The sequence below is a fragment of the Neoarius graeffei genome, chromosome 13 (assembly GCF_027579695.1).
Source record: "Neoarius graeffei isolate fNeoGra1 chromosome 13, fNeoGra1.pri, whole genome shotgun sequence".
Classification (NCBI taxonomy): Eukaryota; Metazoa; Chordata; class Actinopteri; order Siluriformes; family Ariidae; genus Neoarius; species Neoarius graeffei.
In genome coordinates this window covers 71,881,620-72,025,798 of record NC_083581.1, presented here as the reverse complement: position 1 = coordinate 72,025,798, position 144,179 = coordinate 71,881,620, and the positions used below count along the sequence as shown (strand labels likewise).

General features: G+C 44.7%; 1 protein-coding gene and 1 pseudogene across 3 annotated transcripts; one reads left to right on the top strand and one right to left on the bottom strand.

Moving 5' to 3' along the window:
• Window positions 1–70,061: 70,061 nt before the first annotated feature.
• Window positions 70,062–73,375, bottom strand: LOC132895950 (dynein regulatory complex subunit 2-like; annotated as a pseudogene).
• Window positions 73,376–78,833: 5,458 nt separating this feature from the next.
• On the top strand, window positions 78,834–138,865 carry b4galnt1a (beta-1,4-N-acetyl-galactosaminyl transferase 1a). 3 transcript variants are annotated; one of them, XM_060938480.1, is made up of 12 exons: window positions 80,508–80,598; window positions 81,925–82,051; window positions 93,662–93,870; window positions 102,788–102,952; window positions 111,334–111,440; window positions 121,954–121,991; window positions 122,225–122,405; window positions 124,665–124,766; window positions 124,863–125,050; window positions 133,790–133,930; window positions 138,213–138,450; window positions 138,591–138,865. In XM_060938480.1, exons 2-12 carry the CDS (start codon window positions 82,022–82,024, stop codon window positions 138,800–138,802), a joined length of 1,611 nt encoding a protein of 536 aa, XP_060794463.1. In that variant the 5' UTR covers window positions 80,508–80,598; window positions 81,925–82,021; the 3' UTR covers window positions 138,803–138,865. The 3 variants fall into 3 exon arrangements, with proteins under 3 accessions (XP_060794464.1, XP_060794463.1, XP_060794462.1); XM_060938479.1 differs by having other exon boundaries at window positions 102,785–102,952; XM_060938481.1 differs by lacking the exons at window positions 80,508–80,598; window positions 81,925–82,051 and adding an exon at window positions 78,834–78,923 and having other exon boundaries at window positions 102,785–102,952.
• Window positions 138,866–144,179: the final 5,314 nt, after the last annotated feature.

Here is a 144,179-nt window from a genome sequence, read left to right as displayed (position 1 = left end):
GTGACGTCAAAAATTAATAAAACGGATATGGTGTGAGTTATCATGGTATATCCTGGATATACCATTTTATGGCAAAATTCTACCAACACAAAATAAAATTCTTCCATGATATTATCGAGAAAGCTTTTGAATCTCACCTGAGATAAAAATGATCACTGCAAACACGAGCTGTTTTGGTTTTAGCCTCTGTTAGATCAGCCCTGCCGATGTTGTTCAGCCGTGCTCGTCTCCTCTTCGTACTAAGCCTCAGAGTTTCCTCGCCCTCTTTCCGAATCACGGACAGAATTCGAAAAAATCGGAACATGCCACGGTCACGAGTACTACTGTGACCACAACCATATACCATTTTCATGTTGTGCAATACTTTCACTACATCTGTAGTTTGTGTCATTGCTGTTTTTGACCAACTGTAAATGCTGAATGTGGAAAAGTACATTTAATTGGCATTGAAAATGTTTTGAGATCTTTTTTTTTTTTTTAGTATAGATGACTTGCAATCACGTGATCAAAATGTGCTCCGTCATAAGCGTCCACCATGATGGTGGATATACAAAGCAACTAGGATGGCAGCTACTGAAAGCGTGTCTGTAAACAATGCTGAATTTTCTCAGTATTACCATGATTTGAACAACCAAGCGAAGATTTGATACAAAGAGAAGATAGATATGTGTGGTCTTGACCCATATTATTTAAAAAAAAGTCAGACTTTTCTGAAGATAAGACACTTCTACTGACCATTGAGTACCCAGATATCACGTTCTATCTGGTTTGGCTGCTGAAGAATCAAGTCCTACCTTGGACGAAATATAGCCCATTTTCTGAGTGGGTGCCCAGTCTGGATTGTTTCTCATCTCATCTCATTATCTCTAGCCGCTTTATCCTGTTCTACAGGGTCGCAGGCAAGCTGGAGCCTATCCCAGCTGACTACGGGCGAAAGGCGGGGTACACCCTGGACAAGTCGCCAGGTCATCACAGGGCTGACACATAGACACAGACAACCATTCACACTCACATTCACACCTACGGTCAATTTAGAGTCACCAGTTAACCTAACCTGCATGCCTTTGGACTGTGGGGGAAACCGGAGCACCTGGAGGAAACCCACGCGGACACGGGGAGAACATGCAAACTCTGCGCAGAAAGCCCCTCGCCAGCCATAAGGCTCGAACCCGGACCTTCTTGCTGTGAGGCGACAGCACTAACCACTACACCACCATGCCGCCCTGGATTGTTTCTATCGTGTAATTTTGCAGGTGCTCTTAGAAGTGAAATGGTAATACACGTATTAAAATTATAACAATGACCGAGTGAACCATGACAAGAGAACGCTCATTTTATAGCAAAATTCTAGTAACACGAAATAAAATTCTCCATTGATATTATCGAGATCTTTTGAATCTCACCTGAGATAAAATGATCATTGCAAACATGAGCTGTTTTGGTTTTAGCCTCTGTTAGATCAGCCCTGCCAATGTTGTTCAGCCGTGCTCGTCTCCTCTCCGTACTAAGCCTCAGAGTTTCCTCGCCCTCTTTCCGAATCACGGACAGAATTCTAAAAAATCAGAACGTGCTACGGTCACGAGTACTGTTGTGACCATAACCATATACAGCACAAAGATATGACAGAGCTAAAAGAACGCTTAAAGCAGTGGAAAAATAAAGAGAGTTGTGCACGCGTGACTATGTTTTGTATGGAATGTCGCTTGACCCCGTATTTGTATATCCACCAACATGGCCAACATCCGGGTTTCTATTTTGCTTTGAGGTCACTTGCAAGACAACGATAAGGACTGTTTCACAATTATGGTTGTCTTTTTGAATAGTAGTCAAATATACCATGCTCTGAGAGGCTCCATTTGAAATTATGGATTCTCTTCGGTGACTGGATATAGGACTATTTTCTGAAAATAGTACTACGCCAGTCACCAAAGAGAATCCATAATTACCGGTCCCTCTCAGTGCATGTTATATTTGATTTATATCCCTCATCAAGCAATTCAAAACTAAAAGTGTTAATGACAAAGAATGAGAAATAAATATGAAACAAAAAAAAAATAGTTAGGCATGATCATGTGGCTGTGTGTGTAGATCTACACACACACAAAAAATGCTCGCGGAGCCACAGCTGTGACTCGAGTCGGCCGTATAGCTTGAAATTGTGGCGTCAGTTTATGGTATATCCAGGATATACCATGACTAATTCACACCATATCCGCTTTAATAATTTTTTACGTCACAAGATACATTGCTAAATCAGTGGTGGACCGATTTTATGTCATGTGAGCCGTCCTTGGCCAATCCCTGCACTGGAATTTTTTGATGAGGGATATAATGTCAACTAACTCCTGGAACTAGGTCCAGCACGGGCGATTGCTCTAAGACAACGAGGGAGGCTCAGCCTCCTCTAAAAATGACGAACATCGTGTAGGATGAATTGCGCTAGGCTTATGTTATAGCCGACCTTATAACATTGCTATTTCAGATCCAGAATCATAGAAATATATGTGCTCAACCCACTACAGTGCGAAATCATTCCCTTATAACTTTAATGTGTGCGTGAGTTTTTCCCCCTCGTGACAGCGCGATGCAGGCCAGCCTCAGTGCACTTCAATGGCATTTGGGAGCTATGCACTTTTCAATCTCAAAATACAAGACGATTATTGGACAAATACTGCGAAAATGCCCGCCCACGAAGTCTCACGGACTCCCAGCCTCAGTGGACTTCAATGGCATTTGGGAGCTATGCGCTTTTCAATCTCAAAATGCAAGACGGTTATTGGACAAATACTGCAAAAATGCCCACCCACCGGACTCCCAGCCTCACATGGGAGGGACGTGGCAGTTTCCGCGAGGAGACTGGTGATTGGTGAAAGCGGACGGATATTTTCTTTGATTGACAGCTCGTTTCAACTATAGACAGGCAGCAGTGAATTTCAGTTCAGTCCCATGCAAATTCGCAAGTGCTGTGGTGTATTGTAAGAGATCAGCTTACATTTCGATTTCATTCATTACATATGGTTTCTACCAGCTTTTTTAGTTTGTATATATTTTCATTGTAAATAAAGTGTAAATATAGTGTTGTCAAGTTTGCTATCTTAGTTCCAGAAATTTCGTTTATTTGAGTGACTGAACTTGAACTTGAGGGGGCTAGTCAGCTAGCAAGAAAGCTGCGCACGGATGCCAAGCATTGCTGATTTAATTTTGGCGAAGCCATTTGCCAGTCTTCCTTTCGAGGAAAAAATTAAAATTAAAGAGCAAGGTAGACCAACGCCTCAAATTGACTTGGTGAAAAAGGTAGGGAATAATACTCGTTCCTTTCAGCTCTCCTGGTACGAGAAAGTGAATTGGCTAACAGCAAGTGACCCACATCAACAACAGTAAATAGGCTACTTTAGTAATATGTCATGGATGGACCAAAAATATAGAATCTATTTAAAATGTTTATGCTGAGTATATTATATTGGGATATATATTTCTCTGGATATGAATTAAACACAGCTACAATTTGGAAAACATTTTTAAACAAAAACACAGCCGAGAACATTTCACACTACAGACCTGGATTAAAAGTGAAGGGTTATCAAAATTGTCAATAAAACATTTCTCAGTCAAAATAAATAAAATACAGGGAAAGTGTCATTGAATGAAATGTGTGGCACCCAGCTCTACTGCTGAGGTTCCTGACAAAGAGCTGCTTTCAATAATGATCAATTTTTAAACAACATGTCACAATTTTAAAATATAAAATGTTAAAATATACCCCCCCCAACACCACCATCATGTATATTGGACAGTAGGCTAATGGGCCAAAAGAACCTGTTATTTCACAGTTTGTGACTCTGCCAACAATCAGCCAGATCAGAGGCAAGAGTATGGGCAAAACTGATGTTTTTTCTTTTAAAATCTGGAAATATCGCAACCAACCAGCCTCCCCTGTTTGATAGACTACCAGCCGCCACTGAGGTCCAGTATATATATGCTGGAGTTTCTTATACCTTATTTTACAGGGACACACCAGCCCTACCTACAGCACTAATGTCTCTTATAAATTCTTATAAATATGTCTGCAAGAGTCAAATCCGGACTCAGTTTTGACCTCGTGGTCATTTCATTTAATTCTACTTTAATTATTACACTTAGACACTTTTACTGGTTAAATTCAGAATTGCATTTTCTTAGCACTAACTAGGTTTTACTTTGGGATGTATACAGTACTTTCATTCATAATAGAAAGATATTTAAGTGGAAGTTACAGGTTTTTTTTTTAAACTAAGTGCCTCTGACAGAATCCTTTGTCCGTCAAAAATGTCCTCTCCAGAAAACACTCACCATATGAAGTTGTAAATGTTTAAGAAAATATTCGTCTCTTTCGAAGCAGAATACTCTGTTTTTGCACAGTAAAAAAAAAAGGGGGGACTTGAAACAGATGCGAGACACATTTGATTTGCAGTGGCGCTTCACATGTAGTTGAAATGTGAGTCCGTCAAAAAGTGTCCTCTCTGGAAAATCACAAGGATTGTAACCACTTCAGTTGTTATTTACAGTTGTGGTCAGAAGTTTACATACAGTGACCTGAATGTCATCTTGGATATGAATGTCATGGCAATATTTGGGTTTTCAGTCATTTCTTTGAACTGTTCTTTTTCTGTGGCAGAATGATTGTACAGCATACATCTCATCTCATCTCATTATCTCTAGCCGCTTTATCCTTCTACAGGGTCGCAGGCAAGCTGGAGCCTATCCCAGCTGACTACGGGCGAAAGGCGGGGTACACCCTGGACAAGTCGCCAGGTCATCACAGGGCTGACACATAGACACAGACAACCATTCACACTCACATTCACACCTACTGTCAATTTAGAGTCACCAGTTAACCTAACCTGCATGTCTTTGGACTGTGGGGGAAACCGGAGCACCCGGAGGAAACCCACGCGGACACGGGGAGAACATGCAAACTCCACACAGAAAGGCCCTCGCCGGCCCCGGGGCTCGAACCCAGGACCTTCTTGCTGTGAGGCGACAGCGCTAACCACTACACCACCGTGCCGCCCCAGCATACATCTGTAATAAAAAAAAAAAAACACTAGAATTTGGTGTACAAGTTTTAATTTTCTTTGGGTTTTCTGAAATCAACACATGGTCAAAATTATACATACAGGGTCAAAAATATACATACAGCACACCTAATATTTGGGTAAAATATCTCTTTGCAAGATTCACCTTGACCAAACATTTTAGTTTACCATGAACAAGCTTCTGGCAGAATTCTGGTTGGATATTTCATGACTCTTCATGGTAGAATTGGTAGAGTTCAATTTAATTTTTTTTCTTGGCATGGACTCGACTTATAAGCACGGTCCATATATTTTCAATAGGGTTGAAGTCAGGACTTGTTTTAAGCTTAATGTTAGCCTGCTTTATCCTCCACAACCAGCTCTGATGTGTGTTTGGGTTTATTGTCCTGTTGTAACTCCCAAGTCCCAAGTCGTATTCAAGTTTCTGATGGTTTATGCTGAAGAATTCTGAGGTAGTCCTCCTTCTTCATTATTCCATTCACTTTGTGCAATGAACCAGTTCCACTGGCAGCAAAACAGCCCCAGAGAATAATGATCCTACCACCACCACCAGCTGGTACAGTGTCCCTCTGTACATTGTGGCCAAACAACTCAATCTTTGTCTCATCTGACTATACTGCTATCCTCCAGAAGGCTTTTTCTTTGTCTGTGTGGTCAGCTTCAAACTTTAGTTAAGTTTGAAGGTGTCAGTTTTGGAGCAGGGGGTTATTTCTTGGATAGCAACCTCTTAGTCCATGGTGATCTGAACTGTAGACAGTGATCCATCAGCTTCCAGTTCATGGCAGGGCTGTGCCATGGTGGTTCCCAGGTTGTTCCTGACCATCCAAACCAATTTCCTTTCAGCCGAGGGTGACAGTTTTGGTTTTCTTGAGGCAAAGTGACTACACATCACAATAACTTGGATACAATTGTTTGAACTGATCGTGGAATTTGCAGTTATTTAGAAATGGCTCCAAGAGACATTCCGGAGTTGTGTATATCTGTGATCCTCTTTCTCAGATCTGCATTGAGCTCCTTGGACTTTCCCACTGTATTGTGTGTTGATCAATCCAATGAGTGCTGTAAACAAACCCTTTTTATGAAGGCACAGAGAAGCTACCAGCTGTAGTCAATCATGATCACTAACAGGAAGTGAAGAGACATTTTGGAAGTTTCAGCACCTCTGAATTAATCATCTAAGTGAGTGTATGTAAATATTTGACCCTGTATGTATAATTTTAACCCTGTGTTGATTTCAGAAAACCCACAGATAATTAAAACTTGTGCACCAAATTCTAGTGTGTTTTTTTTTTATTAAAGCTGTATGCTGTACAATCATTCTCTCGTCTCGTCTCGTCTTCTTCCGCTTTATCCGGGACCGGGTCGCGGAGGCAGCAGTCTAAGCAGGGAAGCCCAAACTTCCCTTTCCCCAGACACCTCGGCCAGCTCCTCGGGAAGAACACCGAGGCGTTCCCAGGCCAGCCGAGAGACATAGTCCCTCCAGCGTGTCCTGGGTCTTCCCCGGGGCCTCCTCCTGGGGGGACATGCCTGGAACACCTCCCCAGGGAGGCGTCCAGGAGGCATCCGAAAAAGATGCCCGAGCCACCTCAGCTGATTCCTCTCGATGTGGAGCAGCAGCGGCTCTACTCCGAGCTCCTCCCGAGTGACTGTGCTTCTCACCCTATCTCTAAGGGAGCGCCCAGCCACCCTGCGAAGGAAACTCATTTCGGCCGCTTGTATCCGCGATCTTGTCCTTTCGGTCATTACCCAAAGCTCATGACCATAGGTCATTCTGCCACAGAAAAAGAACAGTTCAAATAAATGACTGAAAGCCCAAATATTGCCATGACATTCATATCCAAGATGACATTCATGTCACTGTATGTAAACTTCTGACCACAACTGTAAGTTACCACCATGTACAGTACAAATATTACTGCACAGTACTTGAAAATTTGTACTTAAAATCACATCCATTTCAACAGTTTTTCACTTTGTATCCCTTACTCTTGTGGACTATAAGAAAGGTGGTCAATTTTAGAAATACACTACTGTATATGCCGTCTTCTTACCACAAGTAATATGCCCAGTATCTGACCTGTAGCTCTGAAATTCTGCACAGTTCATTTCCATGTCAAAAGGTCCTTTTTGGCAGCAGAGAAACACAAAACTCTGAGGTTTGGACTAATTTTTGGACTAATGTTGACCCAAAAAGTATACCCCGATTGTGAAACAGCCATTAAGATGCAACATTTTCAACATTAGGTTTTGAACTAATCCAAAAGTATTCAGATTAGATTCAATTTCTTTTGTAAGTCAATTTGTTACATTGCTAATTACAAAAATTGCAGTGTACCGTAATCTGTGTGGTCGAGTCCTATACAGAACCCTTTCCGGGTTCTAGATGTGACCTTTATTTTCTTGTATAGAAAACAGAAGATGCTACATCATTTAATAATTGGTCCCATAAGAAAATTCCTCTCAATTTGAAGCAACCTCAGGTCTTCATATGTCGGTATATTTATATTTATTCTCAGAAATCACTTTTATAAGTGTTGAAAAAAAAAACGACAGCTGACAATGCACAGGTTACGCTACATCCAACAAGCATTGGACACATTCAGAGGGCATATAAGAACCGAGACATTCAAAATTTCCTTCAGGTGGAGGGTGTAGGGCTTTACCTTTTAGACTAACCAACCACAGACACACTATGCGTCCAACATGCCAATAAGAATACCGTGGACACATCATACCCATGACATCACTTTCTCTTCTGTCTTCTCCATGCAGCTTGCACACATACAGTTACTCAAAAACCTCACAAAAAGGACAGTCTCTTCCTCATACTTGTTTGGTTACTCAATAATTAATGACACACTGCTTCTTCACACACTTGCTTATGTGCTTTGACTGATCATGCACATGTGACCTTTGTATATTGTATGTCTGTATTTATTCTGTATAAAATACCATGTACTAACATCCTGTGTCGGTATTTTGTATGTTTTTGTGAATTACAGTAGCAAAGTTGTACGAACAACGTCCACTTGCCTTAGTCACACAATAGTAAAGATTGTATTCTAGTTATTGTACTGGTTAATTTTTCCCAACACATTTCACATTCACTTACCAGAGAAGCAAGGATAATGAAAATTCATGTGCGGTTGAATTTTCTGGAGAAGTACAGTATATCCAGAGCATATTATATACAAAAACTGACTACCTGCAAAATATTCCAAGGTAGAGAACACAGTAACTCAAAGTCCAAGTGACTGCAAATCACAAAAAAAAGTCAAAAGGTCATGTTCACTGAAGAGTGTGTATATAGAAAAACAAGGCTCAGACTTTACTAATAAACTCTACAATGGTTATATGATACAGTTGAGAAGAAAGCTGTGTGAATTTAGATAAGCTTTTCATGAGACTATTGTCTGTCAATGGCAGGAGTGGTGTAGTGGTTAGCACTGTTGCCTCACCACAAAAAGATTCCGGGTTTGAACCTCACAGCTGATGGGGGCTTTTCTGTGTGGAGTTTGCATGTTCTCCCCGTGTCTGTGTTGGTTTCCTCCAACAGTTCAAAGATAGATTAGGTAAAAATTCCCAGCCAGTGGGATTGTACAAGCCAGTGCATACTTAGTGCAGGTTCCAAGCCCGGACAGACTGGGGAGGGTTGCGTCAGGAAGGGCACCTGGTGTAAAACCTATGCCAAATCAAATATGCGGATCATGGTGATCTGCTATGGTGACCCAGCTGAAAGAAAGAAGATTGTCTCTCAATGGCAAGAGATAGTGCTATTGTGACCTCTGGTGGACAAGTGGGATATGGCCGTGTATTGATTCGAGCATGGAAAGCTGTACAATATAAAATCTTCCTTGGTTCTCAACCCCATTTTTTTTTATAGCCAGGAACCCCTTAAACTGTAAAATAAATTGCATGGACCTCCATGGTACACTACCATTCAAAAGTTTGGGGTCACTTTGAAATTTCCTTATTTTTGAAAGAAAAGCACTGTTCTTTTCAATGAAGATCACTTTAAACTAATCAGAAATACACTCTATACATTGCTAATGTGGTAAATGACTATTCTAGCTGCAAATGTCTGGTTTTCGGTGCAATATCTCCATAGGTGTATAGAGGCCCATTTCCAGCAACTATCACTCCAGTGTTCTAATGGTACAATGTGTTTGCTCATTGCCTCAGAAGGCTAATGGATGATTAGAAAACCCTTGTACAATCATGTTAGCACAGCTGAAAACAGTTTAGCTCTTTAGAGAAGCTATAAAACTGACCTTCATTTGAGCAGATTGAGTTTCTGGAGCATCACATTTGTGGGGTCAATTAAATGCTCAAAATGGCCAGAAAAATGTCTTGACTATATTTTCTATTCATTTTACAACTTATGGTGGTAAATAAAAGTGTGACTTTTCATGGAAAACACAAAATTGTCTGGGTGACCCCAAACTTTTGAACGGTAGTGTATATATTTATTTCATGAAAATGATTTAAACAATTTTCATGATTTTTTTAAGAGCAAACTGCACACAGAAAGGCCTCCATTGGCCACTAGGCTCAAACCCAGAACCTTCTTGCTGTGAGGTGACAGTGCTAACCACTACACCACTGTACCATGCACATCCACCAAGTAAGTCCAATTTATCTAGATTTAAGGGTAGATTTAATGCTATATCGTGTTTTGAACTGGATGGTTCACAGCTTTCACTGTGTAACGTTGTAAGAAGTCTGTAGAGCTTTGAGCGGGTGGGTGGAGCACAGAAGTACGGCAGGCCAGAACTGAGTTTCCAAAAACTCTATTTTTCACTTTTCAGTGTTTTTTACACTCTCCCAGCCACACATACACGCACACACACAAGTCGTCTGGTTGGGGAGAGAGCTCCCTTCCTCTGCTCTCTCTCTCCTTTTATAGGGCGCGGTCACTGGGGAAGACACACAAACACAGATTAACTAACATCAGGTGTAGTGATTCTGCCACTTACTTTCCCTGACTCCGCCCTCCGTTCACAGACCGACGCTTGACCACTCGTCCGCTGCCACATACCCCCACCACCCGACTCAGGCCGGGGAGCCGTCCGGCCTGCAGCCGACTCCCCCCCCCCGATGGGAGAGGAAGTCCGCCATGACCATCTGTGCCCCCGGCCTGTGGATCACCTTGAACTTAAACGGCTGGAGTGCCAGATACCAATGGGTGATCTGTGCATTGGCATCCTTCATGCAGTGGAGCCACTGGAGGGGCGCGTGGTCCCAACAGAGGGTGAAAGGGCATCCCAGTAGGTAGTACTGGAGGGCAAGGACCGCCCACTTGATGGCAAGGCACTCTTTCTCGATGGTGCTGTAGCGGCCCTCACGCACCGACAGCTTTCTGCTGATGCACAGCACGGGACGATCCTCCCCCTCCACCTCCTGGGACAGAACAGCCCCCAGCCCCCTGTCTGACACATCAGTCTGCAAAATAAAGGGGAGAGTGAAGTCAGGGGAGTGTAACAGTGGCCCCCCGCACAGTGCAGCCTTTACCTCAGAGAAAGCCCGCTGGCATTGCTCCATCCACTGGACCGGATCTGGTGCCCCCTTTTTAGTGAGATCAGTCAGCGGACTGGTGACGTCCGAATAATTAGGTATAAACCTATGATAGTAGCCAGCCAGCCCCAGGAACTGTCTCACCCCCTTTTTGGTCTTGGGCCTCAGGCAGGCTGCAATCGCTGCTGTCTTATTAATTTGGGGACGCACCTGCCCATTGCCCAAGTGGAAGCCCAAATATCGTACTTCCACCCACCCAATTGCACACTTCTTCAGGTTGGCTGTGAGACCCGCTCGCCTCAGCGACCTAAGGACGGCCCTTAGATGTTGCAAATGCCATGGCCTGTCATTACTATAGATTATAATGTCATCCAGGTATGCGGCCGCGTAGGTGGCGTGGGGGCAGAGGACCCTATCCATAAGCTGCTGGAACATAGCGGGCACCCCAAATGGCCCAAAAGGAAGTGTGACAAACTGGTGTAAGCCAAACAGTGTGGAAAAGGCCATTTTCTCTCGGGATAATGGAGTCAAGGGGATCTGCCAATATCCCTTTGTCAAATCCAGTGTCAAATAAAAATGAGCCATGCCTAGTCGATCAAGCAACTCGTCAATACGAGGCATTGGGTACGCATCTAATTTAGACACCACGTTAACTTTTCTATAGTCCACACAGAACCGGACCGACCCGTCGGCCTTGGGAACCAAGACCACCGGGCTGCTCCAGTCACTGTGGGACTCCTCGATGATGCCCATGTCGAGCATGGCCTCAAGTTCTTCCCGAACCACCTTTTTCTTGTGTTTGGGCAGCCTGTAAGGGTGGCTGCGCACTACCACCCCCGGGGGCGTCTCAATGTGGTGTTCTATGAGGCAGGTGCAGCCGGGCAGGGGGTGAGAACATGTCTGAAAATTCGGCTTGCAACTGGGCAACCTCTGTGAGTTGGGTCGAGGAGAGGTGGTCTCCACAGGGGACCGGAGTGGTAGTTAATGTTCCCTTTTGAACCTCCGGCCCCAGCTCTGCCTTCTCTGGAACCAACGACACCAACGCCACAGGGATCTCCTCGTTCCAAAGTTTTAGCAGATTGAGGTGGTAAATCTGTAATGCCCCACCCCTGTCCGTTCACCTCACCTCATAGTCAACGTCCCTGACTCACCGTGTGACCTCAAAGGGTCCTTGCCACTTGGTGATCGATTTGGAGCTCGACGTGGGCAGCAGCACGAGTACTTTATCTCCCGGTGTGAACTCCCTAAGGCACGTGCCCCTGTCATACAGGCGGACTTGCCGTTCTTGGGCCTGCCACAAATTCTCCTGGGTTAGGTGTGTGAGTGTGTGGAGTTTTGCGCGCAGGTCAATAACGTATTGAATTTCGTTTTTGCTCGTTGAAGGTCTTTCCTCCCAATTTTCCTGCAGTACATCTAGAATGCCCCGTGGTTTATGCCCATATAATAATTTGAATGGGGAGAACCCCATGGAGGCTTGTGGCGATACCCTCGTTTTGACCGATCTAATGGCCTGACAAGATCCATCCCAATTCTTTCGAACAGGGTCTCGATTAATGGCAGAGGGCGCAAAGGTGCTTTTGGAATGGCCACTGGATTTACTAACTGGCATTCACGGCATGCCGTACACCACCTACGGACATCGCCGCGAATCCCTGGCCAATAGAACCGGGCCATTATTCGGGCTAGTGTCTTATCCTGCCCCAACTGTCCAGCCATGGGATTAAAGTGAGCCACCTGGAATACCAATTCCCGGCGGCTCTTTGGGATCAAAAGTTGTGTAATCGGTTCCTTAGTCTGAGTGTCCTGCGTCACTCGGTATAATCTATCCTTCATAATAGAAAAATAGGGGAAGGATGGGGTGGCATTTGGCTGGAGCGTTTGACCATCGATTACTCTCACTTGGTCAAATGCATGCCGCAGATTCTCGTCTCGCGACTGCTCTAACGGGAAATCTGCGAGGGATTCCCCAAGAGAAGGAGAAGGAGCTTGCTGCTCCTCACTCTGACGCAGTGATGACATAGACGGCTCTGTGACAGCTGCTCCCGCCAATGCTGTTCTTGGGCAAAAATGAACCTCATGGTGCCACCATTAGACTTTTGAATATGGTCAAAAAATTTTACAGGATGTCTTTATTGGTGAAAAGGAACACCCAAACAAAAATGCATCAGATTTTATGAAAGTGAGGGCAACTGATGCACCCTAATATCTAGCCACTGGGATTTTTGCCCATTCCTCAAGGCAAAACTGCTCCAACTCCTTCAAGTTAGATGGGTTGCGTTGGTGTACAGCAATCTTCAAGTTATGCCACAGATTCTCAATTCGATTGAGGCTTTGACTAGGCCAGCGGTTCCCAAACTTTTTTGGCCGCGCACCCCCTTCTATACTCCAACCAGGTTGATGCACCCTCAGTTCCCCAGTTTCAAAAAATACACGCTTTCTTATAAAGGCAGCATCTTTAATCGTGCTAAAATGATAACAAACATCGTTTGCCACACCTGCAGGAAACCACAAAAGTGAAAAAAAAAAACCACCAAAGCTTTCTTACAAAGGCAGCATGTCGTGCTCGAATGAGAACATCGAATCACATTAACATATTATGCGCTCTCATATTTGAATTAGATAGAATTTGATTGAAATGTAACAGTTTTAAAACATTGCAACACAGTAAATGCGCAAATTCATTACAAAGGGAGATCACATCGAGGCATGTAGTCTACCAGCCAGATATGGGGAAAATATATGATTTTCATCCATGTTTAAAACACTAGCAACACAACCCTGTCATTACAAGGTTACGAAAATGAATTGAGAATGAATTTAATTTGCAAAAAAGTTAACATATAATAACAGTAAAAATAGCAATGATAATTATGTACATATGCATTTTAAAGAGATACAACAATTAAGGAGCATATCAGGAACAGATAAAGAAGAGGATCCATCTGATTGTGAAGTGCAGCGCTGGTGGCTCAGTCTGCAGCGAGAGAGAGAGAGAGAGAGAGACAGACAGATAGACAGACAGACGGTGGGTGGGTCAGTAGGCTATATAGGTCCTATTTTCAGTAGCAGTATATATTTTTAGCAAGATCAATGCCATTTGGCCAAATACATACCAATATTAATGTGACGGATGGGCCTACATCTTGGCACAGAGCTCTCCAATGTTTGGAGTAATTGAAGACAGTCTCAGCCTCAAATCTTTCTCAACATCTCCCAGTCTTTGCCAATGTTTAGTTTTAATTGCTGCCAAAGCGGAGAACCCAGATTCGCACAGATAAGTTGTTGCAAAGGGCATCAAAACTCTCAAGGCCTGTTTTGCCAGGACTGTGTATGACGGCATCGACGCAGTCCAGAAATCCACAAGTGTCTTTCGCTTGAACTGCAACTGTAGCGCTCCATCTGTTGACAGTTCGATCAGCTGTTCCTGCTGGTGAAACGTCAGCTGCGGGACAGAGAGGGAAACTTCAAAGGGGTTGCGAATCCAAGCTTGAGATGCATCCATAGGTGGGAAGTATTTCCGTAGCTGCTCGGCGAGATGGTTGAGGTGTTCAATTATCAGGTTTTTCATGTGTTCACCCAGGCCCACGTCATTTTCCCCCAAGAACTCATGAAGCGTAGGGAAACACAGGAGAGTGTTCCCACTCACACAGCTCGCCCAGAACCGTAGCTTCTTAATCATAGCATCGACCTTGTCTTGTGTGTTGAAGACGGTAACATTGACTCCCTGAAGACTAAGATTCAGTTCATTCAGAGCAGAAAAGATGTCCGCCAGGTAGGCGAGCATCTTCAGAAAGTCTTCATCATGCAGTCTTGAAGCCAAAGGAAAGGGGTTGTCCTCGAAATGAATGAATGAATGAAGCCACAAACTACTGCAGAACCATTACGGCATAGAAGAAGAGTTAAAAATCGCCATTACAGTTTTTATTTTGCGCACCCCCTAGTGGCAGCTCGCGCACCCCCGGGGGTGCGCGCGCCACACTTTGGGAAACCCTGGACTAGGCCATTCCAAGACATTTAAATGTTTCCCTTTAAACCACTCCAGTCTAGCTTTAGCAGTATGTTTAAGGTCATTGTTCTGCTGGAACATGAACCTTCATCCCAATCTCAAATCTCTGATCTCTGACCGACTCAAACAGGTTTTCCTTCAGAATTGCCCTGTATTTAGTGCCATCTGTGAAGAAACTCAGTCGTCCAGGTACATAGTTGTAAAACTCCCTACGTGTGGGTGGAGCACTGAGGACGGCAGGACAGAGATCAGGTTTGGGAAAAGGCTTTATTGCCACACTTTTCAGTCTAACAATCGTTACGGTGACTAGACAGACACACACACACAGCCAGCGTCTAGTCCGGAGCTACCCCTCTGCTCTCACTCTCCCTCCTTAAATAGGGCGCGGTCACTGGGAAGACACACACAAACACAGGTTAATTGTTCTCAGGTGTCGTGATTCTGCCACTTACCTTCCCTGACTCCGCCCTCCTGTCACCGACCGGCGCTTGACCACGCCCCCGCTGCCACATACCCCCACCGCCCGACTCAGGCCGGGCGGCCGTCCGGCCTGCAGCCGACTCCCCCCCCCTTGACGGGAGAGGAAGTCCGCCACGACCATCTGCGCCCCCGGCCTGTGGACCACCTTGAAATTAAAGGGTTGGAGCGCCAGATACCAACGGGTGATCCGCGCGTTGGCATCTTTCATGCGGTGGAGCCACTGGAGGGGCGCGTGGTCCGAACAGAGGGTGAAAGAGCGCCCCAGCAGGTAGTACCGGAGGGCGAGGACCGCCCATTTGATCGCCAGGCACTCCTTTTCAATCGTGCTGTAGCGCCCCTCACGCACTGACAGCTTCCGGCTGATGTATAAGACCGGGCGATCCTCCCCCTCCACCTGCTGGGACAAAACGGCCCCCAGCCCTCTGTCCGACGCATCCGTCTGTAACATAAAAGGGAGAGAGAAGTCAGGGGAGTGTAAAAGTGGCCCCCCACACAGTGCAGCCTTTACCTCCGAGAAAGCCTGCTGGCACTGCTCCGTCCACTGGACCGGATCTGGCGCCCCCTTTTTAGTGAGGTCAGTCAGCGGGCTGGTGACGTCCGAATAATTAGGTATAAACCTACGATAGTAGCCAGCCAGCCCCAGGAACTGTCTCACCCCCTTTTTGGTCTTGGGCCTCGGGCAGGCCGCAATCGCTGCTGTCTTATTAATTTGGGGACGCACCTGCCCGTTGCCCAAGTGGAAGCCCAGATACCGTACTTCCACCCGCCCAATCGCACACTTCTTTGGGTTGGCAGTGAGCCCCGCCCGTCTCAGCGACCTAAGGACGGCCCTCAGGTGTTGCAGGTGCCGCTGCCAGTCGTTACTATAAACGATAATGTCGTCCAGGTAGGCGGCCGCGTAGGTGGCGTGGGGCCGGAGGACCCGGTCCATCAGCCGCTGAAACGTAGCGGGCGCCCCAAACAGCCCAAACGGAAGTGTGACGAACTGGTGTAAGCCAAACGGTGTGGAAAAGGCCGTTTTCTCCCGGGATAATGGAGTCAAGGGGATCTGCCAATATCCCTTCGTTAAATCCAGTGTCGAGTAGAAGCGAGCCGTGCCTAGTCGATCGAGCAGCTCATCAATACGAGGCATTGGGTACGCGTCAAATTTAGACACCGCGTTGACTTTTCTATAGTCCACACAGAACCGGACCGAGCCGTCGGCCTTGGGAACCAAGACCACCGGGCTGCTCCAGTCGCTGTGGGACTCCTCGACGATGCCCATTTCGAGCATGGCCTGAAGTTCTTCCCGAACCACCTTTTTTTTGTGTTCGGGTAGTCTATAAGGGCGGCTACGCACTACCACCCCCGGGGGTGTCTCTATGTGGTGTTCTATGAGGTTAGTGCGACCGGGCAGGGGCGAGAACACATCCGAAAACTCGGCCTGCAACTGGGCGACCTCCGTGAGCTGGGTCGGGGAGAGGTGGTCTCCACAGGGGACCGGAGAGGTACGTGATGCCAAACTCCCTTTTTGAACCTCCGGCCCCAGCTCCGCCTTCTCCGGAACTACCGACACCAACGCCACGGGGACCTCCTCGTTCCAGAGTTTGAGCAGATTGAGGTGGTAAATCTGTAGCGCCCCACCCCTGTCTGTTCGCCTCACCTCATAGTCGACGTCCCCGACTCGCCGTGTGACCTCAAAGGGTCCTTGCCACTTGGCGATTAATTTGGAGCTCGACGTGGGCAAGAGTACGAGTACTTTATCTCCCGGTGTGAACTCTCTAAGGCGCGTACCCTTGTTGTACAGGCGGGCTTGCCGTTCCTGGGCCTGCCGCAAGTTCTCCTGAGTTAGGTGGGTGAGCGTGTGGAGTTTTGCACGCAGGTCCATAACGTACTGAATTTCATTCTTACTTTGTGAAGGTCCCTCCTCCCAATTTTCCCGCAGCACGTCCAGGATGCCGCGCGGCTTACGCCCATATAATAATTCGAACGGGGAGAACCCCGTGGAGGCTTGAGGGACCTCTCGCACTGAGAACAGCAAGGGTTCGAGCCACTTATCCCAATTACGTGCGTCCTCACTTACGAATTTCTTAATGATATTTTTGAGGGTGCGGTTGAACCGTTCTACTAAACCGTCCGTTTGTGGGTGATATACACTGGTGCGGATCGGCTTAATCCCCAATAACCCATACAGTTCGCGCAGTGTTCGTGACATAAACGTAGTGCCTTGATCAGTCAGAATCTCTTTCGGGATTCCAACTCGGGAGATGACGCGGAAGAGTGCCTCTGCAATACTGCGTGCTGAGATATTGCGCAGAGGCACTGCTTCCGGGTATCGCGTTGCGTAGTCCACTAGAACTAATATAAAGCGGTACCCTCGTGCTGACCGATCTAATGGCCCGACGAGATCCATCCCAATTCTTTCAAACGGGGTCTCGATTAACGGTAGAGGGCGCAATGGCGCTTTTGGAATGGCCGCTGGATTTACTAACTGGCATTCGCGGCATGCCGTACACCACCTACGGACATCGCCGCGAATCCCCGGCCAATAGAATCGGGCCATTATTCGGGCTAGTGTTTTATCCTGCCCTAAGTGTCCAGCCATGGGATTAAAGTGAGCCGCCTGGAATACCAATTCCCGGCGGCTTTTTGGAATCAAAAGCTGCGTGACTTGCTCCTTAGTTTGAGTGTCCTGCGTCACTCGGTATAATCTATCCTTCATAATCGCGAAGTAGGGGAAGGACGGGGTGGCGTTCGGCTGGAGCGTTTGACCATCGATTACTCTCACTTGGTCAAACGCATGCCGCAGAGTCTCGTCTCGCGACTGCTCTAATGGGAAATCCATGAGGGAATCCCCAATAGAGAGAGGAGGGGCCGGCGGCTCCTCACTCTGACGCGGAGATGACGTAGACGGCTCTGTGACAGCTGCTCCCGCCAAAGCGACACCGGGACCTCCCCCTGTCAAATGGCAGGACCCACTCTCGACTAGGCGTGTCATTAAACCCCGAAATCCCGGCCAATCCGTCCCCAAAATTAACGAGTGGGTAAGGCGAGGATTAACCGCCGCCTTCACTATAAATTTTTCCCCTCTGAAAATAATGTGGACCGACACCAAAGGGTAGCTGTGAACATCCCCGTGCACACACAACACCTTCACCCCCTGTGCTCCCCCCAATGCCTCGTTTTGAACCAGGCTTTGGCGAATTGAGGTCTGATTACAACCAGAATCCACCAACGCCTGATATGTAGCCCCTTGGATACTCACCGGTATGCGATACGCTCCGGCCCGATCGAGGGCGGCCTCTGGCGCGTCGGGGATCCGAACCACCGCGCCCACTTCCATTGCTGTGCACTGCTCATGAAGGTGGCCCGGCTCCCCGCAGCGCCAGCAAACCGGCCCGGGCTTTCCCTCTGCACCGGTGATCTGGGGCTCACTCACCTGAGATGGGGGAGAGACAGACACAGAAGGGAGACACGGGAGGGCACCGCGGGTGCGGCGGGCCGGCTGGGGTGGAGCCGGCCCCCGCCTCCGCGGTGGGGGAATGGGGCAGGGACGGGACACAGGAGGAGAGGGAGAGAGAGAGAGAGAAGAGGAGAGAAGAGACGATGTCATCTGCTGTCCTGCCGCCGGGACAGCCGCCAGATGATCCTCCGCCAGCTCGACTGCCTGATCCAGCGACGCCGGGCGGTGGCACTGGACCCACTCCGTGGTTCCGGCTGGTAAGCGGGCGACGAACTGTTCCAGTACCACCTGGTCGACGATTCCCTCGGCGTCGCGATTGTTGGCCCTCAGCCACCGCCAGCAGGCGTCCCGGAGCTGCTGGCCGAACGCGAACGGCCGGCCGACTTCCTCCAGTCGCAGCGCGCGGAAGCGCTGGCGCTGTTGCTCCGGTGTGCGCCCCACGCGCTGGAGGACGGCCCGGCGGAGGTCCGCGTAGGCCAGCCGGCGGTCGGCGGGGAGCTGTAGCGCGGCCAGCTGCGCCTCTCCCGTGAGCAGGGGGAGGAGGCGCGCCGCGCGCTGCTCAATCGGCCACCCCGAGGCTTCGGCGACCTGTTCGAACAACGTGATGAACGCCTCGGGGTCGTCCTGCGGGCCCATCTTGGTGACAATGAGGGGAGACGGGCCCGCGGCCGGAGCGCTGGTGGACCCCGCCGACGCGAGAAGATGCCGGAACGCCTCGCGATCTTCCTGCTGGGCCAGCACCAGGGCTTCGAAGCGCTGCTCCTGCTCCTTTCGGAGAGTGACGAGTGCCTGGTGCTGGCTTTGCTGAGCTGTGGCGAGGGCGTGGACCAGATCGGTGAACGGGGAGGATTCCATGGGGCTGCTGGTTTGGTGCTCCACGTCCCGGGTTTCGGCACCACTGTAAAACTCCCTACGTGTGGGTGGAGCACTGAGGACGGCAGGACAGAGATCAGGTTTGGGAAAAGGCTTTATTGCCACACTTTTCAGTCTAACAATCGTTACGGTGACTAGACAGACACACACACAGCCAGCGTCTAGTCCGGAGCTACCCCTCTGCTCTCACTCTCCCTCCTTAAATAGGGCGCGGTCACTGGGAAGACACACACAAACACAGGTTAATTGTTCTCAGGTGTCGTGATTCTGCCACTTACCTTCCCTGACTCCGCCCTCCTGTCACCGACCGGCGCTTGACCACGCCCCCGCTGCCACAATAGTAATCTGTGGTTGGTTGAAGAGAGCAACTGGACTTGCTTGACGATTCTTGAAAACGTTTCACCTCTCCTCCAAAAGGCATCCTCAGTTCTGTCTGACTACTAGGGAATAATACTGGATACTCCCTAGTAGTCAGACAGAACTGAGGATGCCTTTCGGAGGAGAGGCAAAACGTTTTCAAGAATCGTTAAGCAAGTCCAGTTGCTCTCTTCAACCAACCACAGATTTAGTGCCATCCATCTTTCCTTTAGTCCTGACCAGCTTTCCTGTCCCTGCAGATGAAAAAACATCCCCACGGCATGATGCTGCCACCATCATGCTTCACTGTAGGAATGTTGTTCTCAGGGTGATGGGTTTGTGCCACACATGGCGTTTCCCCTGATGGCCAAAAAGATCAATTTTTGTCTCATTTGAACAGAGAATCTTCTTCCATGTGTTTGGAGAGTCTGCCACATGATGTTGGGCAAACTCCAAACATGTTTTCTTTAAGCAATAGCTTTTTTCTGGCCACTCTTCCATAAGAGTGTGTGTACAGCTTAAAGTGGTCCTATGGACAGATACTCATCCTATGGACCCATCTCCGCTGTGGATCTTTGCATCTTTCTGTGTTATCTTTGATGTCTTTGTTGCATCTCTGATTAATGCCCTCCTTGCCCGGTCTGTGAGTTTTGGTGGGTGGCCTTCTCTTGTCATGTTTGTAGTGGTGCCATATTCTTTCCATTCTGTGATAATGGATTTAATGGTGCTCCATGGGATATTCAAAGTTTGGGATGTTTTTTATAACCCAACCCTGATCTATACTTCTCCACAACTTTGTCTCTGACCTGTTTGGAGGCTCCTTGGTTTTCATGTTGCTTGCTTAATAGTATTGCAGTGTCAGGGTCCTTCCAGAACAGGTTGATTTATACAGACACCATGTGACAGATCTTGACACTTTGATTGTACACAGGTGGTGCTTAATCAACTAATTATGTGCCTTATGAAGTGAATTGGTTGGACCAGCTCTTATTTAGGGGTTTCATATGAAAGGGTGTGAATACATATGCACACTCCAGATTTCTGTTTTTTCATCTTAATTATTCTTTGTGTTACAATAAAACAACAATTTGCACCTTTAAAGTGGTAGGTATGTTGTGTAAATCGAATGGTGCTAACCCTCCAAAAATCCATTTTAATTCCATCTTGTAATGCAACAAAACAGGACAAACACAAAGGGGGGATGAATACTTTTGCAAGACACTGTATGAGATGAAGAAATAATAAACTGAAAATAATCATGAAATCTGATTTCATCTCAAGAAATATTTTTGTTTTTTTTGCACACAATCACACAGTTCCCTATGCACGTCATCCCTACGATGACGTTCCCAGGACAATCAGGATGGGCCAAATGGAAGTCCCGACAAAGTTCTTTGTCTAGTATGTCCCGAGCTGGGACCCAGCAGCGCTCCTCAGGGCCATAGCCCTCCCAGTCCACAAGATATTGGAGACCCCCGCGAACCCGGCGGGAGTCCAGCAGGCAGCGCACGGTGAAAACAGTCTGACCCTGGAAGATGCGGGGGGGCGGGGGGTTCCTAGGGGCAGGGGCATACATGGATGTCAGTACGGGCCGCAACAGGGAAACATGGAATGTGGGGTTAATCCTTAGCGTACGTGGTAACTGGAGCCGGTAGGAGACAGGGTTAACTCTGTGTACAACCTTGAAGGGGCCAATGTAGCGAGGAGCAAGTTTGCGGTTCTCCACCCACAGCGGAAGGTCCTTGGTGGACAGCCAAACCCGCTGCCCAGGGCGGAAAGTGTGGGCAGGTCTCCTATGGCGGTTGGCCTGAGTCTGGTTGGTACTGGAGGTCTGGATGAGTGTCCTCCTGACCTTGCTCCAGGTCTTGCGACACCGTCTCACATATTGGTTGACCGAGGGCACCCCAGCGTCCTCCTCCTGGTCCGGGAACAGAGGTGGCTGGAACCCGAATTGGCACTGGAATGGCGACAGCTTGGTGGCCGATGACTGCAGGGTGTTGTGGGCGTACTCAGCCCATGGCAGCCAGGTGCTCCATGATGTCGGGTTATCCATAGCCAGGCCTTGCAGGGTGGTTTCCAGGTCTTGGTTGAGCCTCTCCGTCTGGCCATTGGACTGGGGGTGGAACCCAGAGGAGAGGCTGGCAGTGGCCCCGATAAGCTTGCAGAAGCCGTGCCACACTCGGGAGGAGAACTGGGGCCCCCGGTCAGAGACAATGTCCTGTGGAAGACCAAAGACTCGGAAGACGTGATTAAATAGCAATTTAGCAGTGTCAAGGGCAGAAGGGAGTTTGCACAGTGGTATAAAGCGGCAGGCCTTGGAGAATCTGTCCACAATGACCAAAATGACAGTGTTACCTTGAGACTCAGGGAGACCCGTGATGAAGTCGACTGCCACGTGGGACCAGGGATGCCGGGGAATAGGCAGAGGATGCAGGAGACCCTGGGGACGCTGTCGCGGGTTCTTGGTTCTGGTGCAGACCTCACAGGACAGGACGAATGACCTTACTTCCTTCTCCATGTTAGGCCACCAGAAGCGTCTTTTCAGGAAGTCCAGGGTCCTCCGAGCTCCCGGGTGGGCGGTGAGAGGGGAAGAGTGACCCCACTGGAGAACCTTGGCCCGGGCTTGATGAGGGACATACAGGAGGCCCGGTGGCCCCGTCCCAGGATCAGGGTCCCGGCGTTGAGCTTGTCGAACGGTCTCCTCAATACCCCAGCGGACAGGAGCCACAATCCGGGATACAGGGATGATAGGCCCAACTTCACTCTCCCTGTTGTTGGGTGAGAACAGCCTGGGTAGCGTGTCCGGTTTGGTGTTCTTAGAGCCCGGGTGGTATGATAGGGTGAAATTGAAACGGCTGAAAAACAAAGCACACCTAGCCTGTTGTGGGTTCAGCCTCTTGGCTTGCTGGAGGTACTCCAGGTTCTTATGGTCCGTCCACACCAGGAATGGATGTTGCGCTCCCTCCAGCCAGTGCCTCCACTCCTCAAGGGCTCATTTAACCGCTAGCAGTTCCCGATCCCCCACATCATAGCGGGACTCCGCAGGGCTCAGGCAGTGGGAGAAGTAAGCACAGGGGTGCAGCTTCCCTTCCGAGCGTTGAGAGAGCACCGCGCCAACACCACTGTCCGAGGCGTCCACCTCCACGATGAATGGTTGGGAGGTGTCCGGGAGAACCAGAATAGGTGCCATGCAAAAGCGGTGTTTGAGGTCATTAAATGCCTTTTCCACCTGAGGGGACCAGACATAGGAACCACCAGTCCTTTTGGTGAGGTCCGACATAGGTGCTGCTACGGAGCTGAAGTTCCTGATGAACTTGCGGTAGAAGTTAGCGAATCCTAAGAACCGCTGAACCTCCTTAACGGACTTGAGAGTAGGCCAGTCCCGGATGGCCAGGGTCTTGGCTGGGTCCATTTGGAGTTGCCCCGTTCGTACGATAAATCCCAGGAAGGAGACCTCGGGGACATGAAACTCGCATTTCTGGGCTTTAGCAAACAGATTATTCTGTAAAAGTCTCTGGAGGACTTGGCGGACATGCTGGTGGTGCTCCTGTAAGGTCTTGGAGAATATCAGGATGTCGTCGAGGTAGACGAAAACGTATTGATTAATCATATCCCTCAAGACGTCGTTGATAAGGGCCTGAAAAACAGCTGGTGCCTTGGTGAGTCCGAAGGGCATGACCTGGTACTCGTAGTGCCCTGACGGGGTGTTAAAGGCGGTCTTCCACTCATATCCCTGTCGGATAAGGGCGAGATGGTATGCGTTCCGTAAGTCCAACTTGGTGAAGATGGTGGCACTTTGGAGCAGGTCGAATGCTGTGGACATCAGTGGAAGAGGATGGCGGTTGCGCACGGTGATCTTGTTCAGGCCCCTATAATCAATACATGGCCGGAGCCCCCCATCCTTCTTGCCGACAAAGAAGAAGCCGGCACCAGCGGGTGAGGTGGAGAGTCAAATGAACCCAGAAGGCCTCCTTGATGTACTCCTCCATGGCCTTGCATTCTGGCTGAGAGAGGGAAAACAGTCTGCCATGAGGAGGGGTAGTCCCAGGGAGCAAGTCGATGGCACAGTCGTAGGCATGGTGCGGAGGGAGAACGGCGGCCCTGCTCTTACTGAAAACTTCCTTGAGATCCCAGTACTCTGTGGGAACTTGAGATAACTCGGTGAGATCAGGAGGCTCGGCAGGAGACACAGGAGAGCTAGAGAGCAGACAAGAGGCATAGCAAGCAGGACCCCACTCCACAACCTGGCTAGTGACCCAGTCTATACGAGGGTTGTGGCGGGTAAGCCAAGGAAGACCTAGAATAACTGGGAACTCAGGTGAAGGAATCAGGTGCAGGGATATTTCTTCCTTGTGACCTTGAGACTGGAGGAAGACTGGAGAAGTAACTTGGGTGACTCTTCCATCACCTAACGCTTGGCCATCGAGGGCAGACACAGACAGTGGGACTTCAAGAGGCGCAGTCAGGACATTGATGCTTTGGGTGAAGTGGATATCCATAAAGTTTCCAGCTGCCCCTGAGTCTAACAAGGCTTGACAAGAGTGGACGGACTCACCCCAGGAGATGGAGACTGGGATGTAGATTCCTTGGCCAGGGAGTCCGGGAGAGAGGGTAGGCCCCGTCACAACCCTCCCTCGGCTGAACGGGGCAGTCCTTTTCCCAAGAGCTCGGGACATGATGCTCGGAAGTTACCAGGCTTGCCACAGTAGATGCAGCTCTTGTCCCTCCTTCTGCGCTCCCTCTCGGCTACTGAGAGACGAGTACGGCCAACTTGCATGGGCTCTGGACAGTCACTGGAGCAGGTAGACGGGCTCCAGGTAGAGGCAGGGAGGCCAGAGAGGCTCAGGACTTGGCGGCATTCTCTCATCCTGTTGTCAAGGCGAGTAGAATGTGAGATCAGAGTTTCGAGGTCACTTGGGCATCCGATAGAAGCCAGACCATCTTTGATGGGGTCAGACAGACCATGGTGGAAGGCTGACACCAGGGCAGTCTCGTTCCATCCACTTACTGCTGCGAGGGTCCGGAACGAGATGGCGTAGTCTGCAACGTGTCCCTCCTGTCGGACAGACATGAGCTTCCTGGCTGCATCTTTACTGATGTTTGCCTGATCGAAGACCCGAAGCATCTCCTCCGTAAATAGCTTGAAGTCAGAACACTCGGGTCCCTGTCTTTGCCAGATGGCCGTTGCCCAAGCTCGTGCCTTACCAGCTAACAAGGTTATCACAAAGGCAATCTTGCGGCGATCCATAGTGTAGGTGGTAGGCTGGAGCTCAAAGGTGAGTTGGCACTGGGTAAGGAACTCCCGGCACTCACCGTGCTTGCCGTCATACCTCTGTGGTGCAGGAAGGCTGGGTTCGCGAGGTGAAGGAGACAGCGTGGCAGGAGGCACTGGAGCGGGAGCAGGAGCCGGATGAGGAGATGCAGGCAGAGGTGTCAGCTGTGCCAGGGTTTTCCCAATTTGCTGAAGCAGTACCTCGTGGCGAGCAAGGGCCTCACATTGGCTGGTGAGCGTTCGTCCATGAGCATCCATGGTCGCTCCGAAGCGTGTCGGAGCTGCCATAATTCCCTGAACGTTGGCCGGGTAGACAGTTGAAGCAGCCTCTGCTGAGTCGGTCATGACAGAGTCTTTCTGTGAGGGTTTTGCTGGGATTCGAACCTGGTTCACTGGTGTGATAATCCAGCAAACGCCCACTAGGCCACCAGTGGGATGACTCAAGTGCAGAGGCATGAGACGGAAGTAGAAAAAGTATCAAAAGGTTTATTTACAATATATACAGTCCAAAAGAAATAATCCAAAACGCTCAGAAGATGAAGGGAAAAATAAGAAATATCCAAAGTACAAAAGTAAAAACAAAAGCCAAAAAACCAGAAAAGAAAAGGCAAAAATACCAATGCTCAGAAGATCCAAAAAACAGTAAATACTAGGTCCAAAAAGTCCAAAAAGAAAAGCAAAGTGCAAAACCAAAAAGACAAAGGCAACGAACACGGTACAGAGGAAACTGGAGCTAAACATAACAGCACAAAGACTCCGTAACAAGAGGACTGAACTCAGGGGTATAAATACACAAACTAATTAAGGACAGGGCAGGGCAGGAAACAGGCAATAAGACAAAAACAAAACACAGAACACAGTGGTGACCTCTAGAGGCCAAAACAAACATGACCAGAAAAGGAAATAACAGCGGCCTCTAGAGGCCAAAACAGTCCCAGTCCTAACATAACTAGAGTGAATGAAGGGTTGACTAATCTGCATTTACTGAAATGTACCTTAATTTCTAGTTGCACAACACAATGGGAGTGCTGTTTAAAATGCTTTTTACAGCTAAAAGTAAATGTGTGAAAGGACAACCTTGGTTGAAACATAATACAAAAAATAATTTGCAACTCAAACAGAAACCTTGGAGAAACCTTTCAAAAAACATTTAGAAGTGATAAAACTATGTGCAAATTGGGTGAGAAAAGGATAGTTTTCTCAAATAGTTAAAAAAGAAGGCTCATCTTTCATGACATCATAACAAAAACCCATGTCCATGAGAGTATCTGTATGTGGAATCATCTTGTAACAAACCTTTACTAGAGCATCGATTACAATTATCGACAGTCCATAATTATCGACACCTTTTCAGATTTACCAATAAAAAACAATTCTATAAAGGTGAGTTTCAGTTACAACAGTTATTACTGGTTAATTAATCAACCGGAAGACCACCCTCGCCCTTTGATCTTGTCATCTGATGACACAGCTCGTTATCTGAGATGGAATTTTTTTAGCACGATCAGCAATTTTTCAGAAACCCCAGATGTTATCATTGCAGGTAAGCATGGTGGAAAGATCATGGATATGTGTTTACTGATCAAATTCACCAATATTTCATGATCTCCTTGTCGAAACCTACTTTGTTTCTTACTCTTTCATTTGACAGTCGCCATTTTGTAACTAAACGTGTGCTTGAGAAGTCATGTGAGGTGTCGATAATAGTGATCATTTTCACTGGTGTCCACCATTATCGACACCCTGTGAAATTAAGTGATATTTACAACTGTTATGGATCGATCTTTGCGTAACATTATTGAAGTAGATGAAGTACTTAAAAAATAAAAGTGTTGTGATTTATAATAATTTTTTTCTGATTCATAACTGTAGAAATGTTCCAGATGTGGGTGGAGCACAGAAGTATGGCAGGCTGTTATTTGCTTGTGAGTGTTCTTTATTTTGCTTTTCAGCACAACTCTGTCCGTTGGGGACACACTCATACACACACACTCATACACACAGACTACTATCGTGTTCTGGTCCCCGATCTCCCCTCCTATTCCTCTCACTCCTTTTATAGGGCGCCGTCACTGTAAGAGACACACAAACACACGTTAATTGACAACAGGTGCAGCGATATGACCCCCCCCCCCCCCCCCCCTTGATGGGACAGGAAGTCTGCCACCACCATCTGCGCCCTCGGCCTGTGGACCACCTTGAATTTGAGTGTGCGTGGTCCGAACAGAGGGTGAAAGGGTGTCCCAGTAAGTAGTACCGGAGGGCGAGGACCACCCACTTGATGGCTAGGCACTCTATCGTGCTGTACCTGCCTTCCTGCATTGACAGCTTCTGGCTAATGTACAGCACAGGACATTCCTCCCCCTCCACCTTCTGGGACAGAATGGGCCCCAGCCCTCTGTCCGATGTGTCCGTCTGTAAAATAAAGGGGAGAGAAAAGTCAGGGGAGTGTAACAGTGGCCCCCCACACAGTGCAGCCTTTACCCTAGAGAAAGTCTGTTGGCATTGCTCTGTCCACTGGACCGGATCTGGTGCTCCCTTTTTAGTGAGATCAGTCAATGGGCTGGTGACATCTGAATAATTAGGTATGAACCTATGATAGTAGCCAGCCAGTCCCAAGAACTGTCTCACCCCCTTTTTGGTCTTGGGCAGGCCACAATCACTGCACTCTTATTAATTTGGGGATGCACCTGCCCATGGCCCAAGTGGAAACCCAGATACCGTACTTCCACCCACCCAATTGCACACTTCTTTGGGTTAGCTGTGAGACCCGCACGCCTCAGTGACTTTAGGATGGCCCTAAGGTGTTCGAGGTGCTGCGGCCAGTCATTGCTGTAGATGATAATATCATTGAGATACGCAGCTGCGTAGGTGTTGTGGGGGCAGAGAACCCTGTCCATGAGCCGCTGGAATGTCGCAGGAGCCCCAAATAACCCAAAAGGAAGTGTGACGAATTGGTGTAAGCCAAACGGTGTGGAAAATGTTTTCTCTCGGGATAGAGGAGTCAAGGGGATCTGCCAATATCCCTTCATTAAATCCAGTGTCAAATAAAAACGAGCAGTGCCTAATCGATCGAGCAGCTCATCAATGCGAGGCATTGGGTAAGCGTCAAATTTAGACACCGCATTGACTTTTCTATAGTCCACACAGAACCGGACCGACCCATTGGTCTTGGGGACCAGGACCACTGGGCTGCTCCAGTCACTGTGGGACTCCTCAATTATGCCCACTTCAAGCATGGCCTCGAGTTCATCCCGGACCACCTTTTTCTTGTGTTCAGGCAGGCAGTAAGGGGATCTGCGCACTACCACCCCCGGGGGTGTCTCAATGTGGTGTTCTATGAAGTGGGTGCAGCCGGGCAGGGGCGAAAACACGTCGGAAAATTCCTTCTGCAACTGGGCTACCTCTGTGAGTTGGGCTGGGGAGAGGTAGTCTCCACAAGGGACCAGAGTGGTTGGCGATGTCAATTTTCTTTTTTGAACTTCCGGCCTCAGCTCCGCCTTCTCTGGGATTACTGACACCAATGCCATGGGGACCTCTTCATTCCAATGTTTTAACAGATTGAGGTGGTAAATTTGCAATGCCCCACCCCTGTCTGTTCACCTCACCTCATAGTCGACATCCCCGACTTGCCGTGTGACCTCAAAGGGCCCTTGCCACTTGGCGATCAATTTGGAGCTCGATGTGGGCAATAATATGAGTACTTTGTCTCCCAGTGTGAATTCTCTAAAGCACGTGCCCCTGTTGTATAGTCGGATTTGACATTCTTGCGCCTGCCGCAAATTCTCCTGGGTTGAGTGCGTGAGTGTGTGGAGTTTGGCATGTAGGCTGAGAACGTATTGAATTTTGTTCTTACTAGATGAAGGTCCCTCCTCCCAATGTTCACATAGCATGTCCAAAATGTCACGCAGCTTACGCCCATATAATAATTCAAGTGGTGAAAAACCTGCGGAGGCTTGCAGGACCTCTTGTACTGCAAATAACAGGGGCTCGAGCCACTTATCCCAATTATGTGCATCTTCGCTTACAAACTTCCGAATTATGTCTTTGAGAGTTCAATTAAAATGTTCCACTAAGCCATCAGTTTGTGGGTGATAGACACTGGTGTGGATAGGCTTAATCCCCAGTAACCCATACAGTTCGCACAGTGTGCGTGACATAGTAGTGCCTTGGTCTGTCAGGATTTCTTTCGGAATCCCAACCTGGGAGATAACGCGGAAGAGCGCTTCCGCAATATCTGAGTGAGCGCAATAAGTGCTGAGATATTGTGGAGAGGCACTGCTTCCAGATATCGTGTTGCATAGTCCACCAGAACTAAAATAAAGTGATATCCCCGTGCTGACCAATCTAATGGCCCAACGAGATCCATCCCAATTCTTTCAAAATGGTCTCGATTAAAGGGAGAGGGCGCAAAGGCGCTTTTGGAGTGGCCGCAGGATTTACTAATTGGCATTCGCGGCACACCGCACACCACTGACGGACATCCCCATGAATCCCTGGCCAATAGAACCAGGCCATTATTTGGGCTAGTGTTTTATCCGGCCCTAAGTGTCCAGCCATGGGATTAAAGTGAGCCACCTGGAATATGAGTTCCTGATGGCTCTTTGGGATTAATAACTTAAGGCCCGGTCCCACTGCACTTACGGATGCAAAGAGAATGTAAAATGTAAAAAAATCTTTGCCATCCGTTGGAAAACGCTATGCATCCATTGTGTACTCATTGCATACGTGCTTCACACGCTCTATCCATCGAGCAGCCGTCCACTGTGATTTCATCTGCGCAAAAAGTTTTGAGCTGCACAAAACTTTTAGAACGGATGAACTTTCCGCCATGTACGATGTAAATCCACAACATGTACGAGCAACAAACGTTCTATGTCCATTATCATCCATTAAACGTCTGCTGTATCCTCTCTGCATCATCTGGGCATCCTCACAACTCACATCCGCTGCAGCTGAAAACAGAAAGAGGGAGGAAAGATAAGGTACATGAAACGTCTATTCATCATTAGTAGCACGGAAATAGAAAGGATGTAAGCGTATGCATCTCATATATAAAGTATTCAAAACGGACAAAGCGTTTATATCTGGGATGTATCTCATATATTTAGGATGTCTGAAGTATGTCTAGAGTATGTAGAAGGACACCTAGCGGACAATCGGTATTTTGTATAAAAAGGGGGAGAAAATCATCTAGTAGTAGAGATGTATCGATGTAGCCGCCAGCATGTCTTTCTGCTTTATGCTGACGGCGTGCGTGCTGCATCCCTTTATATCTGCGGAGCAGACGCAATTCATACCCCCCGCATGCGCAGTGAACGGTCTGCATCCGATATACATCCGCGCAACATCCCCTTTGTTTCCGTTAGGCATACGTGATGCATCCCCTTCATCCGCTATGCATCCGCTCTTTCTGCTATGCGTCCACTTCTCAGTTATCACCGGTAACCCCTTCGGAGCTGTCATCCACTTCCATCCGCTTTCATCCGCTAGGCTTCCTATGAACATGCGTTTAACATCCCCGCTATGTACTACCCACGTCCATTCTTTTCCGTTCTGTTTTCGCAAATTTTCGCCAATTTTGTCCATTTCTGGAGCGGATGAAAACGGATAGAGCCACCCCCGAAATTTTGCTCGTCCGCTGTGTCCTTTTTGCATACGTTTTGTGTCCATCAGCCAGTGGGACCGGGCCTTTATCTTTTCACCAGTTTGAGTGTCTTGCGTCACTCGGTATAACCTATTCTTAATAATAAAAAAAGTAGGGGAAGGCCGGCGTTGCATTTGGCTGGAGAATGAGACAATCAATTACTCTCACTTGGTCAAATGCATGCCGCAGAGTCCTGTCTCATGACGGCTCTAACGGGAAATCCCCAAGGGAATCCCCGAAAGAGGGAGGAGGGGCGGGGTGCTCCTCACTCCGCGTATCACCCTGACACGGTGCTGACGTAGATGGCTCTGTGACAGCTTCTATCGCCAAAGCTAGTCCGGGGTCTTCCCCAGACAGATTACTGCAAGACCCACTCTTTACTATGTGCGTCACTAACTCCTTAAATCCCGGCCAATCAGTCCCCAAAATCAGTGAGTGGGTGAGACGAGGGTTAACCACCGCCTTTACACTATGCTTTTCACCCTGAAATAGAATGTGGACTGACACTAAAGGGTAGTTATGAACATCCCTGTGCACACACAACACCTTTACCACTCGTGCTCTCCCCAATGCCTCATCTTGCACCAGGCTTTGGTGGATTGAAGTCTGGTTACAGCCAGAATTCACCAAAGCCTGGTACATATGCCCTTGGACACTTACCAGTATACGATATGCTGCGGCCTGATCAAGGGCAGTTTCTGGTGTGTCGGGGACCTGGACCACTGTGCCCACCTCCATTGTGGAGCACTGATTTTGGAGATGTCCCGGCTCCCCGCAGCGCCAGCACACCGGCCCAGGCTCTCCCTCTGCACCGGTGTTACAGACATCACTCATCTGGGGGGGGGGGGGGGGAGACACAGACAAGGAAGGGGAAAACGGGAGGACACCACTGGTGCGCCGGGCCAGCTGGGGGGCAGCCGGCCCCCACCTCCACGATGGGGGAATGGGGCAAGGATGGGAAGCAGAGAGAGAGAGAGAGAGAGAGAGAGAGAGGAGAAGCACGTCTTCCTGCCGTTGGAACTGCCGCCATGTGGTCCTCTGCCAGCTCGATAGCTTGATCCAGCGACGCCGGGCGATGACACTGGACCCACTCTGCCGTTCCGGAAGTTGCGCAATGAACTGTTCCATTGTCACCAGGTCAATAATTCCCTCAGCGTCATGGTCATCTTCCCTCAGCCACCGCCAGCAGGTGTCCTGGAGTTGTTGCCCGAATGTGAATGGTCAGCCAACCTCCTCCAAGCGCAGCGAGAGGAAACGTTGCCGCTGTTGCTCTGGGGAGCGGCCGACACACTGGAGGATGGCACTTCAGAGGTCTGCGTACACAAGCCGGCTGTCGGCAGGGAGCTGCAGCGCAGCTAGCTGCGCCTCACCTATCAGCAGGGGGAGGAGGCGTGCTGCGCACTGTTCAACCGGCCAACCCCACGCCTCTGCTGCTTGCTCAAAGAGCACGAGGAAGGCTTCTGGATCATCTTGCGGACCCATCTTTTTTAGGGTGAGGTGGGGAGGGTCTGCTCCACTGGTGGTCATGGACCCCATCGACATGAGCAGGTGCTGGAACGCCTGGCGGTCTTCTTGTTGGGCCAGCACCAAGGCTTCGAACCATTGTTCCTACTCCTTCCGGAGGGCGATCAGCGCTTGATGCTAGTTCTGCTGTGCTGTAGCAAGGGCCTGGATAAGATCTTTAAATGGCAAGGACTCCATGGGGCTGTTCCCTTCTGCACTCCCGGGTTTCGGCACCACTATAGAAACGTTCCGGATGAGGGTGGAGCACAGAAGTACGGCAGGCTGTTATTTGCTTGTGAGTGTTCTTTGTTTTGCTTTTCAGCACAACTCTGTCCATTGGGGACACACTCATACACACACACTCATACACACAGACTACTATCGTGTTCTGGTCCCCGATCTCTCCTCCTCTATTCCTCTCACTCCTTTTATAGGGCGCTGTCACTGTAAGAGACACACAAACACACATTAATTGACAACAGGTGTAGCGATACGACCACTCAGCTTCCCCGACTCCACTCTCCATTCATAGAATGACGCTCGGCCATGCCCCTGCTGCCACAATAACAGAATTGAATGTTTATGGAGTATTCGGAATCCTATTGCAGTAAATAGAATTAGACCAGAATTAAATTCCAAGCATATAAAAAATTACATGCTTGAAATATGCATATTTTTCTGTTCCATTCAGATTTTTTTTTTTTGCAGTTTGTTGTAAATATCTGCCACATATTAGAGTATCAGTAGACATTTTATATTTTGGTTCGAGGAATGGCATGCGACCTTTGACCTGGATTTTCATGTGGTTACAATATCAAATTGCCTGTTGGCATTTATTGGTAAACTACAAAACTAGAAATTAATACAAACAACGAATGATTAACAAAATGTGATCTACGAAAATACTTAGAAAGTGGAACAAAAAGATTTTCTGATGCAGGTTAAACATTATCAGTTCATTTGTTTACAAACATTAGAATGACTTCCTCATTTATGTAAGCACCGACATCCATATATTTATATAAAATATATTTTGGACTAAATACAAGTCTATGGAAAACAAATTTTAAATAAAAACTATGTTTTGTTAACTTAATACCACATACTGATTTTATATATATATAAAATCATCTGGATTTCGATAACTGTGGACAAAGGTGTCGATAATTGTGGAACAGTATCACGTGATCCGATATGCTAAGTAATCTGGAATCAACTCTTTTTTTCTCCAGTGGAAGTTTGATTAACTATTCATGCACAATTTACATATTGAAAGTATTTTCTACTTTTGCAATGGCCAAAAGATCGTTAAGGCGTCGATAATTGTAGCTGCCATGCTATAATGCATCTCCATAAAACCTGTCATACTGAGAACTTAAAAAGTCTGATGGGCTTAAAATATATGAAACTATTCTCACACATGAAGTCAGGGAGTGATTTTGACAAGGGGAATTCACCTATAATAACTAACAACTGAATGTCAAGGGATCAGAAAAATAAATTAAATGCATTGGAAAGAAACTACATTAGACTAATGGGCTGTTTGTGACAGCAATAAATTTGCGCTAGCAGCACTGGTGCAAATTGTTACTCTCATTCAGGATCTTTCTACTTTTTTATTATTATTATTATTAATATCCTCTTAATATTTTTGCGACACTATTTCTCCCTCAATTTTCAACCAATCATCACCAAATTCCACATGAAGAATACCTCTTGGCTGCCTTATGTTGCTGATCTGGATCGCTGAATTGGAATGATCCATGAAAAACAGGATATTTTTCAAATCACTTATAACTGTAAATTTTCATGATTTTTCAATAATTTTTAAAAATTTTGTTCAGGGCAGCAGGGCACAACTTTTCCTCACTAAGCATCATTCTGTATCTCTTACTGTTCCAGATCTATAGGATACTGTCACAGTTGTGTGCATTGGCTGGTTCTGGACAGTGTGCGCTGCGAACTGATTCACGTACTCACTGCTAATGACTCACACTGGCACTGGTTTAAGGCACAATCAGTGCGCATATATAAGGCTGTCAAAGACTAACTCAGATTGCGAAGTATTGAGTTGTTTAGACACATTACCGAGTCGCAGGGCCGTCGACGGGGGGGGACAACCGGGTATTTTGTCCCGGGCCCAGGCATGAGGGGGGGGCCCAGAACTGGTCCCTCATGAAGATGCCATTAATCATTCTGTTTCATTTCAAAATGTGTTGATTTGGGGGAGAAAAATGTGCTGTATTTGCATTCAATGAATGATTTCTGGTTCTTTTGCCTTTATTGTCTTTGAAAATAGATTCAAGAACCCACCTACCACCCCTAATGCAGAAATGGTTTGGTCTTTGATTAAGGCGCCAAATAACATGGCACTATTCCATCATAACGCTTCGACAATAAGCGTGCGAGCCCGTTTGCCAACATGCACAAGTCAGGAGCAAAGAAAAGAAAAGAGAAAAAGAGATGAAGAAGCCAAGAGCCTCAGGGGCTCACTGCATAGATATTTTAGAAAAGATTCAGATGATGCAGCAGGTGGTGAAGGCAGTGGGGCAGCTGAGCCAGGTAAGACACAGATAACTTTTTTCCAGCCCCGTAATGTAACCCCAGCACGCGCGACGCACCATTCATAATTATAAAGTAGGGGATAGCAGGGTACACTGAGTGAACACTGAAATGCACAGGGCATTGAATTATTTCATAAACATATCGGTTTAATAACACTGTGTTGCATATATCTCAATGAAGCAAAGAATAGCACATTGGCCCGCAATCATATCCAAATGTTTTAGGCACGCTTGCTGAGCTGCGCTGAGCTGGACTCCGGTTAGCTGAAAGCCCGTGGAACGCTGCCTCTTGTTAATTAAACCTTATTTTGTTGGAAATCATCCCGTGAAGATACGACAGCATGTGAAATTGCCAGCTAGATAGAGTTTAATGTAACGAATGGGCTATAAATGGGGTGTTTTGAGGTTAGTCTGTTGCAAAACATTAAACTTTCGCTTAGACTGGATACTCTTCAAACAATTCCCTTGCTCAAGTGAAAAATGATAGGCCTGTATGAAAAGCGCAATTAATGAAAGTAGCCTAATAAGCCCTAAATGAATAAAACAACCTCTATTTTATTGTTGTTGCTTACACGTTAAGATTTTGAAATCTTCTCGGTCCAGTTCTATATCCAGGGAACGTTGTAATCCTTTTGGTTTATCCGTAATAAAAGTGTCAGCCCCCAGGTCAGATAGGCTAATGTTACGTGGTTGGGAGGGTGTCAATTTTTTTTGTAACATTCTAAATCGAGTACGGAAAGGACGTTTATGAAAAACAAGACAAAAAAATACACTGAAAAACTCACTGTACACATCACTAGTGGTGATGCTTCTATGTTCAGATTTTGGGAAAGCCATAACTCCGTTCTCATTGAGGCCCAGTTCCATCCCGTAAACAATCATTTTGGTTTATCAACTACCTGCGCTCAAACATGTCACAGGAGAGGCTCAATGGGCTGGCTATGCTCTCTATAGAGCGCGAACTTGCAAAGAAGCTGGACTTCAATGACCTTATTGACGACTTTGCCACAGCAAAAGTCCGGCGCATTGCATTTCGCACCTGAATAGTTGCAGACTAAGGAAATGTTCAAACTGTAAATATGTTGAAATGTTGAAATAAAATGGTTGACTGTTATAATGGGCTTGGAATACCTGTTATTTAAGGGTTGGAGTGAATGGAGACTGTGAAAAGAGGGGTTGGGTGTGGGTGGTTGCTGTGTGGCGATGTGCGTGCGCGCGTATATGTGTGTGTGTGTGTGGGGGGGCACTCAGATTATTTGGGGGGGGGGCCCACTCAGATTATTTTGTCCTGGGCCCAGCCAAAGCTATCAACGGCCCTGCCGAGCCGTGTGTTGTTTTGATTTCCTGCTTTCCGAATTCCTTGTTCCTGTTCCTAGTCCTTTGATTCCACCTTTGTCTGTGCCTACAATATTCTGTTTGTGCCTCGCCCCACCTCTTGCTTGTTTATCTTTTCTGATTTATGCCTGCTGATTTGGACTGTATGCATGATTGCACTTTTCTTAATAAATATCTTCTGTACATTCATTCATCTCCACCCATCCCTGACAGGCACGGTGATCAGACGTCCCAGTTTGTGATAGCTAATGCAAATTACTGTGACTTTAGTCATAGTCTCTAATTAAAGGTAGACTGCCTTTCAGATTTTTCAAGTATAGGTCATTGTGGCAGTGGGGGCGTGGTCAAGCGTTGGTCTGTGACCAGAGGGCGGAGTCAGGGAAGGTAAGTGGCAAAATCACTACACCTGATGTGAATTAACTTGTGTTTGTGTGTCTTCCCAGCAACCACGCCCTATATAAGGAGAGATAGCAGAGAAAGGGAGCTCTCTCCTGCACCAGATGACTTGTGTGTGTGTGTGTGTGTGTGTGTGCGTGCGAGTGCGCGACTGGGAGAGTGTGAAAAGTTAAAGCTGGAAAGCTAAAATAAAAGAGTTTCGGAACTCAGTTCTGGCCTGCCATACTTCTGTGCTCCACCCACCCACTCTGACTTTTACAGTGGTGCCGAAACCCAGGACCGAGCACAGAAGAGAACAGCCCCATGGAGTCCTCCCCCTTCGCAGACCTGATCCACGCCCTCAGCACGGCCCAACACAGCCAGCACCAGGCGCTGCTCGCCCTCCGAAAGGATCAAGAACAACGGTTTGAGGCCCTGGTTGGCGCAACAGGAAGATCGTCAGGCGTTCCGGCACCTCCTCGCGTTGGCGGGGGCCACCATCTCCACCACTGCGGGCCCACTCCACCTCACCCCAACGAAGATGGGCCCGCACAACAACCCCAAGGCCTTCCTCATGCTATTTGAACAAGCAGCAGAAGCCTCGGGGTGGCCGGTGGAACAGCGCCCGGCGCGCCTCCTCCCCCTGCTAATGGTGGCTGGTCCACCACACCTGCGGTGTCCTCCCATTTCCCACTTCCATGTCTGTCTCTCCCCCCCCCCCCAGGTGAGTGAGCCCCAGAGTACCGGTGCAGAGAGAAAGCCTGGGCCGGTTTTCTGGCGCTGCGGGGAGCCAGGCCACCTCCAACAGCAGTGCTCGGTGATGGAAGTGGGCGTGGTGGTTCGGATCCCCGACACGCCAGGAGCCACCCTCGATCGGGCTGGAGCGTATCGCATACCAGTGAGTATTCAAGGGGATACATATCAGGCTTTGGTGGACTCTGGCTGTAATCAGACCTCAATCCACCAAAGCCTGGTGCAAGACAAGGCATTGGGGGGAGCACAGGGGGTGAAGGTGTTGTGTGTGCACGGGGATGTTCACAGCTACCCTTTAGTGTCAGTCCACATTTTTTTCAGAGGGGAAAAATTTAGAGTAAAGGCAGCGGTTAATCCTTGCCTCACCCACTCGATAATTTTGGGGACTGATTGGCCGGGATTTGGGGCATTAATGAGTCATTTAATAAAGAGTGGGTCCTGCCATATTTCAGCAAGGGGAGGTCCCGGTGTCGCTTTGGCGGGAGCAGCTGTCACAGAGCCGTCTACATTATCTCCGCGTCAGAGTGAGGAGCCGCCGGCTCCTCCTCCCTCTTTCGGGGAATCCCTCACGGATTTCCCGTTAGAGCAGTCGCAAGACGAGACTCTGCGGCATGCGTTTGACCAAGTGAGAGTAATCGATGGTCAAACGCTCCAGCCAAACGCCACCCTGTCCTTCCCTTATTTTTCTATTATGAAGGATAGATTATAGCGAGTGACGCAGGACACTCAGACTAAAGAACAAATCACGCAGCTCTTGATTCCAAAAAGCCGCCGGGAATTGGTATTCCAGGCAGCTCACTTTAATCCCATGGCTGGACACTTGGGGCAGGATAAAACACTAGCCCGAATAATGGCCCAGTTCCATTGGCCAGGAATTCGTGGCGATGTCCGTAGGTGGTGTATGGCATGCCGCAAATGCCAGTTAGTAAATCCAGCGGCCATTCTAAAAGCGCCTTTGCGCCCTCTACCATTAATCGAGACCCTGTTCGAAAGAATTGGGATGGATCTCGTTGGGCCATTAGATCGGTCAACACGAGGGTACCACTTTATATTAGTTCTGGTAGACTATGCAACACGATACCCAGAAGCAGTGCCTCTTCGCAATATCTCAGCACGCAGTATTGCGGAAGCGCTCTTCCGCGTCATCTCCCGAGTTGGAATCCCGAAAGAGATTCTGACTGATCAAGGCACCTCGTTTATGTCACGAACACTGAACGAACTGTATGGGTTATTAGGTATTAAGCCGATCTGCACCAGCGTTTATCACCCACAAACGGACAGTTTAGTCGAACGATTCAATCGCACCCTCAAAAATATAATTAAGGAATTCGTAAGCGAGGACACATGTAATTGGGATAAATGTCTCGAACCCTTGTTGTTTGCAGTGCAAGAGGTCCCACAAGCCTCTACGGGGTTCTCCCCATTCGAATTGTTATATGGGCATAAGCCGCGCGGCATTCTAGATGTGCTGCTAGAAAATTGGGAGGAGGGACCTTCACCAAGTGAAAATGAAATTCAATACGTTATTGACCTGCATGCAAAACTCCACACACTCATGCCCCTAACCCAGGAGAATTTGCGGCAGGCCCAAGAATGGCAAACCCGCCTGTATGACAAGGGTACGTGCCTTAGGGAGTTCGCACCGGGAGATAAAGTACTCATATTGTTGCCCACATCGAGCTCCAAATTAATTGCCAAGTGGCAAGGACCCTTTGAGGTCACACGGCGAGTCAGGGACGTCGACTACGAGGTGAGGCGAATGGACAGGGGTGGGGCGCTACAGATTTACCACCTCAATCTACTCAAATCCTGGAATGAGGAGGTCCCCGTGGCATTGGTGTCGGTGGTTCCAGAGAAGGCGGAGCTGGGGCTGGAGGTTCAAAAGGGAGTATTGGCATCGCGTACCTCTCCGGTCCCCTGTGGAGACCACCTCTCCCCGACCCAACTCGCGGAGGTTGCCCAGTTGCAGACCGAATTTTCAGACGTGTTCTTGCCCCTGCCCGGGGCTATGTTTCAGTGGCTGATGGATAGGGTCCTCTGCCCCCACGCCACCTATGCTGCCGCGTACCTTGACGACATCATTATTTATAGTAATGACTGGCCGCGGCACCTACAACACCTGAGGGCCGTCCTTAGGTCGCTAAGGTGGGCGGGTCTCACAGCCAACCCGAAGAAGTGTGCGATTGGGTGGATGGAAGTATGGTATCTGGGCTTCCACTTGGGCAATGGGCAGGTGTGTCCCCAAATTAACAAGACTGCAGCAATTGCGGCCTGCCCGAGACCCAAGACCAAAAAGGGGGTGAGACAGTTCCTGGGGCTGGCTGGCTGTTATCGTAGGTTTATACCTAATTATTCGGACGTCACCAGCCCGCTGACTGATCTCACTAAAAAGGGGGCACCAGATCCAGTCCAGTGGACGGAGCAATGCCAGCGGGCTTTTTCTGAGGTAAAGGCTGCACTGTGTGGGGGGCCACTGTTACACTCCCCTGACTTTTCTCTCCCTTTTATATTGCAGACAGACGCGTCGGACAGAGGGCTGGAGGCTGTTTTGTCCCAGGAGGTGGAGGGGGAGGATCGCCCAGTGCTGTACATTAGTCAGAAGCTGTCAGTGCGTGAGGGGCGCTACAGCACCATAGAGAAGGAGTGCCTGGCCATCAAGTGGGCGGTCCTCGCCCTCCGTTACTACCTGCTGGGATGCCCTTTCACCCTCTGTTCGGACCATGCGCCCCTCCAGTGGCTCCACTGCATGAAGGATGCCAATGCGTGGATCACCCGTTGGTATCTGGCACTCCAACCCTTTAACTTCAAGGTGGTCCACAGGCCGGGGGTGCAGATCGTCGTGGCGGACTTTCTCTCCCATCAAGGGGGGGGAGTCGGCTGCGGGCCGGACGGCTGCCCGGCCTGAGTCGGGCGGTGGGGGATGTGGCAGTGGGGGCGTGGTCAAGCATCGGTCTGTAACGGAGGGAGGAGTCAGAGAAGGTAAGTGGCAGAATCACTACACCTGATGTGAATTAACCTGTGTTTGTGTGTCTTCCCAGCAACCACGCCCTATATAAGGAGAGAGAGCAGAGGAAGGGAGCTCTCTCCCGCACCAGATGACTTGTGTGTGTGTGTGTGCGTGCGACGGGGAGAGTGTGAAAAGTTAAAGCTGGAAAGCTAAAATAAAAGAGTTTTGGAACTCAGTTCCGGCCTGCTGTACTTCTGTGCTCCACCCACCCACTCTGACTTTACAGTCATAAAAAGGATTTTCCCGTGACACACAATTATTTTTGTTTAATGGACCGACAGCTACTGAATTTGAATCACAGACTTCCAATTTTTAGTTTTTTTTTTAAATAGAACAATTAATGAATTTAAGGCCATGTGGCCCGAATTTCTCAGCTATTTATTCTGCTTCACCATGACCCAATTCAAGATACTATGCCATGCGTCATATAGTGGGCTTTCCCCGGTCACGCAAGGCATTGTGGGATACAAATTTGAAACAGGAGAGAAAAATGGAGGAGGTGAGTGTGCGAATGAAACGTGAAAGACCAACTACAGTAACAGAAAGTGAGAAGAAAAGATATGTTATATATGAAGGAAAGGCAATGCAGGACCAAACTAAAATATTGGTGTTCAGAGAGCATCTTGTTGTGATCAGCTGTTCGTTTAGCGACAAAATGATGTAACGGTCAGGGCACGGTCAAAGGGAAACCTGTAGATGGCAGTAATGCAACACTGTGGATGCCAGCTGCTGTACAGTAAAACCCAAAAGAAGAAGGAAAAAGAAGGTAAACCTGCACATCCGCACACGGACTTCATCTGTCTGCTTGACTGCAAGAAGCGAGCGATTTCATGCACATTATTTGCTCGGGAATCCCCTCAAATTGAATAACTTCTCAACCATAGAATGGTCTCTTTTTTTTTAGATATTACAGAAATAAACATATATCACAATGACCAAATTTCAGAGGGAACTAAATTTCACAGATTTTATGAAATCGAGAAATCGAAAGGCCGTCTAGCTTTAATAAATAATTATTTAATAAATCAGTTGATTTTTGTGGCAGCAGGGGCGTGGTCAAGCACCAGTCTGTGACAGGAGGGTGGAGTCAGGGAAGGTAAGTGGCAGAATCGTTAAACCTGACATCAATTAACCTGTGTTTGTGTGTGTCTTCCCAGTGACCACGCTCTATTTAAGGAGGGAGAGCGAGAGCAGAGGAGCTCAGCCCCGAACTAGACACTGGTTGTGTGTGTCTGTTCGATTGAAAGATTGTTCACTGAAAAGTGTGGCAATAAAGCCCTATTGCGAACCTGATCTCTGTCCTGCCATCCTCTGTGCTTCACCCACGCATAGTGAACCGTTACAGTGGTGCCGAAACCCGGGATAATATTGGAGCGCAGCAGCCGATCAGCCCCATGGAGTCCTCCCCGTTCGCCGATGTGGGTGCAATCAGTTAATTATTGAAATTAAGTGATCAATCTCATTAAATCAGTCTCATTAAATTTGAAGGTTAATAATTAAAATGAATCCATCCCATTGAATCGTTTACTTTGACTCATTTGAATTGAATCATACCATAGAATCAGTCTCATTTGAAGTGAATCGTTCATTGAATCATTCAGTGAATCGTTTAGTGAATCATTTAGTGAATCGTTCAATGAATCATTTAGTGAATCATACCATTAATCCTGGTGCTTAATAATAAATTACCAAACAGCTAAATTATGGTATATTTCCAAATTATTACGATCACTTACCATATTACATAACTCATATGCACCTTTTTGAATTCTTTGAGGAGATTGGGGACTTCAGATATTGTTCACCAACAAGATGAATACACACAGCTTTGATAAATGAATTTATTATACAAAGATAAAAATAATAAATCAATATATACAAATATGATATTGTGTGCGTGTATGGCCTAGCTTGTTGCTAGCTAAAACAAAGGAATGTTATCTAAATAGAACAAAGGATTAGCTCTGTTGCTAATGCATGCTTGTGTGTGTGGGGGGGGGGAAGGACTTGACCATGTGTTTAGCCTCGGGTAGCTAACTACACGTGGTGGAGGCCTAGATTAGCCTTGTGTTGCTAGTGTGTGTTTGTGAAAGGCCCTATGGCCTAACTAAAGTGTGTTTGTTAGGCCTGGTGAGGCCTACTGAGCACGTGTTGCTAAAGACAAAGGGAAGCTATCTAAAGTGTATCAGGCCTGGTCAGGCCTGTTGAGCACGTGTTTTCTCAGTAACAACACTCACACTCATTCCACACTCATAACATTACCGAACTCACTGAAACCTTGATAAGGTCAAAATGTATGATAAGAAAATTAAAGTGTTAGTCAGAGAGGAGCATGCACAACCTATTAAACAATTGAGAGAACATAGAACCAAAATAAATCAACACGCTGCGTGTCTAACAGTGTAACAGATAAACCTGGGTTTAAATTCACACTATTTCAATAAAAGCAAATTCCTAAGACTATCCTAATTATGCCCAAATGCCAAACTCTTACTTAATCCTGCCTTTAGCAAGATATGAAGAACTATTCGCCAGTGTAGTTTCGGGCCTCGCCGTGGGAGCACGTGAGCCGCTCGTGATGGAGGCGTAGAAAACTTTCTGGTCCAGCGGATCACTTGGGTGGTTCCCGTGGAAAGCAGAGGATTCTTGGTCCGAACCTCAGCGTTCGTGAGGAAAAGTCTCTGATCAGAATAAGATGCACAGCGCTTTTGAGTTAAAAAGGATTCAATCGCTTCTTAACTTTTAACTGCCTGGGCTGCAGTCGTGACGTCACTTCTAATACAAGTAAACCGGTTGTAACTCAGGTTGAGTTTAAAGATTGCGCGACTCTAGAGTTTACCTTTGCCAAGGGTAAGAAAGAAAATCGCGCTGAGTGATGGATCTTGCAAGAAAGAAGACGTCTTTTTGGCGGAGAGCATCTCTTTTGTGCGTCTAGCTTCCTTGAAAACCGGACGCGAGAGACAAAGAGCGGAGCTTCCGCTTGGACTTATGTGCGCATGGCGGACTGACGTAGATGATCCCGCCCACGTGTGATGTAGGTCACACGGAAGTTGCCTGGGAATTGTAGTTCTGACGCAAGATGGCGGCATGAAACCTACAGTCCCCCTTTTGGTCTCAGGGGTATGACGGAGTCGTAGCACTGAGAGCACCGTATCGTATCATCGCCGTGTCCATAGTCCTTGAGGTAGACTTGTTCTGCACAGTCCATGGTGTCCTGCGAAAACTGTGTTAACTTGAGGTCCAGTAAGACAGTTGGAGACAGAGGCATTTTGGGCATATAATCACTATGGGCATTTTGGGCATATAATCACTATCTAACTAACTAGATCAAAAACCACATCAAAAAAAATTAAACATTGAACATGAAACATGTAGTGTTTAATTTCTTATGCATAAAAAAACAAGAAAAGAGAAGAATTGAAGGAAGAAAAGAAGTGTTAGTGTTTGGGTTGGCAAACCTAATCTTCTAGAAATCTTCTGTGTTTGGTAATAGCAGTGGGTGGTCTAGTCAGAGAGCGTGCGCTACTGCAGCTAAAGCTGTCAGGGACACAGACCATCTTATCTAGCTTGGCATGTATTATGTATGGGTTGCCTGGGCAGACCCAGTGGATGTCTTTAGTGAAGGTGCACATCTCTAAGTTTTGTGGATTCACAAAAAAAAAATGAGGATAGCACTGCCAAGACTATATGCCAGGTGTATTTGCGATGAATACACACTAGTAATAATAGCGGATTTTAGTATTTATCTACCATGTTATACCGAAGGGTCATTACTTCACTGGGTTGGTGAAGTCTGACTGGGAATGTTAGTGTACGCTTATGGTTGAGTGATGCGTACAAGCTAGGTGGACAGGATGGGCCTAGCTGTCGTCCACCCCCTTTTGGAGTGAGGACTGTTCAAAAGGTTTGATTCGATTATCATGGAAATTGATATGAAACCGTTTGATTAGGCCTAGATGTCCTAATGCGATACGCGACGGGGAACGGTTTTCCCGCGATCGAAAGGTCTTGACCAGGGTGGTAGGAACTTCTCTGAGATTCGGGCGTAGTAGGCTTTGTGTCCTTCTACTCTCGAATCGAGATTCCTTTGGGCACCTGTAAAGGTTGACTGTAGGTGGCGTTGTAGGTCGGCGACATGTTGATGTGCGGTGTATGCAATCGTGACGCTCATGGCCTCTGGTTTGTATAGGAGATGCAGGGGAAGAACCGACTCTCGCCCAGTCATCATCCCAAAGGGTGTGACTTCAGTGGCGCAATGAGGGGTGGACCGAATGGCCCTTAGCACCAAGGGAAGTTTCATGTCCCAAATTTTACCATGGTGGGTGACATACTCTCGCAGCATGCTCACAATGGTTTGAATGGCTCGTTCAGCCTGACCAGAGAATTGAGGGTGGTGCGCGATATCGAATTTTGCCTCGACGCCCAACATATTCCACAGTGCAGCCATTACACCAGCAGTGAAATGGGTGTCTGTGTCTGAGTCGATGGATAGAGGGAGGTTTTTCAAAGAATTGTGGCCACTAGGGGGAATTGCGATGTCGGGTGTTTCGACACCGGACTCTGTGTGCAAAGACCTGAACTGAAGTTCATCAGAAATTTGATCTCGCGTGGCACTCGGTTGATCGGTGTTCGCACTAATCTCGTCGCAACAGGTTTGTGCATATTTTGTGGGATCCAACGACTGTGGGGTTTTGTTTTGTGTGAAGCTGACTAAGTTTATGTTGCAGGGCTTGGTTGGGATTGGGTCGCCTTGTGAGAGCCGTGTGTCTGAGAAATGGTGGTGAAGACTTTAGCGCACGTGAGAAGCGCGTTTTGTGTGTTTGCCTTCGCCACCGGGGGGGGGGGGGGGGGCCCTACATCCTGACCCTCGCCTGCTGTTTCAGAGGGATCTCCTCCCCCTTTCACGAGATATACCCATGGTTCCTGGCCTAGTCATGCCAGCGAATGGCTTTTTGTCATTTTTCTTGGGCTCTTTTGTTTTATCTGTTGAGGGGTCTGACGTCTCCTGTAACAGTTCTTTAATCTCAGCCAACTGGGCTTTTAAAGAGTCCAGCTCTGAAGGGAACTCACCAGGTTGGTCTGAGTCACTGTGTTGGTTGTCTCTACCCTTACGTTTAGAGCTACGGTCGGAACGCTTCTGCCGTTTCTGGTCAGAGCGGGGATGACGGTTTTGCTGCCAACCGTTTTGTTCCCTACGACCCTTTTCATGTGATGGGCGATTGCCATCGTCACTGTGGACTCGCCCTCGGTCCCTCCTGGCCTTACCTTGTCAATTTTTCCACTCACCCTTGTGATGGCTTGGCAAGGATCGGGCTGGACCGGAATTTTTCCAGGTGGGTCCCCCTTTTGGAGCTTCGCCTCCTTCTAAGGTTAGCGGGGGCCCATTTGCATCCTGGAGCCTAAGGACTCTGGGTTCATCATCATTTCTGTTTGCGGTTTTGACAATGGTCTCCCAGGTCATTTGGGCTAGTCGCCTAATTTCCCTCATCGAATAGCGACCTCGTCGACATGTCAGTGTGACATGGGTCCGCACGCTTGGGTGGAGGTTATGTAAGAAGAGAGATATGAAACCTCTATCTTCTTCCAACCCTGGTGCACTACGACCTTGGAAATAGGCAGTACGTAGCCATCTGTAATATTCACGAGGCGCCTCAGACCGTTTTTGTTTGATTTGTAATGCACACAATGTCGCGGAGGTTTCGTCCATGTATGACGCATATTCTTCCCTCATGTAATTGCAAAGTTTCGAATAACTATCGCGAATGTTTGGGGGTAGTGTCTCTAAAAAGGCACGAACGCTACTACTGGAGGTCTTCCAGATTAGTCTAAGTTTTTCACGTGTTGTGGCATTCGGCAGGTCCATCAGGCATTGGTCAATTCCTTGTAAATAATCATTTACGTTTGTTCTTTTATTATCGGGATCGAATCGCTCGATATCTTGGGCAAGTAGGTCAATTTGCCGTAGGCGGAGGGCTTGGTGCGCGTCCTTACACGACTCCTTTTGCTCTCCTGAGTACTCACTGTCTGAGCTACTCTGGAATCGCTCCCGCTTCGCACGAGATGCGTGGTCTGATTCATCTGAAGATGGATCAGGGAAACTGAAGCGCACTGACCTAGGTGTGCTACGGTCCTGGGCTCGGGATGAGCGCACGGCGGCTCCATCCTGGCTAGACGACGACGGAGTCATGTAGCGAGTTGATGGAGTTTGGCGGGGTGTCTGGTCCTCGACCAGATCATTTACGGTGTCCGGTTCGGATGCCTCTTCCCGCTCTGAGCTTTGGCGCATTGTTGGGGGTCTTTCACGCCCCTCGCGCTGCTCTTGGGGGGTCTGCTCCTGGGCAGCCCTCTTAGCAACCATTTCGGCTTTCTCTAGCTGTTCGGTGCAATCATCAAGGGAGATCTTCAAGAGCTCACGCTCCCTATATAAATCATTATTATCGGCTGTCAGCTCAGCGTTGCTGGTAGTCAGCCTTTCAACCTCTCCGCGAAGGCGTCTGATTTCTGAATCAGCATTTTGGAAGTATGATAGGAATAGCTTACCTAGTGCCGCTTAGACACTAAAAGTTGTTCTTTTTGAATCTCTCATATGTTTGTTTGAGTTATCTAAGTTGTTTTGGCATTCACTCTCACTTGTATACTTAATGTTTGCCGTTTCGGAGGCAGAGCAGTGAATGAGATCTGCGATGACCTCAAGGACAGACACGTCTTGAGCGTTGTCTTCCATTTTTGAGACACGAGGGGATGCCATTTTACTTAGGCTGGATACTAGATAATTAATCAAGTTAATTATTAATTTAATCATTATTAATTAAGAATAACTATGTAATTAATTAATAAGGTTTATTTGGAAATGCTCTCTTATCCTAAGTTAAATAGGTTATGAGTATTGGTGATATGGTTATCACACTACTGTTAACCGTTTTAACACACCTGGGAATATACCTTAGCAGTTGCTGAATCAACTGATAGTTTATTTGTTGTTGAACAATATTCCAGAAGTCAACAAACCAATCGCCTCACACGGGGCACCAATTTAACTGTGGGTGCAATCAGTTAATTATTGAAATTAAGTGATCAATCTCATTAAATCAGTCTCATTAAATTTGAAGGTTAATAATTAAAATGAATCAATCCCATTGAATCGTTTACTTTGACTCATTTGAATTGAATCATACCATAGAATCAGTCTCATTTGAAGTGAATCGTTCATTGAATCATTCAGTGAATTGTTTAGTGAATCATTTAGTGAATCGTTCAATGAATCATTTAGTGAATCATACCATTAATCCTGGTGCTTAATAATAAATTACCAAACAGCTAAATTATGGTATATTTCCAAATTATTACGACCACTTACCATATTACATAACTCATATGCACCTTTTTGAATTCTTTGATGAGACTGGGGACTTCAGATATTGTTCACCAACAAGATGAATACACACAGCTTTGATAAATGAATTTATTATACAAAGATAAAAATAATAAATCACAAATATGATATTGTGCGCGTGTATGGCCTAGCTTGTTGCTAGCTAAAACAAAGGAATGTTATCTAAATAGAACAAAGGATTAGCTCTGTTGCTAATGCGTGCTTGTGTGTGTGGGGGGGAAGGACTTGACCATGTGTTTAGCCTCGGGTAGCTAACTACACGTGGTGGAGGCCTAGATTAGCCTTGTGTTGCTAGTGTGTGTTTGTGAAAGGCCCTATGGCCTAGCTAAAGTGTGTTTGTTAGGCCTGGTGAGGCCTACTGAGCACGTGTTGCTAAAGACAAAGGGAAGCTATCTAAAGTGTATCAGGCCTGGTCAGGCCTGTTGAGCACGTGTTTTCTCAGTAACAACACTCACACTCATTCCACACTCATAACATTACCGAACTCACTGAAACCTTGATAAGGTCAAAATGTATGATAAGAAAATTAAAGTGTTAGTCAGAGAGGAGCATGCACAACCTATTAAACAATTGAGAGAACATAGAACCAAAATAAATCAACACGCTGCGTGTCTAACAGTGTAACAGATAAACCTGGGTTTAAATTCACACTATTTCAATAAAAGCAAATTCCTAAGACTATCCTAATTATGCCCAAATGCCAAACTCTTACTTAATCCTGCCTTTAGCAAGATATGAAGAACTATTCGCTGGTGTAGTTTCGGGCCTCGCCATGGGAGCACGTGAGCCGCTCGTGATGGAGGCGTAGAAAACTTTCTGGTCCAGCGGAGCACTTGGGTGGTTCCCGTGGAAAGCAGAGGATTCTTGGTCCGAACCTCAGCGTTCGTGAAGAAAAGTCTCTGATCAGAATAAGATGCACAGCGCTTTTGAGTTAAAAAGGATTCAATCGCTTCTTAACTTTTAACTGCCTGGGCTGCAGTCATGATGTCACTTCTAATACAAGTAAACCGGTTGTAACTCAGGTTGAGTTTAAAGATCACGCGACTCTAGAGTTTACCTTTGCCAAGGGTAAGAAAGAAAATCGCGCTGAGTGATGGATCTTGCAAGAAAGAAGACGTCTTTTTGGTGGAGAGCATCTCTTTTGTGCGTCTAGCTTCCTTGAAAACCGGACGCGAGAGACAAAGAGCGGAGCTTCCGCTTGGACTTATGTGCGCATGGCGGACTGACGTAGATGATCCCGCCCACGTGTGACGTAGGTCACACAGAAGTTGCCTGGGAATTGTAGTTCTGACGCAAGATGGCGGCATGATACCTACACCGACCTGGTCCACGCCCTCGCCACAGCCCAGCAAAAGCCAGCACCAGGCGCTAGTCACCCTCCAAAAGGAACAAGAACAGCACTTCGAGGCCCTGGTGCTGGCCCAGCAAGAAGATCGGGAGGCATTCCGGCACCTCCCCGCGTTGGTGGGGTCCACCAGCGTTCCCACCACGGGCCCGTCCCCCCTCACCCTAACCAAGATGGGTTTGCAGGACGACCCCGAGGCATTTATCGCGCTCTTTGAGCAAGTCGTGGAGGCCTCGGGGTGGCCAATGGAGCAGCGCGCGGTGCGCCTCCTCCCCCTGCTAACAGCTCCCCACCGACCACCGGCTGACCTCTGCGGACCTCCGCTGGGCCGTCCTCCAGCGTGTGGGGCGCACACCAGAGCAGCAGCACCAGCGCTACCGCGCTTTGCGCTTGGAGGAAGTCGGTCGGCCGTTTGCGTTTGGCCAGCAACTCCGGGACGCCTGCTGGCGGTGGTTGAGGGCTGACAACCGCGACGCCAAGGGGATCATCGACCAGGTGGTGCTGGAGCAATTAATCGCTCGCTTGCCAGCAGGAACCGCGGAGTGGGTCCAGTGCCACCGCCCGGCGTCGCTGGATCAGGCAGTTGAGCTGGCGGAGGACCATTTGGCGGCTGTTCCGGTGGCAGGACAGCAGACAACCTCTTCTCTTCTCTCCTCTTCTTTCTCTCTCCCTCTCCTCCTGTGTCCCGTCCACGCCCCATTCCCCCACCGCGGAGGCGGGGGCCGGCACCACCCCAGCCGGCCCGCCGCACCTGCAGTGCCCTTCTGTTTCTCCCTTCTGTGTCTGTCTCTCCCCCCCCCCTCAGGTGAGTGAGCCCCAGAACACCGGTGCAGAGAGGAAGCCCGGGCCGGTTTGTTGGTGCTGCGGGGAGCCGGGCCACCTTCAACAGCAGTGCACGGTGATGGAGGTGGGCAGGGTGGTTTGGATCCCTGACACGCCAGAGGCCGCCCTCAATCGGGCTGGAGCGTATTGCATACCGGTGAGTATTCAAGGGGATACATATCAGGCGTTGGTGGATTCTGGTTGTAATCAAACCTCAATTCACCAAAGCCTGGTGCAAAATGAGGCATTGGGGGGAGCACAGGGGGTGAAGGTGTTCTGTGTGCACGGGGATGTTCACAGCTACCCGGTGGTGTCGGTCCACATTTTTTTCCGAGGGGAAAAATGCATAGTAAAGGCGGCGGTTAATCCTCGCCTCACCCACTCAATAATTTTGGGGACTGATTGGCCGGGATTCGGGGAGTTGATGAGCCGTTTAGTGGAGAGTGGGTCCTGCCATACTTCAGCAGGGGGAGGTCCCGGTGTCACCTTGGCGGGAGCAGCTGTCACAGAGCCGTCTACGTCATCACCGCGTCAGAGTGAGGAGCCACCGGCTCCTCCTCTCTCTCTCGGGGAATCCCTCACGGATTTCCCGTTAGAACAATCGCGAGACAAGACTCTGCAGCATGCGTTTGACCAAGTGAGAGCAATTGATGGTCAAACGCTCCCACTGAACGCCACCCCGTCCTTCCCCCATTTTTCTATTATGAAAGATAGATTATACCGAGTGACGCAGGACACTCAGATGAAAGAGCAAGTCACGCAGCTTTTAATTCCCAAGAGCCGCCGGGAATTGGTATTCCAGGTGGCTCAATTTAATCCCATGGCTGGACACTTAGGGCAGGATAAGACACTAGTCCGAATAATGGCTCGATTCTATTGGCTGGGGATTCGCGGCGATGTTTGTAGGTGGTGCACGGCGTGCCGCAAATGCCAGTTAGTAAATCCAGCGGCCATTCCAAAAGCGCCTTTGCGCCCTCTACCATTAATCGAGACCCCATTCAAAAGAATTGGGATAGATCTCGTCGGGCCATTAGATCGGTCAGCACGAGGGTACCGCTTTATATTAGTCCTGGTGGACTATGCAACGCGATACCCGGAAGCAGTGCCCCTGCGCAATATCTCAGCACGCAGTATTGCGGAGGCGCTCTTCCGCGTTATCTCCTGAGTTGGAATCCCGAAAGAGATTCTGACTGATCAAGGCACCACGTTTATGTCACGGACACTGCGCGAACTTTATGGGTTATTGGGGATTAAGCCGATCCACACCAGCGTGTATCACCCACAAACGGACGGTTTAGTGGAACGGTTCAATCACACCCTCAAGAATATAATTAAAAAATTCGTAAGTGAGGACGCACGTAATTGGGATAAGTGGCTCGAGCCCTTGTTGTTTTCAGTGCGAGAGGTCCCACAAGCCTCCACGGGGTTCTCCCCATTTGAATTATTATATGGGCGTAAGCCGCGCGGCATTCTAGACGTGCTGTGGGAAAATTGGGAAGAGGAACCTTCCCAAAGTAAAAACGAAATTCAATACATTATGGACCTGCACACAAAACTCCACACGCTCACCCACCTAACCCAGGAGAATTTGCGGCAGGCCCAAGAACGGCAAGCCCACCTGTACAACAAGGGTACGTGCCTTAGGGAATTCACACCAGGAATTAAGGTACTCGTACTGTTGCCCAAATCGAGCTCCAAATTGATTGCCAAGTGGCAAGGACCCTTTGAGGTCACACGGCGAGTCGGGGACGTCGACTACAAGGTGAGGCGAACGGACAGGGGTGGGGTGCTACAGATTTACCACCTCAATCTGCTTAAACTCTGGAATGAGGAGGTCCCCGTGGTGTTGGTGTCGGTGGTTCTGGAGAAGGCGGAGCTGGAGCTGGAGGTTCAAAAAGGGACATTGGCATCACGTACCTCTCAGGTCCCCTGTGGAGACCACCTCTCCCCGACCCAACTCACGGAGGTCGCCCAGTTGCAGGCTGAGTTTTTGGATGTGTTCTCGCCCCTGCCCGGCCACACTAACCTCATAGAGCACCACATTGAGATGCCCCCGGGGGTGGTAGTGCGTAGCCGCCCTTACAGGCTACCCGAACACAAAAAAAAGTGGTTCGGGAAGAACTCGAGGCCATGCTTGACATGGGCATCATCGAGGAGTCCCACAGTGACTGGAGCAGCCCAGTGGTCTTGGTACCCAAGGCCGACGGGTCGGTCCGGTTCTGTGTGGACTATAGAAAAGTCAACGCGGTGTCTAAATTCAACGCGTACCCAATGCCTCGTATTGATGAGTTGCTCGATCGACTCGGCACTGCTCACTTTTATTTGACACTGGATTTGATGAAGGGATATTGGCAGATCCCCTTGACTCCACTATCCTGAGAAAAAAAACGGCCTTTTCCACACTGTTTGGTTTACACCAATTCGTCACACTTCTGTTTGGGCTGTTTGGGGCGCCCGCTACGTTTCAGCGGCTGATGGACAGGGTCCTCCGCCCCCACGCCACCTATGCGGCCACCTATCTCGACGACATCATCATCTATAGTAATGACTGGCCGAGGCACCTCGAACATCTAAGGGCAATCCTTAGGTCGCTGAGGCGAGCGGGTCTCACAGCCAACCCGAAGAAGTGTGCGATTGGGCGGGTGGAAGTACGGTATCTGGGCTTCCACTTGGGCAACGGGCAGGTGCGTCCCCAAATTAACAAGACCGCAGCAATTGCGGCCTGCCCGAGGCCCAAGACCAAAAAGGGGTGAGACAGTTCCTGGGGCTGGCTGGCTATTATCGTAGGTTTATACCTAATTATTCGGACATCACCAGCCCGCTGACTGATCTCACTAAAAAGGGGGCACCAGATCCGGTCCAGTGGACGGAGCAATGCCAGCGGGCTTTTTCTGAGGTAAAGGCCACACTGTGTGGGGGGCCACTTTTACACTCCCCTGACTTTTCTCTCCCCTTTATGTTACAGACGGATGCGTCAGACAGAGGGCTGGGGGCTGTTTTGTCCCAGGAGGTGGAGGGGGAGGAACGCCCAGTCTTATACATCAGTAGAAAGCTGTCGGTGTGGGAGGGGCACTACAGCATTATCGAAAAAGAGTGCCTGGCAATCAAGTGGGCAGTCCTCGCCCTCCGTTACTACCTGCTGGGATGCCCTTTCACCCTCTGTTCGGACCATGTGCCCCTCCAGTGGCTCCACCGCATGAAAGATGCCAACGCGCGGATCACCCGTTGGCATCTGGCGCTCCAACCCTTTAATTTCAAGGTGGTCCACAGGCCAGGGGCGCAGATGGTCGTGGCGGACTTCCTCTCCCGTCAAGGGGGGGGAAGTCGGCTGCAGGCCGGACAGCCGCCCGGCCTGAGTCGGGCAGTGGGGGTATTTGGCAGCGGTGGCGTGGTCAAGCGCCGGTCTGTGACAGGAGGGCAGAGTCAGGGAAGGTAAGTGGCAGAATCACTACACCTGATGTCAATTAACCTGTGTTTGTCTGTGTCTTCCCAGTGACCACGCCCTACTTAAGGAGGGAGAGCGAAAGCAGAGGAGCTGATCCCCAAAGCAGACGCCGATTGTGTGTGTGTGTCTGTTTGAATTTATAAGTTGTTCATTGAAAAGTGTGGTAATAAAACCCCAGTTGCCGAACCTGATCTCTGTCCTGCCGTCCTCTGTGCTCCACCCACCCATACAAACTGTTACAATCTGCTTGTTGGCTTGCGCTCTAAACCCTACGCACCCAGAAGAGTAAACGGACCGTGGCGAGGCAGCACCTTACTGACTGGGGGCTGCCCAGTTTAAGGCAGGCGGTAGCTGCCCAATGAGGTATGATGACCTCTCCCACTGTTGAAAGCAACCCCTGGCGTCTCGCTCTATGCCAATCAAGCATGAGACTTATAACCGGTAGTCTGCTACTTCCCGTGTTGTGTCGACGCTGGCGAAGCTGGAGTATCCTCTCCAGAGTGTGAAGCCTGGGTAGAGAAGCTATGGAGGATAGGCTGTTACCTATGCAGTAGATCCCCCCTCTCCACGTCACTGAAATATTCCAATGGAAAGGCAGAAGCCAATACGTTTGGTTTCAGCGGCATTGCAGGAGTTACCGGAACATGACCGCACTTAGACATGAACCGCCTTAGGGACTCCAGCTCCTGATTTGACCTCGAGTTTTACTCCTGAAGCCTTTTCCATGCCTTGGATGGATGTAGCCGCAAGGCAGTGGAAGTTTAAAGTTTTCCTTCTTCTGTAAGCAACTGGTTTTAAGGTGCCATTGACCCGCCTTCGCCCCTTCTCCTGTCTGTTGTAATGGAAATTTCTAATAAACACTTCAGAACGCTTAGCAGTTGTGTTTTCAGTCATTTATTATGGTAAATCATATAAAAGAAATATAAGATAGGAAAGAAAGAAAATTAAAGCAGAACATCACCTCTAGTGATGTGAGAGTACGCGCACACTCTGAGTTGTGTTTTAGTGGCTGTTATCTATATACTCTAAAGGCATTTGCTTTACTGCCCGTGTCTTCACGTGATTGGCTCAAGATTTTCTATGAAGCTTTGCTAATGAGTGCACCTGGCATGCTTTGGTATGTGCAGGCAGACGCAAGCAGGGAGAACTCAAGCTCCCTGCTTATCACCACCGAGGTCAGGAGAGATGGTTACATCATGAGAAGATGCTTAGTTAGGACGAACTCAAGCACCCTGCTCATTACCACCAAGGTCACAGAAAGGCGATTACAACATTGGAAAAGCATCTTTCTCAGTACACTAGGCCACTTAAGCTCAACACACAAACACAGAGAATAATAATGTTCATCCATTAAATTTCACTCACATTTCCCCCTTTTTTATCCTACAGGATAATAATTGCTAAATAAAGAAATGTACACAATTTCAGTGGTAAGAGTTCCCAGAGAGATTCGACTTAACACGTCATTGAGCGTACAGGGATAATGCTAAGGCTGTTTTGTAAGACACAGACGTCTTAAGTTAATGCTAGCAAGCTATATACATAGATCAGGAAACAATAGAGCAGGAAACAACCATAAATGAAAGTGTTTTAAGCTAGGGCTAATTTCATATCAGCTGTGCTGACGTCGTCAAACAGTGGGTTGTAGTCTTTGTGTGGGTTTGGAGGCCAGTCAGGCAAGTCGTCTGGGTCTATTTTCACCATCTGGTAACCGATATTTGTCAGCTGCCTCTGAAACACAGACATACAACATTGAACACTGAACATACAACAGGGAGCAAACATAGCATCACAATCACTAAACCCAGGACCAGTATGGTGGATGGAATCAGAATCTTCCATCCACTAAACCAACTGTCTTCGACTCTGTGTCAGCCTGGGTTCCCTGTATCGACCACCACACGAATCCTCCCATGAGCCCCAGCAGGATCAGAATGCTCAGGCCCACGACTGGACCTAGCTTATAATGATTTACCCCCTTCATTTTATGTTAACTATGTCTCCAAGTTAACCCTTGCCCTTCTTGACGTTTGTTGGTGCTCAGAGGGCGGGCACGCCCTATCAGCCCTCGTCCCACCTCACTGGGACTTGGAGGAAACTCGAAACCCTAAGACTTATCTATTGGCTAGACACTGAAATACTCTTCCCTATTGAGGGTGCGTGCGTGATTGACGTGATACTCGCACTGTTCCATGCAGTGATGCCTTTCTTCCTCATGAGCTTTAGTCAGCGTCCAGGTCACTTAGGCCTTCCTCTTCCTCCTGCTCAGCTGGTTCAGGAACCCTACTGCAGTGGCTAGCGTGGATTCACGTCACTCTGCCCGTAACCTTCACTGCCGTTGGGGTTGCGAGCAGGACCTGGAATGGGCCATTCCACCGTGGCTTGTTCCACTTGGTTCGTCGGAAGTCCTTCACCACTATCCAATCCCCTGGTTGTAGATCATGCAGAGGTCCCTCAGTGGGCTTGGGAAGTGCTTCTTTTACCTGTTTGTGGATAGATTTCAAAGCAGAGGACAACATTGCACAGTAATTCAACCTTGCATCATCACACAGTGTGGTGTCCAGCAGTGTTCCTTGGGCTGGCCCTATCCCCGTGTTGGGTACTCATCCAAACAGAATTTCAAATGGGCTTAACCCATGTTTAGGCCTAATTTGCATCCTCATTTGTGTGAGTACTACAGGGAGGACCTTTGTCCATCCTAGCCCTGTTTCTGCACAAGCTTTGCTTAGTTTATTTTTAAGTGACCCATTTTCCCTCTCTACTGCTCCCGCACTGGCAGGATGGTAGGCACAATGTTGTTTCAGGTTTATCCCTAGGAATGCTCCTATTTTCTTTAGGGCTGCATTAACAAAGGGGGTTCCATTGTCACTTGAGATTTTGCTAGGTATACCCCACCTAGGAATTATATCTCTCAGGAGTGCTTTGACTACTGCCTCTGAGTCTTGTTTAGCTGTGGGGAATACTTCAACCCATTTTGAAAACATGTCAACTATTACCAGACAGTACCTTTTCCTTCACTAGGTGTCAGTTCAATGAAGTCCATTTGGAGATTATCAAACAGTTTGTCTGGTATTGGGTGTGCTGCTTGAGTTAGTTTGATACCTTGACCTGCATTATGTTGTGCGCATATCAAGCATTGCTTGCAAAATTTCACAGCATAATTTGAAAACCCCTTTGTGAACCATCTCTTTGTTACTTCCGCTACCATCCCCCCTTTTGACACATGGGTGAGTCCATGAGCCAATTTTGCATAGAAAGGGAACATGTGTTTTGGTAGACAGGGACGGCCCGAGGGACAAACCTAGACCAAGTTTGCAAAGATACAGCCGGCCTGTTTCCAGACTTGTCTCTCGTCCTGGGTGGCAGTGCTCTGAAGGTCCACTAGGTGTAAACAGGGGGTAGAAACCTGAGGAAAAGCAAGGTTAGAGGGTGAACTGGAAGCTGAGGCTGCACACTTAGCTGCTGCGTCTGCCCTGGCATTCCCTTGAGACACAAGATCAGTATTGTTAGTATGGGCAGCACACTTACACACAGCAATGGCTCTAAGGAGTAGAATAGCATCCAACAACTCAGAGACCAGTTTATGATGTGCAATGGGAGATCCTGTGCTAGTGAGAAAATTTCTGTGTTTCCAAATGGTGCCAAAATCGTGCACAACACCAAATGCATACCTACTGTCCGTAAAAATATTGACAGATTGCCCTGCAGCCAATTTGCATGCCTCGATAAGGGCACAGATCTCTGCGGTCTGCGCCGACAGGTTTGAGGGCAGACATGACGCCTTAAGGACCTTGTGATCTGACACTACGGCAAAACCTACTTTGTTCTTTCCCGTCTCTGAGTCTCTGGAGGCTGAACTCTCCACATAGAGGACCATGTCTGGATTTCCTAAAGGGTCGCTCTTTAAGTCTGCCCTGGGGGAACAAAAATCGTTAGTGAGAGCAACACAGCCATGTGGTTCTCCATCGTCCTCTGTAGGGAGAAGAGAGGCAGGATTCAGAACAGTACAACGTTTCACAATGATGTTAGGCATATCAAGTATGACAGTGTTATACTTCAACCATCTCTGTGCTGACAAATGTGACGTCTTTTTCTCCAACAGAACTGTCACAAACCTCATGTGCTGTTTAAAGTGATTAACTCTGCTCTGAATGCACCACAGACTGTGGTAATTGAGCCCTCCCCTTCTGTGTGTGAAAGCTTTTTGCAATTCTTTACTGCTAAAGTCACCTCTACTAGAGCACTTATTTCACTTCCTGCTTATGACCCCTCAGTGTTTGTACCCTGTTCTGCTACTTTTGATTCATTTGAACTGGTTACCCTGCGGTTTGTGCAGGAGACTATGGGACATTTAAAGCCATCAGGCTCGCCCAGTGACCCTGTTCCTCCTCAGCTTTTTAAGGAGGTTTTCCTCACTGCGGGGCCATATTTACACAGCATCATTAACAGCAGTCTATCCTCAGGAGTGGTTCCTGTACATTTCAAACATGCAGTTGTGCAGCCACTGATTAAAAAACCCGGACTGGATCCTGCTGTTATGGCTAATTTTAGGCCAATTTCTAAACTGTCCTTCTTTTCAAAAATCTTAGAGAAGATTGTCTACTCTCAGCTCATGGACTTTTTAAATGAACAAAATGTTCTTGAAATTTTCCAATCTGGTTTTAAAACATTGCATAGCACAGAATCAGCGCTTTTAAGAGTTTTTAATGACGTCTTTTTAGCTACTGACGCTGGTCACTGTGTAATCCTTGTGCTCCTAGACTTAACTGCTGCTTTTGACACGGTGGACCATGACATACTGATTGATTGTTTGGAGCAGTGGGTGGGCATCAGGGGCTCGGCATTGGAATGGTTCAGGTCTTACCTGTCTCACCGGACATTCTGTGTCAGCCTTGGTGACTCTGTGTCCTCCACTGCTCCTCTCTCATGTGGGGTCCCACAGGGTTCAGTGCTGGGCCCTCTTCTATTTTCTTTGTATCTTCTTCCACTTGGTTCCATTCTCAGGAAGCATGGCATTCTTTTCCACTGTTATGCTGATGACACTCAGATTTATGTTCCCCTAAAAAAGGCTGATTCATATTCCCTTAAATTGTTTAGAGGATGTCAAGGCTTGGATGTCTCTAAACTTTTTAAATTTTAATGAAAAAAAGACTGAAGTGATAGTCTTTGGTGGCACCTCTGTGACCCCCTCAGTCGATCTGGGTTCCTTGGCACAATATGCCAAACCTATAGTTAATGATTTGGGGGTAAAAGTGGACGGGGACCTTAAGTTTGATAGCCAGATTAAAGCAGTGGTGAAAGGAAGCTATTTTCAGTTGTGGCAGTTGGCAAAAATAAAACCATTTTTACCCAGACAGCACTTTAAAACAGTAATTCATGCCTTTGTGACCCTCGGCTAGATTACTGCAATGCACTTTATATGGGGGTCAGTGGGTCCTCCATTGCACATCTTCAACTAGTACAAAATGCAGCCGCACGTCTTTTAACTGGCACAATGAAATTTGAGCACATTTTACCAATTTTAGCTTTGCTCCACTGGCTACCCGTCCATTTTAGAATTATCTCATCTCATCTCATTATCTCTAGCTGCTTTATCCTTCTACAGGGTCGCAGGCAAGCTGGAGCCTATCCCAGCTGACTACGGGCGAAAGGCGGGGTACACCCTGGACAAGTCGCCAGGTCATCACAGGGCTGACACATAGACACAGACAACCATTCACACTCACATTCACACTTACGGTCAATTTAGAGTCACCAGTCAACCTAACCTGCATGTCTTTGGACTGTGGGGGAAACCGGAGCACCCGGAGGAAACCCACGCGGACACGGGGAGAACATGCAAACTCCACACAGAAAGGCCCTCGCCGGCCCCGGGGCTCGAACCCAGGACCTTCTTGCTGTGAGGCGACAGCGCTAACCACTACACCACCGTGCCGCCCCATTTTAGAATTCATTTTAAAATTATTTTATATGTTTTTAAATCTTTAAATGGTCTTGCTCCATCGTACCTCTCTGAGCTGCTATACCCCTATACACCCAGCCGAGCTCTCAGGTCAGCTGACCAGCTGCTCCTGAGAGTTCCCAAGACTAGTCTGAAGCTCAGAGGGGACAGGGCTTTTTTGGTTGCAGCTCCAAAATTATGGAATGCATTGCCGCTGCACATTAGACAGGCCTCCTCACTGTCTAATTTTAAAACTCTTCTTAAAATGCACCTCTTTTCTTTGGCTTTTAACACCATGTAGGTTGTTGATTTTATGTACACAGATATTTTATTTGGAGTGGACAGCCTATTTAATTATTTATTTTTATTTTATGTTCTATGGTGTTATTTTTATTGTACAGCACTTATTTTATTGTATAGTTTTATTGTGTTTATTTATTGTACAGCACTTTGGAAATCTTTGTGTTTATTTAAACTGTGCTTTATAAATAAAATTGGATTGGATTGGAACAGAAGCAGGGAGACAGCATATGGGACCAAAAGGGTAAGGTTTATTTATTTTTATTTTTTTATTTAACCCTTGTTTAACCAGGAAAGGTCCCATTGAGTCACAGTGACTCTTCTTCCAGGGAGTCCTGGCCAAGTGGCAGCAAGTTAAAAGTTAAAAACACAAAAGACAGAGGACAACACTACCAAAACACTAAAGACTAAATCAAACTACAAAGCACACAAAACAATGGAATATGTGCTATAACTAAACATGTAACATACACTAAATACACCAAGTCAAAGGAACACAACTAAAACAAGACAAATCTCATAAACATAACAAAAACAATTGACAGTACAGCCAAGGACACTAAAGACAAAAGACTACAAGAAGACAAGACTCACATAAATTCTAAGATAAAACACAAACTAAACAACAATAAAAGTATTTTAAAAAATGTAGACACATGGGCACCATATTTAAAAGCAATGGCACTGCTCTGTAAGAGCTGATTTTAAAAGATTTTTAAAAGTATTAACAGAAGGAAGTGTCTCTAGGTGTAGTGTGTTCTGAAGTTCGTTCCAAACGTATGGTGCATAGTAGGAAAAAGAGGTCCTGCCCAGTTCAGTTCTTATTGAGGGTGTGATTAATAGTATCTTATTTGTAGACCTTGTACTATAAATACTAGTGTGATAAGAAAGCAGATTTGAGATGTACTGTGGTAATTTACCCATTAATGCTTTCAAAGTAAAAATCAACAAGTGAAACTTTCTCCTGAGAGAGAGAGAGGACCATTGAACCATTTCATATAGCAAGCAGTGGTGAGTCCTATTTGCTGTTCCTGTGATAAAACGCAAGGCAGAATGATATAAAACATCCAATTTTTTCAATAGCAATTGTGAGGAATGCATATAAATCATATCACCATAGTCTAATACTGATAAGAAGGTGCTCTCTACCAACCTTTTTCTTGCTTTGTATGGAAAACACTTTCTTTGTCTAAAATAAAATCCTAATTTGGGTCTGAGTTTTTTTAAGAGACACTCAATATGTGTACTAAACGACAGTTTATCATCCAACCATATTCCTAGGTATTTATAGGAGGATACTTTTTCTAACTGTGTTCCATTCGTAGTACAAATAGTGTCATTACAAGGTGTGTGTGAACGTGTGAAGACCATAAATTTAGGTTTTTTTAGCATTTAGCACCAACTTAAGTCCTACAAGGGAATTTTGTACCTTGTTAAAAGCAGACTGTAAATAGTTCACAGCCTCCTGCACTGATGAAGCAAAAGTGTATAATATTGTGTCGTCTGCATAAAGATGTACTTTTGTGGGACTTAGTCCTGCACCCAAGTTATTTATATAGATAGAAAACAAAATGGGGCCTAGAATTGATCCTTGGGGCACACCCATTTTTACCTCTAAAGAGGATGAGGTGCAGTTATCAACAGTTACACACTGAGTTCTACCACTCAGATAGTTAGAGAACCACTTAATAACAGAAGAGCTGAAACCTATACTTTTCAATCTGTTCAAAAGAAGATCATGACAAACCGTATCAAACGCTTTAGACAAATCGATGAATAAAGCAGCACATGATTTTTTGTTGTCTAAAGCAGTAATAATATCATTCGTGACTGATGTTACGGCAGTAATAGTACTGTGCCCTTGTCTAAAACCAGACTGCATGGGGCTTAAAACACTGTGATCAGCTAAGAAATTTTTTTATTTGTTCATTTATAAGTGATTCAAATAATTTAGCCATGACGGATAGTCTGGAAATAGGACGATAATTGTCCAAATTAGTAGGGTCACCACCCTTTAACAGTGGGAGGACAAGTGCAGATTTCCAAGAATTTGGAATACCGCCGCTGTTTAAACTTAGATTAAAAATAGCAGAAACAGGATCAGCTATCAATCTTGCAGCCAGCTTAAGAAAGTATGGTTCAATCTGATCTGAACCAGCAGACTTTTTACAATTCAAATTTATAAGTGCCTTTTGTACATCATATGCAGATATATAAGAAAAGTTAAACACATTCAAAAAGCTAGAAGAGACTGAAGGGGGTTCACTGTCCGCATTGGAGCTTGGGAGGACCGACTGTGTCACCATTCCTGCATTGATAAAATATTTATTAAAAACCTCTGCTAAATTTAGTTTACCCCTCACTTCTCCTTGTTCTGTTATAATAGCTTCAGGAATGGTGGGGAGTGGCACATCCCCCGAGGTAGATTTAACTAGTTTCCAGAATGTTTTGGGGTCATTTAGGTTTTCCTGTATTAAATTTAGGTAGTGCTCACTTTTTGTATTTTTTATTAATCTAGTACATTTATTTCTTAAAACTCTATAAGATAACCAGTGTTTCCCGTCATTAAACCGTTTAGCTTTAGCCCAAGCTTCATTTCTTTCTCTAATGGCTACTGCAAGAGTGTCGTTAAACCAAGGGTTATCCCTACCCTTCACTCTATATTTTCGAAGAGGCGCATGTTTGTCTGTTATAGATAAAAACGTGTTTTTGAAATAATCCCATGCCAGTTCTACATCATCCATATAACACACTCTATTTAAGTCACTTAGATGGATGTCATGCAAAAAAGCCTGCTCATTAAAACATTTATAATTCCTTTTAAAAATAAACCGTGGCTTCACTTTAATTGATTTACAGTTTCTTACACAGACAACTGCACAGTGATCACTAACATCGTTGGAGAAAACGCCCACAGCAGGGTACTTATATGGTGCATTTGTAAGAATAACGTCAATTAATGTAGATTTGTCTATTCTCTTCGAATTAAGGCGTGTTGGTGACTGTACCAGCTGTGTTAGGTGTAGTGCGTCGCATAAATCCCTTAACGTAGAGGTCGATAGCCAGTCCCAATTTAGGTCTCCTAGAACAACATACTCGTTTGGAAGTTTCTGTAGAAAATCTGTCAGTAGAGCAGTCGCTCCAACCACAGCCGAAGGTGGGCGGTAACAACCCACCACTGTCAGATTTGCGTTGTTGGAAAGGTTCAGTTTGATGGCACACAATTCAAAACATTTTGGTTTGGATATTGTTTCAACGCAACAACAGTCCAATGATGCTTTGGCATAAATAGCTACTCCTCCTCCTTTATGTGTACGATCCGCCCGAAAGAGATTATATCCATCGATATGGAGCATACTGTCAGTAATTGAAGGTTTAAGCCATGTCTCAGAGAGAACAATTATGTCACTTTCTGTCAACTTCGCCCACAGGCGAATTTCATCGATTTTTTTTCAGGTTAGAATACCCCACAATATTTCTGGAGGCAGTTACCACCTTTTCAGCTGCAGCAACTGCATGCAGGCAAACAGGAAGTCCAGCTGCCACTGGATCCAGCCTGCTGGAGAAGTAGGCTACAGGTCTCAATCTATCCCCGTGTTTCTGCAAAAGAACACAGGTCATAAAACCCTTCTTTTCATCTACAGTTTGAACAAATGGTTTATTGGGGTCAGGCAGTCCCAGAGTGGGTGCGGTCTGCAGAGCACTCTTTAGGGACATCAGGTGCGCGTGGGACAACCGCAACATTGACTGCTTGCAGATCTTGGACAAACCTCCACTCATCGGGCTAGGACGGTTTTCTTGCCTTCTTAACTGGGAAAATAGGAGCGTGCACTGGATAGTCCTGGCAAGGGACAATCACATCTGCCTTCAGCAATGAATCAAAGACCGGTTTTATACCTGCGATTGCTTCTGGTTTGAGTGGGTACTGGGTCTGTCTAGGCCTGAAATCTGATTTGGGGGTGATCACCACTGGTTCAGCATTCTTTATTAGGCCCACATCATGTTTACCTTTCGCCCAAACAGAATTTGGAACTCTTGCCAATTTGGGGTGCACCTCTGCTGGAGTTATGCCTGTGGAAACAGAGACAAACAGGCCACTATGGCCGGGGTCCCCAGGATCCCGGTCTTCAGTGGCTAATATTACGCTGTGCTTTTTTGGTCCCTTTAAAAACAGGGTGGCACATGTTAAGGAGCTGAAACTCCTAAACCCTTCATCCAATTTTAATGTGGATACCCTCAAATGAAAGCTGAAAGTCTGGACTTTATGTCCATGTCCATTATATAACTATAACTTGAATATGTTTCAGTAAACAGGTAAAAAAAGAAAATTTGTGTCAGTGTCCAAATATATATGGACCTAACTGTAGTTTTGAGGGTCAATCTTTCACGTACATGGGGGTCTGCAAACCGAGTCTTTTCAAACTCTACATCTTGCCCTTGGTGAACATGTGCTGTGCAATGTAAATCTTCCTCTTTCATATAATCTGTGTCAACTGATGAGGTGTTCAAGTGTGCGAGCTGTACAAGGTGTTTTGGAGTTTGTGCGAGTTGATCTGAGCAGAGCCGCCAGACATACACATACAGGGGGCTTCCAAACCCATACTGCACACCGCACATTTCACTTACTTCAATAGTTAGTCCATCTGGAGTGGACGTGAGATTTACTCCTAATTTGCACATTAAATCATGTGCTAACAAATTTACTGGACATGTATGTGAGATGAGAAATGAGTGGGACGTAACTATTCCTCCCTCGCTTTTACACGGGAGGTTGACTGAGAAAGTTTTGGTTACAGGTCGTCCTGAGATGCCCATCGTCTGAATAGAATTTGAGCTGAGTGGTGGGTCTACTGGAAGTACCCCATGTTGTATCACTGAGTGTCCTGCTCCAGAATTTACTAAAAAGGCATACAAGGGAGTTTAGAGAAGGGAGTAGTTGTGTATTTTAACAAACTTAATGCAACTTCAGGTGTATCTATTTGGACTGGTGTATCGGGCGTTTCTGTGTAGTCTTGCTGTTGCATACAGGTGCTGCTACTAATGTGTTTAACATTATGTGAATGCTCTTGTGTATGTGTATCATCAGGTGTGTGTATGTTACCTCCCCTGTTCTCTGTGTGGGGCCCGTTCCTGGAGTCCGCCCGTCAGTCTGCTTTGCTGTACTCCTCACAGGGCCTCTGGCTGCTACTGTGGAGACAATTTCGAGCAACGTGTCCCTTCTGATTGCAGTTGTAGCAGGTTGCACCTTTTATCCAGGACGAGTCACTCCAGGTTGTCCTGTCTCGGCCCCTACCTCGACCTCTTCCTCTTCCTCTTTGTCCAGGCTGAACAGTCTGGAAAAGAGAGTGGCGGTGTGTAGGTCTTGGTCTCTTTGTGCCGACTTTGTCTTTTCCTTCTCTTTCATCAGACTTTCTGCATGCACAGCGTACTGCTCAATCTTGGTGAGGCTCAGGAGTGCCCTCCACTGCAGCCAGGTTCACAGGCCTGGTCAGGCCACTGTGTTTTTTTTTTTTTCTCATGCGCAGCAGTGAGACGGGCGAGAAACGCTGACACCACTTCACCATCTTCTTGCTTACACATACTGATCTTAGTAATGTCTATGTTCAAGGAAAAAGCACTGTCCAGACGAGCACAGAGAGCAGTGATGGTATCTCTGTACTCACCATTGCCAGCCGTGCTCCAGTCTGGTGTAGTCATTCGCTGGTCAGCTTCCGGCCACTCTTTGGAAACCTTGTTCCAATCTATACCCATCTTGGTCATGATTAGGCGGTGAAGTTCATGGGTGGTCGGTCAGAATTCTCTGAAAAACATCAACAGTTCATTACCAAATCTCTTTCCTCCTACCTCTCTCACGTTGGGAAGAGAAGCCATGCTTTCCTTCATGTCAGCTGTCGTCCAGGGTCTGTGGACTAAAATCACGCTGTCAGCTCCAATCACTTCCACCATTGGAAGATGAAGGACTTCAGACTTTAGGTTACAGCCTTGTGGACCCACTGGTGAGCATGTGGCCAGGTCCAGGAGGGTGTCTCTTCCGTCGCTATATGCAAGACCGGATCTCATGTGTGACGGAGAAGCACTGAGAGGCGCTGATGCTGGAGGCAGCTGGTAGGCTGGGAGAGATTCCAGAGGCTCAGGTTTTTTTTCTTTGTCTCGACTTCTCTCCCTTTCTGTGGGTGAAGCGCTTGTGGGAGTAATGCTCTGCCTTGCTGAGGAGGCAGTGTGTGTCGGGGTGGTGGGGCAGACTCCAGGTCAGGGTCCATCTGAAATTTCAAACACTGAGAAGAGGGTGAGAGCCCTGCCTGTTGTTTCTCTCTTTTGTACTCTCTCTTACAGTAAGTATTTCTCCTTTCCATGCAGAAAACGCCCTCCAGTCCCCTAAGAACTTACCATTATCTGCAGACTCTTCTTTTTCCTTCCATTTCAACTTTTCTTCTAACTGTTCTATCTGCCTGGGACTAAAATTGCCCTTTTCAGGGAATTCTAAGTCCTTCATCCATATATCAAACTGTGCCACAGTCCTTGCCATACGAGGTTTTCGTAAACTGGATGTTTGGGTTGTCATAGGAACACCCACTTCTTATTATAGCACATGTAGCCTCAGGCTTACTTGCTTCTTCCTTTCCTTTCCCTAACTTGCTGCTTCTGTTCCCCATTGTACACTTATATTAATAGGCTGTGACAACAGCGGCTGAGTTTCTTTATCAGGATCACAAGAAGAACAGGTTGGACTATGTCCAAAAATGCGACACAGTAATCCTTTAGGTGTGCTCTTATTAGTAAACAATTTATCTGACATTTGCCTTAAACTAAAGTCGGTATCATTTAGCACAACAACCTCAAAGACAACTCACGCATGTGTACAAAATCTATTTCTCTGTTTCAGAATTTGGAGGAGGACAGTACTCTGTTAATTCATCAATATTTTGCGTGCACACCGGTGTGTCTTTGCAACTTCGTAATCGAACCTCTCTATCCTGTTCCTCCAGTTGTTCACACAGAAAAAAGGGAGCAAAACTCAATTCTCTCCCAGTTACAAATCGCTGAACGTGAGTCTGTCGAGGCACACACCCGTACTTCCCTCGCTCAAGTAGGTGAGCCGTTACCCAGTCGTCACTTGGGCGGATTTTTCTCTTACACAACCCAATAAACTACTCGCGGTTTATTGTCTCAAAATTGTGTTTTATCTGTTTCGGCAAACATATTGATGGTACCACAGCTTAGCAGTCCTCCTGGGCTCGGACAAACTTCTGTCCGTCTCTTATATCAGTCTTCCTTGACTGGGACAATCTCTGTCCATCTCTTACAGTGGGGCAAAAAAGTATTTAGTCAGTCACCAATTGTGCAAGTTCTCCCACTTAAAAAGATGAGAGAGGCCTGTAATTTTCATCATAGGTATACCTCAACTATGAGAGACAAAATGAGAAAAAAAAATCCAGAAAATCACATTGATTTTTAAAGACTTTATTTGCAAATTATGGTGGAAAATAAGTATTTGGTCAATAACAATAGTTCATCTCAATACTTTGTTATATACCCTTTGTTGGCAATGACAGAGGTCAAACGTTTTCTGTAAGTCTTCACAAGGTTTTCACACACTGTTGCTGGTATTTTGGCCCATTCCCCCATGCAGATCTCCTCTAGAGCAGTGATGTTTTGGGGCTGTCGCTGGGCAACACGGACTTTCAACTCCCTCCAAAGATTTTCTATGGGGTTGAGATCTGGAGACTGGCTAGGCCACTCCAGGACCTTGAAATGCTTCTTACGAAGCCACTCCTTCGTTGCCCGGTGGTGTGTTTGGGATCATTGTCATGCTGAAAGACCCAGCCACGTTTCTTCTTCAATGCCCTTGCTGATGGAAGGAGGTTTTCACTCAAAATCTCACAATACATGGCCCCATTCATTCTTTCCTTTACACGGATCAGTCGTCCTGGTCCCTTTGCAGAAAAACAGCCCCAAAGCATGATGTTTCCACCCCCATGCTTCACAGTAGGTATGGTGTTCTTTGGATGCAACTCAGCATTCTTTCTCCTCCAAACACGACAAGTTGAGTTTTTACCAAAAAGTTCTATTTTGGTTTCATCTGACCATATGACATTCTCCCAATCCTCTTCTGGATCATCCAAATGCTCTCTAGCAAACTTCAGACAGGCCTGGACATGTACTGGCTTAAGCAGGGGGACACGTCTGGCACTGCAGGATTTGAGTCCCTGGTGGCGTAGTGTGTTACTGATGGTAGCCTTTGTTACTTTGGTCCCAGCTCTCTGCAGGTCATTCACTAGGTCCCCCTGTGTGGTTCTGGGATTTTTGCTCACCATTCTTGTGATCATTTTGACCCCACGGAGTGAGACCTTGTGTGGAGCCCCAGATTGAGGGAGATTATCAGTGATCTTGTATGTCTTCCATTTTCTAATAATTGCTCCCACAGTTGATTTCTTCACACCAAGCTGCTTACCTATTGCAGATTCAGTCTTCACAGCCTGGTGCAGGTCTACAATTTTGTTTCTGGTGTCCTTTGACAGCTCTTTGGTCTTGGCCATAGTGGAGTTTGGAGTGTGACTGTTTGAGGTTATGGACAGGTGTCTTTTATACTGATAACGAGTTCAAACAGGTGCCATTAATACAGGTAACGAGTGGAGGACAGAGGAGCCTCTTAAAGAAGAAGTTACAGGTCTGTGAGAGCCAGAAATCTTGCTTGTTTGTAGGTGATCAAATACTTATTTTACCAAGGAATTTACCAATTAATTCATTAAAAATCCTACAATGTGATTTCCTGGATTCTTTCCCCCCATTCTGTCTCTCATAGTTGAAGTGTACCTATGATGAAAATTACAGGCCTCTCTCATCTTTTTAAGTGGGAGAACTTGCACAATTGGTGGCTGACTAAATACTTTTTGCCCCATTGTATATCAGTCTTCATTGACTATGACAAATCTCTGTCCGTCTCTTATATCATTCTTTAAATACTAGGACAAATCTCTGTCCATTTCTTGTATCATTCTTTAAATACTGTTTCCACTAATTTCTTTACACAAGAATGCAAAGTTGTCACTTACTGGTTCGGTGAGCCCTGATGGCCTGGTCTCTCGTCCGAGTTCTCAGCTCCGCACCATAGCCTTGGGAGTGTTCCATCGTCCGAGGATCAGACGCATAGGGTCCACCCAGGGGACGCCAAATTGTAATGGAAATTTCTAATAAACACTTCAGAACGCTTAGCAGTTGTCTTTTCAGTCATTTATTATGGTAAATCATATAAAAGAAATATAAGATAGGAAAGAAAGAAAATTAAAGCAGAATATCACCTCTAGTGATGTGAGAGTACGCGCGCGCTCTGAGTTGTGTTTTAGTGGCTGTTATCTATATACTCTAAAGGCATTCGCCTTACTGCCCGTGTCTTCACATGATTGGCTCAAGATTCTCTACGAAGCTTTGCTAATGAGTGCACCTGGCATGCTTTGGTATGTGCAGGCAGACGCAAGCAGGGAGAACTCAAGCTCCCTGCTTATCACCACCGAGGTCAGGAGAAGTGGTTACATCATGAGAAGATGCGTAGTTAGGATGAACTCAAGCACCCTGCTCATTACCACCAAGGTCACAGAAAGGCGATTACAACATTGGAAAAACATCTTTCTCAGTACACTAGGCCACTTAAGCTCATCACACAGAAACACAGAATAATAATGTTCGTCCATTAAATTTCCCTCACACTGTAGAAGCAGGTCCGCTGGGCTTAAGAGTAAGTCACACAAGCAGGCCAGGAGTTGGACTTGATTGTCAGAGGCTCTGAGAGACGCACACCATGGGAGCATTTTATAAGCGATGGGAGCTCAACCCCATCACCACCCCCGGCTATGACAACCTTGGACCCAGATGAATATATGACATGTGACTGTTTTGTTGGGTGGCGGAATGTCCTGGGTTGCGGGGCCTGTCAAGGCCGCTAGCGGCTTTAATTTTTTTTTTTTCCTGCTGTAGACAAATGGCCTTGTGCAAAATTACCTTTCTGGATGCGTGTGTAAAGGGACATACTAGTGCATCTCAAAAAATTTGAATATTGTGAAAAAGTTCAATATTTTCCATCAGTTATTTAAGAAAGTGAAAATGTTATATATTATAGACTCATTACACATAAACAAATGTTTCAAGCATTTTTCTATTTTAATTTTAATCAGTATGGCATACAGTACAAAAACATAAAAAACCCATCTCAAAATATTAGAATATTTCATTTTGAGTTTGAGTAAAACAGTATGAACACAGTAATCTGTGGTTGGTAGAAGAGAGCAACTGGACATGCTTGAAGATTCTTGAAAACATTTCGCCTCTCATCCGAAAGGCTTCCTCAGTTCTGTCTGACTAATAGGGAGTATCAGGTATTTATCCTCTCATGGATCATCATAGAATCAGAATTCTGATGGCTGCATTGTAGGTGGCTGATAAAACATGTCTTAGACACCCACCTCTGTTCAGTGATGGTCGTTCCAGGTTGACAAAAATGAACAATCCTCTCTGGCTAAAACGTCTGCCAGTTTTCTGGAAGTCCTCTCATACTCCCACACCAGTCGAAGGGATCTCATCCCAAAGTGCATAGAAACATGTCTGTGAAGATTCTCAGTCATCCAGGTACATCTAAGCACAAACGTTCCAGTAGAATCTTGTTATAACGTTGCCAGAACTTTTCCAGATCTTGGTAATCAACTGTTGTCTGTGCCAACTCTTTAGACATCGCCACCATAGCATGTGCTTTCTCCTGACTCAGTTCCTCAGCATTTAAATATGACATGTAAAAGGGAAGCATCTTCTGCTCAGTTTCAAGCTTGCGATACATGTCAGCCATACGCAACAACCTCTCTTCCTCTCCGAGAACATCCTGCAGTTTTTTAATTGTGTTATTGCTGTATGTAATCTGATTAACTAGACGTGTTCTTTCAGCTTCCTGGGCAGAGCTGAGCTTAGCTCTGAGCTGTTGGACTTTCTGAGTCAGTTCCTCACGTTGCTCCTGAAGGTGACATGCATATACCTCGTTCTCCCTCTGACTGGAGCTCTGATGAGAACACGGAGCTTTGATGGTGTCCTGCAGTCTCTGCACTTGCCTCCTCTTGAGGTTTATTTTCTCAATGTCAGAGTGCAAATTTAAAGCTTTGTTCTTCTGATCCTCAGTGGCTTCTGTGTACGCCTGCATTTCTCAGAGGTACCACTGCTGCAACTCCTGCAAGGTGCTGTCCACTGCGTGCCTGTTTTTGATGTCATCATGTGCAATCAGATAGTCCTGTTTGGCCTCACTGGATATTTCAGCATAGCGCTGGCCCAAGGCAAAGCTTTCTGCTTTGATGTACTCACTCTCCTGCTGGTGCAGCTTCAAAAGCTGGTCCCTCTTTGAGTTGTACTCAGTACTGAGTTCCTTCAGACTGGTGCTCCAGTGTGACTCGAGTGCTGCCAGTCGGCTTTTCCATACCTTCAGCAGATGATCCATATGCTGGAGATGAGCGCTTGACTGCTGAGCCATTTCATTCAGATCCCTCACCAGTAAATTAATGGCATTGTCCTTGCAGGCCACAACTCTCTCAAAAGTTTTTCTGAGTATTGTGAAATCTTCACGTAGCTCTGCCGCTTGAGTCTGGCGCAGGATTGCACGCCACTGCTGGTTCAACTTGTCCTGGTGCACCTTGGGCTGGTGTCAGTGTATCAAGACCCATCATGAACAGACATCTTCAAGAAAGGGGATACAACTTTCGCATTCCTAATATCAAGCTACTCCTGAGCCAGAGACAATGTCAGAAGTATCTTATCTGGGCTAAGGAGAGAAAGAAATGGACTGTTGCTCAGTGGTCCAAAGTCCTCTTTTCAGATGAAAGTACATTTTGCATTTAATTTGGAAATCACGGTTCTAGAGTCTGGAGGAAGAGTGGAGAGGCACAGAATCCAAGGTGTTTGAAGCCCAGTGTGAAGTTTCCACAGTCTGTGATGATTTGGGGTGCCATGTCATCTGCTGGTGTTGGTCCACTGTATTTTATCAAGTCCAAAGTCAACACAGCCATCTACCAGGAGATTTTAGAGCACTCCATGCTTCCATCTGCTGACGAGCTTTTTGGAGATGCTGATTTCCTTTTCCAGCAGGACTTAGCACCTACCCACAGTGCCAAAACTACTACCAAATGGTTTGCTGACCATGATATTACTGTGTTTGATTGGCCAGCCAACTTGCCTGACCTGAACCCCATCGAGAATCTATGGGGTATTGTCAAGAGGAAGATGAGAAACACCCGACCCAAAAATACAGATACACTGAAGGCCACTATCAAAGCAACCTGGGCTTCAATAACACCTCAGCAGTGCCACAGACTGATCACCTCCATGCCACACCGCATTGATACAGTAATTCATGGTAAAGGAGCCCCAACCTAGTATTGAGTGTATAAATGAATATACTTTTCAGAAGTTGGACATTTCTGTATTGTAAATCCTTTTTTTGATTGATCTTAGGGAATATTCTAATAATTTGAGATACTGGATTTCTGATTTTCATGAGCTATAAGCCATAATCATCAAAATTAAAACAAAAAAGGCTTTAAATATTTCACTTTACATGTAATGAATATAGATATGAAAGTTTACCTTTTTGAATTATGAAAAAAAGGAACTTTTTCATGGTGTTCTAATTTTTTGAGATGCACTAGTACTTTCATATAAAAAAACACTAAATTGGTCCAGGATATGCACTTTAATCCTGTGCAGGCAGAGGCGATTCTAGAGTCTGTTGTGGCCCCAAGCAAAAATTTCCAGGGGACCCTTCTGACCAGTGTTCATCACCAATATGTTATAAATAATCTGACGCCAACGAAAAATGTATGAAACCAAAGTTTTTTTAAATTCCAAATGTCAAAATACAATGGTAAAGAACAATAAAAACAATAAAAAACAAAATAAATAAGCCCTCGGGCCCCGACTCTCGGGGGGCCCCTGGGCCAGGGGGCCCCAAGCAGTTGCCTGCCTTGCCTGTTCACAAGCTGCGCGTCCGTGTGCAGGAAGTCGTTTACGGTGTGCACAAGAGTCTATCTGATGCATGCGCCAAGGCGTGACACTCTTGCACGAAATTAGTACAAAAATTAATGTAGATATAAATATCTTATGCCGAAGTATTATGGCATCTCATCTCATCTCATTATCTCTAGCCGCTTTATCCTTCTACAGGGTCGCAGGCAAGCTGGAGCCTATCCCAGCTGACTACGGGCGAAAGGCGGGGTACACCCTGGACAAGTCGCCAGGTCATCACAGGGCTGACACATAGACACAGACAACCATTCACACCTACGCTCAATTTAGAGTCACCAGTTAACCTAACCTGCATGTCTTTGGACTGTGGGGGAAACCGGAGCACCCGGAGGAAACCCACGCGGACACGGGGAGAACATGTAAACTCCGCACAGAAAGGCCCTCGCCGGCTACGGGGCTCGAACCCGGACCTTCTTGCTGTGAGGCGACAGCGCTAACCATTACACCACCGTGCTGCCCTCAAGTCCAAGTCGAGTCCTTAAAATTAGGGCACGGCAGTCAGACTCGAGTAATACAAGCCTGGTAAAGACTAAACAGCTTGGTGTAAAACAGAATACTTTACACACAGACTGTTTTATGGGGACTGAGGCGCTGTTTACACATACCCGGGTATTTTTAAAAACGCATATTTTCTAAACTCTGTTTTCCAAAATAACTTTGTGCACACAGCTGCGTTTTTTTTAAAAATTACGTTTATATTGATCCGCATAAATATGCTGTCAAGAGCTGTTAAACTACACCAGAGTGTGCAGGCAACTTTTTTGACGACATCGACAGAAGCGCGCATGTGAGTACACTCACCCTGTATGTACAGACGGTACCAACTCTGCGAGTGACAGGAGTGAGGATCGCGACATTCTGAAATTTTCCTGCCATTCCTCCGGGACAACAACGCCATTCTCGAAATTCTCCCACCAGATAGCAGTCCGTCCAGGTCGAACCCAAAATCGCCGACGCTGGCGGTGGTACGGTCGGGCTCTTTTGGTCACCAGAAGCTCTGCAATTGCTGCCCTCCGAGCCCTAATGCGTCTCTGCTGGTCAATGAGCTTTATGAGCTTTATTCTCAAAAGCAAACAGGCAAATATAGCTCTTAATAACAGAAATGCTGCTACTCTGAGTGTTTCCATGCTTGTCATATGTACAATGGCCGCTCTTTTGTGGCGCGAAGATTGCCTAAAACTCTGTTTTGGTCTCTTTACACCATACATGTCAACCTATACGGAATGTCCGTATTTTATACGGATTTGATTCAATAAACGTCGTATACGGGCGTATAAATAAAGTTATACGGATTCTTAAAAAAAAACTTCAATATTTATTTAGAGCTATAATCAATTCCCATGATGATAAAAGAACGCATAACATTTACAAACTTACTGTACACCACAGACAGCCAGTAAAGAGTCTTATGAAATCGCGCGTTATCTTGTGGTAGTGAGACTTCGTTTCACTTTTGATCATGCGCACACCGTACTGCGAGAATCCCGCCAACCGTGAAGTCATAGACGCCGGCTTCTGCGTAGAATCATACGTCATCCTCGCCCGAGAATAAAGATGCCTCATTCATGTGCTGCGTTTAACTGTACCAACAGGTTTACCATCCAAACGAGATCACATGGGATTACCTTTCACAGGTGAGGCTGGAAAAATACTTTTCATTGTATTTGGTCATTATAACGTAATTTTACGAACAGATTTTCCTGACTTTGTGGCTAATATGAAGTCTCGCGCATAATAGCCGCTCGGTGAAACCTGTCTCCAAACAACGAAGTATTTCCTTCGTAACTACGCTGATAACACTTTGTGTTTTTGTCAAACATTGGAGCTTTGTATTCATTCTGAAGGTTTATTGTTATTAATATTGAATAAAAAGTAACTGGGATATAGAGTAGAGTGGGGAACTAAGCCCCCGTGGGGTAATACGCCCCCGGCCTGTTTTACCCAAAATAACCACCAGATGGCGCAAAGTTACATTTCTATTGTTGATATGGACTGGCTTGACAACGGGGATATACAAATATCCACTGTGGATCGCATATCAGCAACGCAGGGGAGACAGATCAAATTTCATGGTAAGTGATATAATTTTCAGATATCAGTAAAACTGTATTTAGATAGCTGCTATTTCGTCAGATATCACAGCTGTGTATGTGGTATGAGTAGACAAGTCAGTATGTTAAAAAAATATATTAGGTATAAAAAGTTGAATCACATTTTGAAAGTAAGACCCTTTTTTGTAAAAGTGTAGTCTGTGGGGTAAAACGCCCCCTTAATGGCGGGGTAAATGGCCCCCGGGGGCATCGTTTCCTTTTATCATAATTACTGTATTTCATACATTTCTGAATAGCAGATACATAGTTTTTAATAACATCTCGCTTACCTGAATGAGTAAAGCAAGTAATTTGAACTTAATATTAAAAAAATGAATATTAGCATTATTTATTGATGCACTTGTTCTTTGTTAATTCATGTTCAATCCACACAAAATTATATTGAAATTAAAATGCGAAATATAATAAAATAATGCATCTATTCATTAATTCAGGGATATTTTGTTGTTTCTTTCACATTATAGGCTTAAGTACTTTTGCTATCCAAACAGCTTTTTTTGAGTGAGGGGGCCTTTTACCCCACTGGGGGGTAAAAGGCCCCCTTGACACAATGTTTGTTTTTGTTAAATAAAAAAAAAAAAGTATTAACATTAGGCAAACTTTAGGTGGCATTATTGTTCATGTCACTGTTGTCAAAAACTATGATAAAACTAAAACACATGGTTCATTTCAACTTGGAGAAAAACTGAATTTTCCTTAAGGGGGGCTTTTCCCCCACTCTACGCTATCATTGTTGATTATCATTCAAATTTTAGGTAAATTATTTTAATTTGCATCTTATACGGATTTTATAAGGGAAATACGGATTTTAGAGGTTGGTTATACAGGTTTGATTGACCAAAGGTTGACATGTATGTTACACACAAACGCAAAACGGAGTTTTCAAAAAAATCTCCACTTTTGCCGGGGTTTTTAGAAAGAATCATTTTCAGAGGAAAAAACTCCGTTTGTGTATAAACGAAAGGTACAAACAAAGGCAAAGGTCTGCATTTTTAAAAATACCTGGGTATCAGGGGTGTAGTGGTAAAAAAAGAGGTGGGTAAACTATAAATTTTGGGATCGGGGGACCACGACGTTGTAAGGGCCAATTCATAGTCGACGCAAGCATGACGCAAGGATGCTACGATGCGTATTGTATGAAACAACTTTTCTGACACATAGGAGTGTGTGTGTGTGTGTGCATGACAATGCATGTGTGTGTGTATATGACAGTGTTTGTGAATGTGCATGTACTTGTGTGTGTGAGTGCATGTATGTATGTGTGTGTGTGTGTGAGACAAGGGTTCCCTGAGGTCTCTACTCTATATCATTCATAAAACAAGATACACAATAAGTATGTTTGAGGTTTATTAAATCTTAATAAAGAGAAAAATAATGTCAGTGTGAAAGAATGGCAAATTACACATACCAACAGTAGGCCATATGAAATCCATAAGCTGACAGATATATCACAGCAGTAGACCTTGCACTAGAAGAATGTTAACTTTTGTATGTGTGTGTATGAAAGTGTTTGTGTGTGTGAGTGTGAATGTGCATGTGTGTTTACTTGTGTGCATGTGTGAGTGAGTCCAAGCATGTGTGTGTGTGACACCAAGTAGAGTGGTGTTTATGAAATCTAAATAATCAGTAAAGAGAGAAAAATAAAGACTGTGTGTAAGAATGGCAAATTACACATACTTTCAGTCCAGATGTGTGGATGGCATCTGATGCTTTCTGATACTGTCTCAGTTTCCTCTGCCTCCATTTCGTCTGTCTCTGCATCTTCTCTGTCTGATTCTCCTCCCTCATTTTCTCTTCCTTCAGTTCCGTCTATCTTTTTTTCTTCCCTCATTTTCTCCTCTGGGGCAGCACGGTGGTATAGTGGTTAGCGCTGTCGCCTCACAGCAAGAAGGTCCTGGGTTCAAGCCCCGGGGCCGGCGAGGGCCTTTCTGTGCGGAGTTTGCATGTTCTCCCCGTGTCCGCGTGGGTTTCCTCCGGGTGCTCCGGTTTCCCCCACAGTCCAAAGACATGCAGGTTAGGTTAACTGGTGACTCTAAATTGACCGTAGGTGTGAGTGTGAATGGTTGTCTGTGTCTACCGTATGTGTCAGCCCTGTGATGACCTGGCGACTTGTCCAGGGTGTACCCCGCCTTTCGCCCGTAGTCAGCTGGGATAGGCTCCAGCTTGCCTGCGACCCTGTAGAAGGATAAAGTGGCTAGAGATAATTAGATGAGATGAGATTTTCTCCTCTCTCTGTTTCTTCTGTTTCTCCCTCAGTTTCCTCTATCAAAGTTTCTCTTAAAGGCCTATCTGATTCTCCATCCATTTGCCTTCTCTCTTTTCCTCCCTTAGATTGGGCAGAAATACTTGTCCACATGATTGGTGTACTTAGCCGTTTTAATTTAATTTTACAGATAGTGGTGGAGAGATAGTGTTGCGGGGCCAGGAGAAACAGCAGGAGGAGAGACAGAAGGAGGAGAGAGTGAGAGGAGGAAAATAGGGCAAAGAGAGGATGATCCTCTCATGCTGTCATCATGACTTCGAGATTAACATGAAATGACAACTATTTGTCTTACAATGCGCTACAAATACTGAATTTATGTTGATATAATAATTACCAAAAACTTTAGACTGCACTAACAACGTCATTTGTCTGCCAGAAAGGTAGGCTAATTTGATGGCACAAGTTAACAACCTAACGTTAAGGGCCCCATTAACGTTAAGGGTGTTTTGATGTCAAAAATTTGATGTCAAAATTTTGAACCTAAATTTTGACATATCAAATCACTTTGATATTTTCTGAAGAGTCGTCAAATTATTGATCTCATCTCATTATCTCTAGCCGCTTTATCCTTCTACAGGGTCGCAGGCAAGCTGGAGCCTATCCCAGCTGACTACGGGCGAAAGGCGGGGTACACCCTGGACAAGTCGCCAGGTCATCACAGGGCTGACACATAGACACAAACAACCATTCACACTCACATTCACACCTACGGTCAATTTAGAGTCACCAGTTAACCTAACCTGCATGTCTTTGGACTGTGGGGGAAACCGGAGCACCCAGAGGAAACCCACGCGGACACGGGGAGAACATGCAAACTCCACACAGAAAGGCCCTCGCCGGCCCCGGGGCTCGAACCCAGGACCTTCTTGCTGTGAGGCGACAGCGCTAACCACTACACCACCGTGCCGCCCCAAATTATTGATTATATAATTATTGATGATTATATAATGGCTTGACAAGGTCCAATAATTCATCGAAGGATGGGGCATCCATCCTAAGGAAATTACGAAGTCCTCTGGTTCTTTGAGACGAAGTTCTCTGAAGAGGTTGATGTGACCGTACGTTCGCCGTTTCAAAAACCAGTCTTTCGATCATTTCCGTCGATGCCGAGGCGGTTCATTGTCCAAAGCGAACACAAGTGCTACGGCCACTGCTGCGTCCATGTCAAAGTTTTTGACAATACTGAATTTTTGATAGAAAAAACATTGAATCGTGTGTGTGGACATTTTACATCAAAATTTTGCATCAAATTTTGATATCAAAATTTTGATACAAAATTTTGACGACTTTTTTGAACGGGGCCCTTTAGTTAGCGGCATGGTTCACAAACCAAAACGATGGGGAGTTTATCCTAAAAACGTGAAGTTTAGGATTCTTTTTGGACTCGCTGTGTCGAGACGTTTTGCTGGTATCAGGTGGAAGGGTGATGCTCCGACGCTTCAGAAATCGCCTAATATCCATTTCTTCACACACGTAATCAGTGACTAATGAATGTCGCAGTCTGCTGGCTCCCGCAAGAGGGCGAGCGGTAGACAGACAATTACTACGCGTAGGCTACGCAGTGTTGATAAAACCCACAAGAACTTGTGCAGGATCTACTAGGTGTAGGCAATTGAAAAATAACGGAAAAGCTGTTTTAATATCTGTATAAAACAAGAGACATACGTGCGTAAACTGTATTTAGAGGTGCGTAAACTATGCTTGGACGTGCGTAAACTATATTTAGAGGTTCATAAACGCTATTTCCTAAAATCTGGAGGTGGGTAAACGGCGTTTATGTGCGTTTACGCACCACTACATCCCAGCCGGGTATGTGTACACGGCGCCTGAGAGGTGAAAACCCCTCACTCAGTGACTCGGTTCTCATCGTTCATGCCTAGGAGCCGTTCAAAAGAATCGGTTCGTTCGCAAACGTCCCAACACTACAACCCGGCCAGGAGCAGCACTCTTCACACACACACACACACACACACACTCCTGATCATTCACAGCTGAGTGATGCCACGAATAAAAGTCAGAATTAAACAGTTGTAGATGTGCAAATATTAAGGTAAGACGAGCTTGTTATTTATTTGTTTATTTAATACAGTTAGTTTTGTTCTAAGTTCCTTATGGCGTAAAATAACGTTCTCCGGATTTGTTGCTGCTGAAATTCTACTGAAAATGAAATTAGGACTGAAATTAAAATTAGTAAAACGTATGGAATATTTTAAGGTGAATTTCTTTTACTGTTTTTTTTTTTTTTTAAATGGGTGTAATATTTTTAAAACGTAGTTAACAGCCTCCAGTGACCCACACCAGCATGCCTCAATGACACCTTAGATGAGCTGGTCATCAGAATTCTGATCCAGGAGAGGATAAATATCTGATACTCCCTATTAGTCAGACAGAACTGAGGAAGCCTTTCGGAACGAGAGGTGAAACGTTTTCAAGAATCTTCAAGCAAGTCCAGTTGCCCTTTTCTACCACCCACAGTTTACTATGACCTGGATGATTGAGAATCTTAAGACACACTTCCTCTTTTCTTCAGTGGTCATGTTAATATTTACAGTTTACAACCAGTGAAACAGTGGACGATTTCTATCAGAGCTGAGGTTTTGTAACTTTTTTTCTTTTTTTATGTTTTAAACTAATTGAGGAATAATTAATGCTGTTTTTATCTTAAATGAAGTAATGCACTGAATATTTACAGTTTTAAAACACTTAGTGAAAGGTATTATTTTTGAGTATCGAATAAAAAGCTGACAAGAAATTAAAGACTAAAACGACATGCAAACACTGAAGTCTTTAAAGTTCACACCAACAGAAAGAAGAAGTTATGGTCTCTGTGCTGTTGGTTGTGGCATGGCTTTTAGTATCAGAAGGGCTGATTTTGTTTTTCGAAAAAACTGCTCACCTCCTGAGCTTTTCACACATAATAGTCTCTAGAGTGAATAATAATAATAATAATAATAATAATAATAATAATAATAATAATGTTTGTTTATATATATATAAACCTCCTAAGGCCCAAGCTGTTTTTTTTTACATGCATTTTTTATTTCTCTTTGCTATTTGGGCTTATTAGAACCTGATTAGAATAAAAACTAAGCATCATCTTTTGATAAGATGTACTTTTAGAGAAAAAGTATGTCCACATGTGGATTCTTGTTCCGAATTTCCATAAAGTGCTGTCCACGCATGTGAGCGCTAAGCCCTAGGAGGATATATATATATATATATATATATATATATATATATATAAATAATATGGGTGCAGATCCCGGGGGGAACATTACCCCCCCCCCCCCCCCAAATTTCTGAAAAACATGAATTGTCCCCCCCCCAATAAAAATCCCCTAAATTATTAAAAATTGTACAAACAAATGTATTTTCAAATGATTCCATGTGCAGTACTTTTTGAATGATGTGGTGAGCCTCTACGAAGTTGTGTTTTATGGTTGCATATGGACAAAAAAAAAATCACTTTTGTGTCTCCCTGCAACAGTAGGTATACAGTAAGGATTATTCCAGTATTATAGTTAGTGATGCTAGGTTTCATTTAATACTAACATTTTGTTTTTCATTATTGTATACCTACTTTTGCAGCCCCCTGTATATACAATATAAAACTTTTTTTTTCCCTTCAAAGAATGTCAAAGTGGCCTAATAAAATATTCTGGCCATAAACATTTACACGACCGTTAAGTTCAGAATTGATATCCACCCACAACCGGAAAAACGAGGTAAGATACTGTACACTTATCCACTTTTTAACAGGAACAACTGTACACATGCTCATTTTTCATTTCTCTTATCAGCCTGGAAGCAGCACCATGCATAAGATCACGTACAGGTCAAAGTCTTCAGTTAATGGTCACAAAGTGTGGTTTCTGTGACGTTGGTTGTGGCATGGTCGGTGTCAAAGGCTGATTTTGTTTTTCAGAAACTGCTCACTTGTTGAGGTTTTCGCACACAATAATCTCTAGAGTTAGTTAGTAAGTAAATAAATAAAGGCAAGAAGCCCAGATCTGATACTGGTAAAGAAAGAAAGAAAGAAAGAAAGAAAGAAAGAAAGAAAGAAAGAAAGAAAGCACTGCCTCTTGATTGACATTGCAATACCAGGAGATGACAGGGTTATGGAGAAGGAATATAAAGCAGTTTTGGGAAATAAATAAAGTGGTTATTCCAATTATTGTTGGAGCCCTTGGTATGGTTACAAACGAGCTAAAATTGGATTTCAAAGATTGGTGTTGGGCAGCACGGTGGTGTAGTGGTTAGCTCTGTCGCCTCACAGCAAGAAGGTTCTGGGTTCGAGCCCTGTGGCCGGCGAGGGCCTTTCTGTGTGGAGTTTGCATGTTCTCCCTGTGTCCGCGTGGGTTTCCTCCGGGTGCTCCGGTTTCCCCCACAGTCCAAAGACATGCAGGTTATGTTAACTGGTGACTCTAAATTGACCGTAGGTGTGAATGTGAGTGTGAATGGTTGTCTGTGTCTATGTGTCAGCCCTGTGATGACCTGGCGACTTGTCCAGGGTGTACCCCGCCTTTCGCCCGTAGTCAGCTGGGATAGGCTCCAGCTTGCCTGCGACCCTGTAGAACAGGATAAAGCGGCTAGAGATGATGAGATGAGAATGAGATTGATGTTGAAATTTGAACTGAGTTGCTGCAAAAGACTGCACTCTTGGGAACAGCCAGAATTTTGAGAAGAGTGCTACAAATATAGTAAGGAGTGTGAACTGCACGACCCTTGGTCATTTGTTATGACCTGCTCCTGTATGTTAATTTTGACAACAAAAGATCAGTCTGAATTTGAAGCATAATAAGTGTTGCCAGGCAAAACAAACGTCGCCCGGTCGCACTTATGATGAATATGAAGGAAGATATCGTGAAAAAACAATTTTGACCTTTTTGGTGACCTTGATTTTGACCTTGTGTGTGAACATACTTGGCCAATAAACATGGTTCTGATTCTCTGCTGCTTTCAGCCAATCGGAACATACTGTACTGCTTACTGCTCTCAGCCAATCAGAACACACCGTACTGCGTGATTGTTGCACTCTTGTATTCTCACAGCACGATGACATAGTGGGTACTGCCTCTATATGAAGCCGTAGCCACAAAGACCTTGACTGGATGACCCCCCAAATTTTGGAAGTTCTGTTTGAGACCAATGCCCACCTATCCTGAAAGTTCCATGAAGGTTGGTCCAGCTGTTTTTCTGTAACATCATTAACAAAAACAAACAAAGAAACCCCACCAAAAACAATACCTCGCCCCCTGGTGGACTCCATCCCGGGTGAGGTAATAAAGTTTATTGTCCACAGAAATCTTTCTTTCAGTTTACACTGTTTGTAATGATGTAGAGGGACCTTTGACGGAGTGTGTCTGTGTCTGGAAACGGTTTGTTGATTAGCAAAGGTCAAAGGAAAATGATCAGACCTGAGTTTCCCCAAAAGCATTGCAGCACAAAGGTCATTGTTAAATGGTAGAGTGAACAGTACAATGAATGCTGTCTGTCCTAGTTAAGATGCTCTTAGCATTAAGAGGCTTTACCCTTCACAAAACATTGAACCTTGAGGTGGACGGGCTACAACAGCAGAAGACTAACATGGGTTCCACTCCTATCATCCATGAAGAAGAATCTGAAGCAGTCATGGACACAGACTTACCCAAACCAGACAGTTGAAGATTGGGTGGGTGGGGGGAGGAAATCAACTGGTCTTTCTCCTGTTTTCAAGTGAATCTGTGCCCATGATATCATCAGATTCTTGTTCCTGGCTGATAGGAGTGGAACTCATGGTGGTCTTCTGCTCTTGTAACCCACCCCCCTCATGGTTTGATGTATTGTGCCTTATGAGATGTTTCTACTCACTGTGGTTGTAAAGAGCGATTATTTGAGTTATGACTTCCTGTCAACTCTGACCAGTCTCCTCTGATCATTCTCACTACCAGGGTCTGCAGGTATTTCAGCCTGCACATTCTCTGCACGTAAGCTTTTTGTTTGTTTGCACCATTTGTGTATAATTTCTAGGGACTGTCCTGCAAAATTCCCAGGAGATCGTCAGTTTCTGAAATGCTCAAACCAGCCATTCTAATACCAACGTCCATGTCACAATCAAAGTAACAGGGATCACAATTTTTCTTCAATTCTGATTTTTGATGTGAACATTAGCTGAAGTTCTTGACCTGTACCTGCATGATTTGTATCACATGATATTTGCACTGCTGCCACTTGATTGGATAACCGCATAAACGAGCAGGTGTGAAGGTGTTCCCAGGCTTGTAGTCCTCGAGTCTGACTCGTGCCCTAATTTTATGTATTCATGACTTGCCTTGGACTTGAGCACTGATGACTCAGACTTGTGCGTTAACTGCATTTGGACTCATAAATTGAAGATGAGGACTCTGATTTTTTTCGTTATTTTTTGTAACATGCCTTAATAATTTGGAAACCCACGCAGACACGGGGAGAACATGCAAACTCCACACAGAAAGGCCCCCATCAGCCACTGGGCTCGAACCCAGAACCTTCTTGCTATGAGGCGACAGTGCTAACCACTACACCACCGTTGCCGCCCAACTGTACATGATGATATAAACTGTATACTAAAACATTAACAGTATTTTATGAGTTCTGGGACAAACACAGGACAGACTTTATGACTACACCAGCAATTCTTATGTACAAATTCTCTTGTAAATTATTAACTAATAGTTAAAATATCTGAAACGAATGTATAATTTTTTTTTTCTTTTGCTCATTGAAAAATATTGAGTCTATAGGAAAGAAAATAATATAACAGTTATTCCATGAAATCGAGTCATACATGAGCTGATAGCCACCAACGAGGTGCGTAGCGCTGAGTTGGCTATAATCCATGTATGACGAGATTGAGTAGAATAACTGTTTTATTCTATCCACATTCACTGGATTTTGAGAAACGGAGGATTTTTGTTTTTTGCAAATTTGATAACTTTTTTTATACAAAACATCCAACAAAAATAATTTCCGCTTAGAATGTAAACAAACCGGCGAAATGACCGTTGGAATTTGTGAAAAATGCTAAAATAATAATTCTTGAAAATAAAAAGATACGTTCTTGCCATCAAATACTTTTATTCCATATTTTGTTGCTTTTTTTTTTTTTTGTATTTTTTGAGGTTTTGTTTTCAAGTAGAGTTTTTATTTTGTCCTTGGTTGGTTCAGCAACACGCTCTGTCATTTTGTTTTTCTGTACTCACGGTATATAAGCTGATAGCCTAGTATTAGAGTAGCCGATCAGAGTGTGCGATTTGCTCATATCCAGTGAACGTGGATAGAATAAAATATGATATCCCTGACATGGCAGGTGTTCTCGGATGCATACATCATCCCACCTTTAGATGGAAGTCTTTACACGTAGCCAATCAGCATCACACATTGGCTAGTTAGAGGAAAGCTGGAGAACACGTTAGGATCAGATCCCCAAGTACACACAGAACACAGATGAGATCATAAAAATACAACCATCAAAAGCAAATCGGTGTGATTTGTTCTCCATGCTGTTGTGTAGCTAGCTAAAGTTAGTTAGGTAAGATCTTGTTAGCCACCAGATCTGTGAAGGGCAACACAAGTTATGAAAACATTCTTTGGGTAGCATGAAACTCCAGAATGGCTTCCAATCCCCAAATCCTGATCCTGCAGCTTTAAATATTCGACAGATTTAAAAACATTCAGCATTTTCTTCATATGTTTTAATGCCTATTAGTATAAATATGTTGATTTATTATAGGAAATCGCCGGCGCTGATTAGTCAAGAGATTCGGACTCTGTGGTTGGTTGAACAGAGCAACTGGACTTGCTTGAAGATTCTTGAAAACGTTTCGCCTCTCATCCTAAAGGCTTCCTCAGTTCTGTCTGACTAATAGGGAGTATCCAGTATTTATCCTCTCATGGATCATCATAGAATCCGAATCACAATGCCGATGGCTGCATTGTAGGTGGCTGGTAAAAGATGTCATAGACACCCACCTCTGTTCAATGATGGTCGTTCCAGGTTGACAAAAATGAACGATCCTCTCTGGCTAAGATGTCTGCCAGTTTTCTGGAAGTCCTCTCATACTCCCGCACCAGTCGAAGGGAACTTATCCCAAAGTGCATAGAAACATATCTGTGATGAATCTCGGTCATCCAGGTACATAGTAATCTGTGGTTGGTTGAAGAGAGCAACTGGACTTGCTTGAAGATTCTTGAAAATGTTTCGCCTCTCATCCTAAAGGCATCCTCAGTTCTGTCTGACTAATAGGGAGTATCCAGTATTTATCCTCTCATGGATCATCATAGAATCCGAATCAGAATGCTGATGGCCGCATTGTAGCTGCATGGCTTCGACTGGTGCGGGAGTATGAGAGGACTTCTAGAAAACTGGCAGACATCTTGGCCAGAGAGGATCGTTCATTTTTGTCAACCTGGAATGACCATCATTGAACAGAGGTGGGTGTCTATGACATGTTTTATCAGCCACCTACAATGCAGCCATCAGCATTGTGATTCGGATTCTATGATGATCCATGAGAGGATAAATACTGGATACTCCCTATTAGTCAGACAGAACTGAGGAAGCCTTTCGGATGAGAGGAGAAACGTTTTCAAGAATCTTCAAGCAAGTCCAGTTGCTCTCTTCAACCAACCACAGATTACTACGTACCTGGATGACTGAGATTCGTCACAGATAAGAGATTCGGACTGTTTCTCAATAATCCCCTTGAGCGACTCAGCAAAATGGCGGCCAATCGCTTCGTCACCGTAAGTGAGAAAGAATTACACATGATGAAAGAAAACGCTGTTCCTTAAAAGCACTAAAGATGCTTTGAAGTTTGGTTTAAAACTATTCAAAGGTAAGGTGGGATGGTGATTTATTTTATCCGTTTCAAAACAAAGTATTTTATGTGACTCGGCATAGATAAGTGACAAGTCTGCGTCACACCGTTAGTATATTTACATGCTGCTTTTGAAGTTTGAAATAAATTATTTTTTTGTGGCTACTGCCTCATAGAGGCTGTAACCACTGTCATTTTGTTGTAAGAATGAGTGTAACAATCACGCACTGTGCATGCGCATACAGATGTTCCTATTAAAATGGCCGGTGAGTGTATACAACTCGGTTCACTGTTCGAAATAAATGGACTAGACTAAAGAAATCGCTTTCAGACATACAGTATTTATGCTTATTACCAAGGGAAAGTGCATTCCTATTTTAAAATATACTCCAGGTCGTCCCCCTTTCCTCGCCTTCTTCGGCCAGTGGTCCCATGTGATTGTAGATGTGACGCACTTCGGAGCTGTTACAGGAAGTTGTCAAAAAGAGTATTGAGACCACTGAGCTCTAGCGCCGGGCCTTTTCCGGGAAATAAGAGTTTGGGTCATGGCGACAGCTTGTGTATGTCAGCCTCGGTTCGGAGGTTTCATTTTTGAAAACTGTAAGAGGTAAGAGTAGAATAATATAAAGTACAGACACTTGGTATATTTTTTTTATTTCTGTGATTTGTTCATTTTTGGATTAGGCTTCATTTTTGTGGCCTCATAGGCTAACCCTGTGTCCGAAATCGCTTCCTACTCACTATATAGTGGGGACGCTATTTTGTAGTGCTGTCCGAAACCTTAGTGAGGATTATTTACACCCTATATAGTGCACTCAAGGTATCCCACAATGCATCATGAAAAGTAGCGTACAATGGTGGTCACTAACCAAAGCAATATATCCCATCATGCATTGCGGTCACGCTGAAAGAAATCAAACTAAAAGTCTCATTTGATTTAATAAAAGGCAGCGGCAAAGAAGAAATTATTCAGCCTTGATTTTAAAAAAAAAACTGAAAGATGCAGGTACAGTGGGGCAAAAAAGTATTTAGTCAGTCACCAATTGTGCAAGTTCTCCCACTTAAAAAGATGAGAGGCCTGTAATTTTCATCATAGGTATACCTCAACTATGAGAGACAGAATGAGAAAAAAAAATCCAGAAAATCACATTGTCTGATTTTTAAAGAATTTATTTGCAAATTATGGTGGAAAATAAGTATTTGGTCAATAACAAAAGTTCATCTCAATACTTTGTTATATATCCTTTGTTGGCAATGACAGAGGTCAAATGTTTTCTGTAAGTCTTCACAAGGTTTTCACACACTGTTGCTGGTATTTTGGCCCATTCCTCCATGCAGATCTCCTCTAGAGCAGTGATGTTTTGGGGCTTTGCTGGGCAACACGGACTTTCAACTCCCTCCAAAGATTTTCTATGGGGTTGAGATCTGGAGACTGGCTAGGCCACTCCAGGACCTTGAAATGCTTCTTACGAAGCCACTCCTTCGTTGCCAGGCGGTGTGTTTGGGATCATTGTCATGCTGAAAGACCCAGCCACGTTTCATCTTCAATGCCCTTGCTGATGGAAGGAGGTTTTCACTCAAAATCTCATGATACATGGCCCCATTCATTCTTTCCTTTACACGGATCAGTCGTCCTGGTCCCTTTGCAGAAAAACAGCCCCAAAGCATGATGTTTCCACCCCCATGCTTCACAGTAGGTATGGTGTTCTTTGGACGCAACTTAGCATTCTTTCTCCTCCAAACATGACAAGTTGAGTTTTTACCAAAAAGTTCTATTTTGGTTTCATCTGACCATATGACATTCTCCCAATCTTCTTCTGGATCATCCAAATGCTCTCTAGCAAACTTCAGACGGGCCCGGACATGTACTGGCTTAAGCAGGGGGACACGTCTGGCACTGCAGGATTTGAGTCCCTGGTGGCGTAGTGTGTTACTGATGGTAGCCTTTGTTACTTTGGTCCCAGCTCTCTGCAGGTCATTCACTAGGTTCCCCCCGTGTGGTTCTGGGATTTTTGCTCATCGTTCTTGTGATCATTTTGACCTCACGGGGTGAGATCTTGCGTGTAGCCCCAGATCGAGGGAGATTATCAGTGGTCTTGTATGTCTTCCATTTTCTAATAATTGCTCCCACAGTTGATTTCTTCACACCAAGCTGCTTACCTATTACAGATTCAGTCTTCCCAGCCTGGTGCAGGTCTACAATTTTGTTTCTGGTGTCCTTTGACAGTTCTTTGGTCTTGGCCATAGTGGAGTTTAGAGTGTGACTGAGGTTGTGGACAGGTGTCTTTTATACTGATAACGAGTTCAAACAGGTGCCATTAATACAGGTAACGAGTGGAGGACAGAGGCGCCTCTTAAGGAAGAAGTTACAGGTCTGTGAGAGCCAGAAATCTTGCTTGTTTATAGGTGACCAAATACTTATTTTACCGAGGAATTTACCAATTAATTCATTAAAAATCCTACAGTGTGATTTCCTGGATTCTTTCCCCCCATTCTGTCTCTCATAGTTGAAGTGTACCTATGATGAAAATTACCGGCCTCTCTCATCTTTTTAAGTGGGAGAACTTGCACAATTGGTGGCTGACTAAATACTTTTTTGCCCCACTGTACTTTGTATTTATGAATGTAGGAAATACGCTTCGAATAATATGGATTTATCACAAAAATACATGCATGTTTATTATTTTGAAAACCCACCAGCCGACTGTGCTGGCACGTTTTAATTGTGCAACAGTAATGATGTAAATACCAGCGCGACGGACTAGTGTCCGAAAGCGTTTTCATTTTATCAATGAGTTCACTATTTCTTCCTCTATATAGTAATTCCCTATATAGGGAGTAGTGAATGAGTGAGCCATTTTGGACACGTGTGTGTGTGTGTGTGTGTGTGTGTACGCACATACACTGTATGGACACGGCATCAGAAAACAATTTTATTTATAAGCAGTAGCCACATGTACCCATTTTTTAGGGTACCTATTTTTTTATATGATTTAAAAAATGTTTTTTAATAATCACCTGTGTATTTATACTAAAACAATTATCTACCCCAGGCTCAGTGCAGATCAGTGAATAATAACCTTGACTTCATGACGGTTATTATTCACCGATATTCACTTCATCTGTGAATAATTGTTAATTATTTTAGATTTAGGCACACTTTAAAAACAGTGACAAACTCTGCCTTTGTGTCATTCTTCACCAAGAGTCTCTGGGGTGGAGAGGAAAGGCGGGCTGGAGCGGAAAGGCTACATGGGTGGAGGGCACAAATGAGGGAAACACAGACAATTAAGCGGGGGGGGGTTTCCTTTTTTATTTTTCACCCAGTGTTGCTCAAGGCTGCAGTGCTTTAGTGTCTCACAGCGCTGAGCTAATTGCCAAAATATGATCCCACTGCAACCCAAAAAACTTCTGCCATAGTTCCTCATATGCATATATTTCATAATGACCGTTATTTCATAATAATTTTAAGGACTCGTGACTTGACTTGAGCACTGATGATTCGGACTCGTAAGTTGGAGACGAGGACTCTGATTTTTTCTTTATTTTTTTGTAACATGCCATAATAATTTGGCATAAGATATTTATATCTACATTAATTTTTATAGTAATTTTGTGCAAGAGAATGCACATTCACCTGTTCATACGTCATGTTCAGGAACAAACTAATGTTCATGGTGCTAAAATGCCTGGAGAGACGCCCCTAGGATTGTCTGCTTTGCTTATACAGACTTCTCGTGCAGTGGGGAAAAAAATGTGTTCCATATGTAGAAAAACTATCGAGGAGACAACGGGGACGACCTCAAACTTCGATCGTCATTTGGCAAGACTCCACCCAGAGCAGGAAGTGACGCGCTATGTTCATTGCCCTGTTGATGGTGGGACTTGCTTGTTGAGTGATGAACTAGCTAGTGTTCACCCTCTCTCATGTTACAGTGGGTATAAAAAGTGTACACACCCCGTTAAAATGATAGTTTTTTCTGATGTAAAAAAATGAGACCACGATAAATAATTTCAAAATTTTTCCCACCTTTAATGTGACCTATAACCTGTACAATTCAACTGAAAAACACAAATCTGTTCGGGGGAAAACCATAAAATTTAAAAAATGTACAATAAGCTGGTTGCATAAATGTGCACACCCTTAAACTAATACTTTGTTGAAGCACCTTTTGATTTAATTACAGCATTCAGTCTTTTTGGGTTCACACTTGCCATGGATTAAAATGACTCTGATTAACTCCAAATAAAGTTCAGATATTTACTCAGTTGCATCCTCCAGTAAAAGCCAGGGTTCACAGAGAGCTTACAAAGCATCAAAGGGATCGCATTGTTGAAAGGTATCAGTCAGGAGAAGGGGAAAAAAACATTTCCTCAGCATTAGCTATACCATGGAGCGCAGTGAAGACAGTCATCAAGAAGTGGAGAAAATATGGGACAATACTGTAGTGACATTACCGAGAACTGGACGTCCCTCCAAAATTGATGACAGGACGAAAACTGGTCAGGGAGGCTGCCGAGAGGCCTACAGCAACACTGAAGGAGCTGCAGGAATTTCTGGCAAGTACTGGTTGTGTATTACATGTGACCACAATCTCCCGTATTCTCCATATGTCTGGACTATGAGGTAGGGTCAAAGAAAAATGTCCAGGCCCGAATAAATTTTGCAAAAAATACATCGACTCTCCCAAAAGCATGTGGGAAAATGTGTTATGGTCTGATGAAACCAAGGTTGAACTTTTTGGCCACAATTCCAAAAGGTATGTTTGGTGCAAAAACAACACTGCGCATCACCAAAAGAACCCCATACCCACGGTGAAGCATGGTGGTGGCAGCATCACGTTTTGGGGTTGTTTTCCTTCAGCTGGAACAGGGGCTTTAGTCAAGGTGGAGGGAATTATGAACAGTTCTAAATACCAGTCAAATCTGACCCAAAACCTTCATGTGTCTGCTAGAAAGCTGAAGATGGAGAGGAATTTCATCTTTCAGCATGACAATGAGCCCAAAAAAGTTTTGGAATGGCCCAGCCAGAGCCCAGACCGAAATCCAGTTGAAAATCTGTGGGGTGACCTGAAGAGGGCTGTGCACAAGAGATGCCCTCGCAATCTGACAGATTTGGAGCGCTTTTGCAAGGAAGAGTGGGCAAATATTGCCAAGCCTAGATGTGGCAGGCTGATAGACTCCGACCCCAAAAAGACTGAATGCTGTAATTAAATCAAAAGGTGCTTCAACAAAGTATTAAAGCTCATAGGCAAAGGTTTTAAATTTATGCACATTTGAAACTTTATATGTTTAAAAAAACCCTCTGTAATTTTCTTCTGGTCCCAAGAAGTATTGTTAATAAGTAATAATTAGCGCGGATCGCGGCTAATTTCTGCTCTGTGATTTTCGTGACCACTCGGCGCGTGACATTCAAGACAAACAAATCGCTTGTGGTTGAGTCCACGTCTGTTTATTTGCCTTTACCGTTCAGCTTGAGTGCAGATGTGCGTTCAGGAATTTCCAAAGAAAAACCATGCCTTATTGTTGTGTAGTGAACTGTAACAATGGGACCGGTTCAGGAAGAAGTTTTTACCTTTGTCCGAGAAAGGGGAAGAGGTGGAGAGAGTGGATTATGCACACGAAGCGAGAGGGTCGGCAGCCGGGTAAATACGCCACTCTGTGCTCCGATCACTTTTTGAAGAATTGCCATCTGTTGGAGAGTTTAGGTATCAGTGTTGGACAGAGAAGGCTCAAACCTCACGCTGTTCCGACAAAATTCTAACACAAAATCAAGCAGTCAAAGAAGAAACAGACCAGCAATGCTGAAGCAAAAAGGAGAAGATTGGAGGTAAACATTTTTACCTTTGCTTGCAACTGACAAGTCAAGAATCCTGAGGGATCCTGTACAGTACAATCATTGTGGAAATGAGACAAAAGGGATATTTCCTCGCTCAGAGTAGACTATAAGCAGTATAATGCCATGGATGGCAGGCTAATGTGGCCTACTGGCGCACTGTCAAGTAATCGTTACCTATATCCACTAGGGAGGGCGGTTTAATTATTCTTCAAAAGGGCCCTTATTTAGTATTACAACAAAAGTAAGAATTTATAATCAGGATAAATCGTTTGGGCGTGAGTCTTGTTGCGGCCCGGGGTCACCGCGATCAGAGTCGGCCGAGTCGCTGTCCGATTCCAAGGCCACACGGTCAAACCAATGAGCCACGTTCACCGATTGCTCCGCAACGGCCATAGGTTCATACATCTATGGTTTCACCTCTCGATATTCAATTTGGAGAGTTTCTACTTCGCTATCGCTTTCAGACATTTTACACAACCTCTCACGACCAAAGTCCGTACACGTGTGCTCGGTTCACAAGTAAACACAAACTGTCTGTTTGACTTAAATGACGTCATGACGACGGCCCCCTGGCGGTGAAAGTGCGCATAAGTGAGATGTAAACAAACCTTCGGAACTTGCGCAAACCAGTATATTTTAACTGTTTTATTCAATTTTAGGGTGCAAATTATGCCGCTTTTCCACTACCAACGCGGCTGAGTTGGGCTGAGCCGTGCCGTGCTGAGTCGAGCTGAGCGGGGCTGTTGGAGTTGCATTTCGACTACAACCGCGCTGAACCGTGCTGGCTGGAAGTGGGTGGACACATTGGGTGGAGTTAGCGAAAGTGGGTGGACGTCAGGTGATGTTGTTAGGCAGCGCAAACAGTGACATCAGTGATCTTTTAAGCGGTAGTCTCGCAACCTGGAGAGTAAACAATAAACATGGAGGACATGGAGTCGTTAGTGTTGCTGGTCTTGGTGCTGTGGCTTGTTGTCACCGACAACGCCAACAGATACTGGCAAGAGCGTATAGATGAGGCGAGGCGCATAAGGCTTCATAATTCTCGTAATTTGTAATTCTCCTTCTTCCGGGTTTACGGTGTTTACAGATCCCAGCGTGCTCGCGGGGCGTGTGTGGGCATGTGAGGACACTCCTCCTCACCAATCAGTGCACAGGGGAGTGTCTCCTCACGCCCCTAGCCTCACTCAGCTCGGTTTGGCTCGCTTCAGCCCCACTCCAAAACCGTGCGAGTTTTGGGGGCTGAGCAGGGCTGAAGCGAGCTGAGTCGTGCTGTTCTTCGGTAGTCGAAACGCGAGCCGTGTCGGGCTGAAGTGAGCTGAAGTGAGCTGAAAAAGGGTAGTGGAAAAGGGCCATTAGACACCAGGAAGATTGAATTCGCTTTTTGGGTCGTTCTTCTAGAAAATAAAGTTGATATTCTGCATTCCACCTCTGACCGTTGCCTATGACCTTTAAGGGTGTGCACACTTAAGCAACCAGCTTATTTTATGTTTTTCCTCTGAACAGATTTTTTTGTTTTTCAGTTGAATTGTATATGTTATAGGTCACATGTTATAGGGAAAAGTTTTGAAATTATTTATCGTGGTCTCATTTTTTTACATCAGAAAAACCGATCATTTTAACGGGGTGTGTACACTTCTTATATCTACTCTATTTGCCCTGTTGATAGTGGGCGGGGCTTGCTGAGCGATGAACAAGCTTTTTATCTGTAGCCTGTTAACTAAAATGGGACAGTCGAGCAGGAACGCTAGTCCAACACAGCAGCAGAGACGCTTTCACATCAAGGCAGCGACAGCCACTGTCAAATGGTGCGGATGGAGTCTTGTTCTCGGACTCTACTCGAAATTTTCTTTAATGACTTGGACTTGACTCGGACTTGAACACTGGGGACTCGAGGCTGGACTCCGACTCAAGGTTTAGTGACTCGACAACAACACTGGGTGTTCCTATTAAAGTGGACAGTGAATGTATAATATAACAAGCTGTCATGAAGCTGCGTTGGGTGTACTAACAGGAACTCTGGCCCTTTGTACATACAACACGTATGTTTGTTGAATCTATGATCTAAAAATTCTGTACAGCATCCATATGCTACTGCATCTCTGTGATCTGTAGGTCATCATGCGCGTGCAGAAGGTCAAGATTTTGTTGGGTTTTGGAGTGCTAGGATTATTAGTAGTTTTCATTCATCGCTGGACCTCATGTGCTTCAACGATGATGCACAATCAAAGACTAGACACCACCATAGAGAAGCTGCTTGAACAGAATGAAAAACTGAAGAACAGTGACTTAATTCCCTACCACCTCAAAGAAACTACAGTACGGTGAGTAGCTTTCCATTACAGCACTTTATCATCATTTAGCCAAAGAGAAAACAAATATCTTTGAAATATTTATGTAATAATTCGTACAAAAAATGGATGTGGTTTCCATTAATATTGCATGCTCGAGATTAGACCATGCTAATTGCACCACTATCCACCATAAACTAGCCTGGAGTTGATGATGGGTTGGAATCGTGGTCTGCGGAACAGAAAGTACAACCCTAATTCCAAAAATGTTGGGACGCTGTGTAAACTGTCAAGAAAAACAAACAATAATTTGCAAATCATGGAAACCCTATATTTCATTGAAAATAGTACAAAGACAACATATCAAATGTTGAAACCTAATAAATGTTATTGTTTTGTGAAAAATATATGCATTTTGAATTTGTCAGCAATATGTTTAAAAAAAAAAAAGTTGGGACAGGGGCGTGTTTACCACTTTGTTGCATCACCTCTACTTTTAACAACAAACTGCAAACGTTTGGGAACTAAGGAGACCAGTTGTGGTTTTGAAAGAGAAATGTTGTCCTGTTCTTGCCTGATATACAATTTCAGTTGCTCGACAGTTCGGGGTCTCCTTTGTCGTATTTGCACTTCATAATGCACCAGATGTTTTAAATAGGAGACAGGTCTGGACTGCAGGCAGGCCAGTTTAGCACCCGGACTCTCTTACTACAGAGCCATGTAGTTTTAATATGTGCAGAAAGTGGTTTGGGATTGTCTTGCTGAAAGAAGGAAGGCCTTCCCTGAAAAAGATTTTGTCCAGATGGCAGCATATTACTCGGAAACGTGTTTATATCATTCAGCATTCATGACGCCTTCCCAGATGTACAAGCTACCCATGTCATGTGCACTAATGCACCCTCATACCATCACAGATGCTGGCTTTTGAACTGTGCACTGATAACAAGCCGGATGGTCCCTCTCCTCTTTAGTCTGGAGGACGTGGTGTCCATGATTTCAAAAAAGAATTTCTACTTTTGATTCGTCAGACCTCGGGACAGTTTTCCACTTCGCCTCAGTCCATCATAGAAGAGCTCGGGCTCAGAGAAGGTGGCGCTGTTTCTGGATATTGCTTTATATCTGGTTATAACTTGCATTTGCAGATGCAGTAATGAAGTGTTTTCACAGACGATGGTTTTCTGAAGTGTTCCTGAGCCCATACAGTCATTTCCACTACAGACACATGTCTTCTTTTAATGCAGTGTCTCCTGAGAGCCTGAAGATCACAGGCATCCAATGTCAGTTTTCAGCCTTGTCTCTTGCATGCAGAGATTTCTCCAGATTCTCTGAATCTTTTAATGATATGGACCATAGATGATGTGATCCCCAAATTCTTTGCAATTTACATTGAGAATGTGATTCTTAAATTGTTGCACTGTTTGCCCATGCAGTCTTTCACAGAGCAGTGAACCCCTCCCCATCTTTACTTCTGAGAGACTCCGCCTCTCTGGGATGCTCTTTTTATACCCAATCATGTTACTGACCTGTTGCCAATCAACCAAATTACCGTAGTGGGGATTCTTTTATAGCATTACACAACTTTTTCAGTTGTTTGTTGCCCCTGTCCCAACTTTTCTGAAACGTGTTGCTGACATCAAATTCAAAATGAGCACATATTTTTCAAAAAACAATCAAATTTCTCAGTTTCAACATTTGATATGTTGTCTTTGTACTATTTTTTTTTTTCAGTGAAATATAGGGTTTCCATGATTTGCAAATCTTCACGTTTTGTTTATTTATGTTTTAGTGTCCTAACTTATTGGAATTGGATCTTGGGTGGAATTTATCTCTCTAATGTGGTTTTACTGTTAATGGGTTTTTTTTCGAAACACTTTTGCTCAATGTGGTTAATGCATCTCAGAACAGAAAGAACACCATGCTGAAACACCACCTAAATGCTATTTAAATAAGGAGGCCATTTTGTGCTGCTCAGTAATGAATACATCAATAATGTATTAAATGTTAAAGCCAATGGATAATCAGGAGTCAGAAAAAGTTTTATTGGCAAGTAATTGTTGCAACTACAAGGAATTTGGCTTGGAGTTAAGGTGCTAAATAAATACTAAATAAAGACGGTTTATTCTAATAAAAGAGCTACATAAAACAGCCTATTCTAAGATATTAACAAATAATAAAATAAACAAGATAAAACTTTATTGATCCCTTTGGGAGGGTTCCCTCAGGGAAATTAAGAATGGGGGTCACTGGTCTTGTTTGTTGGGGGGCAGAGTGGACCAGGAATCTGAGGAATGGTACTGTCGGGGAGGGGGGGCAGAGTAAGTGGGGGTCACTGGTCTTGTTCATGATGCCAGCAGCGGTAGGAAAGAAACTGTTTCTGTAGCGTGAGGTTTTGGTCTTGATGGACTGCAGCCTTCTGCCGGAGGGGGAGCGTCTCAGAGAGTTTATGTCCGTGGTGGGAGGGATTGGCCACAATCTTTCCTGCTCACCTCAGTGTTCTGGAGGCGAACAGGTCCTCAGGTGAAGGCAGGCTGCAGCCGATCACCTTCTCTGCCGAGCGAATAATACCCTGCGGTCTATTGTCCCTGGCAGAGGCAGCAGCGTACCAGATGGTGATGGAAGAAGTGCACAATCATTGTCTTTGACAGGTTGAACTTCTTTAACTGCTGCAGGAAGTACATTCTGTTGTGCTTTTGAGATAAAAGAAGGCACTTCCACTTTTCTGATAAAGAAACAGATAAGTGACTTGAAAATTGAATGAAATAGTTAAATAATTTTGAAACATGTTTTAAAACATGATAGTACTTGTGGTTGATGCTAACAGGCTTAATGTAATTTTTATTGACTCTTGGTTGCTTTTTTTTTTTTTTTTTTTTAAATATTGTTTTTGGTGATGCAAGTCTGTGTGGCAGCAAGAAGGTCCGGGTTCGAGCCCCGTGGCCGGCGAGGATCTTTCTGTGCGGAGTTTGCATGTTTTCCCCGTGTCCGTGTGGGTTTCCTCCGGGTGCTCCGGTTTCCCCCACAGTCCAAAGACATGCAGGTTAGGTTAACTGGTGACTCTAAATTGAGCGTAGGTGTGAATGTGAGTGTGAATGGTTGTCTGTGTCTATGTGTCAGCCCTGTGATGACCTGGCGACTTGTCCAGGGTGTACCCCGCCTTTCGCCCGTAGTCAGCTGGGATAGGCTCCAGCTTGCCTGCGACCCTGTAGAACAGGATAAAGCGGCTCGAGATAATGAGATGAGATGAGAAGTCTGTGTGGTAATCATCATGTGGTGATCCGTGTAAATGTCTGAATTGTTCTGGCTACTTAGGAAAGCACCAAAAATAGATTTAAATGGTTGAGTTCTGAGCCATCAGAGACAGATTTGCTATTTTTGTGGGTTTTTTTAATCCCCTTTCTTTTTCACTATCGCCTTGCTATGAGCGGATTTAGTCTCCGCCTTGGACACTTTGTCCATTGATCACTGAGCATCTGATATGCTTTGACACTTTTCTGGCCACAAGCTTCAGGATCTTGAAGGGTCTAATCTGAGTGACTTCTGGGCAAGCACACTTTCATGATCGCTCTCTAAGGGGATGAAAACCTTTGTTTGTCTTTACACTGTGTGAATTTTTTTTTAAAATGGTTTTATAATGAAAATATTGAAACAATTCCCAGTGACGCATCTCTTAAAATGATTTAATTTTGCTTGTAGTGATTGTGCTTCTTGCCACACACTACCCACTATGCCATTTTGTTGTTTGTTGTATTTAATGTCCTATATCAGATTTATTGCATTGTCCCATTGTATGGTTCGTTGTTCACTACCACTTTTGTCTCCCTCAAATTTTCCACGACGTGTTGTCGATTTTGTACACTGCTGTCATGTTGCACCAAAGACTTGGAGAGCACCATTTTATTCTATGATATTTTTGTGTAAGTACCAGATTTAGTTCTGGGTGGAATAAGGTGGACGCAAAAAAAAAAAAGAGGGATCAGAATGATGACCTTTGTCCAATCGGTTTTCCATCACTCGTTTGTATGTCATGCGAATCAGTCACCATGTGGGTTAACCTTTTGAGTGGGTGCTCTGATTCCATTTTGTAAGCAAGGCAGGCTACTTCCTGGTGTCTCACTCAGAAATACGAGATGTGGAGGGAGAAGGGCAGGGCAAGGTTGATCACCTCAGGTCTCCCCCACCAGAAGCCAGAGGTGGGGGTAGCAGGGGACTCTATCAAATAGTGTGCTTCTAACTTTGTACAGAACTAATGCTGCTTTTCCACTACAAACGCGGCTGAGTCGGGCTGAGCCGTGCCGTGCTGAGTCGAGCTGAGCGAGGCTGTTGGAGTTGCATTTCGACTACAACCGCGCTGAACCGTGCTGGCTGGAAGTGGGTGGACACATTGGGTGGAGTTAGTGAAAGTGGGTGGACGTTACGTGATGTTGTTAAGCAACGCAAACAGTGACATCAGTGATCTTTTAAGCGGTAGTCTTACGACCCGAATAGTAAACAATAAACATGGAGGACATGGAGTCGTTAGTGTTGCTGGTCTTGGTGCTGTGGCTTGTTGTCACCGACAACGCGAACAGATACTGGCAAGAGCGTATAGATGAGGCGAGGCGCATAAGGCTTCAGAAATTCTCGTAATTCGTAATTCTTCTCCTTCCGGGTTTACGGTGTTTACAGATCCCAGCGTGCTCACGGGGCGTGTGTGGGCATGTGAGGACACTCCTCCTCACCAATCAGTGCACAGGGGAGTGTCTGCTCACGCCCCCAGCCTCACTCAGCTCGGTTTGGCTCGCTTCAGCCCCACTCCAAAACGGTGCGAGATTTAGGGGCTAAGCAGGGCTGCAGCGAGCTGAGTCGTGCTGTTTTTTGGTAGTCGAAACGCGAGCCGTGTCGGGCTGAAGTGAGCTGAAAAAGGGTAGTGGAAAAGGGCCATAATGCAGTTTGTAAAATCTGAGGAGAAATGCGCAACAGGTAAAGGGATGCCATTGTGTCATCTTTTTGAGTAAAATATTATGCATGTCATGAAATGGACTACTATGACGCTTGTTTCTTAGCCTATGTTGCTTGCTATGCTATAATATTCATTTTCTGTCCAACTAGCTTGCATGCTTATATAACACTGGATATAATTTCACACAGTTTCATTCTGATAATGTGTGTAGCCTTCAGCAAAACAATTTACAACAAGACTAGCACATTGCTGGTTTGGGTAACTTTCATTGAGGTGATTGCTGGAGGCTAACTTAAAAGATGTCTAATATTATGCTGATATTTTGTATGTTTTGTCATGAGTGCACCCCTTTTGAAAAGTAACATTTTAAACAATATCTCAATGAACACAATTTCCAAAATGTTGAAAAGACACAGTTTAATATAACATCTGTTTAACTTATAACGTGAAAGTAAGGTTAATAATATAACTTGGATTACACATTTTTCAGTTTTACTCAAATTAGGGTGGTGCAAAAATGAGTACACCCCACAACAAAAACTACTAGTACTTTGTATGACCTCCATGATTTTTAATGACGGCACCAAGTCTTCAGGCATGGAATGAACAAGTTGGCGACATTTTGCAACATCAATCTTTTTCCATTCTTCAACAACGACCTCTTTTAGTGACTGGATGCTGGATGGAGAGTGATGCTCAACTTGTCTCTTCAGAATTCCCCAAAGAAAATTTCTTTACACCACAAAGGTGAAGGCTACAAGATGATCAGCAAAGCTTTACTTATCAGTCAGAATACTTTAGCAAAAGTGGTACAAAAATTTAAGAAAGATGGAACTGCAACCATCTCACAGAGACGTCCAGGTCGTCCACGGAAGTTAACACCTCGACAGGAGCGTCTTCTGATGAGAAGGGTTGAAGAAAATCGGCATGCAAGTTCACTGCAGTTATCTAAAGAAGTAGAAAGCCAAACTGGGGTGACTATTTTCCGTGACACAATACGGTGTACACTGCAGAGGAATGGCATGCATGGATGCCGTCCACGAAAGAAGCCTCTCCTAAAGCCCAGGCACAAAAAAGCCCGCCTAGAGTTTGCCAGGGCCCATGCTGACAAAGATGAAGACTACTGGGACTCTATACTCTGGAGTGATGAGACCAAGATAAACGTTTTTGGAACTGATGGCTTCAAAACTGTATGGCGTCGCAAAGGTGAGGAATACAAAGAAAAATGCCTGGTGCCTACAGTGAAACATGGTGGTGGCAGTGTCCTTATGTGGGGCTGCATGAGTGCTGCTGGTGTCGGGGAGCTGCGTTTCATTGATGGCATCATGAATTCACAGACGTATTGCTCTATACTGAAAGAGAAGATGCTACCATCACTCCGTGCCCTTGGTCGTCATGCACTTTTCCAACATGACTAAACACACATCTAAGGCCACTGTTGGATTTCTGAAGAACAGGGTGAAAGTGATTCAGTGGCCAAGTATGTCTCCTGATCTGAACCCAATCGAACACCTATGGGGAATTCTGAAGAGACAAGTTGAGCATCACTCTCCATCCAGCATCCAGTCACTAAAAGAGGTCGTTGTTGAAGAATGGAAAAAGATTGATGTTGCAAAATGTCGCCAACTTGTTCATTCCATGCCTAGAAGACTTGGTGCTGTCATTAAAAATCATGGAGGCCATACAAAGTACTAGTAGTTTTTGTTGTGGGGTGTACTCATTTTTGCACCACCCTAATTTGAGTAAAACTGAAAAAATGTGTAATCTAAGTTGTATTATTAACCTTATTTTCACGTTATAAGTTAAAGGAACAGTCCACCGTACTTCCATAATGAAATATGTTCTTCTCTGAATTGAGACGAGCTGATCCGTACCCCTCCGAGCTTTGTGCGACCTCCCAGTCAGTCAGACGCGCTGTTACTCCTGTTAGCAATGTAGCTAGGCTCAGCATGGCCAATGGTATTTTTTGGGGCTGTAGTTAGATGCGACCAAACTCTTCCACGTTTTTCCTGTTTACATAGGTTCATGTGACCAGTGACATGAAACAAAGTTCAGTTACACAAATTGAAACGTGGCAATTTTCTATGCTATGGAAAGTCCACACTATAATGACAGGCGTACTAACACCTTCTGTGTGCTTCGACAGCGCATTGATACCTTCACTCCTGTTTTCCCCCTCTTCCCCCTCTCCCCTGCCCCCCTGACTTCTGTCAATACACAGCCAATGTGACTGGAAACATCAGTGCTGTGGTCAGTAATAGTTGGTTGTATTGACGGAAGTCGGGGGGGCGGGGGAGAGAAAAAAAAAACAGGAGTGAAGGTATCAGTGCGCGCAGAAGGTGTTAGTACGCCTGTCATTATAGTGCGGACTTTCCATAGCATAGAAAATCGCCACGTTACAATTTGTGTAACTGAACTTTGTTTCATGTCACTGGTCCTATAAACCTATGTAAACAGGAAAAACGTGGAAGAGTTTGGTCACATCTAACTACAGCCCCAAAAAATACCATTGGCCATGCTGAGCCTAGCTACATTGCTAACAGGAGTAACAGCGCGTCTGACTGACTGGGAGGTCGCACAAAGCTCGGAGAGGTACGGATCAGCTCGTCTCAATTCAGAGAAGAACATATTTCATTATGGAAGTACGGTGGACTGTTCCTTTAAACAGATGTTATATTAAACTTTGTCTTTTCAACATTTTGGAAATTGTCCGTGTTCATTGAAATATTGTTTAAAATGTTACTTTTCAAAGACTCATTTACGCTGAGGGGTGTGTGTGTGTGTGTGTGTGTGTGTGTTTTTTTTTAAATATAGTTTTAGATGTTGTAATTGATGTTCCAATATTAATGGAAGTCCGTGTCTGAATAAAATCTGTTAGTGCAGAATGGTGCTTTTGCTTGAGTTAGCATGGATATGCACAACTTTTTTTTTTTTTTTTGGTTTGGTTGGGGGCAGTTGGTGGTACTGAAAGGGGGGGTTCACTCAGGGTGCCATACAAGCTAGACCTGCCACTGTGTATATGGCTACAATGGCTGACGACAAAAATGAGAGCGAGCACATTTTTATTGTCATTGTTGCCATTTTGGTTGTTTTAATTAATCTCTTGATAACTGTGAAGCCATTTTGTTTGTAGTGATTTATTGCAAGTGAAGTCATGGCCTTCTTAAACCAGACACAGTCATTAATGCTTTCATGGCAATGCAGAGGAATTAAATGTTATGTGCCAAATCGATAACCCACCAGGTTTTATTGGGTAAAAAGCTGTAGATACCTAATGTTCGTGGACATGCTCATGAAAACATAACTGATGGTGTTTAGTGGTAACTTGCTATTCGACTCTTTATTGCACCTTGTCAAAATAAGTTCCTGACTTCGTGTGAGAATTTTTTTACTTTAAACCCTTCAGGCTTGAATTCTCAATAATTTCCTTATGATGCTTCAGAAAAGTTGTGACAAGCTTGCTCTCTTTTTATGCAAAATAGCACAGATCTTTATTTCTTAAATGTCACTAGTGAGAACCGGCTTTTGAAAAGTTTTGTTTGTTTGTTTTATTTATTTTCTGTATTACATTTCTCATGGGTGGATGTGTATACATTTTGAACTAGCTGTTCTTTCACACATTTAGGTATTATAAACAGCACCTCGGGTTTTCACTTTTGTCGTGTAACTCAAAGTAAGGAGCATAAGCTGTTGGTCTGTGCTGATTTATTAATACCTTCTGTCGTCTTGTTTTGCATGACTGCTGCAACAGGTTTGTTGGTTAAATCTATACTTTTATCTCAGTCTGGTTTCAGATGCAGCCCTGCAGACTTGCACGATGATGCTGTATAGAGATCCATGTGATTCATGTAAAAATGCACATGATTTAAGATGAAAACGAACTATCATTTATTTCGAAAGCTGTTTTGTTAACTCTAATATATACTTGCTTTCTTTTTTGCAGTATCTGTTATGTTGCCTCTTTCTCCTCCCACAACTTTATAAAAATGTGTCTTTTATTTTACACAGCAGAAATGGATGCGTTTGTGAAGGAGACGCATGGCATCTTAATGTCCCCTTTGGTGACTTTTTGTTTACTCGGGTTGGAGCTGAGGCTTTGCATTCTGCGTTCAGAGCCTCTGAGATAGAGGAAATAAAGAAGCGCAGAAAGCACGAGTACGACAACTTCCTTGCAAGGTGAGGTAATAGTAACCAACAGCACCTTTTTTAAAAAAAAAAAACATTTCCTTCCTGCTATATCAAGTGACTTGTGTGTGAAAACCCTTGTATGGTGACTTTCTATTATATAAAACTACATTTTCCTACACTGAAATGTTTCTCCTTTACAGTGACTTCCACAATTATTGGCACCCCTTGTAAAGATTAGTGAAATGAATCCACTAATTCACCTTTTGGGTGAAGTAGCTTTATCTCCACACTGGAAAAAAAAATGGAGAAATCCAACCTTTTAATTGGAAAAAATCTATTCAGAGAGAAACAAAAATCCCTCAAGAAAATTATTTTCAACAAACGCATGTGGAGTCCCTGGAAGTTATAGTGAAAAGTGTAACTGAAGGATGTTTCCCATTTAAATTGTACCTTTTTGAGTTGACTTGTGTGTGTGTGTGTGTGTAGGAACTTTCAAACTGGACAGCTATACTTTTTCATTTGGCTTATTATAGTCAGTCAATTTATTTTTTAACTTTAAAAGTAGACTGAGCTTTCAGATTTTTCAAGTTTAGGTCACAAAAAGAATTTTCCCTGACACCTGATTTATTTTTGTTTAGTGGACAGAAAGCTACCGAATTCAAATCACAGACTTCCTATTTTATTTATTTATTTATTTATTTATTTTAAAATAGAACAATTAATGAATTTAGGGCCATGTGGCCCTAAATTCCCTGCTATTTTTTCCTGCTTCACCATGACCCAATATGAGATACTACATCATGCATCACATGGTGGGCTTTCCCCTTTTGCGCAAGGCATTGTGGGATACAAATTTGAAACAGGAGAGAAAAATGGAGGACATGAGTGTGTGAATGAAACATGAAAGACCGACTACAATAACGGAAAGCGAGAAGAAAAGACGTTATGTTATCTACGAAGGAAAGGAAATGTAGGACCAAACTAAGGTTCTAAACTGAGTTGATTTACTCGTCTCGTCTTCCGCTTATCCGGGACCGGGTCGCGGAGGCAGCAGTCTAAGCATGGAAGCCCAAACTTCCCTTTCCCCAGACACCTCGGCCAGCTCCTCGGGAAGAACACCGAGGCGTTCCCAGGCCAGCCGAGAGACATATAGTCCCTCCAGCGTGTCCTGGGTCTTCCCCGGGGCCTCCTCCTGGGGGGACATGCCTGGAACACCTCCCCAGGGAGGCGTCCAGGAGGCATCCGAAAAAGATGCCCGAGCCACCTCAGCTGGTTCCTCTCGATGTGGAGGAGCAGCGGCTCTACTCTGAGCTCCTCCCGAGTGACTGTGCTTCTCACCCTATCTCTAAGGGAGCGCCCAGCCACCCTGCGAAGGAAACTCGTTTCAGCCGCTTGTATCCGCGATCTTGTTCTTTCTGTCATTACCCAAAGCTCATGACCATAGGTGAGAGTCGGAATGTAGATCGACCGGTAAATTGAGAGCTTCGCCTTTTGGCTCAGCTCCTTCTTCACCACGACGGACCGGTAAAGCGACCGCATCACTGTGGAGGCTGCACCGATCCGCCTGTCGATCTCCCGCTCCATCCTTCCCTCACTCGTGAACAAGATCCCGAGATACTTGAACTCCTCCACTTGAGGCAGGACTTCTCCACCAACCTGGAGAGGGCAAGCCACCCTTTTCTGGTCGAGAACCATGGCCTCGGACTTGGAGGTGCTGATTCTCATCCCAGCCGCTTCACACTCGACTGCAAACCGCCCCAGTGCATGCTGAAGGTCCTGGTTTGAAGAAGCCAACAGGACAACATCATCCGCAAAAAGCAGAGATGAAATCCTGTGGTTCCCAAACAGGATTCCTTCTGGCCCCTGGCTGCGCCTAGAAATTCTGTCCATAAAAATTGTGAACAGAACCGGTGACAAAGGGCAGCCCTGCTGGAGTCCAACATGCACTGGGAACAGGTCTGACTTACTGCCGGCAATGCGAACCAGACTCCTGCTCCGTTCGTACAGGGACTGGACAGCCCTTAGCAAAGAGCCCCGAACCCCATACTCCCGAAGCACCCCCCACAGAATACCACGGGGGACACGGTCGAATGCCTTCTCCAGATCCACAAAGCACATGTGGACTGGTTGGGCAAACTCCCATGAACCCTCGAGCACCCTATGAAGGGTATAGAGCTGGTCCAGTGTTCCGCGACCAGGACGAAAACCGCATTGTTCCTCCTGGATCCGAGGTTCGACTATTGGTCGAATTCTCCTCTCCAGTACCCTGGAGTAAACTTTCCCTGGGAGGCTGAGAAGTGTGATTCCCCTATAATTGGAGCACACTCTCCGGTCCCCTTTCTTAAAAAGAGGGACCACCACCCCAGTCTGCCACTCCAGAGGCACGGTCCCCGACCGCCACGCGATGTTGCAGAGGCGTGTCAACCAAGACAGCCCCACAACATCCAGAGACTTGAGATACTCAGGGCGGATCTCATCCACCCCCGGTGCCTTGCCACCGAGGAGCTTGCAAAGCACCTCAGTGACTTCGGCTTGGGTAATGGACGAGTCCACCTCTGAGTCATCAGCCTCAGTCTCCTCAGTGGAAGACATGACGGTGGGATTGAGGAGATCCTCAAAGTATTCCTTCCACCGCCCGACAATGTCCCCAGTCGAGGTCAACAGCTCCCCACCCGCACTGTAAACAGTGTTGGCAGAGTACTGCTTCCCCCTCCTGAGGCGCCAGACGGTTTGCCAGAATTTCTTCGAGGCCGACAGATAGTCCTTCTCCATGGCCTCCCCGAACTCCTCCCAGTTCCAAGTTTTTGCTTCCGCAACTGCCCGAGCTGCAGCACGCCTGGCCTGCCGATACCCGTCGGCTGCCTCAGGAGTCCCGGAGGTCAACATGGCCCGATAGGACTCCTTCAGTTTGACGGCATCCCTTACTTCCGGTGTCCACCACCAGGTTCGGGGATTGCCGCCACGACAGGCACCGGAGACCTTGCGGCCACAGCTCCGAACAGCTGCGTCCACAATGGAGGTAGAGAACATGGTCCACTCAGACTCAATGTCCCCCGCCTCCCTCGGAAGCTGGGAAAAGCTCTCCCGGAGGTGGGAGTTAAAGACCTCCCCAACAGAGTGCTCGGCCAGATGTTCCCAGCAGACCCTCACCATACGTTTGGGCCTGCCAGGTCTGTCCAGCTTCCTCCTCCGCCAGCGGATCCAACTCACCACCAGGTGGTGATCAGTTGACAGCTCAGCCCCTCTCTTCACCCGAGTGTCCAAGACATAGGGCCGGAGATCAGATGAAACGACTACAAAGTCGATCATCGACCTCTGACCTAAGGTGTCCTGGTGCCACGTGCACTTATGGACACCCCTATGCTCGAACATGGTGTTCGTTATGGACAAACCGTGACTAGCACAGAAGTCCAATAACAAAACACCACTCGGGTTCAGATCGGGGAAGCCGTTCCTCCCAACCACGCCCCTCCAGGTGTCACTGTCGTCACCCACGTGAGCATTGAAGTCCCCCAGTAGCACAATGGAGTCCCCAGTCTGAGCACCCCTCAGTACCTCTCCCAGGGACTCCAAAAAGGCCGGATACTCTATACTGCTATTTGGCCCATAGGCACAAACAACAGCAAGAGCCCTCTCCCCAATCCGAAGGCGCAGAGAGGCGACCCTCTCGTTCACTGGGGTAAACTCCAACACATGGCGGCTGAGCTGGGGAGCTATAAGCAAGCCCACACCAGCCCGCTGCCGCTCACCACGGGCGACTCCAGAGAAGTGGAAAGTCCAGCCCCTCTCGAGGAGCTGGGTTCCAGAGCCCAAGCTGTGCATGGAGGTGAGCCCGACTATCTCTCGCCGGTACCTCTCAACCTCCCGCACAAGCTCAGGCTCCTTCCCCCCCCAGAGAAGTGACATTCCATGTCCCAACAGCCAGTCGCTGTGTCTGGGGATCAGGTCGTCGAGGCCCCTGCCTTCGACTGCCACCCAATCCACACTGCACCAAACCCCTACTGCTACCTCTGTGGGTGGTGAACCCACAGGAGGTCGGGCCCACGTCACCTCTTCGGGCTGAGCCCGGCCGGGCCCCATGGGCAAAGGCCCGGCCACCAAGCGCTCGCATACGAGCCCCAACCCCGGGCCTGGCTCCAGGGTGGGGCCCCGGCTGCGTCCTACCGGGTGACATCACGGTCCTGGATTTTTTTTTTCTCCATAGGGGGGTTTTGGTGAACTGCTCTTGGTCTGGCCTGTCACCTAGGACCTGTCTGCCTTGGGAAACCCTAACTGGGGCATAATGCCCCTGACAACATAGCTCCTAGGATCATTCAAGCACACAAACCCCTCCACCACAATAAGGTGGCAGTTCTAGGAGGGGTGAGTTGATTTAACACTATAAAATTTGCTGTGTACACTTCAACCTTACAATGCCCGGTTGAACGGCTCTATCTTATCCTACATGAACAAAATAGTGGTCACACGTTCCCTAAATGTTACTCTTGAGTTGAGGAGTGAAAAGAAAAGGAGCTCATTAACAGACACTGATTTCCAGCCAGGTGCATGGCTCAACTAACAGAAAACACACGCGCGAGCTGATGACGATGATGCCTCTCTAGGTAACACAGGATGTCTTAAAGCCACATTTTCGCAATTTCGACTGCTACAACATCTGACCACGACGAAGAATTTGGCACAAAATGCCTGCGTCCACTCACCACCCAACCGGTCGCAGCATGCGTCTTTCTGACATCTGACCTGGGCATTACCGTACCAACACAAGCTCATTAGACTTGGAGGCTGACCGCCGGATTCAAGCTGCCACCAAAGCCTTTGGCGCATTACAAAAGCAACTATGGTCTCGTCATGACATCAAGAGAACCACCAAGTTGAAGGTATACAATGCCGCAGTCTTACCATCTCTGCTATATGACGCTCTACCATAAACACTTCAAGAAACTGACCAGGCTACAACTCCAGAATACCCGTGTCAAATCCTCAAAATAAAATGGCAGGACAATGTAGAAGTCCTCAGGTGAGCCAGTACAGTAAGCGTGGAAACCCTGATCACAGCTGCCCAGCTTTGTTGGGCTGGACACATCTGGCGCGTTCCTGACACGCGACTACCCAAAGCCGTTTTCTACGGAGAACTGAGCCGAGGAAAGATGAGACAAGGAGGACAGAAACTGAGGGACAAAGATGTTTGGAAGAGCAACATGGTGACATGTAGTTAAAAGCTCAGTATCAGCAATTGAAGGCAAGCGTTAAAAGGAGTATACGAGAGTTCACGAAACCAAACATTCCACAACTGCTCAACCAAGCCATTCGTGCCACTGCTGCAGACAACTCTGTTGCTCTAGTATGGGCCTCGCGGTCCATCTACATTTCTGCGCATCCTAATCAAGCAGTCATCATGGCTAGCGATGGACAGCCAACGACTACCTTCTGTACCTACATGATGTCCGTTACTGAGCAAGTACCTGTGGTGTTGCCTGCATAGGATACATGAGCATGCTTCATTTATAGACTTGTAGATTTTGGGTGTAGGAAATGGATCTTTCCATCGTACAGTACATTATTTGTTTACAGACTAAAAGGCTTTGTTTTGTCCAGTTCCTCTGGTAGTGATTGGCTGCTCAAAATTGCACATGGGTATAAATCACGATCCAAAGTTTTGTGCATCTCTGCAGTGTTGTAATTGAGTCACTAAACCTTGAGTCCAAGTCCATTCTCGAGTCCCCAGTGTTCAAGTCCAAGTCATTAAAGAAAGTTTCGAGTCAAGTCCGGGAACAAGATTCCAACCGCACCATTTGACGGTGGCTGTTTCAGCACCATTAACATTAGTTTGTTCCTGAACATGACGTATGAACAGGTGAATGTGCTTCTCTTTGTCAGGGAGCGTGAAGTATTCTGTCAGAGATGGTTGAGAGATGGATGTAAGTGCAGAAGGTGTGTTTTATTAATACAAGTGAAAACGGTAAACAATCCAGAACGGCAGGCAAAATCATAAAACGGTGAAACGGGCAATAGGTCGAGCGAGACGCAAACAGGCTATCGTAGACTCAGCAGAATCAAAGATGAGAAACAGGAAATCGGGGATCAGGAAACCAAACAAGGAAATAAGGCTCGGTAATGTATCGGCAATGCAACTCAATACTTAGCAAAGTTAGTGTTTTTTTCATAATTTTTTATATAGGTGCGCTGATTACTCTCACTGGAAGTCCCAGACAGGGGCCATTTGGCCTTTTTACCTAGAAAACCCACAAGAGGGCCAATTGGCCCCAAGTCCTCCCTGTAGACATTCATTTTGTTATGGAAATGTGGCTGTTAGTTACCTTACAGCTTAGAAATGAAATCTTACAATGCCTGTTGAATGTTGAATCTCTGCATCTTCGTTCCTTGGAGAGGAGCTTCTTTCACCACAAAATTCTTGAGGGAACTGAAGCGATAGTCCATGTGCACTGAGGTATTTATCCATCAAACAATTGTCTTGTTGCAGTCACATGAGTCGTTATGGTCACATGGGACATTCACATGTTCACATTTTAGAATAGAATGTGTTTTTATTCCTCATTCTCACATTCACACAGAAGTAGCCAACATGACTTCACCACTGAAGTGTGAAGTGTGTGAAATGTGACCTCCTCAACCCACAAACTGCCACTAACAGCCTCATTACCATAACAAAATGAGTGATTAGTGTATTGGGGAAAAGCGGTCGGGCCAAATGGCCCCTATGTGGGTCTTCTAGGTAGACAGAAAAATGCTGGGACTTCTGGTGTTAATCCTGTGCAGGTGCGAGTCGTTTACGGTGCACGCATGAGAGTCCGCTTGGCGTGCGCGCGCTGTCCGGAGCGCACCTGAGAGTCTATGTGATGCACGTGCCAAGGCATGCAGGTGTGACCACTCTTACACGAAATTAGTACAAAAGTTAATGTAGATATAAATATCTTGTGCCATATTATTATCAGGGATTAGAGTTTTCTGCTTTTCGGCGGATTTCCGCTTTTTCTGAGCAAAAATCGATATTATGCCAAATCCGTTGAGATTTTTTTTTTTTCATTGAGGGGGGTTGGGGTATGTTCCTTCGTGATACTCAAGCGTACGACGATGTTACATGTTTACAGTTTCGCCATCTTTAGTCTCACTAAGTCTCCCGGTAGAATACGTGTTTTCTACAATGTAATTGGCCAAAACATCACTGGCGAGAGCATGATAGCCAATCATAACAGTTCTTACAAGAGTGTGGGAGAGAACAAAAGCCAATCATAACAGTTCTTACAAAAGTACCCGCATCGTTCTATTTTATCGAAACTTGCACATGTTCTTCGTCGCTGCGCTTCAAAAATACGTTTCTCTTTCGTGTCGGCTTTTTTACTCAAAATGCCAAATACAATTGACAAGCGAGACGAAGCAAAGGTATGTGAAATCGATGCTGATAAAAAAAACAGAGAGACAAGCTTTTGTCTTTGGCCAAAAAGCTGAAGAAGTCGTCGAAATGATTAAATGAAAATGAGAAGTGACTGAACTATAAATAATTGTATAAAGTGTACATAAACTTAGCATTCGTTTGATTTAATACATTGAACATGTATATGATGGTCAGTAAATCTGAATTAATGCTGACAGTTTTGAAAACTTAAATATTTCAAAAGACTTTGAAATCATATGCAACTAATGAGGACATAGGGTGACTGACCTTTTCTCCCTAAGAAATTTTATTTAATATATGAACATTTTGATAATTAATAAAACTTGCGTTTAATGTGAATTTAGTTTGTCATTTTTGTTGATCATAAATTATAACCATACCCTTGAATGTAGAATGTGATTTTATTTTGAATTCAAACAATACTCCTATTGATTTGAAACATATTTTCATGTAAATATATAAAAAAGACAACAGATTTTTTATCTACTACAGCTCAGATTGCAGGAAAAGTGGTTTGTAAGGCCTTATTTTTCAAAATTTTCCTGGGGGGGGTATCCCTCCCAGACCCCCGGCTTCGGGCGCCAACTTGTTTTCTGCTTTTTTTGTTGACCACCCACTCTCATCCCTGTATTATGGCATGTTACAAAAAATAAAGAAAAAAAATCAGTCCTCGTCTCCAATTTACGAGTCTGAATGCAGTTAATGCACGAGTCTGAGTCATCAGTGCTCAAGTCCAAGTGGAGTCACAAGTCCTTAAAATCGGGGCACGAGTCGGACTTGAGTCGGAGTCCTGGACTCGAGCACACTCCAAGCCTGCATCCCTGCATGATGGGCTTTGAAACCACTGGAAGGGACGAATGGATGGATGATGCAAATGAAATTGTACTTGTTACCGTAGTGCTTTTGTTATCTGCTCTACTACTTCCAGAATATTCCATGTAACGTTTTCCTACAATGAACGTTCTGCTCTGAAATTTTGCTTACAAGTACTCTTTCTGCTTTTTTGAACTCACAGGTCACGTACAGCAGCAAACCTTCTTCTTATTGCTGAGGCAAACGTTCCTCTTCAGTACCCCATCCAGGGTGTCGAGGTCCGGCCTAAAAAGTCTACTTTAATCCCTGGTGAGAGCCGCAGTTCTAAACCTGTCTCTGAATGAATAATTAAAGTTGCTTTATGTCTAAATTTGTCCTTAGAATTGTGTTTACGCTGTGGACTTTTTGATGTTGTACAATATTCCGAGATCACAATTACATTTGTCATTGGTTTTTACACCCCAGCACTGCTGAATTCTCAAATATGATTGTGCTGAAGGCGTTGATTAATTTTCTTTAACAGCAGCTCTGATGGTAGTGTTGGCTGTAATTTAAAGAACAGGGTTATATTAATAAATAACTGTTTAGTTAGTAATAATGAATTCACAGGGAGTTGTATGGCAGATGGCCCACATAATCTCAGGTTAATAATTAAGCAGAAAGCATGGACAAAGAAAATGATCTTCTCATGGAAATGGGTAAGCTTTCAGTATATTTATAGCATTCAACACTGGTGGTTGCAGTGTCAGGAATTTGCAAGTTTACTATCATAGGGACATTTTCAGAACAAAAGACTATTTCCTGTTTGTCAAGCATGTCGAGCTGCCTTTTTTTTTTTTTTTCCTTATTAACATCAAGAAGGAGGGGAGGGGAAGAAATTGGTGAGCGGATACTTGTTTGTAGCTGCTAGAACACTGCTGATGACAGGAAATAACTTATGGATGTTTTGCAAAATTAAATGTAACTATAAAGCATTTGTGGTTGGTGGTGTTTATAAAAAAGAAGACTCGTAGGTGTCCCAGACTGAAGTGTACAGTTTCTTGCAAAAGTATTCATCCCCCTTGGTGTTTTGTCACATTACAAGCTAGAATTAAAATGGATTTTTTTTGGGGGGGGGTTACACAACATGCTTACCACTTTAAAGGTGCAATTATTTATTTTTTTATTTTTTTATTTTTTAATTGGGACACAAACAATAAGATAAAAAACCAAAAACAAATCTGGAGTGTGGATAGGTATTCACCCCCCCACCCAAAGTCAATACTTTTGTAGAGCTGCAATTCCAGCTGCAAGTCTCTTGGGTTATGTCTCTATTACACACATGCAAACTCCTCACCTTTCGGCGAAATTCGCCGTTTTGGTCCCAAAATAGGTCACTTGTGTGAATCGTGTAGATCCGAAGAGGTTTTTTTTTTTTTTGGGGGGGGGGGCGGTAGGCAGGCTACAACGTTATCATTGCCAAACATTTCACTTACAAGGTTACAGCCAATCGAGATAAACAGTTACTAACACGCGCTTCTTTTCCATTGGAGTTCTGATCAGCTGGTGTGCAACCCACTGCTGGTTGCCAGTCCTCGCTTACGAATATTCCACAGATTCAGACCGCAGTGTCACCTTTTTATAGAGAGATCTGGCAACCTCATCTCGCGACTGGATCTGAACATACCAATGGAACAGTTTCCAGCGTGCTCGGGGGTGAATAACCATGGGCGGATCTACCAGGGTGGCATAGGGTGGCAAATGCCACTCTAAAAGAAAGCCTTGCCACCCCTGCTGCCACCCCAGTTGGCAGCAACGAATTCAAAGAAAAATTACGGCCAATATGACATTTACGTGCACGAATTTCCAATGTCTGACTGCGGCGAATGCAGCACGAGGTAACGCCAGAGATTGGTTGTTTTGGAAAATTGAGAGGCGCGAAGCGAGGGAGCCAGGAGTCGCGAGGAAAGGAGACACGGGAGGACAGAGGTAAAAGCTGATTAACTATCTATCAAGAAATGAAATTATAATGAATGAACAGTGCTAGCATAGTTGCGATGCTGATTTTGAGAGGATAAAAATCAGGTTGGAGAACGTTATTTAGCTAACTATACATGTAAGGCCAAAAAAAAAAAAAAAAGGGTGTTTCCGGTAACCTGACCGATCGAGAATTTCCGCGTCGAAATTGCCGACCGTAAAGTTTTTATTACAAATTTCCCTCGATATTTTAGTGTAAGCGGTGTTAGTTTGTCATAATTTTTTGTTTCAACGTATTCAAGTTGTGAAAGAAACGATAAAAAGTAAAATGTTTCGCCACTTCTATCAGCCCTCCTGCATAAACATGGAAGCGCACTTGTATACTGAAGGAGGAAGGGAAAACTGAGCCGAGCCGCCATTTTGAATCCTCATTCAAGGCTGTAATGCAAATTGCTTCCTCTTCAATATACAAGTGCACTTCCATGGCAGGAAAAACGCTACGTTTTGCCGCCTATGTAGTCCCCTATTTATACAAATAGGAGTCATTCAGGATTCAGCCATGTTTTTGCTCGACCCAAGTTCTACAGTAGACTAGGCTAGGCCGTCTGCTTTTAATGGAAGTAGCCTAGCCTAGGACGTTAAACCATATTTTCACGTTATTTCTTGATAAGGTGTTTTCACGTTATTACATGAAAATATCATGAAATAACGTGATAATTTCGTATCATGAAATTACGTGATGTTATATTACATGATAAATATATTGTAAAAACGTGATAACTTTGTTAAAATCAATACTACGTTCAAACATTAGCTGAAATTTTAGTTCTAACAGCCACAGAAAACATAGCACAGCGGGGTCACAGGGAGTCTCTTGACTCTGGAAAAAAAAAAGGGTGTTTTTCTTTCTGTTAGACTTGCTGGGTAATCATAACCCCATCATTAAAAAAAGACTTGAACAACAAGCTAAAAATGCAAAATACACAAGTAAAACAATACAGAATGAAATACTTGAGTGCTTGGCTGCAATGGTCAAAGAGGAAATCATCCAGGAAGTTAAAACGAGCAAGCAGTTTTCAGTTATTGTTGATGAAACTAAAGATGTTCAGAAAAAAGAGCAAATGTCATTTGTTCTGAGATTTTTTCAACGGTGTGGTTCATGAAAGCTTTCTGGAGTTTGAAGTGGCAGAACACCTGGATGCCACCACCTTAAGTGACAAGATTATATGCTTCCTTGAGAAACATGGGCTGGAGTACAAGAAAAACCTTGTAGGACAGGGCTACGATGGCGCAGCAGTGATGCGTGGGGCACATGCAGGGGTTCAAGCAAAAATAAAAGAAGTAGCCAAACATGCCTTCAGATAGCAAACACACTTTTTGTGTCTCTGTGTACTATCCAGTTCTGGATAACATGATTTGGAGAAATATTTTCTAACACGAATTGTAACATTATGCAGGGTGTCCAGGCACTAAATCCATCAAGTCCAACTTTTTTGAGAGAGGAGGCTGTTCTGCTATTGGCTGAAGCTTATCACTACGTTCACACTGCAAGGCTTAATGCTCAATTCTGATTTTTTTGTGAAATCCGATTTTTTTGTGAGGTCGTTCACATTAACAAATATATGCGACTTGTATGTGATCCTCAGTATGAATGAAAAGCGACCTAAAAGTGTTCCGCATGCGCATTGCAGGATACGACGATGTCACACGCAGTGAGCATGGCCAGTGTTTACGGAAGTAACCTAAAGTTTCCTGTGTATGACAGTAGCCAGCATGGAGTACCTGGCAATGATGCAGTTGTTGTTGCGACGGAGCCAGAACATGCACAACAGCCTGATGTTAAGGAGGTTGAGAAGGAAGAGGGCAAGGGTTTTGGCTCAGGCGTTCTGCGGGGTAGTGACTGCAACCTCCGTTCAAAGGAACGTGTGGGTGCAGAGTCGCATTGATGTCATGCGCCATGTTGTTGTAACTTTTTTTTGAGAGACCCGCTGCCTACTTCAGCGCAGAATAGTGACGTTTGTGGCTTGTTGATGACGTGTAAGTCGGATGAATGCGACCTGGCGGTTCAGACTGAAGTCGCATATGAAAAGATCGGATAGGAATCGGAATTAGGACCACATATCCAAACGGCCTGGGTCGGATTTGAAAAAATCGGATCTGTGTCGTTCATATTGTCAATAAAAGATCGGATACAGATCACATATGGGCGAAAAAATCGGATTTGAGTCACTTCAGCCTGCAGTGTGAACGTAGTGTATGATTTAAATATTGAGGATCTTAAACATGAGTTACATCAGACGAGGAGAGTACTAGACAGAAAAAAGGAGGAACAGGAGAGTCCTACCACTCTCATGGAGTTCACTCAGTTTTTGGACCCATACCAAGATGTTTTTTTTTTTTAGTTGTTCAGGTTGTGTAAAATAGCGGTTGTCTTGCCTGTGAGCAGTGCATCCTGCGAACGAAGTTTTTCATCTCTCAGGCTCATAAAGACTTATTTGCGGTCGACTATGACAGAAAAGAGACTATCAAGTTTGGCTGTACTCAGCATTGAATCAAAGCGCACAGAAGCAGTAGATCTTGATAAATGTCTGAAGCGTTTTGCTGAGCAACATGGAAATCGCCGCATTCAGCTGTTGTAGGCATGACAAGTTCATGTTATGCTCACTGGTGAGCCTTTACAAAGCGTGAGAAAATAAAACTATAAAATGTGACACTGGTGTAAATGGTTTAAATCATGCTGAACTTGAAGCAGTGGTGTTATTGTTGTTTTTTAGTGTCTGTTCTTTTGCATACACAGTATAAAACTGGGGCGGCACGGTGGTGTAGTGGTTAGCGCTGTCACCTCACAGCAAGAAGGTCCTGGGTTCGAGCCCCGGGGCCGGCGAGGGCCTTTCTGTGTGGAGTTTGCATGTTCTCCCCGTGTCCACGTGGGTTTCCTCCGGGTGCTCCGGTTTCCCCCACAGTCCAAAGACATGCAGGTTAGGTTAACTGGTGACTCTAAATTGAGCGTAGGTGTGAATGTGAGTGTGAATGGTTGTCTGTGTCTATGTGTCAGCCCTGTGATGACCTGGCGACTTGTCCAGGGTGTACCCCGCCTTTCGCCCGTAGTCAGCTGGGATAGGCTCCAGCTCGCCTGCGACCCTGTAGAAGGATAAAGCGGCTAGAGATGAGATGAGAGGAGTATAAAACTGTCCAGAAACGGTATAGACCTCATCTGAGAGTGTGTGTTCTTCGCGAACAATAAAAGCATGAGATTGTTTGTTTGTCTGTATGAGTTTGTAAATGGCAGCCCATGCCCTTTTGTAGTGTGTACATACTATTTGTTGTCAAACTGTGATAACTGTGATTAAATTCAGTATATATACACGTCTATAATACGTTGCCACTCCTCAAAAATTCCTGCCCCCCTCTTGCCACCCCATAAATATTTTTCTAGATCCGCCCCTGATTTCACATAGGTGATGTCTTTTTAAGAAAATTGACAGACAGGGATTGGCCAGGTGTGTCCTCTGGGGTAGGTCTGTTAGATAGCACAGGCAGCAATATATACCTTTTTGTAAATAGCCCACTGTGTTGTACACAGGAGTGAAAATTAACTTCACAAAATATCAAACTTTACCGGCCACTGACATATAAATGGTACAATTTACCGGCCACTCAACAGTAACTTATTAAGACATGTTTATGGAAAGTTATTTTGTACTGTATTAAATTCAAGATGTCACTGGTTGCAATTTTTTTTGTAACGTAGACTACGAAATGTACTTTTGCGCACGTGCCGTGTGTCCGTGCACCCTTCTCACCTTTTTCACCCCTGACCAGTTTGCATGCCTGTATTAGCTTAGCACATCTAGCCACTGGGATTTTTGCCCATTCCTCAAGGCAAAATTGCTCCAACTCCTTCAAGTTAGATGGGTTGCATTGGTGTACAGCAATCGTCAAGTTATGCCACAGATTCTCTATTGGATTGAGACTCAAACAGGTTTTCCTCCAATATTGCCCAGTATTTAGTCCCATCCATCTTTCCTTCAGTCCTGACCAGCTTTCCTGTCCCTGGAGATGAAAAACATCCCCACAGCATGATGCTGCCACCACCATGCTTCACTGTAGGAATGGTGTTCTCAGGGTTTTCGATTTGCGCCACACATGGCGTTTCCCATGATGGACAAAAAGTTTAATTTTCGTTTCATCTGACCAGAGAATCATCTTCCATGTGTTTTGGGGGAGTCTGCCACATGCTGCTGGGCAAACTCCAAATGTGTGGGTTTTTTTTTTTTTTTCTTTAAGCAATGGCTTTTTTTCTGGCCACTCTTCCGTAAAGCCGCGCTCTGTGGAGTGTACGGCTTAAAGTGGTCCTACGGACAGATACTCCCATCTCCACTGTGGATCTTTGCAGCTCCTTCAGTGTTATCTTTGGTGTCTTTGTTGCATCTCTGATTAATGCCCTCCTTGCCCGGTCTGAGAGTTTTGGTGGGCGGGGCCTTCTCTTGTCAGGTTTGTAGTGGTGCCATATTCTTTCCATTTTGCTATAATGGATTTAATGGTGCTCTGTGGGATATTCAAAGTTTGGGATATTTTTTATAACCCAACCCTGATCTATACTTCTCCACAACTTTTGTCTCTGACCTGTTTGGAGGCTCCTTGGTTTTCATGTTGCTTGCTTAGTAGTGTTGCAGAGTCAGGGTCTTTCCAGAACAGGTTGATTTATACAGACATCATGTGACACTTTGATTGCACACAGGTGGATCTTAATCAACAAATTATGTGGCTAATGAAGTGGATTGGTTGGAGCAACTCTTATTTAGGGATTTCATACGAAAGGAGGTGAATACCTATGCACACTCCAGATTCCTTCCTTCTTTCGTTCCTTCCTTCCTCCCTGTTATTGTTTGTCTCATTCTCATTATCTCTAGCCGCTTTATCCTGTTCTATAGGGTCGCAGGCAAGCTGGAGCCTATCCCAGCTGACTACGGGTGAAAGGCGGGGTACACCCTGGACAAGTCGCCAGGTCATCACAGGGCCGACACACAGACACCGACAACCATTCACACTCGCATTCACACCTACGGTCAATTTAGAGTCACCAGTTAACCTAACCTGCATGTCTTTGGACTGTGGGGGAAACCGGAGCACCCGGAGGAAACCCACGCGAACACGGGGAGAACATGCAAACTCTGCTGTAGGTACATTCCACTAAGAAACTACATTTCCATCAGGCCACTTCCGCGTTGACCTGCGTCACGCCGGGGCGGGGTCACCGCTGCATACAGGGAAGCATAAAACAATGGGACAACGCTTCCATCTTTGTCTCTCGTGTCCGGATTCCAAGGAATCTAGACGCACAAAAGAGATGCTCTCAAACCCGAAAACACTTCCTTCTTGCAAGATTCACCATCCAGCGCATTCTGTGCTTAACCACTGGCCAAGGTAAAAGTCCAGAATAGCGCGATCTTTAAACTCAACCGGAGTTACAACCGGTTTATTTGTATTAGAAGTGACGTCACGACTGCAGCCCAGGCAGTTAAAAGTTAAGAAGCGATTGAATCCTTTTTAACTCAAAAGCGCTGTGCATCTTATTCTGATCAGAGACTTTTCCTCACGAACGCTGAAGTTCGGACCAAGAATCCTCTGCTTTCCACGGGAACCACCCAAGTGCTCCGCTGGACCAGAAAGTTCTCTACGCCTCCATCACGAGCGGCTCACGTGCTCCAACGGCGAGGCCCGAAACTACAACGGCGAATATTTCTTCATATCTTGCTAAAGGCAGGATTAAGTAAGATTTTGGCACTTGGGCATAATTAAGATAGTCTTAGGAATTTGCTTTTATTGAAATAGTGTGAATTTAAACCCAGGTTTATTGTTACACTGTTAAAACATGCAGCGTGTTGATTTATTTTGTTAATCTCTCAGTTGTTTTAATAGATAGGCTGTGCATACTTTCCTTTACTACTAACATATTTAGTTTTCTTATTATACATCTTGACCACATTAAGATTTCAGGGGATTCAGTAATGTTATAAGCTAGTGAAATTGGCCTATGGTTGCTTTCTTTTAGCACACATTAGCATCCAAAGCTAATTCCTTTGTCTTTAGCAACACATGCTCAGTAGGCCTCACCAGGCCTAACAAACACACTTTAGCTAGGCCATAGGGCCTTTCACAAACACACACTAGCAACACAAGGCTAATCTAGGCCTCCACCACGTGTAGTTAGCTACACGAGGCTAAACACATGGTCAAGTCCTTCCCACACACACACACACACACACACAAGCACACATTAGCAACAGAGCTAATCCTTTGTTCTATTTAGATAACATTCCTTTGTTTTAGCTAGCAACAAGCTAGGCCATACACACACACCCACACCATATCATATTTGTATATATTGATTATCCATTTTTATCTTTGTTATAATAAATCCATTTATTATCAAAGCTGTGTGTATTCATCTTGTTGGTGTGAACAATATCTGAAGTCCCCAATCTCTCAACGAATTCAAAAAGGTGCATATAAGTTTATGTAATATGGTAAGTGATCGTAATAATTTGGAAATATACCATAATCTAGCTGTTTGGTAATTTATCCAGGATTAATGGTATGATTCACTAAATGATTCATTGGTATGATTCACTAAATGATTCATTGAATGATTCACTAAATGATTCACTAAGTGATTCATTGAACGATTCACTAAATGATTCACTTCAAATGAGACTGATTCTATGGTATGGTTCAATTCAAATGAGTCAAAGTAAACGATTCAATGGGATTGATTCATTTTAATTATTGACCTTCAAATTTAATGAGACTGATTTAATGAGATTGATCACTTAATTTCAATAATTAACTGATTGCACCCACACCGCACAGAAAGGCCCTCGCCAGCCACGGGGCTCGAACCCGGACCTTCTTGCTGTGAGGCGACTGCACTAACCACTACACCACCGCGCCGCCCGTTATTGTTTGTGTCACAGTAAAAAAAAAAAAAACACCTTTAAAGTGGTAGGCATATTGTGTAAATCAAATGGTTCTAACCCTCCAAAAATCCATTTTAATTCCAGTTTGTAATGCGACGAAACAGGACAAACACCAAGGGGGATGAATACTTTTGCAAGACACTGTAATTGCATGTTCCATGGATAGGATCCCAGTGAGTTTGTACATTTTAATACGGTTCTATCAGCTGAGCTTCGATGGAGATTTTTCACTCAGGCTGTGCAACAGTTTTTAAATGAATGAACGGTGTGAGAATGCAGTGAGATATCGGAGACTGAATTTCATCAAGCGTGATGAATAATATTGATCTCTCTGTACATTTAATATAGAAACATTTCATTGGTGCGTTTTATGGGAGGCCAGGTTTCCCAGGTCTCAAAACAATCACCTGTGGTATTACGCCTGTGTGATGTGTCATACATGAACAAATTTAAAAATTGGAATAGCTGTATTGTCAAACTGCTGTTTTATGAGAGGGATGATCATTTCTGGATATGCTGTTTTTGCAAAATGATCAACTTTGTTGGGCCACTTCACATCACCTTATTTTAATGTTGATTAGTTTGCTATAATGGCATGCCCCATTATGTTCTTTATCCTTATTATATTCCAAATAACTTGGGCAGATGGAGATCTGTCTCTTCCCTGTGTGTGCTTATACTAATATACTGAAGAATTGATTGCAAGCCAAAGTGTGTGTTCATAATGCAAACTTGGATGTTAATTCAGAATGTTTATCAGAATCAGAAGCACTTTATTTCCAGGTATGTTACACACACGAGGAATTTGACTCCGGTTCGACTTAGCTTTCATAGTACAGACAGAAGAAAGTATAGAAAAAAAAACATAGAAAGTACGAGAGAGCAAAGTCACGTGGCAGCCGTCTGCGGCGCCATCTTGGATGGAAAAATGGTGTTATGGTGTTAATACGTACCTTATTTCCTGGAGGAAGTGAAGATGTGTAATGTAACATGGTCTCAAACTATATTTAACAGTGATTCCATGAACTCGAGTTGTACATGAGCTGATAGACGCGCCGAGTTGGCTATAAGCCATGTACGAGGAGATTGAATGAATGAAAAAACTGTCATTTTTTTTAATCTAAATTCACTGGATTTTGAGAAATGGAGTTTTTTTTTTTTTTTTTTTGCATATTCAATAAATAACTTTATACAAACCTCCAGCAAAATCATTTCCGCTTAGACGAACTTCTTAAAAACCTATCGATGGCTGCACGAATTGACTTTTTTTTTTTTGGTAGAAAGTGCCGTCTTGCTGTCGTGCCAAGGTATAGAATAGCTTTAGACATTTTATTTAATTCTTCCTTAGACATTTCAGTTTTGTAATTTTCAAACTCCTTTGAGCTTTTGAACCAGACTAAAAAAAAAATTTAATGCTTAAAGATGAAGGATGTAAACAAACCGGCGAAACGACAGGAGCAATAAGTGAAAAATGCTCTAATAATAATTCTTGTAAAATAAAAAAAGATGCGTTCTTCCGACGAAATACTTTCATTCCATATTTTGTTGCTTTTGTACTTTTTCGGAGTTTAGTTTTTGAGTAGAGGTTTTTTTTTGTTTGTTTGTTTGTTTGTTTTAAATTTTGTCCTTGGTTGGTTCAGTAACACGCTCCGCCATTTTGTTTTTCTCTACTCACGGTATATGAGCTGATATCCTAGTAGAAGAGTAGCCAGAGTACACGATTACTCATTATCCAGTGAATGTGGATAGAATAATAATTTATATCTGCCTGTTTTGTTTGCTTTTCAATCCATAGATAAGTGTGCTGTGTGTCTGGTTTTTGTTTTGTCAGTTTTTGTTGCAGATTCAGATTTCTGATAAATATATATATTTTTTCTTGTTCTAAGGGTTGGGTCTGAAACTTAAGTCACGCAGAGTTTATTCAGTAAGTTTTTCTGATTGTTCTTCCACTATGTTTAAAATGGTTGTGTTTTGGTTTGTATTTGGATTAGGTCGTTCTGTATTTTAAACATGATTCTAATCAGGAACTCAATTTAAGCAAGACAGGATGTTATCCTTTTATGGTATACTAGAAAAACATTCCTTTGTGTTTATCATAGTTATGAACGTTGCTAGAGTAATGTTGTTGACCTAAATCTACTTCCCTGTTTGCTGCAGGTAAATTTAACTGCCACCATGGGTACCTTTGATGTTGCAGTCTTGGTGAATGAGGTCAATATAAGTGGGGCAGGAACGATGCACGTGAAACTCTCCAGTCCACATCTGTCTGCACTGAACAGACAACTTCAGTTGGTCATGTACACAAATACAGTGTTTCATCCCAATACTGCAGACGTAGGTGAGCTGCTGTGCTTAACTGAGGCTGTTTAACTGATATTGTCTTGAACCGATTTGAATGAAATGCTGATGTATTTTGTATGAGACTGGATCATTTCTGATTAGAGGTCTGCGTGGGACAGAATTTTCAGTCCCGCTCCAGCATTGTGCAGTCCCGCTCCCGCAAAGAATTATGATTTTCAGTCCCGCTCCCGCCCGCACCTGCCATATTTTGTCTTGCTCCCGCCCGCAAATCCCGCATGATGCAGACGTTCGCGTTATTTCTCACGAAAGTTCTTGTCATTGGCTTGGGGAATTAAACATACTGAGCTCTCCACTGACCGATCCTTCACCTAGTGCACGTAGCGAGGGTGCGCGTTGCCAGGCGGCATGCACAGCTGAGGCTTTACAGAGATACCCAACACACCTACCAAAATCTACAGTGGATATTAAGAATATTGTACATTGCACATAGCTTATATGTCACTCCTCACATTTACATTCTAGGAAATACAAGTAGGCCTATAAGAAATTAATATAATTTAAAAGACACAGCGTGATGGTGCCCCGCCCCCTACTTTCTTTTTAAAGCAGCACTTACTTCTGAAGCACTGTGAGCTTCACTAGAGGAGCTCTGCTCTTCTGCCGTGATCGGAGATCTCAAACACGGAGGAGCAGAAAGGAATCGGAAACGTACGCGAGATTAGACCACATCCGCAAATTTAGGCATCTTAAAATGTTTTTATTAATGCCAAATAAAATATCCAGCACAAATTATATATGATAGACATAAATTAATAATTTATAAATTTTATTTTAAACACGTTTTTAGTTAGCGAGACTGCAGCTTATCACCTCTCCCGCATTGTGCACTCCCCCTCCCGCCCGCGCCCGCAATGAGCTTTCAAAATTTGTCCCGCGCTGCACTGCTTTGCGTCGGGTCCCGCGGGACTCCCGTGGGAGTGCAGGGCTCTATTTCTGATGTATGGATGATGTTCAGCATGATGATTTTTTTTTAACCCCCCCAAATAAAGTTCACCTGATCTGCTTATAAATTTAAAGCTTGACGGCCTTTCAGTTTCATAACTGGTGAAATTTAGTTCCCTCTGAAATTTGGTCATTGTGATGTATGTTTATTTCTGTAATATCTCAAAAAAATATCAGGCCATTCTGTGGCTGGGAAGTTATTTAATTTGAGGGGATGAAAGCAAATAATGTGCATGAAATCGCTCGCTTCGCGCAGTCAAGCAGACAGAGGAAGTCCGTGTGCGCGCGCGCAGGTTTACCGTTGAGCGTGCACTGAGTTCCATCATTCTGTCGCTAAACGAACAGCTGATCACACCGAGGTGCTCGCTGACCGCCGATATTTATTAGCTTGGTCCTGTTTCCTTTCCTTTGTATATAACATAACGTCTTTTCTTCTTGCTTTCCGTTACTGTAGTCGGTCCTTCACGTTTCATTCACACACTCGCGTCCTCCATTTTTCTCTCCTGTTTCAAATTTGTCCCACAATGCCTTGTGGGGCGGCATGGTGGTGTAGTGGTTAGCGCTGTCACCTCACAGCAAGAAGGTCTGGGTTCGAGCCCCATGGCCGGCGAGGGCCTTTCTGTGCGGAGTTTGCATGTTCTCGCCGTGTCCGCGTGGGTTTCCTCCGGGTGCTCCGGTTTCCCCCACAGTCCAAAGACATGCAGGTTAGGTTAACTGGTGACTCTAAATTGACCGTAGGTGTGAATGTGAGTGTGAATGGTTGTCTGTGTCTATGTGTCAGCCCTGTGATGACCTGGCGACTTGTCCAGGGTGTACCCCGCCTTTCGCCCGTAGTCAGCTGGGATAGGCTCCAGCTTACCTGCGACCCTGTAGAACAGGATAAAGCGGCTAGAGATAATGAGATGAGAGACAATGCCTTGCGCGAACAGGGAAAGCCCACCATGTGATGCATGACGTAGTATCTTGAACTGGGTCCTGGATGAAGCAGGGGAAAATAGCGGAGAATTTATGGCCGCGTGGAGCTAAATTTATTAATTGTTTAAAAAAAAAACGAATAAAATTGGAAGTCTTTGATTTGAATTCGGTAGCTTTCGGTCCACTAAACAAAAATAACCGGGTGTCGGGGGGAAAAATTCTTTTTATGACCTACAGTTGAAAAATCTGAACAGCTTTAATGTCATTTTTGTAAATTAAAAAAAAAAAAAGCCACTTTTTTCTGTAAATTTGTAGGGTTGTCTTACTAATGCCACTTCTTTGGATAACTAATCCTTCACCTTAATGTTTTATAAACCAGTGCAATTTGGGACTGATGGGTTCCAGGCAGCTTTCACCATTAAAATCCGCCATGAAATCACTCCTAAGCTCTATGATCCCGGACCCACTGGACCTAAAGGAGGTAATTCATACAGGTCCTGATATGTAATGATGCACATACAGTGTTTTCAAAATGATTAATATGTTTGTTTCTTTATTTTTCCCCCTCCTCTTCTAGAATACAACATAAGCTCGCTTGTCACCATTGCTACAAAAACATTTCTGCGTTACGACAAGCTTCAGGATTTGATTGACAGCATTCGAAAGTTCTATCCAACGGTCACGATAGTTATAGCTGATGACAGCGAGCATCCGAAGCCTGTAACTGGCCCCTACGTAGAGCATTACACCATGCCTTTTAAAAAGGTAAAGAGTTTTGCTTGTCTAGAATGAATTTCAAAGGGTTACCATAAAATGGGTCGGATTAGCAGTGAATTTAATTGAATACATTTAATTTTAAAATGTCTCGTGCCTAATTTCACCTACCTGAATGAGGGATAGATGGCAAATAAATTAGAGACCTGATATTCAAAACAGTGTCAAAATACTGACTCAAATTACAAACTGTTTGTTTGCTCAAGTTTGACAAAGTGAAATAATTTTAATCAACTCCCAAATCAGTAACCATGCCGGTAGTCTCATTGCCTGTGGTCACAAGAAACTGATAAAGTCAAATTCACTGCCATGTCCATGCAATGCATCACACGCACACAGTACACGATGCTGCAAAATGGTGATCTAATCAAGTGCACAAGCCAACACGTAGTTTGTATAACGACGCATATACTAGGGATTGTGTAGTCTAGTCAACTAATAAATTCACTCGTCTTTGTTGTGGGGATGTCGACTAGTCTGGGCAGTGGAAAAATGGTGATTTAGACGGTAAGGATACGCATGTAGGCAGACTGTATAGAGCACAGCTAAGAAAAGCTATAAAGAAATGTACTTTGTTGAAACAAGTCTCTCAGTATTGGAGCCCTACAGGAGTTTAGCAGAATAGCAATTTAAAAAAAATTCAAAGTCCTAATAGAAATAATTGAGATGTGCATGCATTGTCTCGGGGGAGCCCTTATCAAAAAGAATTGTACTTCAAGTTCATTTTATTAAGTCGACTTAAGTAAAGTTAAAGTATATTTCCTTAAGTATACTGATATCAATGTACTTGCAGTATACTTGTAAGTAAACTAACCTAATACTTCTTGGGACTAAATCGGCCCAATTTTAGTTTATAAAAAAAGTATACTTTAAGTCTAAGAGAAGTAAACTCTGAGTATACAACTATTATTTTGTACTGCAAGTAGACCAGAAGTAAACTTGTATACAACCCCGATTCCAAAAAAGTTGGGACAAAGTACAAATTGTAAATAAAAATGGAATGCAATGATGTGGAAGTTTCAAAATTCCATATTTTATTCAGAATAGAACATAGATGACCAATCAAATGTTTAAACTGAGAAAATGTATCATTTAAAGAGAAAAATTAGGTGATTTTTTTTTTAATTTCATGACAACACACCTCAAAAAAGTTGGGACAAGGCCATGTTTACCACTGTGAGACATCCCCTTTTCTCTTTACAACAGTCTGTAAACGTCTGGGGACTGAGGAGACAAGTTGCTCAAGTTTAGGGATAGGAATGTTAACCCATTCTTGTCTAATGTAGGATTCTAGTTGCTCAACTGTCTTAGGTCTTTTTTGTCGTATCTTCCGTTTTATGATGCGCCAAATGTTTTCTATGGGTGAAAGATCTGGACTGCAGCCTGGCCAGTTCAGTACCCGGACCCTTCTTCTACGCAGCCATGATGCTGTAATTGATGCAGTATGTGGTTTGGCATTGTCATGTTGGAAAATGCAAGGTCTTCCTTGAAAGAGACGTCGTATGGATGGGAGCATATGTTGCTCTAGAACCTGGATATACCTTTCAGCATTGATGGTGTCTTTCCAGATGTGTAAGCTGCCCATGCCACACGCACTAATGCAACCCCATACCATCAGAGATGCAGGCTTCTGAACTGAGCGCTGATAACAACTCGGGTCGTCCTTCTCCTCTTTAGTCCGAATGACACGGCGTCCCTGATTTCCATAAAGAACTTCAAATTTTGATTAGTCTGACCACAGAACAGTTTTCCACTTTGCCACAGTCCATTTTAAATGAGCCTTGGCCCAGAGAAGACGTCTGCGCTTCTGGATTATGTTTAGATACGGCTTCTTCTTTGAACTATAGAGTTTTAGCTGGCAACGGCAGATGGCACAGTGAATTGTGTTCACAGATAATGTTCCCTGGAAATATTCCTGAGCCCATTTTGTGATTTCCAATACAGAAGCATGCCTGTATGTGATGCAGTGCCGTCTAAGGGCCCGAAGATCACGGACACCCAGTATGGTTTTCCGGCCTTGACCCTTACGCACAGAGATTCTTCCAGATTCTCTGAATCTTTTGATGATATTATGCACTGTAGATGATGATATGTTCAAACTCTTTGCAATTTTACACTGTCGAACTCCTTTCTGATATTGCTCCACTATTTGTCGGCGCAGAATTAGGGGGATTGGTGATCCTCTTCCCATCTTTACTTCTGAGAGCCACTGCCACTCCAAGATGCTCTTTTTATACCCAGTCATGTTAATGACCTATTGCTAATTGACCTAATGAGTTGCAGTTTGGTCCTCCAGCTGTTCTTTTTTTGTACCTTTAACTTTTCCAGCCTCTTATTGCCCCTGTCCCAACTTTTTTGAGATGTGTTGCTGTCATGAAATTTCAAATGAGCCAATATTTGGCATGAAATTTCAAAATGTCTCACTTTCGACATTTGATATGTTGTCTATGTTCTATTGTGAATACAATATCAGTTTTTGAGATGTGTAAATTATTGCATTCTGTTTTTATTTACAATTTGTACTTTGTCCCGACTTTTTTGGAATCGGGCTTGTACTAATAGTTTACTAGTTCTATACTTGTAGTCCACTCTTTAGTTTACAAAAGCATACTTCATAGGATACTACTATGAGTTGACCTTGTTTTATACTTTTAGTCCACGTTTTAGTTTATAAAAGTATACTTTAGAGCATATTGGAAATATACTATTAGTTACTGGTTATATACATCTAGTCTATGCTTTAGTTTTGAAGTACACTGCAATTACCCTTCTAGGTATACTATTAGTTTTCTAGCCCTAACCCTTACCTCATGCACACTACCAGTAGACAACTCAAGTGTTTTGTACCTTAAGTTACAGTGAAGTTATAAAGGTAAGAATGCAGATTTAAAAGATGGGATTTAAAACATGCTGCCGTATATCACAAAGAAGCTAATGTGTGTGAAAAAGAAGTATTTTATAGGCTACTATTAAAAGGATAAGCACAACTACAGGGCAAGTCCACTTAAACATAAGGCACAAATATTTTAATACTTTATTGCACTTTTGTTAAGTATATCTTGATCAAAATTTTAAGTATAAGCTTAATATACTTAGACTTTTCAATATACTTTTTCAGTATAAGCCAAGTATACTTATGTATAACTTTATTAAGTACTGTATATCTCTAAGTAAATAAAAAGTAAACTGAAAGCATACCCTTTTATTTTTAGTTTAAAAGAAGTATACTACTGTAGAGGCACACCTGAATACACTTCTTTTTTGTAAGGGAGGGGGTGGAGCGCAAGCAGCAGTATTGAACATGGGAAAGGGTGACGTTAAATCTGCAGTCTGCTGCGTAAGACTACACTGGAAAAAAGTCTTCCTGCTATAATGAACCATTATTAGTTTGCATGAAATGTCTCTCGCACACACTCTTTTAATCCCATTCCTACCTGCTCCTGAAGGAACTTCGCCCACAGTTATTTGTCATCCTTCAATACTAAATACAATTTCAGTAAAACCTTGCAGGGCGACACGGTGGTGTAGTGGTTAGCGCTGTCGCCTCACAGCAAGAAGGTCCTGGGTTCGAGCCCCGGGGCCGGCGAGGGCCTTTCTGTGTGGAGTTTGCATGTTCTCCTCGTGTCCGCGTGGGTTTCCTCCGGGTGCTCCGGTTTCCCCCACAGTCCAAAGACATGCAGGTTAGGTTAACTGGTGACTCTAAATTGAGCGTAGGTGTGAATGTGAGTGTGAATGTGTCTATGTGTCAGCCCTGTGATGACCTGGCGACTTGTCCAGGGTGTACCCCGCCTTTCGCCCGTAGTCAGCTGGGATAGGCTCCAGCTTGCCTGCGACCCTGTAGAAGGATAAAGCGGCTAGAGATAATGAGATGAGATGAGATAAAACCTTGCACCGTGGCGGCTTTGGCCAGCGCTGTGTAAAAGTTACATCTCGTTATTCATCCCTAGTTAAGAGTCCGATCCAGACTAGCTTTTTTTTTTTCCCCCAGAGGCCAGATTTGAACATGATTGAAAATCCATCCAGACAACGCAGTTGAACCAATACTAGTACAAACTACAAGTAAAAAATTGTCATCGTGCAACCCCTAACATACAGTCACGAGGAAAAGAAAGTACACCCCCTTTCAATTCTATATTTTTATATATTATAGACATATAAGCGTTCTGCTGGGAAATGCACCACTCGTATTTTTCATATGTGCTCCATCTGGGAGATGGAGAACCAAAACCGTGACACAAGTCTCTAATATATGTCTTTCTTTGGTATGGTATTCTTTCTTTTCCCCATGAATGTACTGTATGCTCAGGTACCAGTTTATTTGATTACCTTATCTTATTCAAACGTTCGCTGGCCATTTTATCAGCTACACCATCATACACCATCATATAAGGATACAATGCTTCAGTCAGGCTCTACATTTGAGATCAAGTGATATTTGGGTTGCTAAAAACCCCGTTTAGCTCATTTAAATACAAGTTAGCATGGCCTCCACAAACTGTAGCATTCATTTTTGCCAGTAGCTGCTAGCTACATGATGACTAATTATTTAAAGTGTGTGTGTGTTTTAGTCTATTCATGCTAGTTCCGGGTTCGCCGGTTTACTAGCCCGTTACAGACTTTATCTTGAGATTAATGGTTATGTTTTTATCTCTGCTTCACTGCTTTTGATATAACATTAACTGCTTCCATTCCGAACCTGTCTTTGTTGCAGACATTTAAATGTACTGATGCATGTTGGTTGATGATCTTCATTTTAAAATTCATTTAAGGTTTAAAGGTAGACTGCCTTTCAGATTTTTCAAGTGTAGGTTACAAAAAGAATTTTCCCTGACACCCACTTATTTTTAGTGGTCCAAAAGCTACTGAATTTGAGTCACAGACTTCCAGTTTTATTTTTATTTTTTTAAATAGAACGATTAATGAATTAAAGGTCACGTGGCCCTAAATTCGCCACTATTTTTTTCCTGCTTCAGCATAACCCAATTCAAGATACTACGTTATGCATCGTGTGGTGGGCTTTACCCGTTCATGCAAGGCATTGTGGGATACAAATTTGAATCAGGAGAGAAAAACGGAGGACGTGAGTGTGCGAATGAAACATGAAAGACCGACTACAGTAACGGAAAGCGAGAAGAAAAGACATTGTTTTATATGAAGGAAAGGAACACAGGACCAAACTAATAATAAATATTGGCAGTCAGCGAGCACCTCGGTGTGATCAGCTGATCGTTTAGCGACAATGATGGAACGGTCAGTGCACGGTCAAAGGTACAGTGCCTTGCAAAAGTATTCATCCCCCTTGTTGTTTGTCCTGTTTTGTTGCATTACAAGCTGGAATTAAAATGGATTTTTGGAGGGTTAGCAACATTTTGATTTACAAAAAATGCCTACCACTTTAAAGGTGCACATTGTTGTTTTGTTGTGACACAAACAATAAGATGAAAAAAAAACAGAAATCTGGAGTGTGCATAGGTATTCACCACCCAAAGTCAATACTTTGTAGAGCCACCTTTTGCTGCAATTACAGCTGCAAGTCTCATGGGGTTTGTCTCTATTAGCTTAACACATCTAGCCACTGGGATTTTTGCCCATTCCTCAAGGCAAAACTGCTCCAACTCCTTCAAGTTAGATGGGTTGCGTTGGTGTACAGCAATCTTCAAGTTATGCCACAGATTCTCAATTGGATTGAGGTCTGGGCTTTGGTTAGGACATTCCAAAACATTTAAATGTTTCCCTTTAAACAACTCCAGTGTAGCTTTAGCAGTATGTTTAGGGTCTGCTAGACCATGAACCTTCGTTCCAGTCTGAAACCTCTGGCTGGCTCAAACAGGTTTTCCTCCAGAATTGCCCTGTATTTAGTGCCATCCACCTTTCCTTCAGTCCTGACCAGCTTTCCTGTCCCTGCAGATGAAAAACATCCCCACAGCATGATGCTGCCACCACCATGCTTCACTGTAGGAATGGTGTTCTCAGGCTGTTGGGTTTGCGCCACACATGGCATTTCCCCTGATGGACAAAAAGTTACATTTTTGTCTCATTTGGCCAGAGAATCTTCTTCCATGTGTTTGGGGAGTCTGCCACATGCTGTTGGGCAAACTCCAAATGTGAGGGTTTTTTTAAAGCAATTTTTTTTTCTTTTTTTTCTGGCCACTCTTCCATAAAGTCCCGCTCTGTGGAGTGTACAACTAAAAGTCGTCCTATGGACAGATGCTCCCATCTCCACTGTGGATCTTTGCAGCTTCTTTGGTGTCTTTGTTGCATCTCTGATCAATGCCCTCCTTGCCCGGTCTGAGAGTTTTGGTGGACGACCTTCTCTTGTCAGGTTTGTAGTGGTGCCATATTCTTTCCATTTTGCTATAATGGATTTAATGGTGCTCCGTGGGATATTCAAAGTTTGGGATATTTTTTATAACCCAACCCTGATCTATACTTCTCCACAACTTTGTCTCTGACCTGTTTGAAGGCTCCTTGGTTTTCATGTTGCTTGCTTAGTAGTGTTGCAGAGTCAGGGTCCTTCCAGAACAGGTTGATTTATACAGACATCATGTGACAGATCATGTGACACTTTGATTGCACACAGGTGGATCTTAATCAACTAATTATGTGTCTTATGAAGTGAATTGGTTGGAGCAACTCTTATTTAGGGATTTCATATGAGGGGGGGTGAATACGTATGCACACTCCAGATTTCTGTTTTTTCATCTTAATTATTGTGTGTGTCACAATAAAACAACAATTTTCACCTTTTAAAGTGGTCGGCATTTTGTGTAAATCAAATGGTGCTCCCTCCAAAAATCCATTTTAATTCCAGCTTGGAATGCGACAAAACAGGACAAACACCACGGGGGATGAATAGTTTTTACAAGACACTGTAAACCTGTAGATGGCAGTAATGCAACACTGTGGATGCCAGCTGCTGTAAAACCTAAAAGAAGAAGAAGGAGGTAAACCTGTGCATGCGCACATGGACTTCCTCTGTCTGCTTGACTGCACGAGGCAAGCGATTTCATGCACACTATTTGCTTTAATCCCCTCAAATTAAATAACTTCCCAGCCACAGAATGGCCTGGTTTTTTGTGCAGGGATGAGAATTTTCCGCCGATTGGCGGATTTCCGACTTTTTCAGACCAAAATGATCGTTTTTGAGATCGATGTAAATCCGTTGAGAAATTTTTTTTTTTTTTTTTGGGGGGGGGATGATTAACGATCTGTGGTCACCTTATAACACAGACATCCCAAGTCTCCCGGAAGTTCCCGGAGTCTCCTGCATATTGATAGAAGCGAGCAAGAGCGTGCGCGCGCATCTTAGAATGTGCGCGCGCGAGGGAGACTGTATGCAGTGTTGCCAGATACTGCTGACGTTTTCCAGCCCAAAATATGTTCAAAACCCCGCCAAAATGCACTTAAAAGCACCCAATCTGGCAACACTGCCTGTGTGCCTGTTCATGTAGCGCATGCCAGACAAAGAGCATCTTGATTGGCTTATTTTGCTGAGTAACCCAATCAGCTTTCAGTGTGGGTGGGCTTTTATCTCTTTTCTCGAGGACCGGAGTTTGAGTCAGTGCAGCCTACAGGATCGGCATGGCAGAGAGAGCGCGCGCGCCCCCAAAAATACATATCAATTACACGTCATATATAAGTGTGTATCTTTTTATAAATGGGGTTAGCTTATCTAATGTAGCATGTTGGGGAGAATCATAGTCTCATATCTATATTTCTGATAAAATTTTAGGTATGATACCGTGTATAACTCTCCTACTTATTGCTCATTTCATAGGGAGACGGAATTGCTGGTATGTGCCGCGCGGGAGCGTCTGCCCAAATTTTTTAGGCTGAGATGAACTTATAGTTTTTGATTTAAAAAAAATTTCCAGTATGTAATGCCAATTGTACACGCCTGTTCTTTAATTCAAAATCACCATCTTGATCTTCAGATTGACCATATGGTATATGCATTACATTACACAACATCCTGTCCAGATAAAACCTAGTTAGTACACACAGCAGTTGAAAGGGAAGTGATAAGTGATGTTGAAAGTTGCCTGCTTAATATGCAAGACCTCCTGCTACCATGATAACATCAGAAGAAAGCTTAAGAGAATTATATGATAGAAGTTTTTTCTGGTTTGCACTTCATTTTAAAGGATTAGAGTATTCAAAGATGAATCACAAAAATGCAGAAATGTAATACTGTCGAGCTCGTTTATATTAAAAGGTGCATTGATTTTTTGAAATAATCAAATGTGAATTGATTAAAAACAAGTCTCTTGTACCATATTAATCATTTTCACCTGGGAGTCCACCAAGAAGGGGAATTTATTTCCAAATACATTGCAAATTTTTGCTGATAAAATGAATGGTTTTGGGGTGGTAAAAAAAAAAATAGCCAAAAATAATTAGCCCCATGGGCCCCCCCCCCCCCCCCGTGCCCCGCCCCGGTTTTTTCAGACTTTTAAAATATTTTTCATTCTCATCCCTGTTTGTGACATATTACAGAAATAAACATGTATCACAATGACCACATTTCAGAGAAAACTAAATTTCACTGATTTTATGAAATCGAAAGGCCGTCTAGCTTTAAGATTGATTTGTTTGAAAAGGATAGCATTTTGACATGCATTAAAGCATTAAATATTTTTTGACCAGGTTGTCCGTGTAGTTCTTGTGAAGGGAACAAATGTTTCAATACTTGCTGAACATCATAACTGACCTTTTTAAACTTTCCAACAGGGCTGGTTTGCTGGACGTAATCTCGCGGTGTCTCAGGTGACGACCAAGTATGTGCTGTGGGTGGATGACGACTTTATCTTCACCTCGAACACGAGGTTGGAGAAAATGGTAGATGTGTTAGAGCGCACCAGTTTAGACCTGGTAAGAGGAACACTTACTTTATTTATTTATTTATTTATTTATTTAGCACTTTGCCTTTGCCTCTGGGTTATGCTAATAACCTAAGTCAGCTTGGTCATAACAAACCTTTTTTTAATTGTTGCCAATTTATTTACATTCTCCATCAGCAAAGCAGCAGTGTGCAAGCAAGTGCTCATGTTCAAGTCAATTCAACCGTAGCTGCTTTGTTTCTCACACTTTTTTTTTTTGTCCTTTCTTTCAACTGATGCTTGTGTGCACAGGTGTTATATCCTGTCATTGTGCAGCCTCCCTGCAGTAAAGTGCTGATAATTTCACTGAATCACTAAATAATTCAAAATGGTTGTTCCATTTTGAAAAATGTTCACGGTATGATTCCTGGTTGCACTGTTTGTAAAAAAAAAAAAAAAAAAAAAAACATTGGTTCCTGTTCACCTGCTCGAATGTCCAGTGTGAGGAAAGCATCAAGAAAATGTACGTTGCACTCACACTCAGTGTTTCAAGCAGTTTCGTGCTTTTTCGTCTCCCAAAGATCTTTATGCTACTGCTGCAAGATTTTTTCTGTCTTGCACTCCTCCCTTTAAACTGCATTTACAACATCTGTTAAATGTCATTGTCATTTAATGCACCTCCTTGTAGTTATAAAAGAAGTTGTCTTTATTTTTGTCACATGTACACTCAAGCACAGTGAAGGTCCTCCTCTGCATTTCACCCATTTGAAGCAGCGAACACACGTGAGCAATGAGCACACGCACATACCCAGAGCAGTGGGCAGCTATGCTACAGCACCTGGGGAGTAGTTAAGGGTTAGGTGCCTTGCGCAAGGGCACTTCAGCCAGTGTTGTAGTCAAGTCACTAAACCTCGAGTCCAGTCTCGAGTCCCCAGTGTTCAAGTCCAAGTCATTAAAAAAAATTCCGAGTCGAGTCCACTATTGATCCAAGTTGAGTCCGAGAACAAGACTCCAACCGCACCATTTGACGGTGGCTGTTTCAGCACCATTAACATGAGTTTGTTCCTGAACATGATGTATAAACAGGTGAATGTGCTTCTCTTTATCAGGGAGTGTGAAGTATTCGGTCAGAGATGGTTGGGAGACGGATGTAAGTGCAGAAGGTGTGTTTATTAATACAAGTGAAGACGGTAAACAATCCAGAACGGCAGGCAAAATTGTAAAACGGCGCAACAGGCAATAGATCGAGTGAGGCACAAACAGGCTATCGTAGACTCGGCAGAACCAAAGACAAGAAACCACAAATCAGGGATCAGGAAATAAGGCTTGGTAATGTGTCAGCAACGCAATTTAATACTTTGCAAAGTAAGAGTGTTTTCACAGTTTTTATACAGGTGCACTGATTGCGCCTTAATCCTGTGCAGGTGTGAGTCGTTTACATGAGAGTCCGCTTGTGACGCGTGCGCTGTCCGGAGTGCGCCCGAAAGTGTATCTGATGCACGTGCCAAGACACACAGGTGTGACACTCTTGCACGAAATTGGTACAAAAATTAATGTAGCTATAAATATCTTCTGCCAAATTATTATGGCATGTTACAAAAAAATAAAGAAAAAAATCAGAGCCCTAGCCTCCAATTTACAAGTTTGAATGCAGTTAATGCACACATCCGAGTCACCAGTGCTCAAGTCCAAGTCGAGTTACGAGTCCTTAAAATCAGGGTACGAGTTAGACTAGAGTACTGCAAGCCTGACTTTAGCCATGATACAGAGGGAGGGGAAAGTGCTGTTCATTCACTGATCTCCCTTCACATTTTCCTGGCAGTCTTGGGAATCAAACCGATGACCCTTTGGGCCCAGGCCTGCTTCTCTAACCTTCAGGCCATGGATTATATTATGATCTGCAAAACAGACCATTTCCTTTTCCATCCCGTTACGTAAACATAATGTCAATTAATGCTTATGTATGTACATTATCAAAAATTTAATTCTATACATGGGATTTCAGCTGCTGCTGCTACTGTCATTCTTGCTTGCTAACTACAGTCGTTTGTACAAATGCTTTTGTGACTGAAACGTTGCATATAATTGAATGTCCATCATCATCCCATATAATCCCCTCAAGGGGGGGTCGGGTTTCCGTATAGCCACTCTCCATTTTTGTCGATCACTCACTCATCCTGGTCGAGTCAATCTGCTGAGCATCCTCTTTGAGATCCCCCCCCCCCATCTTTTCTTTGGGTGTCCTCTGGTTCTCTTCCCTATCTCCGTTCTTTCTGCTACCCATCTAATTATTTCTGATGGATCTCTTCTCTTTGTGTCCATACCACCAAAGTCTGCTCTCTTGTATCTTCTCTCTCAACTGTCTAACTTTTGTTCTTTCTCTGATGGTCTTTATAGCTCTGAGGAACCTCATCTCTGCTACCTCTAGTTTGTTGAGTTGGTTCTTCTTCACTGGTCATACTTCTGCTCCAGAGAGTAGGGTTGGTCTTACTATTGTTTTGGTACACTCTACTTTTCAGTCTCTCTTGGAAGTCCTTTTGTCATAAACCACTCCCCCAACTCTCCTCCTTGGATTTCACATTCCAACGCTCCGTTGTTCTGGATCCAACCACCGAGATACTTAAAGGCAGTGGTCTCAGCAAGTTGGTGCTCTCCTACCCTGATGGTCCACTGGGGCTGGGAGTGAGGGTTATTTTGATACTTTCATTACTTCCGTTTTGGCTTTGCTCATCTTCATCCCATGTGCTGTCAATTTGTCATACCAGATGGAGACCATTTCCTGGAGTTCTTCACTGTTGGTACTCTGGGCAATATTGTCTGTGTATATGATTTTACCCATTCTCTCAGTTGGGATGCTGTGGCTGATGTAATCCATACAGTATGAGGCCCAGTGGAAGGGAAACTTTCCAGCCAGCCAACTCTCTTAACTTCCTAGTATTACCCGAGTTACTGAAATCTTAATGAGATCAAGATGAGTGAGTAATGAATTTAGGATGTTAAAAGGAGAGAGAGAGAGAGAGAGAGAGAGAGAGAGAGCATGCAACTTATGGATTAACCAATTTTTAAATCAACAAACAAATGATAGAGAACCAAGATTCAGTGTATACACTTCATTTAACTTCATACAACTTCACTTCTTACTAATTCCTAAGACTTAAACTTCTGTTTGCCCAATGCCTTTTCTTACTGCAGAGGAAGTTTGTCTTCTGTCTGAAGTTGGAGGCTCGAGGAAGTTGCGCGCGCTTCCTGAGGTCAGAAGTCTTCGGTGAGGGAGAGAGAAGTTCTGAAGCTTTCTTTGGTGATCTTCGTAGTTGATAAGACAAAGTCTTTGTTCAACACCGTGCACGGATTTAAAAGAAAGAAAAGAGAAGAGCTCTTTAGAAAACTGCCTTTGCTCGCAGCCGCGTACGCGTTTAAAAGACAAGTGATACTTGCAAACCGGTTAATAACTCGCTTGAGTTGATGATCGCATGTTTCCGATATCTACTTTGATCAGGAGCAGATTAAAGAAGGAAACGCGCTGTTTAGACGTCTGATGGTGAGTTCTCTTTATCTGGTCAGTCTCGTTCAGAGTCCGAAGTGAAAGGGCAAAGATGGCTGTGTTCCAAGTCCTTTTGTTGAAACCTGAGGAATGTGTACATGATCCCACCCAGGCGTGACGTAGTCAACGCGGAAGTTGCCTGGGAATTGTAGTTCTGACACAAGATGGCGGCATGATACCTACAGTAGCTTAATTTTTTTCATTTTGGCTGAACATAAGATCATTTGCAGGTTTGTGAAATGTCTTCATGAATCAAAACCTCAAAACAAATGAATTAATTGCTACCAACAAGAGCAAGTATGCTCAAGACCCTACAACAAGATGTCCACACAATGTTTCTCTGCTTGAAAGTGACCCTTCTCTACATTTCATTCACTGTAGTGTAAGTGGGGCAGCATGGTGGGGTCATGGTTAGCACTGTTGCCTCACAACAAGAAGGTTCTGGGTTCAAGCCCAGTGGCTGACAAGGGCCTTTCTGTGTGGAGTTCGCATGTTCTCCCTGTGTCTGTGTGGGTTTCCTCCGGATGCTCCGGTTTCCCCCACAGTCCAAAGACATGCAGATTAGGCTAATTGGTGACTCTACATTGACCGTAAATGTGAATGGTTGGTTGCCTCTATGTGTCAACCCTACGATGATCTGGCGACTTGTCCAGGGTGTACCCTGCCTCTTGCCCATAGTCAGCTGGGATAGGCTCCAGCTTGCCTGCGACCTTGCACAGAATAAGCGGTTAGGGATAATGGATGGATGTAGTGTAAGTGTGTGGTTTTTGTGTGTGTTTTTGCATGCACCCAGGTGGGAGGGGCAGTCAGGGAGGTGACAGGATACACCGCCAACTACCGCCATATCATTTCGACAGAAAAAGGTGGAGAAGACGGAGACTGTTTACACATGAGGAGGGGCTTCCATCATACCCTTGAAGGTTTTCCTAATTGTGTGGTCGCGGATGCTGTAATCAATTTCTTCATGGCGCTTACCGACAAGGTGCGGCAAGTGGGCTTTGACCCTCGTCTGGCACGGGTTGCACACCTAGGTAAGCATTTTCATGTCGATTTAAACATTTATCACATTTATTTGTTGTTTATTATTATCTACAATGTCCGATGTGATGCTGTTGATTTAGTGGCTGGGAAGGTTTCCTTTTATGCTCATGAATATCTCCTTCCATTCTAGAGTTTTTTGTTGATGGCCTTGGTATTCTTCATGTGGGTTCCTGTGATGATGTTATAGTCAACCATGCATCCAAGATCAAAGGAATGTTGCCGTGGGGACAATCGGAAACCGATAAGGCCTATTCCAAGTTCCGTTATGCCAACTATTCAAGCAACCAGAATGCTCTTTTTTACTTCAAGAACCACTTCAAATGCCTGACCAGTAATAACTAACTGTGATCCTAAACTTTTTTGCACTATTCAGTGTGCCTTGCCTATTAAATGTATTGTGCCTAATTAGATTTTCTCTTTAGACTTCTTTAAGTCATCACATTATATGCAAATTTGAGGACCAAACATGGCCATGTGAGTAAATAACTCCTACACCATACAAATGAGATCAGAAGTTTACATACACTCATCATGGACATGAATAAGCTTTCAGTGGTTTCTTTGAATTGTTCTTTTTCTGGAGAATTATTGTGCAACATATGGCTTTAATAAGCCCTGTGATGACCTGGCGACTTGTCCAGGGTGTACCCCGCCTTTCGCCCATAGTCAGCTGGGATAGGCTCCAGCTTGCCTGCGACCCTGTAGAACAGGATAAAGCGGCTAGAGATGATATGAGATTTTCTGAAATCAGTACAGGGTCAAAAATATACGTACACCCACTTAGATTATTAATTCAGTGATGCTGAAAATTTCAAAATGTCTCAACTTGCCAAGGTCACTTCCTGTTGATCATGACTGACTAAAACTGCTAGCTTCTCTGTGCCAACATAAAACGGGTTTGTTTGATGGCACTTGTCGTTTTGACCAACACACAGTACAATGGGAAAGTCCAAGGAGCTCAGTGCAGATCTGTGAAATAGCATCATAGATTTACACAATACAGGAATGTTTCTTGGAGCTGTTTCTCAACAACTGCAGATTACAAGCTCATCATTTCAAACATTTATACATACTGTAAGTACAAGTTTTTGGGGAGTGTGGCCACTTTGAAAGACGACGACCTAAACTGTCACCCTCAGCTGAGATGAAATTGGCTGGATGATCAGTAACTACACAGGAACCACCAAGGCACAGGCCTGCCATGAACTGGAAGCTGCTGGAACACCATTATCACTGTTTACAGTCAAACAAATTTTACATCGCCACGGACTGAGGGGTTGCAATCCGAGAAAAAAGCCCCTGCTCCAAAATCAATACCTTCAAGCTTGACTTAAAGATTGCAGCTGATCACATTGATGAAGAAAAAGCCTTCTGTTGGAAAGTTTAACCACAATGACCAGAGGCATGTTTGGAGGAGCAAGCATGAGGCATTCAAGCCCAAGAACACTGTACCAGCTGTTAAGCATGGTGGTGGTAGCATCATGCGCCGAGGCTATTGTGGTGCATTCTATAAAGTGCATGGCATCATAAAAAAGGAGGGTTACCTCCAGAATTCTTCAGCATAACCTCAAACGATCAGTTCATCTGTTGAAACTTTGACATAATTGGGTGTTCCAGCAGCACAGTGACCCCAAGCACACATCAAATCCAGTTGTGGAATGGATAAAGCAGGTTAATGTTAAGCTTTTGGAATAGCCTGACATCAGCGCTATGGGAAATGTGTGGGCGGTGCTTACAATTCAGGTCCGTGCCACGAAAGCAACAAAATTAATTGAATTCTGCCAAGAAGAGTGGCCAAATATCCAACAAGAATTCTGCGACAAGCTTGTTAATGGCTACCAGAAGTGTCTGGTCAATGTGAAACTGGTGTCCTGTATGTATGTTTTTGTTTGTTGACCTTGTGTTGATTTCAGAAAACTCAAAATAAATTAAAACAAGTTCTTGCTTTTTATTTATTTACGGGGGAAGGCATGGCCTAATGGTTAGAGAAGCAGCTTTGGGACCAAAGGGTCGCTGGTTCAATTCCCTGGACCAGTAGGAATGGATGAAATGCTTAACCCCCAACTGCTCCCCAGGCTGCTCTGGATAAGAGTGTCTGCTAAATGCCATTAATGTAATGTAATTTATGTATGTATTTATTGGGGCCGCACGGTGGTGTAGTGGTTAGCGCTGTCGCCTCACAGCAAGAAGGTCCGGGTTCGAGCCCCGCGGCCGGCGAGGGCCTTTGTGTGGAGTTTGCATGTTCTCCCCGTGTCCGTGTGGGTTTCCTCCAGGTGCTCCGGTTTCCCCCACAGTCCAAAGACATGCAGGTTAGGTTAACTGGTGACTCTAAATTGACTGTAGGTGTGAATGGTTGTCTGTGTGTCAGCCCTGTGATGACCTGGCGACTTGTCCAGGGTGTACCCCACCTTTCACCCATAGTCAGCTGGGATAGGCTCCAGCTTGCCTGCGACCCTGTAGAACAGGATAAAGCGGCTAGAGATAATGAGATGAGATTTATTTTTATTAAAGATGTATGTGGTTCAAATCATTCTACCCCAGAAAAAGAACAGTTCAAATAAATAATTGAAAGTTCAATATTGCCAAGACATACATATCCATGATGTGTGTGTAAACTTCTGACCTCAACTGTACACTCTGGAAGCAAAGGAAAGCACATTTCAGATTTCTTATGTCTGTATGGACTCGTATTCCCCCCCCCCCCCCCCCCCCCCCCCGTGGCATGTTTAAAAGACACAAAAAAAAATTTAACTCTATAAAAATGTAACTCTATAAAATTTATTTACAATTTGTACTTTGTCCCAAAAAAGTTGGGACAAAGTACAAATTGTAAATAAAAACGGAATGCAATAATTTACAAATCTCAAAAACTGATATTGTATTCACAATAGAACATAGACAAAATATCAAATGTCGAAAGTGAGACATTTTGAAATTTCATGCCAAATATTGGCTCATTTGAAATTTCATGACAGCAACACATCTCAAAAAAGTTGGGACAGGGGCAATAAGAGGCTGGAAAAGTTAAAGGTACAAAAAAGGAACAGCTGGACGACCAAATTGCAACTCATTAGGTCAATTGGCAATAGGTCATTAACATGACTGGGTATAAAAAGAGCATCTTGGAGTGGCAGCGGCTCTCAGAAGTAAAGATGGGAAGAGGATCACCAATCCCCCTAATTCTGCGCCGACAAATAGTGGAGCAATATCAGAAAGGAGTTCGACAGTGTAAAATTGCAAAGAGTTTGAACATATCATCATCTACAGTGCATAATATCATCAAAAGATTCAGAGAATCTGGAAGAATCTCTGTGCGTAAGGGTCAAGGCTGGAAAACCATACTGGGTGCCCGTGATCTTCGGGCCCTTAGACAGCACTGCATCGCATACAGGCATGCTTCTGTATTGGAAATCACAAAATGGGCTCAGGAATATTTCCAGAGAACATTATCTGTGAACACAATTCACCGTGCCATCCGCCGTTGCCAGCTAAAACTCTATAGTTCAAAGAAGAAGCCGTATCTAAACATGATCCAGAAGCGCAGACGTCTTCTCTGGGCCAAGGCTCATTTAAAATGGACTGTGGCAAAGTGGAAAACTGTTCTGTGGTCAGACGAATCAAAATTTGATGTTCTTTATGGAAATCAGGGACGCCGTGTCATTCGGACTAAAGAGGAGAAGGACGACCCAAGTTATCAGCGCTCAGTTCAGAAGCCTGCATCTCTGATGGTATGGGGTTGCATTAGTGCGTGTGGCATGGGCAGCTTACACATCTGGAAAGACACCATCAATGCTGAAAGGTATATCCAGGTTCTAGAGCAACATATGCTCCCATCCAGACGGCATCTCTTTCAGGGAAGACCTTGCATTTTCCAACATGACAATGCCAAACCACATACTGCATCACTTACAGCATCATGGCTGCGTAGAAGAAGGGTCCGGGTACTGAACTGGCCAGCCTGCAGTCCAGATCTTTCACCCATAGAAAACATTTGGCGCATCATAAAACGGAAGATACGACAAAAAAGACCTAAGACAGTTGAGCAACTAGAATCCTACATTAGGCTGCTGGGCCATAGAAGGTTCACGCTGCACGCTGCATGTTGCACGCTGCACGCTACACGTTCACGTGAAGAACCGGACCCTGGGCCATTAAACTTCATGCTTGGATGTTCACGTGTTGCGTCTGTTCTACTTTGACCGAGTAACCAACAATATGGACTCTTCGGATGACGACGATTGCCTCATTCTGCTTTTACTGAGACAGAGGAAGAGAAAAAGGAACAGAATTTGGAGCCGAGAACACTTCCTTCTGAGAGAAACCCGTGGTGAATTTCACCGAACATTCTATAATCTGCTTGACAATCCCGATGAAGAACTATTTTTCAATTATACCATTCAATTATATTTTTTCTGAAGTTTTCCCCTGAAAGCATAGCGTTATCTCCCTAGACCCGTTCTGATTGGCTGGCGCGGCGGTGACCGCATGCATTGACTGGAATTTCCGTCTTCACGCCTAGAAAAGTGTGCATGTTCATTTCATGCTTCACGCGTGAAGTGTGCAGCGTGCAGCGTGCAACGTGAACGCCGTTCTATGGCCCAGAGCAAGTCATGCTACGTTTGTCCACTTTTCTTTACACGCGTGTAGCGTGCAGCGTGAACCTTCTATGGCCCAGCAGCCTTAGACAAGAATGGGTTAACATTCCTATCCCTAAACTTGAGCAACTTGTCTCCTCAGTCCCCAGACGTTTACAGACTGTTGTAAAGAGAAAAGGGGATGTCTCACAGTGGGAAACATGGCCTTGTCCCAACTTTTTTGAGATGTGTTGTCATGAAATTTAAAATCACCTAATTTTTCTCTTTAAATGATACATTTTCTCAGTTTAAACATTTGATGTCATCTATGTTCTATTCTGAATAAAATATGGAATTTTGAAACTTCCACATCATTGCATTCCATTTTTATTTACAATTTGTACTTTTGTCCCAACTTTTTTGGAATCAGGGTTGTAAATATTAATTCTTCGCTGGTATAATGGCACAGCAGGTAGTGTCCTTCACAGTTTCAGGGTCCTGTGTTGGATCTTGAGCTGAGGTTACTGTCATCTGTGCAGTGTTTCACACGTTCACTCCATGTTTTGTGTGAGTTTCCTCTGGGTTCTCCAGTTTGTTCAAAATCATGCAGCTAGGTGGATTTGCTCTACTAAATCACCCCGACTTGTGAACAAATGTGTGGATGTTTGTGGGCATGATGCCATGTGATGGACTGACGACATGTCCACAATGCCTTGCACCCAGGGTCACTGAGATGGGCTCTGGATCCACTGCAACCTGACCAGGATGTAGAGATTGAACATGAACGGATGGATGTTTTTCCAGAGCCCTGCCATTTTACATGTCTTATGTTGATGTTCAACTTCAGCCACTGGATGGAAGTATTGCATTAGAATTGTGTTGGATTTTTTGCATCCCCCTGCTGGCTGAAAGGCCCAAAGGGGAATTATGTCGTGCTGATGTCTGTCTGTCCGGCCCAGGAAAGGGTACTCGCTACCTGAAATCAACTCCTCTCACAATTTGTGGAGGAATTTCACGAAACTTGGCAGAAGGCTTTGTTATAGGACAGTAATGTGCATATTGCAATTTCGTTTGCAGTATATTATAGCAGAGGATATTGTGCTCTCAGAGCACTTTATTTTTAAATTTTAGTTCTGTTTATTTAT

What these genes read in the sequence shown, in the direction of transcription:
- b4galnt1a (XM_060938479.1), top strand. Translation starts at nt 82,022, where the DNA reads ATGCCCACCTATCCTGAAAGTTCCATGAAG. An exon ending in TACGACAACTTCCTTGCAAG is followed by an intron (nt 102,953 to 111,333) that starts GTGAGGTAATAG and finishes TTGAACTCACAG; the next exon opens with GTCACGTACAGCAGCAAACC. An exon ending in AGTCACGCAGAGTTTATTCA is followed by an intron (nt 121,992 to 122,224) that starts GTAAGTTTTTCT and finishes TGTTTGCTGCAG; the next exon opens with GTAAATTTAACTGCCACCAT.